This window comes from Necator americanus, chromosome II, assembly GCF_031761385.1.
Source record: "Necator americanus strain Aroian chromosome II, whole genome shotgun sequence".
NCBI classification, from domain to species: domain Eukaryota; kingdom Metazoa; phylum Nematoda; class Chromadorea; order Rhabditida; family Ancylostomatidae; genus Necator; species Necator americanus.
The window spans coordinates 3,623,588-3,758,979 of NC_087372.1; the positions used below are offsets into that span (position 1 = coordinate 3,623,588).

Sequence of the window (135,392 nt, forward strand, 5' to 3'; positions counted from 1 at the left end):
AAGCTTAGACATTTCAAACTTGCTGTATTTGTATTTCCTTCTAGAAACTTCGAAAACTGCCACAAATCTAGAAGATTAGGTGCACTTAAAGTAAAATTCTGAGACCACGAGAAAAAAATGGCTCCAACGTTGCCATAACTTTGTTAGCGGCTGTCACAGCTGCAAATCAGAGAAATGTTGTATCCGGAAAGCAAATTTAGTGGGAACAGCTTCTCGGCATCCTGCAGCATAAAACATCCGAACGTGGATTCCTCCATTCTTTCATTTTATCAGGTTTCTCATGGAATTCACAGGGATCCCTGAACCAATCACACCAAAACTTAAAGAAATTTCTTTTTCAATTTTAATTTCAATTAAATTTTGAGAAAGAAACAATTTAATTGTTCAGTAGGAGAAGTAATTAAGTCCTTAAGTCTTTAATTAATTCAATTTTCTTATAGACTACAATCTTACGAACTTTACAACAACAGACAATTTTCGCTTTAATTTAGAGTTTATATTCCAGCTGAAAAAAGTATCTAAAATGTACAGTAATCAAAAAGAGCATTGTTTACTCAAGTTGACCTGGATGTGTGCACAATCAGCCCATCGAAAAAAACCTTGTAGTTCAAAAATAAAATAATTTTTCTTTCAAAAATATTATTTTAGAGCGTATTTAATTACGGGCAACTACTGAAGTTTCCGTTCTAGTCGAAGCAGTACTCCGAAAAGCTTATCGGCGGCACCATCACACTACCGATTGATCGTCCCATCATCGATTGGTGGGTGCAGAGACGCAGAGTACTTACTAGGTCCCACCTCCATTGAGGACACAACGCGTTGTACGCGTACGAGCCAGGGTACGTTACGACAAGCGTTTTGGTTGGGCAAAACACGTGTAATTCCTGATTCAGGGCTACTGTATCTTCCTTATGAGAACAAAAACCCGTTTTGTTATATATTTTATCTTATATTTCATTTATTTTCCATTTTATTTTATTTTATTTCACTTTATTATTGAATTCTAGAAAAATAATGAGAAAACAATTCCAAATAATTAATCCATACCTTCGAAAATACCTGCTGCATACACTTATAAGTCAAAAAATCGCTATTTTCCACGAACTCCGAGGAATGAGCAGATGAATCGCAAATGGGGAAACGAATTTTCGGTTTTTTTTTCTCGGATCGAATTTCTTTCCGGAACACTGCGTTTATTTTATTGCAGTAAATGACATTAGGTGACACCACATGCCTTTGCTGTTCGCCTTGTTCTAAACTTCTAGAATGGCGCTTCTGTGGACGAGTTTTCGTGAAGTGGACGAGATACTGGACATCGAGAAATATCGGTCGATTATTCCCGTCATTTTTCCGCAATTGATCCGAAGTTGTCGCAAAAAAGGGATAAACAATGGCTAAAGTGGTGATATTGAACAGCGAAAACGAAATGCGGAGGACGCAGTGCGGCAAGTAATGGGACAAAGCAATGGGACTCTGCTAGAGACTATATACCGTGCATGTCCCATCAGGGCCGGGTATAGCGCGATCGGTAAGAGGTTCGTGAAAAAGGTTAGTGACTGCAGAATCGATCGGTAGTTCAGATCGCAGTAGATCGCACTAGTGCCAATCTACCCTATCGATCCTTCCAGAATCGATAAATTGGTGCCAGAATTGTCTGCGAGGATAAACGCACTGACGTGATGCATCGGTTAGCTACGGGATTTTTAGATAAATTAGCATGGTGTATGTATGATAACTGTATGAAAATATGAATAATATAAAAAATAAATGACGTATGAAAATAAGTAGTATGATAAATCCGTACACAAAAAATAACAAATAAAAATAGAATTAGTAAATAGTAAACAAAAAGTTCAAATATCATTGAATAGTCCAGTTACACGTTCGTAAACCTCAAACGATTCTGAACTGAAGCGAACGCGGTGGCGGATCCCAAGCGGATTAATTAACCTCGGACACTTTATCCTTCATCCTTTATGTTCTAGTGTTACAGCTTTGCGACGGAATTTATATAATTAATTTTTAATTCTTCTGTAGAAACGTTCTAATGGACAATATTCTATAAGTAGGTACGGTAAAACTGTATGAAAATATGATTAGCAGTAGCTTACATGGTGATTAACCCAATTGGAATATACTAACGAAATTTAAAAGACGGGTGTAATGTAGTGGTTGGAGGTTCCGCTTCCTGCACGATCGATAGGAGGTTCGAATCTGTCCCAGTGCTCACCAAGCCTTTCATCCCTCCGGGGTCGATAAATTGGTATCAGACTTGATCCCAAGCGGATTGATTAACGCCAGCCACTTTATTCTTTATCCGAATAAAATTTATCCGGGAAAAAAAAGAGGGAACGAAGGAAAATCGTAGAGATCTGGGATAATTCAACTTTTTATTACATATTATATATAATTTTTTTTTAAATTTATATTCTACAGCTGTTCCGCATATGCGTAGCTGTTTTCGCGGTAGCGGTACTTCCTCTCCGCTTTTTTATTTCTTTCGACCTCGTGAGATTGCAAAAATTCTGTCCACATCCCTGTGTATGCAGCGGATTTGAGGTCAAGAGACGGTGCTAGGCTGTACGTACGGGAAATTGTCGTTCGTCATCTTTTTCTTCTTTTTTTCTACTAAAAGGTAAACCCCATCACTTAATCGGATCCGAAATACGTCATTGCGGTCTTCGATAAGTGAGGATACTGTAAAACACGTTTCACGGTGTTTGTTTTGGTGCTATGGTGCTACTTATCAGGTGTGATTGCCTGTTTACAGCTTATTAGCCGCTATTATGGCCACACCTGGACCTGGGCGACGACCTGTAGCAACAGATTGTGATAGGAAATCGATTGATCGGAAGCGGAACCAATAACAAGGTTTAACTGCGCAGATGGTTTTAAATAGAACACTTCGATGCGGGGACAACTTGAAGAAATGCGCATTTCCAGAGAAGACTAAAAATTCTTGCTATTTTCGGTGGTAGATATGTTTTATTTTATTTTATTTCTCTACTTATTATTTTATTACTTATTTATTCATTATTATTTATTACTTTTATTACTGAAGCCGTTTTTTTGGAGCCAGAATCCTTGCAAATAATTTAATTATGATGTAGTATAATAATATGTAGGTTAGGTTTCTTTTATTAAGTTTACTTCCTTTATTGCTCTATTATTTATTATTTATTTTCTTTTTTTATTAAGAAATTAAGCAGATCCATGCCAAATAAGGCGCTTGAATCGCTCATGCGTAAAGGTGCCGCCATAGTTTTTTTTGTGGCGTTGGGAGTCCGCTGCGACTAAATCGCCTGCCCGGGCCGCCTAGCGCTATCGATCGACGGGGCTGCATGCCGTGGTGGCCGGCAATCAGTGTCGAACGCATTGCAGCAGCGGAATTACGATGAGTCTTCACCATTAAACAACCTCATAATCACCTAACCACACTGATTAGTGCAGCCAAAAAACAAAAAAAAAACTAAGAAGTAAAGAGATGCAGCGAAGCATCAAAACAATAAATCTAGTAATAATTCCCACGTTCAAGGAGAGTTTTTTGCCAAATTGACGATGCTGTTGGAATAAAAAAGGATGAAGGATGAAATAGAGGAAAAGGTTTTGGCGGGGGTGGGTTGTCGTCGTTCAGGAGCGAGTTATGTCACCTGTCCCACCTCATTGCCGTAGTAATCCAGAAAAAGCGTCCGAAACAACCCAGTGTGATTTCGTATCTTCTACAGACGTAGTAGAACGATGGGACTCTGTAGTATGTCTGGAATTGAGGAGGGACTACACTTCCGCTTCCCATCCACTCCTGGAAAGATCCGAACATTGTCAATTTCTTGACAATTCCTAATAATTTCTTGATGCCTTTGATTGGTGCCAGAATTTTGGGATTTCATCGCTCGCTCGCTCAGATTGCTTTAGAGAAAGATAGAGAGGGGAAAGAGCTCGTTTTACGAGGGAGGAAGTCTTTCTATTCTTCCAGCCGCGTTGCGGTCGCTAACATAAACATAAGTACCAGCTACCGTAGCTATTTCTCTGATTTTGCTCCAGTTCCATGTGTTTTTTCTTTTTGTGCAGAAATTACTGCACAAAACACATGAAACTGGGCGTAATCGAGCAGAATAGCAGAAAAAGGATCTTTTCCACTTTTTCAATGATCCTTCTAAGCGTATTTGCATGTAAATCGAATAGAATAGAAATTTAAATAAAGCTCCTCGAGAAAATTGCCTTAACGAAAAACTCTTTCATCGATTGAAGTACCATTGAGGCCTTATATATATGCACGAAGAAAAATGAAGGCATTAGTGAAGAATGCAAAATTGCTCTCTCAATCGTAAACAGAAAAGGTTTAGAAGCACTTGAAATTAGAAAAGAGCAGAAATGAAGAAGAGGGAGAGGAGAGAAATAATTTTGTTTTCCGCGGGGAAAAGTCTCATCAGTCATCGAGATCCAAGTTTTCAGCTTTTTTTTCTCCTTGAAAATTACATAGCACAGCTTGAGAAGAGAACAGAATTTACTCCATAACATTTCTGTTTCTGGAATCATCTCGAAGACACGTTTTCATATTTTGAGTAAATGTTCCATATTTTTCAGGGTGAAGACTACTCTGAAAAAAAAATCAACGAAAATCAACGAGTGAAAAAATACGAAACTGTTGGCGACTCAGTAATTTTTGTAAAATTTAATCCTAGTGATGCAGATGCAGTGATTCAACAACAATTATAATGTTATTTTCATTACTATTTATTATGTCATTATTTATTTGTTTATTTTGTTGTCACTTGTTATGTTGTAAAATGCGAGCATTATAGATGGAAATAAACCCGAATCATTCCAGTTCGGCAGAAAATCTCTAAAACTAGCTTGAAACAATCCAGATAAAGATTAGTTGAACTGTAAATGGAGCTAATTCACAGCAAATTCTATTTTGATAAAAATTTCCAATAGATAAAATTTATTTGTTTATCATTCATTATATTATTATCTTTATTATTTTTATTTAATTTTTTTTTCATAAAATTCCAATATGTAAATTTCTTTGAATATGTAACGAAGGCAATTTAAATGTTAATCTATAGTTCAAGGGGAAAATTTGAAGGAAAGTGGTGTTTTTCGGCCGCATGAATGTAAATGACTGACGCTTTTGAAACCTATGAGTGGTTGCCATTTATTTTTAAGCGTACAATATGTAGACGATTCCTTACTTTGGAATTAAAAGAATGGGTAATTTAATCAAAAATGAAGAATTTTCCAGAAATTTCCGGAGAAACAAACGGGGAAGTAATGACGGAAAAAGAAAGAATATTTTAAAAAACTGACCTAGATTCCCGGAATTTCGCCCACGTTTTTGCGGCTAATAGAAGACTGAGATTGGCTTCAATAACAGGAAAAAGTGAAGAATGCAAAATTGCTCTCTCAATCGTAAACAGAAAAGGTTTAGAAGCACTTGAAATTAGAAAAGAGCAGAAATGAAGAAGAGGGAGAGGAGAGAAATGAAGAGGGAAGGGGTAAGGGTTCTTTTTAATGTATCTGTCTATAAAATACAGCAACGATGGAAGCAAACAACTGAAGAGGATCTTGGAAACATTTAATGGAGTGGAAGGAAAGTGAAGAAGTGAAAGAAAAGAAAAGAAAAAGAGACGAAACCAAAAAAAGTAGAAAAGTAATATTTATAGGGTCGACTCACAGTCGAGTTTATTAAGACTAAATTTAGTGACTAAAGTAAAGAAAGTGGTTAACATTCAAACATTTTCCGAATATTTTTATAAGCATATGAGACCTGACAAGTGAAATCCACATGAATTGCGAAAAACCTTCAAACTAAAGCCAGTATCCCGCAAATCCGACGTAGTCGGTGAATTTGCGGGAAGCGCTAGAGATGAGGTTGTAGATTGCGGGATCCAGGGTGGTTCCGCTCATCTCTTCCTAGCTGTCGTAATAAAAACGGCGTAATAATAAATATGTCGTAATAAAAAAAATAAAAATGGGAATCGCTTCAGTTCCTACGAAGTGCGTTGGAACGCTCCTCTATGTACACGTTCTGGTTCCCTTAGCAGCATATTCAATGGTTTTACTTGAACGAGCTAGTGAGAAGACATCAGTGGTCCCCGACCGCTCGCAGTCGGATGCGGGGCATGCACAAGGGTGGCACCTTGGGTCCCAAATCGTCTTCACGATTTTTTCTACGAGAATTAGGGAAAGATGAGCGGAACCATGTCGGGGCCAGCAATCGACAGCCCTATCTCCAGCTCTTCCTGCGGAGTCCTTGACCACGACAGATTCGTGCTATGCTGCCTCTAGGAAGACAACTCAGAAGGACGGCAGGAATGACTCAAAAGTGGAATTGAGGATCAAGACTAATGGAACCATGCTAAGACAACCAAAAAGTAGAAAAAAATTATTTCAAGAAAGAAGGTTTTTTTTATTTATTATTTATTTTTTTTATTATTTTATTATATTATTATTATTTTATTATTTTTGATTATTTTATTATATTATTATTATTTTATTATTTATTATTATATTATTTTTATTTTTTTTTTTTTTTTTTTTTTTTTTTTTTTTTTTTTTTTTATTATTATTATTATTATTATTATTATTATTATTATTATTATTATTATTATTATTATTATTATTATTATTACTATTATTATTGTTATTATTATTATTATTATTATTATTATTATTATTATTATTATTATTATTATTATTATTATTATTATTATTTTTATTTTTATTATTCAGAGTACGAATTCAGTTAGAAAGTAGTCTGACATACAATGGTGACCAAACTGCTATATAACGACTAATGGGGAGAGAAATATATCAGTAAACGTATTTATTCGCGATTCGAAAAGAAAATTCAGTTGAAAAAGTGAGAAGATAATGAGGGTCCCGTTTGGGAAATTAGTAAAATTCCGTCATTAGCAATAAGTAGCGAGCATTAAACCATAACCTACAATCTTTTTAAGTTAACCTTTTCGTTAAATTTTAAATTTTAATGTTAAAGGTATTTTACATTAACCTTTTTGCGGTGAAGTTCTAGAAATCATAGGTATACTTCACAGTACTAAAATACACTTCTCCTAAAGTAAAGCGAAAAAAAAAAATTGAAGCGCCTCGCGACTAAAAGCCCAAGGTTAAGACTTAAAGGACGTTTCTTCCCCGAGGGAAAAAAAAACTAAAAAATTAAATTTACATTAGATTAAAAAAATTACATATGAAACAGTTTTCATACATTGCTTTCACACAATTTTTGAAATACATGGAAGTATTAAAATTGTGATGAAAAGGAGAAATCTAAAAATTTCACAGCCGAATTGCTTTTGGTTTTTCCATGTTATCCATAATTTTCACTCCTTGGTTGAGCAGTTTTTAGTGCGGAGATATAGGAAAGGGCCGATGTCGTTGGGATGTGCTTAGCTCGGCCGAGTTCGGCTCACGTACAGAGCTTTCATGTGTTACTTTATTGTTGGTCGATGTTTCCCGATCAATAGTGCCGGGAGCCGTGCAAACTGCCCGTCGTCCTCGAGGGCTGTGGGCCGCCGCCTGCACTCGACGGACGACCTTCGTCGAGCGACGGCGGCGACGGCGGCGGCGGCGCCGATTTGGTCGGTTCAGCAGCGCTTAACCCCGCTACCTCTGCGGAATTACACCCGGTTCACCTCATTTTTATTTTAATCACCTCATTTCACTCTATTATGGGAATAATTGTGCCGTTAGTTCATATTCGGTGCAATTTCGGCCATTTTCGTTGATGAACGGGGAATTTTTACGTACTTCGTACGTACGTACTCCCAACCTTTTTTATTATCGTGCCAAGAGCCAAGCGGAGTTATTTAGTTATTTATTCATTTACTCAAGATTGATTTACCCACAGGTGTCCCGCAAACAAAAACAAGAAAGGACAGAATTCCACCTACATAAATCTCTTTTTTTTCTCACTAGAATTTCCACGTGAAATTTGAATTCAAATTAAATTTAGTTTCGTGTGCTGCTACAAGTTTTTTTTTCATGTTTCTGCTACAAAAAACTGAGAAATTCTCATTCAAGATGCTTTTAAAATAGAGGATTTCGGTCTGAAACGATTTTTAAGTCAACCAATAGAAAAATTAACTTAATTAACTTTCATTTATAAAGTAACTGAGAAAAAAGGACTTTTTGCCTGTCCCTAGAAATTTCCAATAATTGTAGAGGTACATTTTGAAGAAGAAAATTTAACGCTTTTCTAAAATAAACTCGTTTCAGCAAAAAGAAAAGAGGATTTTTCCCTCAAAACCCCGAAGGAATATGCTCCTTTTTCAAAGTGTAGAAGTCTTTGTGGTCGAATAAAGTGAACTCGCCATCTATACGGTAACTGTAGAGGAAAAATAGACGTCTTCTAAACTCCGTTGTTTCGTGAATGATATTTATTTCTGTTTCATTTTTTTTCCGTAATAAACGAAGAATATGCACCTTAGAAAATATTACCTTAAAAATTATTAATATGCACCTTAAAATACCTTTAAAGAGGAAAAAAAAGAGACAAAAAATTTTGCCAAATGTTTCAAAAATTTCACCATGCATTCACTAAATAATAGTATTCTTCAAAAAAATTATTGCTACTGAATCATTTTATTATAAGTTACTTTAGGTGATTAATTAAGATAATCGTTTAGATTATTATAAAGATAGTAGATAATACAGTATTATTAAATATAGTAAATAATATGATATTATCAAATATTTTAGGTAATTACTTCGTGTTATTATTTATTATTATTTATTAATATAATAAACTATTTAAAATAGGGACAATGAAAATCTTTCTGTTTATTTTATAGCCGCAAGGGAAAAAATTGCAAAAGTTTATAAATTCTGGTTTATACGGAATTTGTATACACAACAGCAATATTATTATACATTTCGCACGAGCAGTTACCGTAATCCTGCAACTATTCCCGAGAATCCGGTATTATTACGTTGCAATTTCTTTGCAACGCCAGCAATTTCTCATTTCACATTTCCCTCCCGGAGGAATGGAGAGGGAAATGTTGAATGGAGGAGGTGGAGGGAGGGGGAACGGGCACAGAAAGCTACCACATCTATTATTATTCTGTTTTATTTTTATTTATTTTATTATTATTTTGTTTCTTATATTTTATTATTTGATTTTATTATTTTATTATTATTTTGTTTTGAAACTTTAAAAAAAATTTATTTTGAAATTCGCATTTTTCCTCCTTCTTCTGAGGATACAATGAGGACATGCATAGCACTCTAATTAACCTGACAATAATTAATTAATTAATAATAATTGCTAATAATAATAATAATAATAATAATAATAATAATAATAGTAATAATAATAATAATGATAAATAATTAGTAATAATAATTTCCCGGAAAACCATATCTGCGCCCATGTAACGCATTTCTTATGCATCGTTTCAATTGATCGATAGCTGTTATGACGTTAATCATTGATCTCTTATAATCGATCAATGGTCCGACGATCAAAGATCACTCATCGATAGGAGAGCGAACAGGTTTGTACAGCGATGATTCATCCGTAGGTTCATTGTGGTAAATAATTGCACCGTAATCAGTACAGTACTCATCAGTACAGTTTTTTTTTGAAGGAGGGATGTTTTTTGAAAGTTTTTTGTTAATCACCGTAAATTTGATTCCTATCACGTGACCCGATGTGTCGCTGATGGAATTTGATCTATTGGAAATCATTAATCAATCGTTCTCTCCTACCGGTCTCTTCTATCTTCGCACCAGTCCCATTCATTCATTCACTTAATTTCCTTTCTAAATTTCATCGTTTTCCGTTCTCTAATCAATATTGTTATTTACTGTTATTGTTGTTTTTATTGTCTTATATTTCCTGGTTATTTCATCGTTTGCTATTTCCATCAACGCTTGCCCGCGCGCGGCCGCCGCGACGCGTCCAAAGCAACTCGTCCACTTTCCCTGCTTAGCACACACTATCTCTTCGCTCCGGCCGACTTTTCGAACGCTCATAGCGGACGTCCGGGTAAACATAAGTATGTAAACATGTAAACATAAGCATGTATACATAAGTAATAGGCTCTGTATAGGCTTTTGTAGCAGAATTTCCTAGGGAATTCTTGCTCGCTTACTCTTTCCTTCTTTTTTTTTTGCTGTTGAGGATGGGAGGGATTGGTAAACCAGTTCTACATCGAGAGACTGACTCATCTTTTTTTTTGTTGTTGTTGTTAGGATTTAACAAACCATTCGTTACTCATTTGTTTGTTTTCACGAATCACTGTCGATATTTGTACTTTTTGATTTTTCCTTTTCGAATCTTCCACAAATTTTCTTCTCTCATGATTAACGAGTGCACTTTTACTGTAGCCAAAACACTGGGGAGCTGACCTCATGGATATTTATCTTCAACTTTCAAAATATCTATTTTCCTTCTCGTTCCTGAATGGATGAAATACATACACCGCGTCTCGCTGCCCTTTTCTTACGTTCCGTAAAATATTTATCCGATGTTCGCCCGCAGCTACCGTAATAGCTACGGAATTTCTCTTTGAAATTCGGATTTATGTCCTTATCGTAACTGCAATATTAATTATCCAATAGTAATTAATTATAGCAATTATTCAGGGTGATTTATCTGCAAAGGAAAGATTTGTAACAAAAGCGCATAGCTTGCAAGTTTTTTTTTTGTCTTTTTTTTTCTGAGAAAAACCAATTAACACCTTTGAAAAAATATGATTGATAAAATAATAAATAATAAAACCCAAATCCGAAAAAAATCCGACAAATTTGTTTTGTGATCCTACAATTCCAGGGATTTATCCTAGGAAAATATGTGAATTTTTCTTGATTCTCACTCAAAGGAAAAATGGCGTGCACCAAGGCTGCTCGAGCGATTAATTTTATTATCTTCTTGCGCTTCGAAAAAACATCAACCATAGTTTCGATGGGACCGCAGCATTGATCTCTGCGCTGTCCCTCAGCGACGTGAGATCACACTTCGTTCGAAAACAACTCTGCTCCTCTCTTATCAAGGCTCGTTCAAGCGGAACAAACATCGTCGTGATCTTTTTTTTCTAAAAAAAAAGTTATCGCTTCAGAATGTTTTTTTTAATCTAAAAATGTGGATATAACATACAACTTGTTCCGTTTTTTTTCCATTTCTCATTTCCTTCAGGTTTTCTCTCTTCTTTTTTTGAGGGCAAAAAGAGAAAAAAAAACTCTATGGCCTGTCGTATTGATTTTTATGTAGTTATACACGAGGTTGTTATCGATTAATTTTATTCGTTAACATTTTATATAAATACCTTGTATAAGACTGATGGTACTCTGCAAATTTGCTGTTTTTTTTCTAGAAAAAAAAACTTTACGTTAGTTTTTTTTTGACTTATGTCTTCTCTTCAACGAAAAGTGCTTCACCTCAAAAGCACCTAAAATTTTATTCTGGTGATTATGTACTTTCGCTCGTTGCTCCACTCAATTTTCTCACTTCAAGTGAAAATTTGGGTGATTTTGTGCATGCAAATTGTGGAACATTATTGAGGAGCGGAAATAGCGGAAAATAGAAAAATTTTATTCGTACGTATACCGTAGTCCATTTCTATGCAAAAAAAAAACCATGAGCTTTCAACTCAACGTGAAAATGCTTAAAAGACGCCCTTTTTCTTCCTCTCCTTTCTTTTGTTCGTTTAGATAGCAATTTCAGAACCCACCTTCATAAATACACACCTAGTAGACTTTTTTTAACGGTTGTGTGGAAAATTTTTAGGAAAAAAGTAAATTTAGAATTAAATAATTTTTCTTACAAAATTTTCAAAAATCATATTTATGTATGTGTATTTATGTGTTGTATGAATGTATATTCATTTATTTATATATTTATATATTTATTTATATTTGTACTAATATACAATTTCATTTAATCAAATCAACGTGCACGTTACGGTATTCTATTTATAGCGTTCAAAGGCAACAACAAACAGCTGGAAAAAGTCTTTAGTGTTATTTTCCACACTCTCAAGGACTTAGGACTTAAGATTGCGAAGAGTGTCGGATTAGATTCTTCTTAGAGTTCGCAATTTACAAAATTAAAATAAAATTAAATAAAAAATAATTCACAAAAACAATTTACTTCTCCAGTTTTTTTTTGCTGTTTCAGGCTCGAGTATGAGCATTAAAGGCTAAAAATTAGAGCGCAGATGTTGAGATCGTTGGCTATCGATCAATAAATCCGAATCAATGAGGACGATCAACTGATTATTGCACAAAAAAACTTCTTTTTTTGTGTTCTTTGCTTTTTATACTTATGCATTTTTAAAGACAACAACGAAAGAAAAAAAAAACGAGATAGAAATTAAAATATAAGGAAATTTTCAAAGAACAAGTGAAATTTATCAAAGGGTGCACAGAAAAATAGAAATTAGCTGGAAGAAAAAGTATTTTATGGAAATATCACGAATTTACATTTATAAATTAACAAAAAACCGTAAAAAGACCATGAAGCTTATTGAGAAGAGAGGTTAAATGATTGATTAAGAGAAAATATGGGAGAAATTTCATTGTTTCAATGTAAAAAGTGAAAAAAAAGAGAAAATACTGCCTGGAATGCTCAGCTTTCAATACTTCATTGATCCAAGGCGAGCACAATTTACAGCCGGCCTCATTTCTCAGGCAGAAGGTCGTATTTAATGGGTGGGAAAGAAGAAAATGGTTAAATATAAACTATTTTTGTTTTTTTAAATTTAGTTTAATTTGTTTATTATTTTTCGGAAGCGTATTCTCTGAGGATCCAGCGGTTTCGATTCGATCGCTTTTACAGTTTACATCAATTTATTATAAGAATAATTTTATGTACGGTACGTAAGTAGCCGTTTTTTTGAATCCAGGAGCTACAGTAGTCCACTTTTCGAAATCCTACTAGTACTTGTAAGCGGCACAATGTGAATTTCTTCTCCACAACTCTAAAAAAACTCTCTGGATTACGGTAACTGCTGCGAGCACATACACTCATTTGCATGACCAAAAGTACGTGAGCACTTGTGTGCAAAAGGCGAATGAAACTGCTGCTGGGGCCCGTCCGCTCTCGTTCTGCTATACGATTGGGTCTCGAACGCGAACGCTCGTCTCAATACGGCGAAAATTGCATTTTATTCGATATATTCCTTCCCGTACTCTATCCTATTTTCTATTGAACAAAATCGCTCCCATCTCTCTTTCGGCCTAGTGATTGGGTCCCAAAACGAGCTTTCATTATGGCGGAAGCTATAGAGCATGGAAAGGGGCTCCCAGAGATGCTCTCGCAAATGTGGTTAATGTAGCCGGTAGTGGACGGAACCACTATGGGTCCTGAATAGTGGGACCTTCTTTTCCGTCTCCCCTCTTGTTTCTGGGATTCTGTCCTGTTCCATATCGATTATAATGGATCTATCTCTCTTTCAGTCCTGCGATTGGGTCCCAAATGGGATTCTCACTACGAAGAGAACTATACCCATTCAACAATTTTTTTCTTTTACTCTACCTTATTTCCTATTGACGTATTTGTTGTCAGTAATTAGTTTGCGTGTCAACGGGTCCCACAGGCTCAGGTTTTCCCCGAATTTCGAGTATTTCAGAAGTGGGACCTCTTGAATATTTCACTTTTGTAGCACGTAGCAATCCAACGAGTCACGAGTCAGTGGTTATTCCTGGAATTTTCCATCCTTTTCTGTGGTTTTTGATGTTTCTTCCGCGATACGTTGGTACTCAGCTCTGATGCTCCCGGTCCGCGAACTGATCCGATAATTTCGCTGATTTCATGATCCGTAGATACTACACGGGTACTTCAGAAAATGTTCTTTGATCTTTGAAAGTGTTTAATTTCGCGTTGTTCAATGGAAACGTCTCTCGTCAGCGGCTGTGCATTATGTTTGTTCAGCGGGTTCGCCGGCCAGCCTGCGAAAGCAACAACGGTTCCCGAATTTCATTTGCAGCTGCATTTTCCGTCTCTACTCGATGCACACAAGCTGATCTATCTACCGTAACGCTACGCCGTTTCCACCTTTTCCCGGGGAGAATTTTTACATCTACTCATCACCCAGCCCTGATTTCCGTATTTTGTCCACTTTTACCTATCTTTATTTGATTCTCTAAAAAGTTTCTTTCCGGAATTTGTTTTCTTTTTTCAGAATTCTCGAATCTCGATTCCTTAAAAAATGTCAGAATTTTTCAGAATTCTCGAATCTCGATTCTTTATAAAATTTGCCGGAATTCTAGTAAGCTCTTTTTGATCTTGGTTTTGTTTCAAGGCACAGCTGTGGTAAAGATCCTGGAAGAAGAGATGGTGGTTGAGTTTTCAAATAGATAAATAAATAAGCAAATAAATAAAAATATAAATAAAAATTTGGAATTGAAATTGAAATTTGACATTTGGAAAGCGGAACGAGAATGTACTGTAATGTGTTCTTCTTGACTATTTCTTTTTGAAGAGCTTTTTTTTTCGCGATTCCGAGGTTTTCCGAACCTGAACAGACTCGATGGATTCCTCCTCAAAACTCTTCCAGTTTCCAGTTTTCCAATGTTTCCGATCGTTTTCTTCCGTTTGACAACGACTCCTTTTAATGAGATGACAAGGAATTATCGTATTTTATTTTGCTCTTCTACTGGAATAGGTATTACGGTAGGATTTCGATGAGAATAATAGCTATCCCCGTCGTCGACAACGTTTCTCATTCCGAATGGTTTTCCACTTATGCGAATGTATTCGGTTGCATTTCATCAAAAAAGAGAAGAAGGAGGAAAGAAATGATCGGCGCCATCTTCGTTTCAGACCTCAGCTGCAAATTTTCTTCGAGAATTTCTGATTTTTGAGCAAATTTTCCTGAAGAACCACAATCGTAGAGTTCACATCAACAGCAACAACAAATTATCAATGAATATGCGCTAATCCTATTTTACGGATAAAACTTGATTTTCGTTCAGGCTTTGGTAGTAGATCCTGAAAATAAGGGAGAAATTTGATGGAATCCCTAGTAGGATTATTTAAAACCTGCCACATTCTGATCCCGCCGCGAAATAAAACCACACCCATCCCCTCCAAAAAACCAAAGTTCGTTGGAACACCACTATCGGAACGATGTACGATGGGGTCCACGGGTACGAGGAGGGGCGCGTAAACTGGGCAGAGATAAGAAGTTCCCCAGCACCCCCTACAAACCATAACGTCCAAAAATTTACTGACATGAAAAGAAAAACTCGGGGGAAAACACAAATATATAATATAAATATCTAAAGACAGGATTTGTCCCAAAAATTACGCAGAGAGTTCCGAAAATCAATTCATTCATTCGTTCATATGTTCAGAATTTGCACCTAAATATAATATAATACAACAATAACAAATATAACAATATAATATGAATATGAATATTATGATATAATGATATAGTGACAAAATATATACAAACAAAAAAGTACAAACAAAAAATATAATATAAGAATAATAAATAAATAATATAACAATAATATGTATAATACAAACAAAAAAAAAACAAAACAAACAACAAAGTAATATAGAATATAGTAATATATTATGTATTATAACAATATAATGTATATAAAATATAATAATAAATAAGCAATAGTAAATAATAATAAATTATAATACTAATAAGTATGAAAATAATATAAGTTAATTAAATATATAATACAATAATGTAATAGTAAATATGAAAATAATATTTATATATATTATATATATAGATATAAATATGTATATATATATATAGAACAAATATATGTATAATATAATAATAGAATATATAGAATAAAATATATATAATATAGAAATATATATATATATATAATGTTATGATGTAATAATAAGTATGAAAGTAATATAATATAAATAAAAGAATGAATTATAATACAAATGTATAAAATATACATAAAGATCGGATTTATTTTTTTAATTTTATGATTTTGTCCCCAAGAACCATAAGAAGAGGTCCGAAAATTAGGAAAATTTTTCGTGACGAAATCTTTACCCATTGATCCTTCACAAGAATGACTAAGAAAACGGGATTTTTGAGGGAATGGGAGGGAGTGCGGCCGGCCAACGAACCACCAACACCTACCACTCACTCAGTCACTTGTCATTCGCGACGTGGGACCGTGACTCGATGAGTCATCCCCGTCGTTAGATTTGGTTGATTTTGCCATTTTCGATGACGTTGAACATAAATTGTTGCGAAATTCCCTTTGATTTCAGGGGTATTTATGGGAGAAAACGTTTAGAAATGTTTATCGATTTTCTCCAATACGTACTATCACGTCTATCGCTTCTTGGAGCTCACTTTTCCAAGATTTTCTTCTTCCACGGCACGCTGTTCTATTTCTTGGAAAAGATTTAGAAAAGTTTTTTTCTTTCTTGTTTTCCTCAGTGCAGTTTATTTCTCGGGCTGCGACACGAAACTTAGAACTTCCATCAACGCTATTTTTTCTTTGAGTGAAAATCAAGAAAAATTCACATATTTTCCTAGAATAAATCCCTGGAATTGTAGGATCTCGAAGAAAATTTGTCGGATTTTTTTTTCGGATTCGGATATTTCCGTGCAATAATCAATAATCAGAAATCAATAGATCATTTCTTGCAGATTCCAGATATTTTCCTTTTCTCCGGAATGTGAATAAGAAACAAATTAAATGAGCGGCAAGCTGGTACTGGAACGAAGAACGAGGAAAGCTTTGCCGTTTCCTTTCCGTTGCGTTTTGACAAATATTTCTATATTAATATTATTTATTATTTCCAATCAATCATTATATTTTATTTATTTTATTATTATTTATCATTATTATATATTATATATTATTATATTTCTTCATTATATTATACATATATATTCCTAGTGGTAGGTAGAGAAACATCAACATTTTCGTTGCACGTTTTTTCCTTTCTCTCCCTCATAAACCCGCGTTTATGTTTCGTAGCATTCCTACGCGGATCCATAAACTATGGGACGATCCTCACACGTAATCAACGACCGTTATGCTTTTTTTTCTCTCGTTCCGTACACTTTCCTATTAATAGAATCCATGGAAGCACACAAATGTCGATGTCTAACGCGCGATTTTCCGGTTGTAATGGAAGTAGTAGAAATTCCGGATTCCTCCCCGCTCCACGTCACTTTTCACCCCCAATTTTCCTTTTTTCTCCGTAACGATTCCCAGAAAAAGAAGTTTATTGCGTTTAGAATCTCAACTTGGAGGAGATTTGGGCAGGAATTTCGTATCCAGACGTAATCAGGGTTTAATTCCTAGCAGTGTAGACACATCAGCTAAACAGCTATGTATGTACAGTATACAGTACATGTACAGTACATAGTTCCAGTTTTTTTTTCTGAAAAAAATAATTTTAGAATTAGACCTAAAATTCCTAATCAGATGTGTTCCTAACTTAACGAATACGGTGTTATTCCTATTTTATCTATATTAGTACATTAGTTATATCGTAATATATAGATGTTTTGCAGCTATTCCAAATCCATCTGTGTCCATAACACTTTAACGATCAATTCTGTCAACAAATATTCTATTATTTGGGGAAATTTCGTGCTGCGTGCCGATCGGCTTCCATCACTGGCGTCTGGCGTAGGCTTTCCAGTGTTTGCAATGCGACATCGCTAAGTTTCCAGCAAAAATTTTCTCTTCAACGATCGAACGACGTGTGTTTATGTTTTCTTGCTATAAAATATAAATAAAACATAAATAAACATAAATACACTTTCAAATGACGAGGTTTCAAGAAGAGAGGACCTGGAGATTGATCGAACGACGGTTGTTAGCGTTTTTTTTTTGTGTGGAAGAATGTCTGAGTCTCCTTTTTTCAAGCGAACGCAACGAATCGACCGGACCGGGATTGACAACTGATCTCTGATCGATTCGTACGTACGGGTATGTCCTTGCCGTTACCTATAAAGGGCACCCACCGCTGCATGACTCGATCGACCTTGAGCCGCCGACCGATTCATTGCGGCTGTTGCGTTACGTCTGCGTTGTATTTGTAGGTCTCGTCTACCGTTATACTATAGTATAAATGTAATAATAATAATAACAAGTAATAATACCAAATAATAATAGTATAATAAAAGGATTCATATGTTTTGGCAGCAGATTTTTCCTGCGAAAAAATTCCGATACGGAATGATCTGTGATCCCAAAAAAGAGAGGATCAATAGATTATTTCTTGTAGACTCTAGATTTTTTTCTGTTTTTCGGAATGTGAACAGATTCGCAAACCTTTTCTGGGTTTTCTTTCTCAAACACTTTCTTCTCGCCTGAGGCTCCTGATTTCTATTTTTCGAAATTTTCCCTGTCCACTAATAACTAGTGAGTATTTTTATAATATTTTCTAGAAATAATATATTATTCATATGAATGTTTTCCCGGAAGATTACGTTAAAATTAATCAAGTTACTTAGATTTTTTCTAGTTTCATTAAATATTTTTTTTAATAGAGGAATTTAAACCGGAAATCTCTGCTATTCTGTTTCATTCTGTTTGTTTTTTCCCAACCTTCGAGTCAATCCGCTCTCCAACAACTCTTTTTGAACGAGAATTTCACAAAGTGTGTTTGCATCGAAAGTGTTGCGCAAACATTTCCCTGCGAGGGAAGACCAGGGATTTTATTTATTCAAATGTCGCTGTGGGACCGCTATACCCTATGTATACCCTATACTGTTCAGATTTCTTGCTATCTCATATATTTTATGTGGTGGATTTCGTATTTCCCCGGAATAGGGTTAAAATTGTCAGAACCTCTCCGCCGTAGGTCGACCATTGATAAAAAGGTAAAGCCGCTATGAGTTTTAACCTTGAAAATATTCACCCTCGGCCGACGTTTATCGGGAAAAATTCGCGGAAAACATGAAAATTATCAGAATTTAGCTGTAGGGGAGGTTAAAGTTCTGATAATAATTCTTTTGCCCATGTTCGACTGTCTTTGAATCTTGCAATGTTGAAACGAAGTTTTTTATAGTTCAAATTGTAAATTGTAGAAGATCAATACCTTGGCTTCCGCTCAAGAAAATCAATTAAAAATAATTCTTTTGGCTAAATAAATAAAATTTCTTCTTTAAATAAAATTTAAAAAAATTAAATAAAGAATAAAATAAAAATAAATCATTGAATAAAATAAATTTAAACCTTCCTGAGGGTGACAATTGGACCGATTGAATTTGACCACACTATTATCATCACATAGATCTTTATCCATCGTCAAGCGCCAAGGGTCATTTGTTTATTATTTATTTATCCAGGTTATTTGGATTTATTTTATTTAAACACTAACTTAGTTGCTTCGATCCACAATCTTCACTGATAATGCGCGCACCAACATCAATTCCAATCCAAAAATATGGATTGGAAGCCACATACTGAGACGGAAAGGTGGTCGACCACCGTTATCGCGAAATCTTTTTCAAGTGACTGAATTGAGACCGTGACCTCTTCTTCTCTTTCCACGAAAATTCTTCAGCACTTTGTGATTTTCATCAGTATTTCTTCGAATTTGTCGATTCCGAATTCGATTTCGGGAAAAAAACACTGCAGTACGTAGGATACGGTATCGTGGAATTGTGGTAATTCTCATGAGGACTTCAAAACCTTCAGAGATACGTCACTTGCATATATTCCATATATATCCGTAGAGTTCTACTTGGGAACAAAGGAGGCCCAGAAAAAAAATCGGCAGAATTTGTTTAGTTTGCTGGGAATTGCTAAATTCTCGATTTTCAGCGGATATGCGAGGGAACTTTCTTGAAATTTCCGCAATGGGGTGATAATTCTGCAAAACGTTGTAATTGAAATTCAAATCGAAGTAATTGAAATAATTGAAATAGAAATTGGAAAGTGGAATTTATAATTGCTAAGCAAAAACTGGATATGGGGATCTATTCTCTTGCAACGAATAATTAACTGTTGCTTAACCAACGGAATCAATTTGCTTTGTTGCTTTATTTATCTATTTATTTATTTATTTATTTATTTGTCTACTTATGAATGCTTAACTGTACAAATTTAAAAATAAAAACCAGATAACAGGAGCTGTACGCCTCTGGGAACCGCGGTATTTACGATCCTATAGAGCGCGTGTGTGGTATTTGATGGATTTCCAATCCAGGAAGGCGTATGCTTAGGAAAGGAACAGCAAATCCTATTAGGTCACAATATCCGGCGAAGAAGGCAGGTGTAGCGCAGTCGGTAAGAGGTTCCGCTATGTATGCACGATCGATCGATGGTTCGAAACCGCCCCGGTGCCAGCCATGCTTTTCATCCCTCCTGGATCGATAAATTCAGGTAAAGACACTGGCTACTGCTCGCAAGTCATTGTATAGGCTAGACAGGCGTTCGTAAACCACGTAGAATTCTATTTCTTGAATTTCTCTCGTTCATTTATTCATCTTCTTTATTTTCTTCTGTTTCTGTTCTTACCAATTCGATTCAATATCGTTCTTGAGCCGAGCAGCAAATTAATATTCGCAATTGAAAATATTTTATACAAATGCTACGTCCTAGTGGCTATAGACGAGCGGGTTTAACGGAATCTGTAAGAGGTTCCCCTGTGAACGATCAGTCGATGGTTCGAAACCGCTCCGGAGCCAACCAGGACCTCCATCCCCTTGGGGTCGATAAATTCGTTCTAAACTATGTAGTCTGGAAGAATAGAAACACTAACTTCATACATAGGCTGGGCCCGCAAGTCATTGTACCGGGCAGAGACGGGTTTGTAAACCTCAAACGATTCTGAATTGAAGTAAACGTGGTGTGGCGCATCCCAAGCGGATTGATTATCCCCAGACACTTATCCTTAAACCCCTATTTAACATAGAACCCCCTATATATGCATTGCCGTATGGGAACTTCAGCTAATTAAAGTAAATAGTAAAAAAAAACTTGGGCATAGTTGAGAAAGCAGTGCTTTTGTAGACGCAGACGTGCGAAGGAAAACTCATAACCATCCAGCAAGCTGCGTGCCCATTTCAGAATGTATCCAAGCAACACAGCTGAATGTACTTTACGGAAAATTTCCATTTCCACACTTCCAGTTGCCCGGCTACCGCCGATCCACTATGGATTCGAAAAAAAAAATAAATAAGAAAGAAAAAAAGAAACGTTGCCATAGAGAAAAGAAAACGTGGATTTCTTTTCTCTATGGCGACGTAGCCATAACGCGAACGATTTCGAAAGAGCGTCGAGCACATTGGTTACGGTTGAGTCGCTCTAGCTCCTGTACTTTTAATAAATTTTTTGTTTTACTCTAATAAATCTAGGATTCGTTTATGGATTTTTAGTAGGACAGCGAATTCCTACATGTTTCTAGATAGATGTGAAATATGCCTAATAGAAATGAAATAATAAAAAGAAATTCTAATATGAAATAGAAATAAAAAAATATGGAAATAATAGAAATATGAAATATAATATATCCAGGAATTGAAAATGATTTGTTCAATCGATCTACAACTTTTAGTGAAAAGGGGAGATTTATTGGCATTCTTTTAGGAAATTTTTGTTTTGCAGAAAACCCAAAAGAAAAACTTATAGAACATTTGAGACAGAAACTTGGACAGGGGCTAGTTTTTTTCCTGAAAATTTAGCATTCTTTCTAAGGTCTCTAAGAAGGAAAATGACAGTATTATATTGACAATGTAAGTCACTATCTATATGTATTCCACCTTTGAAGGAAATTTTTCAATTTCTTTTCGGATGATCAAAATCGAGAAAAAAATAGAATTCTTAAGATTCTGAATTGATGAGGACCAGTGATTGTTGTCATACAATTTTCCTTTCTCTAAAAATACTTTTTTTTGAATTTTTTCAAACTATTTGTTCGAAAAAAACAATCCAAATTATTTGTTCTGTGTAAGTAATGCGTAGCAGTAATGGTTCAAACGGTAATATTAGCTACAAACTACGATTTTTTCTGGAATTTTCCACAAACGTTTTCGATTTTTTTTTTTTTTGCAGAACAACAAAAAGAAAATTCATGAATAATATTGTGACAATAAATTAATGTAAAATGAAAATAAATTTATGTAAAGTTCACATTTTGATGCACATACAATTGCAATTGGCCATTTTTTGCACTATCGCTGAAGAGAAAGTCATGGAGAAAAAAATCATTTGTTTATTTATTTGTTTTCGTTCACTCGGAAAGCGCAGCATCGATCGGATCTCCCTGAAACAACGTCGCTGGTGCGCCGTAACCACCATCCTTCGTGCACATTGCTGTACACAATGGCCATGCCGACCATTTTTTTTTCCCGGCCGCTCGGCCGCGCCGTCTCCCGTTTCAACTCGCGGCGGCGGCGGGACATCCTTGAGGTTTTTACGGTGAGCAATCCCATCGATCTCCGACCACCGCCCACGGTCATCCCTCATCGGTGACAAATTTTTGGTTCTTTTTTGTTGCTCATGCTCGATTTTTCGCCGGATTGTTTGGGAATTTCCCGGAAACCCTCTGCAAGGGGTCCGCTTCTTTTCTTCATGGGATTCATCTAAATTCAAGGTTCTTGAAGTCTAGCAGGGTTGGACGTCAGAACAAAATTTTGGATCTATAAATAATATTTTCTAAGCTTCAGTTGTTCGGAGACCAGCAATTTCAGAAAACTCTACAGAATGGATCCTTCAATAAATAAGTAATAAAATAAATAAATAATGAATAAATAAATAATAGAATAAATAACAAATAAATAGATGAACAAATAAATAAATATGTATACTTCTGCTACATTTTCTCAGAACAAAAAAGCCATATCACAATTTATAAGCAGAAAAATTTCGCAAAAAAATTACGATGCTAAAATCACCCGTTATGAGATAGGGTTTGGAATGTAGTTCATAAGTATTACAGCAAAAACCCCGAAGCAAAAGCAAAAAATACCTTAAAAAATGCAAGCATCAGAGAACTCTGTAGCACCGGTTGTATCAGTTCACCCAACGATACAATTCTTTACGCACATAGGACTGAGGTATGGAACAGTATAATGTGGATTAGTGCTGAAATTACCTGACAAAGCAATTCGTACACCTGCAGGAATTGCTCTGTCGTGTAATCTCCAGAAGATGTGAAATCCACTTCGCACGGTTTAATTTCGTCAATCACGTGGATGTAAAAAGTTGCCTCGTTGGGTAAATAGATCCCTTCGGTGCTCATGAGGCCTGAGATTTTCGGGTAGATAGCAGATATTTCGCTAGTTTTTGTTGTTATTGTGGAAAATTACGACCTGAACCCTATTTACTAACGACAGAAACCCAACATTTGGAAATTTCTCTGAACATTTCTTTCGAATTGGCCACGTAGCATATGTGAAGGGCTTCCAATTCACATAGAACTGCACTCTTAGCGCTCCACATTCGGCTTCATATTTTTCTTGGTTAATGACTCACACTCGGAAATTTTCAAAACATCATCGCGCAAAAATGGCATTCAAACATTTTTTCCAGTACAGTACATCCTCTAAGAAATAAAATACCATCAGTAACAGTCATTAAATAAACAGACGTTAAATAGCAGAAGCTAGGAAATAGAAGTAATAACGATAATTTTCTTAATCCTTCTTATAAGTAATAGATAATTTCAAAAATCTTCTTATAAGTAATAGATAATTGTCTTAGTCCTTTTTATAAGACCTTCTTATAAGTCTTAGTGCCTTATTTTTTTTTTGGTTATTGACTAGTTATGCCCACCGTACCGTACACCGTAAGGTACTAAGGACAACAGGGTGCGTTGCGGCTTAAAATTCGCACTGACTCTCCGGTATGCACTCAAAAACCGCAACGATTCAAGAGGTCCACGTTCATTCACATTGAATTCCATTCCAGAGCAATCTCACGGATTGATGTACTCAGTTTTTTTTTAGACGTTCTGAGAATTAAGAATCTAAGAATCATAAGTTCTAAGAAAATCGTACAAGTAACTTCACGTAACATCTCATATGCGATTAATTCCAAAAGAATCCCCCCAAACATCTGCGCCCTCCAGCTTTTAACGACCGTTGCGGCAGATACGCGCGTTGCGAGTGCCGTACAATAGAACATATGTATGTATGTAGCTGTATTCTTCTTACGTTCCCTTGATTTCTATCTCTTTTCCTACGCGCGTATTTTCTCATCTGACATCTCATTTCTCTTTTCTTTTTTCCTCACGGAAATCCACATTTATCGAATTTATCGCGTCTTTCCGTAAATTTTCGTTCATGAATCTGCCGATTTTATCGTCATTTCAAACTTTTTTCATTTAGACTAAGCCACTGCCAATATGTCGGACCCGAAATCATACGTGAGTTCTTTTTTCGTTTTCCTAACTAGAAAAAAAAATCTACGGTAAGTGAAAATAACGTCTAACATCCAGTTGGTCGGATGAGTTTGTGATAAAAGCAAGCAATAGCCAGGCGCCCGATTGTTTTAGGATTTCTAGTTGTTTTTTTTTCGTTGAAAACTATGAAAAATGGCATTTGTTTTGTAATAAATAAATAATTCCGGGTGTTTCTAAGTAACAAAGAATAGTAGTAATAGGTTCTCATCAAATATAAACTAAAAAGAAAGATAAAATAAAAAAAGTTAAGAATATAAACTATGCATAGGACGGATCCCCTTATCTTCCTTAAAAAAAAATCCAAAGCCCCTACCAGCATATCTAAAAGTTTTTTTTTTTCTAAAAGTTTTCCGGTTTTTTTATTTAATAGTCGCAGAGACATAAGCAAGCACTAACTTTGACATAAGCGTTAGGAAGAGTTTTAAGGTAAGAACACTATTTAGTATTAGGGTAGTTATTTAATAATTGTATTTAATAATAATTTAATTGTCTTTTAATAAAATCACTTTAATTAATGATAATTAACCAATTAGTTCAATTTTATATGACTACGCTACTAATTATTACGTAATTTTATTACTATTATTACTTAATTTTGATCATATTACTAGTACGCAGTATGACCGCAAAATTAAACAGCGTACCGTAGTAACAGTAAGAAAAAAAAAGAAGAAAAGTAAAAATAACAGCAAAATAAAATCGTAACAGTAAGATACTCGACACGTATATACTACATTTATAGTCGTCGGGTCACAACAACACGAAGCATGGTGCAATTGCGTAAGCGGTTGCGCTGGAAGCGGTGCGGTTGAGCGTAGCGGTTAGGATCAAGTGCGGGCCTTTACTGCCACCTCTCGACATTGCTGCAGTTCGCGGATGGTACCACCTCGATCCCAACCGCTACGCTCCATCGCGCCGCTTCGAACGCAACCGCTTACGTAAGTGCTCCGATCGTGCTGCATGTCGTTTTGGCCCGACTATAGATATGTGCAAACATATAATTGTTTTCTTTAATAGAGCCGGACACGAGGTTGTTATAATCCCTTATTCGTGGCTAACGTTTCGGCAATATCGCCTTCTTCAGAGCCTGAAAGGGATGAAATCGAACGTGATTAATCCGATCAAACGCCTTAACCGCCCAACAAAGAAAGTCCTATGTTAAAGGCATCAGCCCACGAATCTGAGGTGGTGCAGATTTCAGGTGGAGTATTCGTATACAGGATGGGAGACTACGGAGAGGGAGGTGATTCTGTCCATTTCTTCCTAATCGCCGTAAAAAACGGCCCGGAAGATACGGCTTCATTCGTTTTGGCGCACCATTTTGTACAGGGGGTTCGATTGGAGCGCGCCAGTCTTGTGCGGCGCCGCATCTTCCGGGCTGTTTTTTACGGCAATTAGCAAGAAATGGACGGAATCACCTCCCTCTCCGTAGTCTCCCATCCTGTATAAGAATACTCCACCTGAAATCTGCACCACCTTAGATTCGTGGGGTGATGCCTTTAACCGTTGGGCTTCATAGCTACCAGTAGAAGATAACGTATGGTGCAAATATATAGTTTGGTAAAAATTTTATGCAAACAAATAATGAAATTCACCAGTATTTAACTACTGAAAGTTAGGTGACCTTAGTAGTTATCCACAGGCATTTCTCGTTTTAAAGGCATCACTCCACGAAACTGAGGTGGTACGGATTTCGGGTGGAATATTTGTATACGGGATCGTAGATTATGGAGAGGGGGTGATTCCGTCCATTTCTTCCTAATTGCCGTAAAAAACGGCTAGGAAGATGCGGCGCGTGCACAAGGCTGGCGCGCTCCAATCGAACTCCTTTGTAGAAAATAGCGCGCCGGAACGCTCGAAGCCGTATCTTCCGGGCCGTTTTTTACGGCAGTTAGGAAGAAATGGACGGAATCTCCCCCTTCTCCATAATCTACTATTCCGTATGCGAATACCGCACCTGAAATCCGTACCACCTCAGATTCGTGGGGTGATACTTTTAATTAGTCTCCTAGAGATAACCTCATATTACGGATTATACGGTAATTCATTCGAGGATGGTCATAACGAAGAACTGTGTTATTTTGTTGGTATTATTATATTTTTTGATATTTAGTTAATTATTTAATTAATTTATTGGTAATATTATAATTTTTATTCTTTTCCCATTGGTAAATCCTATGTGAACTGGCATCAAATCACAATACAAATAAGAGACAAGAAGAATTTCTTTTTTTAGTTAAATGCCACGGCGTTTGCGTTGAATTTTTTTGACTTATTATTATTACTTATTGACACATTATTTCCTTATTGTTATTGTTTTTTATAACACGTTATTATTTCAATGAATGTTTTGTTAGGACTAGCCTTCCTCACCTACTGAGGAGCCTCAAGGGAGGGTGATTGGTCGTCTAGGTAGGGGAACGATATTAAACATTACCTCTATTTTATAATTTTAGCCTTTTTGCTGCTGTCCCTCAACAGAAAAGCAGGATGTTAGTGTTTGACCAGGACCAAAATTTTCATGTGAAACGATTTCGAGACGAAACTCCTTGTGATGTGATGTTGAAAATCGTTCCGAATACAGCGTTTTTCTGTGCCGTTTGAGAATGCGGGAAAAGAGACGATTGCGAAATGCTGGCACTAAATAACATATTCGCAGCAGCAGCCGTCCGTCCACTTTTTTCTCGGATTTGTCGATTTCATTTCAGCGTCAGAGCCTTGAGATCCTCCGTAGCCATTCTTCTTTACTGTTATTTGTGCAATTTATCGGCTTAGACTAGACTAGACTAGATCGGTAGTCAGATTTCTACCGTGCTATTGAACTCCGCTCAATGTACAGTACTGTATACCTTAAAATCTCTTCTTCAATGCATGGGTGGCGCAAAATTTGGTGTGAATACTGTAAAAATAATTGGTGTGAATACTGTAGAATCTAATATCTCAATAAGTCTAAAGTTCCTTCACGAGAACCTTCATCTAAACCCACTTGATCCCCGTGATTCCGGATGCACAAAGGACTACTTTTGTCTTTCTTCTTTGTCGCTTACCGTATTGCCGGTACCTACGGTTCCGCCTTGTTTTTTTTTTCTTTTGAGTTCTACCTCGGATTTTATGCGCTCTAACTTCTTAGTTCAGAGGCAGCATACCACGAATCTGGGGTGGTACCGATTTCAGGTGGAGTATCCCCGTGTACAGGGTCGTAGATTATGGAGGCCGGGGTGGTTCCGCTCATCTCTCCCCGAATCACTGCAAGCAGCCGGCCCCTGAATGCTGTTTTGTATGATGCCTTCTATTGCAGCGCGCCACCCTTGCACGTGTAGCGTCGCTAACTGCCTATCGGGGCAGTCCGAGTCGATTTTCGACGAATCGCAGGGCGGAGGCGGCGCAAGGGGTGGAGCGTTGCAATAGATGGCGTCGTACAAAACAGTATTCTGGAGGCGGCTGATTGCAGTGATGCAGGGAGAGATGAGCGGAACCATCCCCGTCTCTATAATCTACGACTCCGCATACGGGTACTCCACCTGAAATCCGCACCACCTCAGATTCGTGGTATGCTACCTTTAAATTTCATTTCAATTCTGCTTACAGGGCTCGGTAATAAGAATTTTTTTTCCCGACTATAGCAAAGGGATGCATTAAGGAAAAAAGGAAAAGAGGGCCAATTTGTTCTTCTCGCATGCAGTCATTAATATTCCTGTGCGAGATTTTTTCCCATGGCGAACTTCGTGGTCATTTTCCACTTTTTTTGTGTTTGTGCCGTTCTCATTACGTGCATCACATCGTTCCGTATGAGCTGAATAATGGGCAGCGTATCACGGAACTGACGGTGTTGAGAATTCCCATGAATAGAAAAGGGTAGGGGATGCAGTTCACGAGCAGGAGCGTCATCAGGCACAAGTCCCTCTAGTAATTCGAAAAAAGGCGTGTGAAACCGCGTTAATTGCACCCGTGCACCTGACGATGCAACTTATTACGGGTAGTACATATGTAAAACGATGACAATCTGCAGTACGTCTACGATTGTGCAGATGGTTCAGCTATTTATTTGAGTTATGTTAGTTGAATTGCGGACAAAGAGGAGCAACAGTGAGGGACTTACGCGCGTTACAACGCGTAATAAGTTGCATCGTTGGGAAGACAGAACCACACAAGGTTGTTTCACACGCCTTTTTCTGCGTTACTAGGAGGAATTGAGCGTGAGCTACAGTTCACTTTCCTTTATCTATCCGGGAAGAGATCTCAACAGTTCCGTTGTAGGCAGCCTTTCAATTGGAAGATATCTATCAAATCACATTTCTGCAGAAATTCCTAAAAATTATCTGGTTCTAGGAAGTCTTTGCGCTTCAGTAAAGTCCTGAACCATTTCATCAAACACTATTTTCTCGCAAATTCCACCGAAAGAAATCTACAGCCGGGTTGAAACGACATGAAGTACGGTGTAGTCGCGTAAATGGTCCCACCTCGATCCGAAACGCTATGCTCGAAGCGGCACGGTGGAGCGTAGCGGTTCGGATCGAGGTGGGACCAACGAGAACTGCTGCACGAATGGTGCTAACAAGGGTCTTTGGGTCCCCGTTTCTATCCGCCTACGCTCCACCCCACCGGTTCAAGAGCAACCGTTTACCCAACTGCACTGTACTTCACATCGACTTCGAGCACCGCGGCTTACACAACTGCATCGAGCTTCTTGTTGTTTTTACCCATCTACAAGACCTTTTCTCTTCTGGCTGTTCACTGTGCTTTAGTACATTTTGTGGAGAAAAAAATTGCATTTGAACTGTTTAATTCTCTTAGGATTTCTTTATTATGCGAGAATTCACTGACATTTACGAATAATCGTTGCCAGCATAGGTGCGATCGGGAGAAGCCGCGCCCTCCTCAGGTGAAGGGGGTTCAGCTCATGGGGTGCAGCTTAAGTGAAGGGGGTCCTTTCGCCCACCCCCTAAAAGTGAATGGGGTCCCTTCCCGAACCGTTCAAAAGTGAGGGGGGCGAGAGCACCGGCTCCGACTATCGCATCTATGATTCCCAAATACGGAAGGTGGGTGTACAGTAGTCGTGTAGTGTGTACTATTCGTAGCGCCGAATTCTCATTATACGACCGACACGACCAAGCAACGCACTCGCTTCGCTCTTTTGTAAACGAACGAACGGCGTGACACCAGCAAACGTCCATATTCAATAACTTGATACAATTGCACTACGCACCGTATAGTACAAATAAACAGTAAACGATATTCTCCTCCACTTCTCTTGACCATAGATCAGCAGATGGTTGGGGCCTTTTTTTATTTGAATCGTTTCTTAAGGACAAATTTTCCGCCGTTTTCTGACAATTTTTCATGGATTTCTCTCATTGCTATACATTTGCGACAGATCTATGGTAAAATTAGGTTTAGGGAGGGGGGAGGCGCACTCAGTAGCGCTTTTTGGAAATTAATAACTTGATCAGTTAGGACCCTAAGACCTAAGCATTTAGTCTTAGAGGATCTATGCCATGTAAGCTAAAGTTACTAAGGGAAAAAAAGAATTTAGAAATAAGAAAAATAAGAGCGAGAAAGAAGAGCGAAACAGAATGGCTCCTCCCCGTCCCAACCACATTTTCTCCCAATTCTCTCACTAACAATACAGTATCTAAGGATTTTCGATTATCGAAGGATTTTCGTAGATTTTTTGATCAGTGGAACCGTCAACTCTGTCTTTTGCTGTGTTTTTCACTGCTGAATGATTTTTGGCGAATCCATGAAAGTAGGATAATGAGAAGGTTTTTTTCTCATGGGTTCATAAAGTGGAACGTAACGTAAAATGATAGTAGTATCGGAAATTATTGTGGATTTCCTCGAATTTTCTCGAATTCTAGACACACTTCTCAGTTTCAAAAAGCTGAAATTTTGGATTGCTTCATAGAAACAACGTGTAGAAATAATACTGGAAATTAGTGTGCGTTTGGTTTCACAGGCGTATTTTCTCATATGCTCGAAAATTCTAGAAGGCTGAAATTGTGGATCGTCTGTGTGGGCACCATTTGGAGGAATCTCGCGCTCTACCTCAACTAGCAAATTTTTTGAGTTCTCTGGTCAACGTAACCATAAATTCCATCTATAGCTGTTCTTTTTTTCGCTGAACCATCATGAAATATACTACTTTATTAGGAGATCCCCCCCCCCTCCCCCCGGCTCCATGGTTTCAACATCGTTCCCCTTTCTGGATGAGGAAACGAAATGAAACTGAAAGGACTGAGCGTTTATTTGCGTGTCCCCTGTCCTCTTCGACTCTCGCACATCTCGGATTTCGTAATATTGCGCGCGCGCGGCGCCGTGCGAGTTTTTGTTGCGCACGCGCCGCAGCGCGTAATGAAACGCATAAATCACATGCGGGTGGACAGGATACATTTGTTATATATGCGTCCAGCGCATTAACTGCTTGTTTATATCGAAAACTCTCGTAACGTCCATCTCATACAGAAATTTCCACATCAACAACGATGACTGCACTTCTGGAAGTGACTCGATACTATTTAATTGGGTCTTTGCATTTGCTGTTTTCCCATATTTGAAAAACATCAAGAGAGTTTGTTTATTTTCTCATTACAGATACAAAGATAAACAACGTAATTACCAGTATTATCAGCAACACATCTAGAACTACCGTAAGCACGTAACTCTACCGTACATTTAATCATCCTCCCTAGCTCCTTTTTTCTTTATTTCCCTTTTTCCTTCCTTTAATTTAGTGAAGGAAATGTAGTTGTGGGTGTGGGGGCACTCAGTGGCGCTCTTATTTTTAGACGCTCTTTCTTACTTTTTTCTCTGAGTAACGTTAGCTTACAGGTCATAGATTCTCTAAGACTAATGCTTAGGCCTTAGGGCCCCGATTGATTTAATTATTTACTTCTAGAAATAAAAGCGTCACTGAGTGCCCCCCTCCCCAAACTACATTTTACCCCATCTAGTCACTTAAAGGCATCACCCCACGAATCTGAGGTGGTACGGATTACAGGTGGAGTATTCTTTTACGGGATAGTAGATTATGGAGAGGGGGGTGATTCCGTCCATTTCTTCCTAGTTGCCGTAAAAAACCACCCGGAAGATGCGGGGCGTGCACAAGGCTGGCGCGCTCTAATCGAACTCCTTGTAGAAAATAGCGCGCCGGAACGCTCGAAGCCGTTTCTTCCGCGCCTTTTTTTACGGCAGTTAGGGAGAAATTATTCGTATACGGGATCGTAGATTATGGGATGGACGGGATCACCCTCCTTCCCATAATCTACGATCCCGTATACGAATACTCCACCTAAAATCCGTACCGCCTCAGATTCGTGGGGTGATGCCTTTAATGGGACAAGTCTCAACGCCGTTCTTCCAGAACGAGAGAAATTGCGACGAACGGGACGTCTTGTGAATCCCAGAACCAAAAAAATAAAAAAAATAAAAACTGGGAATAAAGATATGTCAATACCGAATATTAAACTAGTAACTAGTAAATAAATGCTCAATTTGTTTTTTGAAGGCATTTCCTGAAGAACTACCGCATCAGACGGAATAAAAGTAAAACAATAGGCAAACAAATAAATAACAAAAAACATAACAAAACAACAAAAAACAAGCAAGTCCAAGCACACGATTATGGAGTATTCGTACGTTTCGCTACGTAAGCTACAAATACTTCGCTATGTTGGCGAACCCACCAATGAATTGGGTCACTTACTTGTTTCTTGATGGAATTACATAAATATGGTTAAATTAGGGATCATGGGGAGATTTTAAGAAAGTATGAAAAGACGAGAATTGTGAGTATATCGTTCTAACCGGCTAGTTTCTTTCCTCTTTTATTTTGGAAATTTTCATTTATTAATCGACAAAGGAAATATTTTTCTCAAGTTACAGCCAGTTTTGTGGAAATTTGTTTGGAGAGGCTTTTTCTTTTTTGAAAAGAAAATTTGTTTAAAGTTACACTTTTGTGAAGGATAAAATACTTGGGTTGAAGTTCATACGCGGTCACGGAATAGGGAAAACTTAGGACGCTTATGCGCTTAGGATTTAAGGATAAAAAAGTTTTATTATGACAACAGAAATAGATGCTAACAATAGAAATTGCTCCGTTTTATCAATAAGTATGGTCAATAAAATAATGAATGGGTTTCGTTCATCAATCAAGTGGATTGTTGACTCTTTTCGACACAAAAACCCAGCTGAATGTGAATTTGAAGGAACGACGATCGTTGAAAGGTACTGTAATGGGACTTGGGACTCCCTAATAATTCTCTTTGGAAAAGCAATAAAATATAGAGCCGTTTCTATGGCCAGTATGTATATTTCTGCAGTCACGGTAACAAAAAAAAACTTCTTTGTTATCCCTAAACCCCTAAGGACAAAGTTTTCCCTATTATTAAAATCTGAGTGTTGTATCCTTCACCAAATTCAACTTCTAAAAAAAATTCCAATAAAATAAAAAAACAAATTTAAATAAAACATTTGATCACTCCCTAGGCTGTATGGATGCGCAGGTGGATTCCTTCAGAACTTTTTCCAATATGTACATTTTTCCAAGAGAAAAAAAACAATAAAATACATCAATCGATAAAGACAGAATATATACTGCCACGTTCTCTCTTCTCCGGTCTCTGGACATAAATAACACATTTACATAGCGCAGCGCAGCATCGCTGGGAAGATTCCTACAATTATCGACGAAAAATAGCCGGAACGTCCCTAACCTGGTACGTAGTTAACGCGTTTCCGCGTTACGAGCGCCTTATCATCTGAATCTAATGGCTCCTGCTTTTCTGGATGTCCATCAATCAATTTCTAGTGGGAGAAAATAGTCGTTCAAATGAGAAAGGTGTGATTGGAGGGAGAAATTTCTGGACGTAAGCGCTTTCTGCTCACGTCCTGTCTTTTCTAGAAAGAATTCTTACGAATATCTCATTTCTAGAATAGGATCTAATCTTGCTTAGGATTTAATTCCGATGTTAAAGCATCGCATTCTATTTATACGGTAATATAACCGTTCCAATTGCAGCAATTGCGGATAAATTAAGGAAAACGTTTTCTTTTTTCTTTAATTTTTTTTTTGTCCTGGATCTATTGTCCATACGCTATTGAAAACCAGCAGAGATAAAAAGTTGTTGCTTAGTAACTAATTAAAATAATGCGGTTGCTATGAGAATAGAGTTCTTCGAGGTCCTTACCTTTTGTACCCAGTGTTAGGAACAGCACGGAGAGCGTAAATTGCTTCCATCCTTGGGTCAGCCTCAGCCAAATTTCAAAACCCCCATTTTTTTTTAAATCAACGCTTTTTCCCCTACTACACGATTTTTTTTCCTCGTTCGATGACCTTTCTGCACAGCTGTTTGCTGTTCAAACTTATGTTTTCCGGGCGGAGCGGAAAAAAAAACCGAGAGCTAAGATAATCCTAAATGTTCACTGTATTTTGCACAGCAAATGCGAAGATTTAAGTGTTTGTGTAAATCATTTTTCCCCTGGCTCCTGGTTCATGTTATTTCACTGATTTCCAATGTATTCATCCACTGGAACGTTCCGATAATCTCAACTCAATCCGTTCATTGTATCCGCCGATTTTTTTCCCCCCGGCGAACTCTTCAATGTGCGCTGCAGCGGAGAAATTGCTGCTGCTCCTGCAATGGGGGCGGAACGGACTTTTCAACGCCTGACACCTCGCTAACCTAACTTCGCGGCTGTATGTGCTTCGATGAAGTACCGTATTCGGAATAATTCTCCTTTGATGTTAAGATGTTGATTCATAATGATGAAAGAGATGATTCATCGCTTAGAACATTGAAAAATCTCTTAATCATCACTTCTTCCAGATGAATCTGTGTTTCCTGTTAGGTTTTTTGATTCTTGCGATGGTGTGTTTGACGCCGCTAATTCTATGGTAATGTGCTAAGTCCCAGGATGGTCCCAAAATAAATGTATCGCTTATTTTTTCTTAGGTTAGGAATCGATACCTCCACTATACGGACTTTCAGTCACGAGTCTGGTTCTCCTTTTCAAATCTGAACTCTCATTCCTTGCGCACATCAGCTCTTCTCCTTCCCGCTGAGTCATCAGTCGATTTTTATGTGATTTTTGTTCACGATATTGAATTTCTTCACGTTTCTTCGTATAAAACTATCGTCGGGTTTTGCCAATCGAAGTTAGTGATCGTGTGCGCTGCCTCCTCCACAGCGGCAACACATCGCGCGACGTCGACGCACGCACTTTCGCGGACGCCACCGCCACCACCACCACCGCCGCCGCCGCCACTGAGTCACCCTATCGCAGTCTCGCAAGCCTCTTCTGTGCCGATATGACGTCCTTTCTCAAATGGTACGAGCACAACAAGGTAAGCATATAGTAGTTATATGTGTGCTATGTGTAGGAAGAACCTTTCTACCTATACGATCTCCTTATTGCTGCTTTCCTCCCGTCGTCCGTAAACCTCCGCTGACGTCTGGAGGCGATTTCATAGGTATTTCTTTGAATAATGATAGGAATAAATTTTTTTCGGAGCGGCTTTCGGAGGCCTCGGACGTAGGACTTATCCCCATATATCAGTTTTTTATCGTATAACAAATCCAATTCGTTTTAAACGACCAAAAATTTTCATTTGATTGCAAAGGATGCTTTGAAGGATCTTTCCCGTAAAGTATCAATAGTATTATCAATTCCATGGATTATCCATGGAAATATGCTCTCAAGGGCCGACGCGCGTAGTCATTTCCCAGTCTTCTCCACTTTTTAATATAGGGTAAACAATAATAGCTAGGATCTCGGATCGAATTTCTTCCAATTTTTCCAGAGCGGTTCAAACGTAGACATAGCCGTGCACATCGGTTTGATCGATAGTGGTGTTCGTTTTTTTTTACGTGACTTTTCTCAGCCGCCAACATTTTGATGAGACGAAAATATTGGCTGCAAATCATCGATAATAACTGTTAATTTTTCTATTTTCAAGTTACCTCAGTTATTGCAGCCAAAAATACTGCAAGAACAGGATTTTATATCCATTTTCCTTCTTCTACTGCACTCCTTCGTGGGGATTTTTATTCCTAGCACACCTGTAAAATTTCTCCTAAGGTTTACTTCCCGGATCATTATCAAGGGCCATGTTTTATTTATTGATTTTCCAACATAAGAATTTAGAAAAATTTGTCCCGAAAAATATGTAAAATTTGTATGATGACGATATAATGAGTTTGGGATGCGGGGATCCGTACGCAAAAGAAAATCTCTTCCCCTCTGAATTTCTTTTATTTTCGGATTTGCGCCAAAAAAAACCCATGGTTAGATTTTTCTCTACCGCTTTGAAATTTAATCCTATTCGCTCATCCTATTCGAAACTATCTGCTGCAATGGAACGTAGTACCGCGAAACGGTATCCGCAAACTATTTACACTAGCTACACTACAGTATCCTCGATCACCGTAGAGTGCACGTATTTTGTTTTTCGCATTTGCTCGCGTCCAAACCGCTTAGCACATCTCTTGTATCAGGAAAAGACACGCGAATCCTCGACGCGTAAGCGCTGTGCACTTTTCTAAGTACGCAATTACACACACACACACACACGGAATCTATTTATATCTGATTCTTTAAGTCGCTGCTACCATAAGCTACAATCTCAGCATTTTTCGATTAATTTTCGATTTCATATTAGTTCCGAGGACTTTTTTCCTTGGTTTTCGGATTCGAGGATACTATTTCACTGAGAGTGCTGGAGGGAAAAGAAATTTCTTTCCCACCAAGCAAGGCCGTGCAGAGATGCTCGCTGTCCCTATTCGGCCAGCCAGCCAGCCATCTGTCATCAATGTTTACTTTTTAAACATTGACGATGTCCATTGACACCGTTGCTGTTGAAAAGGTTTAGTCATTGCACGAAATGATATGACTAAGCGCGAGAAAAAACGATATTTTCACAGTTTGATCAGAACATTTCGTTTTGACGATTTCTATCTGACAAAGCAAGGAAAAAAAAAGAGAAGAATTTCTGTGCTGGATTGAGAGCTTCTTTCTCGCTATTGCCAATTTTTTTTTGAAAAAAAGAGGTAATTTTTGATTTCGATCGATGCAATAAAACCAGTTGTTGTGTGGATTATAATACAGCATATAATATTATTTTAATAATCTAACTTTTCTAAAATTAGCTATCATTTTGATTAATTTTTTTCTATAGTTTTTTTAAATTTCTAAATTCTTATAGTAAATACATAATATAATATAGAAGGATAGAAAAGAACAGAAGGGGAAGAGCGGTGTGGGATGCTGATGGATACCATACTGCACCGGGATCGGTAAGATTGAGGGTTTGAGGAGTGGACTTGTTGACCCACGGCTCTTGGATACGGTAGTTAGATTGTTAGAGCGATCCTTAAAATCCTTAAAGACTCCTTAAAATCGTAATTCACACTAAAAAGAAACTCTGGTCATAGTGGCTGAACACATTTAAATGGTGCACGAATGATTCAGAACGCATTAAATATTAATGTACCATTATTGGTTCGTAAATGAAAACAGCGATATCAATGTCCCAGTGATAGAAGAGAATTTTGTTGAATTCTAGTCAGAATTTGAAAAAAAGATAAAAAAAAATCCTGGAGTTGATATCGATTCGTATACGATGCTGAAGATCCCAGATTTTGTGAGGTCATTGTTTTTTTTTTCTTAGATGAACCTATCTCTTTTAGAGTTCAACCTCAACTTCATTTTTTATGAGGTTGAACCGCAATAGAATCTCAAAGCAATCATACAGTATCATAAAATTTAGGGCCATCGTTATGAGACAAGCCAATGTGAACTTTATGAATTTCTGAAATTTGTCGGTAAAGTACTAATTTTTCGTCTTTTCTCATAGCGAAGCAACGTTCTCGTTGACTCGATAGCAGGAAGGGAAAAGCGCAGTTTTCGACAATGGGTTTATCGAAGAAACTACTGATAACAGTCGTTATCTACCGTAGCGTACGTGAAGCATCGGGAACGAAAGCGGTTTTTTTTTTCCAAAGGCATCACCCCACGAATCTGAGGTGGCGCGGATTTCAGCTGGAGTATTCGTATACGTGGATCGCAGATTAAGGAGAAAAGGTGATCCCGTCAATTTCTTCCCAATTGCCGTAAAAAACAGCCCGGAAGATGCGGCGCGTGCACAAGGCTGGCGCGCTCCAATCGAACTCGTTGTAGTAAATAGCGAGCCGGAACGCCCGAAGCCGTATCTTCCGGACTGTTTTTTTACGGCGATTCGAAAGACTCCACCTGAAATCCGTGCCACCTCAGATTCATGGGATGATGCCTTTAATATAAATCAATGAGAGAAGGAATTACTGATTTCCTTCATTTTCATTCAATTGACGTCTGTTGTCGACCAGAGAAATCAGAGAAAATGAATTTCCCGTGAAGATGTGCCTTTTTGCATGTATCTATATAACTGGAAAGCGAGGATGAGTGAAAAATTCCTATCTCGCGTGCGAATCTCGTAAAATTTTATTATTCTCTCAAAAAATGGAATACATTTAGGATTTGTGTCCTTAAATATGATGATCTTTCGCGTTAATAGCCACATTCTCCTGTGAAATGAAGCTATTTCTTGCTAAATTCAAATCTAAATTCAAATAAACTCTTTCAATGAGAAATTTATGTGAGGGGCTAAGAAACGTAAAATATTTTTCTATGCGATTTAGGACCTCAGATCCGCGTTTCTCAAATAACTGGTCAATGATTCTTGAGTCCTGTTTCTCCTTTTTTTCGTTCCAAACTTAAGCTTTTAGGCGAAAGTTCACCTTTTATCAAGATACTTTCAAGGTGTAGATTGCTTTAACTTCTCAGAATAGTTTTTCTACAAATTTTATGGCATTAGAATAAGAAAAAAATACATGAGAATGGGAATTCAGATTCAGTAAACGAATCCAGTTACGAAGCGAAGTACAGTCATTAAACAAAAGTAATACATACATGTTCTCAGACAAACATTACTGTAGGTTCCACAGATTCCAACGTAAATTTTATGGATTCGTTCGTTTTACCGTTTTCTTTTCAAAAAGACGTTTCTGCACTTAGTGAGTTTTGCAAGCACTTGTGGTGTTTTTCCCGAAACACGTACGTGGACGGAAATTGCTTGCAAAATTGTAGTCAATTTTGTCGCAAATCATGCAATCACATAGACACGGGTTTGTCAAAGTTTCCACGGAATTTTCGCAGGATTTTAAAGGCGTCCATTATTTTTTCTGGCCTTATTAAATATCGCTACTTTTTAAAAAAATTTTCGAAGAAGATTTATTTATCTGGATACTGCTTGGTGCAATCTAATCCCCTCAGGGGATTTGAGAATGCTGGAGAATATCTTTGAGATCGCTGGTTGCCTTGCGGACCCGCGAGCAAAATTTTGCTGATTCTTTCTGTTCCTTCCGGTCGTTGTTGTTTGCTTGTTGTTGTTGTTGTGTTGTTGTTGACGAATAGAAGTAGCGCAGGCGAGCAGCTCCAAAATTGAAAATCTATATCGCCTCGTGTTGGCTCGGCCCGTATTCGAGCTTTACTATATATGTTAGTGCTGCTAGACATAATCCATTGGCATATTCAGGGAAGCGATCCGAAAAAGGTGGGTCCTGTCGCTTATTTTGTGGTGGTGGTGGTGAGGTTAGGTGAAGGAAAACCTAGCTAGCCACTAACCTTAAACCTCTTCTCTTTAAAATAAGAGTACTTACTGTGCATTCGAGGCCCATTCTTATTACCAATTTCTTATTGGAAATCAATCTCTGTACGTGTATTTATCGCTGAGAACATCCAAATCCATTTTTTTCTTCGAAAAAAGTCCCCTACAGTAGAGTAGGGTACGAATTGCGGGTGAAACTCGTCCGTTGACGGTCCCATTACGAAGCAACTATTTCTCGCATTAATATTCTAAATGCATCAATTCATTCGCGTAGTTTCAGCGTTCGTGTTTCGTAGTCTTTCGGCCTCGATGGCTTTTTTTTTAAAGCTGGATAGGCTTTATTCACAGTACATCTGATCGTTCTCTGCACTCATCATCTGATGGACGGATATATTATTTCAGTCGACGACGAGTAACATCTCTGTCCACACTTTTTTTCGATGAATATTTACACAACGAAAATATGCTGCGAAGGTTCTCGAAATATGAGAGGAAACAGCGGCGAATACAGTAATAACAATAGAAGTAATGGCTGTTATTTTAATATAAAAATAACCGCTGATAATAATAACAATAATAATAAATACATAGGTAGTCATAAAAAATTTATAATGGCGTTCTGTAGTATGTGTTAGGGACCCAGTGGTATAACTCCCGTTTCGAACTTTTCCCTGACCGATGATGGAAATTCATGCACTGCATCCACAAATTTCCAGAACTGTTCTTTTTTTTCTCGCACGTTGAACCTGCAGAACGATTTTACGTTTTCAACGTGCGGCGAGTAGAAAAAAAAGTGCACTTTTGAGAACGTTCCATAAATCGCGGTCAAGGACGAGGACACACACATAATGGGGGATTTTCACGGCAGTGGATAGTAGGGATAGAGGTGTATGTAACACGTGTGAGTATTGACCCGATGGAAATAGGGAAAGGCAGCAGAGTATGTAGGAGTTGAGGAGAAGGTCCCGCACCGAAAATTAGTCGTTCAATTAGGTCATTTCCTAGAAATCGAGCACTATTTGGTCTAGAGTTCCCCTTTGAAACGTTTATAATTTGCTACGATCGTTCACTTTACAACACACAGAGTCATTCACGTTTCCATTTACCTCCGGAAAGTCGTGTGCACTGCGTTCTTTCGCTTTTCTTTTTTCTTTTTTTCTTTTTTCTCTTGAAAGGACCCATATATTTTATGTGATTGGAGCCCATTGACAATGGCACGATGACAAAGGGGCGCTCACCATCAACGTGATTGACGTCGTTTTAAGTGCTCATTTTTGTTTGTGGAGTAGACTTCTGGACGCACGAATACCTAAGGGGGCAATATTTATTTCATATTTATATTTTATAACTTACTTTATGTTTTTATATTTCATGCGCGATTTGAAAAACAAATAATGTTGCAGTGTCAGTTGCAGAATAATCAGAAAAGTAATTGCAGAAAACGCAAATACTAAAAGAACACTAAAAATAGCAAAGCAATAAAAATAATAACAAAATAAAAAATGGACGCTAAAAAATAAACTTTATACTGAAGGAATATAGAAGTATATAATATAATTCATAATATTGTTTTTATTTTTTTTAAATTTTTTATATAATATAATTTCTATAAATATGCTATAATATACTACAACAAAAAATATACTATAATAAAAATATATACTCGTTACATCTAAACAATTTTGGGCAAATTTTTTCCAGAATCATCGAGTGACTCATTTTTTCCAGGGAGAGGAACCACATCTCTAATAAAAAGTCCAAAAGACCGCTTTAAAAAAATTACTATAAATAAGTATAACTAAATTAAAATAAATTAAACATAAATGTAAATGTAGACTATACACAACTATATTCAATAATTTTTTTATTTCTAATAAATTTCTCTCTTCCAGCCTGTGCCCTACCGTAGTGTGCTCCAGGAGAAAATCGAGCCCGGACAGACTTTGATCGTCAAGGGTTCGACCATTGATGAATCACAAAGGTAGGGGGAGGGAAATTCCTGGCGGATTTTTCTGTTTTCTGTTTAATCTGTTTGTTTGATTTGTGATTTGAATGTTTTGCGTACGCGTTTTTAGGTGTTATTATTTTTTCCTTAATATTTTAGGTTCACCATCAATTTGCACTCGAAGTCGGCAGATTTCTCCGGCAACGATGTTCCATTGCATATTTCCGTTCGTTTTGATGAGGGAAAAGTAAGTAGTTAATGTTATGTTCAAGGTTTTATGACCATTTTCTCATTTCATCTTAAAATCTCAAGACTTCTCTGCAGTGCTGCGTAAGCTGCTGGTTGCTACCCATATTTTCTTCAGATGCTTCTTCGTTGCTTGATGATTTTCTCCATTGCGCTTTGTTTTCTCCTCACATGTCAATCAAGCGCGCTTTTTAAAGTGCAAGCCTTTCTTTTCACGTGTTGGTGCAAATTTTGTTTTCCTACTGTGATTCCCTGGAAAGAATTCGAGAATAGGGACTTTGGGGGACAGTTTTAATTAATCACAAATTCCTCCAATAACGGTCGCGCTTCATTAATTTCCGCATTCTATCATCGTGAACTAATTACTCGCTTACATCGCTAATTAATTACATCATTAATCACGGAATCAATCGAGGTAATCAATACTTAATTAGCTCATAGCCGATAAGTAATATGCTCCTGATATAAGCAAGTTAAAGGGATATTTCGGACTAGAATGAAAGAATATTCCGGAATATTCTGGACTACAGTTATTATTATAGTAATTATGAGGAACGTCACATTTTCTTGCTATAATATTTTCGAGGGCCCCAGTGCTTCAGGATTTAATCTCGTTTGGAAGTTCTCCTCCTCTTTCACCCAACACATCCCAGCCCAGCCTAAGGATGAAAAAACTAAAAACAGGATGAAAGGTAGCCCAGCGTAGGTGACCTAATGCTGTCTGCATTTAATTTTACTTGCATTCTCAGCTGTGCTGCTTCCATCCGCGTGGTAAAGCGTGGCGCCGATTAGTAGTCGCGTGTGTATTCCTCTCATCAACGCTATGTTTTGCATCCATCCTCCCCTGTTCTGCACTATAGCAACGGGGAACGAGCAGTTTTCGATCGAAATCACAAGGGCATCGCAGACGAAAAAAAACAGCAGGGGGAAATTGCGTCGTCGTTTCTTTGGAAGCGCAGCCGCGTACATCTAACTGACTGGTACGTATGAGATAAATTTATGGAAGCATCAGTTGGGATAAAAACTCTTCTGAATCACTTTGAATCGCTAGGAAGTAATAAAGCACTTTGAAGCTTTATTACTCCCTAGTGACCGTAGAGTATTAAAGGATAAAGTGTCTGGCGTTAATCAATCTGTTTGGGATCCGCCACCGCGTTCAGTTCAATTAAGAATCGTTTGAGGCTTACGGACGCATTTCTAGCCTACACAATGATTTGCGGCGGTTAACCGATGTGTCAAGTCGGAATTTTTATCCTTTATCCTCTCAGGCAAGTCCCCGGTACCAATTTATCAATCTCGGAAGGATAAAAGGGTTGTTTAGCCCCAGGGCGGTTTCGAACCATCGATCGATCGTACAGTCGCAGCGGAAACTCTTACCGACACTTGCTAAATCCCGCCCTAGTTTATTGTAAGGGATAAGGTTGCAAATGTTATTCTGACACTCATATTATCTACACATTTCCTGCGGGCAACGTTTCAAAAAAAATCGATACAGTGAGCAGGGAATTGGACTATCCTGCGATTTTTTCAATCGATACGATTCCGTGCCTGATTATAGGTACAGTACAGATGTGTCCTGTATTAGATGGGGTGCTGAAGGAAACATAGGCATAACATGAAAAAATGCTGCTAATTTCCATCATGATGGTGTATTTTTGTATAAATTCTGAATAGTAGGAAGATATTCTCTTGGATGTAGTAATTTAGCCGTCAGCCAGATTACATTTAAATAATTTTACACCTACAAATGCTAGAAATGTCCCCGCCAACAAAATTACGCGTTGAATCTTGGTCAGTCCCTGGTTTTTATAAACTTCAAAAACATCCTCCATAGAATAGGAATTCGCATCAGTCATGGATGCACTTTTTTGTTCCGCGTTCGCACTTTTACGTAGTCCACAAAGGATTAATGATGGCCGAGACCATTTGGGGAGAGATCGATGCAAAGAACGAGCATAAAGCGTGATATTTCTTGCCATTCTGCAGCGAAGGAACCGGATAATCGATGCCGATGCCAGGGAACCAACTGCTTCAGTTGAAGGAATCACTCCACGAATCTGACGTGATATGGATTTCCGATGGTCAAAGACTATACAGGATCGTAGATTGGAGAAACGGGTGTGATCCCGCTCATTTCTTCCTAATCGCCGTAACCCCCGCTTCTCGGCATTTTCCAGGCCGTTTTTTTTTCTACGGCAATTGCGGGAAGAAATGGACGGAATCACCCTCTTCTCCATTATCCACGACTTCGTATAGGCATAACCCATCTGAAACCCGTACCACCCAAGATTCGTGGGGTGATCCCTTTAAGGAAAAAGTCTGTAAAGAAAGATTTCGAATTCCGTGTCTCGGCTGACAATATCCACAAGTGCAAACGATGTTTTGGAACACACAACGGCTGTTGGAACGAATGCTTCCCGAATATTCCCCGAACAATCGTTCTAATGCAAACACCGGATAGCAGCCAAATAAAGAACGAACAAAAAGTAAAAACGAGCGAACAGACAAATTTTGCATCGAATTTTCCTTGCAGTAAAGCTATTTGACTGGATCCTCCAGAAGTATAAAATGCGAGAAAATCAAGCTAAAAGATAGATAATGTTCTTTCAAATAAATAAAAAAATTCAACATATGAAAGTTATGCCTGAATTAACGACCGGGACTCATTTGCCTAAATCACTTCTGCGCCTGTTCTTCTTCTTCTTATCCGGGGACTCGCCTCCTCTCCTATCACAATAGAAGACGCGTCGCGGTTGTGTGGATGGACATGAGTACTCCTGCCCATACAAATAAAGACAATTGGAATTTCCAGAACTTTTTCATCAACAACGAAAGCTGATCACAGAAAATAATAATTTAGTTCCAAAAGTATTGTGTAAGTAGTAGTAGACTACTAGTACTAAAAATACTCGCGAAAACCGTACCGTAACTCGTTTAGATTGTCATGAACACATTCTCGAACGGGGAATGGGGAAAGGAAGAGCGTAAATCGTGCCCAATCAAGAAGGGAGATTCGTTCGATATCCGAATTCGAGCTCACGATGATCGATTCCAGGTTCGTTTTTTTGCTCTGATCTTATGGATGCACGACATGGATCGATTTTTTGAACGTTGGCCTGCCTATAAATCCCAAATATAATGTCGCGAAATGATTATTCGAGTTTAATCACCTTTTTTTCGCGCGAACGAGGAGAAAATGAAAGAGAAACTGTATGGAAAAATAAACGAGAAATCCATCAACGAGAGACTATCGACCAAACAAGTACAAATAATGGGAATTGCTTTGGAATTCGAAATTGAAATTTGATCTGGCCGCATTTTCACTTGGTTTTTTTTTTGTATTTAATGACCACGAAATTTCTTTACTGTCATGTTAGAAACGCTTCTTGTTGTTGTTTTGACAGGGATCTCTAGAAATCCAAAGAAAATGTTATTGTAAATGGGTAAATGAACGATGTTATTGGTGTATTATTTACAAAACAGATTCAAGAATTGGTGCAAGGAGGCAAAGCGAATGAAAAACTTTTTAACATGCACAGAAAAATCTAAACAGACGTTATTCTCTAGCAAATGTAGCTCGGAGAAATTTTGGCGGGAAATTTTACAGCGGGATTTTGGCGAATTGATCCAGAAATTCCCCTTGATCTGTTCGAATTCGGTTCGATTGATCTTATTTGATCTAATCAGCTTGCATCGATTATTTAGGCTCGGTACTGGCCGGTTCCCGATTCCTCCGATTGTTGCTCGGTTATACTGTATTGTAGTAATGTGCTCTATTTTATCCGTATACAGTTGACAGTTCCATTCCAGGTCATCATCGATCAAAAAGAATTCAAGGACTACGAGCACCGTCTGCCGCTCACTTCGATCACTCATCTTTCAATTGATGGCGATCTGTACCTGAACCATGTGCACTGGGGTGGAAAGTACTACGTAAGTGACCACCGTAAATCTCTTTGCTTCACTTCTGAGATCAGATCCTAGAATTTATCATCGATTTTTTCCCCGCTACGATAGGGATGTCACATGATCGTCTGCGGTCGTTGCACCAATAATCCAATAATCAAATGATTCTTTTTTCACTTTTTTTTTCTATTGTTTCTTGTTTACCAAATGACGCGTCATGTGGACCGACTTTTGCTCGTTCGCTCAGGAATGCGAGCATCGATTTGTCAAACATGTCCGGCGGCTCGCTTTTTTTTCCTTCTAAAGATTTTGTGATTACGGTAACATTATTTTTGATTGCTCCAGTAATTTCACTTTACAAGTGGAATCTACATTACCATGATCAGAAAATATATATGTATATAATTAAATATATATATATAACATAATACACAAACAATACAATATAGTAATATATAACATATATTGCCAGAGGCGCATCCTCAAAAGAAACTCTAGCGTGCCCTCTAAATTTGCTGAGATTGCTGAGATATTAGGAAGGTTAAGGAAGCATTGGGGAAAAAATTCAGTGTTTTTTTTTCTATGAGAATCCCGATGTCATCCGATGCCTGGAATCTGTTGTTTCTCCGATCAATAACTGCGCCATTTGGTCGTTCACGGCATTTGATGAGGTCGTATAGCGAACGGAACAAGTCCTTTTCTCTGCTAATCTTCTCAGAAAAATACGAAAATTTCAGAAAAAACATACTCAATCATTGTTCATGGGGGATTATGCTAACCATAGATCGGTTCCATTTTGAATTTTTCGCTTTGTTTAGCGTTTTTTTTTAATATAATAATAGTACGACTCTGGTGCATCCAAAAAAACTACGTATTGATCTCGGACCCACCTCTCTATGAAAAGCATAAAAGAAAGGGGAATGGAATAAAATAAAAAGAAAGTTAGGAATAAAAACATTCATTGAACAGCGAGACGAACGAACGAAGCGTCTCCGTTCTGACTTGTAGAGCACAATTTGAGATCATATTTCGGAAAAAGTTATTAGAGTTGAAATAAGTCAAGAAAATCCTTTTTGTAGGGATTTCTATCGCAAAAAATGACGCGCTATTTTTCAAGCGCTCCTATAGAGATTTAAAATTTTCTCTTTCTTCTTTTTATCACCTACATAGTCCGAAATATTTTTAGTTATCACTCACCTGAAGTTTTTCTTATTTTGAGATTGGCCACTAGTGTTCAAGTGTTGCCACAAAGAAAGCTCTTCTCACATTCATATTAAAGAAAAAAAGACTTTGAAATAAAACTAAATAATCAAATTTAAGTATCTGAGAAATAATAGATCAGAAAGTTGTGCAAAGTTCATGTCCCTGGATATTCTTATTCTTTATAATTAACTACTAATCTTTTCAATTCACCTCTTTTTGAAAACGTAAATTGAAATATTACTTAAAAATATACTTTAGGGATAGAGTAAGCAAAGAAGAAATTTTCAGAATCCAGAAAATTACAGATAAACTAGGGACATTTACAAACTTAGGTTATTTTTTTTTTGAAAACGTGAACACGTGATTTTTCGCTGGTAGTGAACTAGGGTTTTTTTCTCTTCTCACCATTCGCGTGCCTTCTTTGCTGATACATCGACCATAAATCGAAACGCGTTCCTCTGGGTTCGACAGCGACCAACGATGGCGCCAGTGTTAGTGCCTTTAGGGTGACAACTAATGTTTACTTAGTGGTGACAAATATTAAACACTAGTCCCCAGAGTCGTCGTACAACAAGGTCATACAGAAGAGTACAGAAGAATGATTCAGTGCCGATGACACAGCAGGGGATTGATGGACTGAGTGGAAGTTTTGAAGCGGCCGATACGGTCTTCGGATACATTTCAGATGTATCATAGGGGGGTTACTTTCAGTTTTTCAGCGAAATTTTCTCCTCCTTTTTTTGCTTGACCTTGGATATTTACATTAATCTGTACATATTATTATATTTATATTTATGATTATTAAACAATTGATTTTCATATTTATTACATTTGATCACATTTGTTAAATTACATTTGATATTTATTACATTTATTATATCACATTTATATTTATTTATATTTGCATTGATTTTTGAGAACGAAAGTATGGTTTGGATCAGAATATCGTCAGACTGAACGAGATGTCTTCAAAATAAGCCGAAAAAGTGCACAACACTCTGTCAGAGATCACATCGGCATCACATCTGATTTCTTTGTCATATCTGGAAGAGCCTCTTATTTTATTGCAGATGAATATAGTGTGATTTTCAGCCCGTCCCCTATGAAAGCGGTATCGCTGCCGGGTTCCAAGTCGATAAAACCCTCCTCATCTTCGGTACCGTCGAGAAGAAGGCGAAACGTTTCAATGTCAACCTACTTAGACGAAATGGAGACATTGCGCTGCATTTTAATCCACGATTTGATGAGAAGGTAAATTTTTCTTCCAAGTTATTCCTATGAGTGTCTTGGGTATGATTGTAGCACTTTCTCACTCCCAATTCCAACCTTTTCGGTGAATTTTTTTTCCTTTTATTTTCTCATTCTTTACTAGGCTACGGTCCTACGCTTGTGAGTTCTGTAAAAGTGCTCCTCTAAGAACAACAGCAAAAATGTTTGATTTTTCTTTCAGGCCGTAATTCGAAACGCATTGGCGGCGAACGAGTGGGGAAATGAGGAAAGAGAGGGGAAGATGCCTTTCGAGAAAGGTGTTGGATTTGACCTCGCCATCAAGAACGAATCCTACGCATTCCAGGTGAGTGTGATGACATTATCAAGTCGTTTCTCTAGCAGGTTTCAGGTCAAACAATGCTCTTTCTGGATTTAGTCACTAAGCACACACAGAGGGTTCTAGACTCTAAGGGCTGTCAAATGTTAATAACTTTCAGCATTTCTGTCTTTTATATACCAAAGAAGTTTTTTTTCTCCTCGTTTCGAAAGAAAAAGAGAGCCGCTCATCTTCTTAAAGGGAAGATATCCGACGTGAACCGCATGTAGAGTCCTCTTCAAGTTTCTGTTCACCTGGATTTCATTATGGAACCTTTCTGCGTGCCCGTGGTCTAGCTGGTCCTCAAAAATCATCGATTAATCACCTTATCGATCGAGAGCAAGGGGAATTGACTACCCTTTTAAGTATAAGTGACAAATATATTTATATTTTTTCTAGAAATATTCACAGCGGGTTGCAAATAAATTAACTATTTGAGAACTGTCGCATAGTTTACTGTAATAGTACCTCACCTCATTCTACAACTACGTGCGAATTCTTAACGGATAGAGGTAGTGCGTGGTCAAAATGAGACGAAATTCGATGCACTTGGGTCAGCGGCTGGGTACGCTCTAAGCGTTGCAGTTATCGAGATGGGACCTTCGCTGTCAGCACCCATCGTCGCAAGTTCGCAATGGTCCCACCTCGATTCCAACCGCCATCTTCACGGCGTTGTTTGGAGCGCAGCCGCTTACGCAATTGCACCATGCTTCATTGGTCGTTTTGACCCGACCATAAACAAATCTGGAATTTTTGCTTCCCAACGTATCAAACGGTTTTGTTTATGTCGTTAGCTCGTTTTGAAGAATAATATACATTTTTTTTTGCAGATCTTTGTGAACGGCGAGCGCTTCACATCATTCGCTCATCGTTCGGATCCCAACGACATCACCGGCCTTCAGATCCAAGGTGACATTGAGCTGACCGGCATCCAGATCCAGTAAAGAGCACTGCCGAGAAATGCTTGATGTCTATGTGCGCTTTGATCTATCCATGTTCGACTGAATGATATTCCCTTTTTTCCATTTACACACTGTTATACATTACTAATCAAGCAGCTGTATGTGGTTTTGTTCTCGTTTTCTTTTGTATTGTGAAACTCCATTTTTTTTTTTAATTTCGCTAGCTTTGTGCATGTGTTATGAAAAATTTTGAAAGCGCTTATGTAAGCCTTAAACAAATACTACTAATCGATACAGCTATGAACGAAAGCGACACGATAGAAGTGATAAAGGCAGTATTTAGGTCTGAAAAAAAACCTCCAATTCTAAAGGATAGAAGACTAAGGTACATCAATCGATTGATCAGTCCCTATGGCCGAGCGCCTATGCGATCGATTTCAATTCCGAATAGCTTCAGGATAATGTTAAGGCCTATAAGAAGAACTTGACGGGTCTAGTCCATGTGTTAAAGTGCGTTTGCCCTTGTGGACACCAATTCATCCACCACGGAAGAACGAATGACTTGGCCAGCACTACAAAGTTTTCGAACCATCGATCGATTGTGCAGTGACAGCGAAATTCTTCACCACCAACTGCGCTACATCCGCACTCAGAATCGAACAACGCGGAAGAAATCTCCAATTTTAAAGGATAAAAGACTGAGGTATATCAATCGATTCTTTATGGAGATGCGCCTATGCGTTCGACATCAATCCAGAATCGTTTGAGATTTATGTGAAGACAATTTTAGTGTTTCAGCAATAATTAACTCCTGTAATTCGTGGATAATTTGAAAGTTCGCTAAGTAAACGAAAAGCAGAAACTTCACGTGTAGGTCAAGATCATCGACTATTAGTAGGTGCTAATCAATGACGAAAAAAACCTGTCATCCACGTATGTTGCATAGAAAATATCCTTGTTCTACGTTGTTGATGCCGAATTGCTTTTTCTTCCCAAAATTCAAGGACAAAAAAGTACGTAAAACTAGTTCCATTAAAGGGTAGCCAGAAAACGAATTCGTATTTGGAAGAATAAGAAGTGTTTTATACAGAAAACACGTTTTAGCGATAATATATGAACCGATATTTGTAAAAATACGAGTCCCACTGCGGAAAGTCTAGCGAAGAGAAAAAAGCAAAAAAAAAATCCTTTCTCATGTAAGGAACACAACAATGTCCAACCGATTCCATTATTTCCATCTCGAAAATCCAATAATTGATCACGCAGGTTTTGACCTCCTCAGCCAGAGGTCACCGTTTATGAGCGCAAATGAAGGACTCGCTTTTTAAATCATACCTCATGAGCAATAACAAAATAGGAATTCACCTACAGTTTTATATAATAAGGTTTATTTTTAATTTAATTGGTTATACGAGTGAAATCGCGTAGGAATCGGGACTTTGTTGGAATCGTTAAATCTTCTTCGAATCGCTTCGAATTAATTCCTCTTCAAATCTTTGAATCGAAGTGAATACTGCCTTCGATTACGGTAGAAAAGAAGAAGATCTAGTTTTGCGGACATTTATCAAGTAGGAAACTCAACATTACTACTCTTTCATTGAAATAAATATTGGGATTCCACAGAAATTCCCAATAAGACCAGAAAAAGTGCCGTTCCAGCAGTCTATGGGAAACTGCTCAGCCAAACTTCTCAAAAAAAGGAAGAGATCACAATGAGGGTTTGACATTTATCATTATTTTCATAATCATCATCATTATCTTCTGATCTTTATAAATTATTTAAATTTTGTAAATTTTTGCAATCCTCTGATTGATTAAAAGTGGATTTTTATTTGAACTGTGATTCCTACTAAATCTAAAAAAAACTCTCTGAAGATTTTATTTTTATTATTCTTATTACTTTATTACTATTTATTATTTTGTTTTATTTTAATTATTTATTGCTAGTATTATTATTTTAGTTTATACTTAAAAGAATAATCTTGCAATAAAGTATTAATCGGTCAATTATCAGAGGAATAGAAAGGAAGAAAAAACTACATAAATTACCAAATAAAGGATGAAACGATCATCAAATGTTAATCAAAGCATAGGAGAAACATATTATATATTTATATTATTTATTAATATATTTATTATGTTTGTGCTAGGGTAGACAAACAAGAACTTTGACATAACAGAAGAAATCTACAGCATTTGCAAATTTAACAATCAGAAAAACAAAGCTAATATTAAATTTATTCGCAAAATTTCTGATTTCTTTTATTTATTTCCAATTTTCAATCGCGGTAAGCGCAGACGCAGGCGTCACACAATGTCTTATCACAAAAGTGTGCGCTGACAAGCGTTGCCTCATGATCTCGCGGAGAAGTTTCATGCTCTTTTTTTTCTGGAAAAAAATCTCTTCCAAAAAATTCTTCTCTTTTTGTCTCGGTAATATTTAGCGGAAAACACCTAATTCTATCATTGCACAAAAAGGCGACTATTAATCGAAGCAAAAATAAATGTAGGGGAAATTCTACCACTAATAAGAATCTGTTTCTTTTCTACAATAAAATCGCTAATTTTTCGAAAAAAAAAACAAAAAAGAAAAACTGCGAAATGACGTCATTTTCGCCTTTTTTTTTTGCAAAGCTCGCCTCAATTTGATCTCCGCCATAAAATCTGAGCATAAATAGATTCGTGTTGGCGACCTCTATCGATTGGATATAATTAGAACTGTTAAAACCCACAATAATCCTAAAATATGTTTTTGAAGAAAATCACCGGTGACTACATATTAGGAAGGCTAAGTCTCAGATAATTTCACCACAAGGATATATGATTTTTTCACTTAAATATATTGTTTGAAAAGTAAAATTATACAGTTACATAGCGAATTAGCGATCACATAAGATCCAGGGATTTTACTGCAATTGGGCAGTGATCCGAGATCACATGACGATGGATAAGGAGAAACGGTAAAGTGTCTGGTGTTAATCAATCCGCTTGTAATGCGCCACCGTATCCCGCATTCAATTCATGACCGTGAAGGTCAAAAAAAATCTGTGAACACATTTTTGAATATCTGGCACATTTATTGTGAATATATAATGTGAATGTAAATTTGTTGCAGGAAACTTCTTCCTTTTCCAGAAGTCGTGAAATATTTTTACGTTTGTCGTGAGGGAAAACTCAAACTTTGTAATTTACAGCAACAGAATCTGATTCGACGTACTTGTTCTGGAAAAGGTAAACCTCCAAAATCAATTAGTTTCTTATTACATAAATAGGCTTAGGATTAAGTTACAATAAATGATTCTTTTTCTGTTCCTGCCTTACCTAAATGCTGTGTTCTAACGACAGAAAAAAATGCCCTTTACATAATTTTATTATTTTAATCAAAACATAGACCTTTAATATGGAAAGTATAGCATGAAATGGTAGAAATAATCGAGAAAAACTCGCTACACTTCGAGCAATGTACTTTTAAGGATTCGCCCCTTGTCCGCATGTCAACTGTGACCTCTCGGCGCAGAGGTTGTCACTGAACTCCGCGCGCACAATCATTGAATTATTGGAAATAAATGTTCGAGACAGTGGTTGTTGCGTTTTTTTGCCTCTTCATTGACAAACTATGGAATTTTTCATTACTCTCTTGACTCAACTTAGTATCCAACCTCTTGTAGTGATACTCAGTGTATTTTCGCAAGTTCCACTTTAACTCTAATTTCTAAATCATCGTATTCATTTCAAGTGTGCTTCTTATATCAAATCAACTCATTCGCTCCACATTTATTTCGTGATGGAACTAGTTTTGTGTAAATTTATCGATTTAAATTCTCGAAAGTACCACAAATAAACTATTACTGCGGATTTTCAAGCGTTGCAACCCTTTTCTCTCCGTCTGATCCCTTTTGATCTTCTCAATTGATACTCGGCGATCTCACGAAGTTTTTGGCCTACGTTCTCATGGAAAAAACACTGGAGCTTGTTCTCTTCTTTATCATTTAATTTTCCATTAAAATCCAGAAGTTGTTGGAAAATTAAATGGTCAGATTGTTGCTATTTGGCTGATTTCCGCTAATTTATCGACATTGTTAAGAAGCGGCAGCCTCCTTTTATAACCATAGACAATAAAAGGGTAAAATCTCTGGCATATCAATCCACTCCAGGATGTCTTCGTAATCGTTGAGCTTTTTTTTAAACGCGTGTTGGCCCATTCAATGACTGTAGACAATAAATCCACCAAAATTATTTTTTAAATTAATAACCTCCATTAAAAAATTTCTTGCATTCCTGATAACGAGTTTAAATGTGTCCTATGTATCCTTTAAACGAATTCGTTAAGGCGAGCGCATTATTCCGTCGTTTTAATCAATAGTGTCCTTATCGTTGTTTGATCCAGAAATATCGAAAGAGTCCATGAATTTTTCGGCCATTCTGCTTTACTTTTTCCCACATGTAGTACTTCTACAGTAAATCGCAGTTCTAAAATCACCTTTGATATTTTCCGTTTAATAACTGAGTTGAGCTCTCTTTCACTGAACGTGGATTGTCCTTTTTTTTGCAGAATGGCGGAATGGTGTGCTGATCACTTGCGTGATGTTGAGGTAAGTCATTTTTCATAACAATTTTTACATTCGAAATACTATCAAAGATCGAAAATGACTTATTTATTGAGCGGTTAACCACTCAATATCCGTATGTTGCACCATAAAGCAGTGATCTCAGGATTTTTTTCCACCGAGAAGTGAGGAAAGAAAAGTTGGCGGGATCGTCTGGGGGAAAATTTATTATCAACAGTAAAGATGGGGAGGTCCCAACCGTAATAAAGAGGACCAGAAAATCTTCCAAGAAGTATTGATAAAGGAGAACAGTGTGTAGTTTATAGAATTGTGCCTACGTATATTTTTTTCAAAAATATTCTTATTATTCTTATTTTTATCATCATTCACAGCTTTTTTTTATGCTCAATTTAGGGTTGGCGTAGTGCTGGTCTTCCCATATCAACTGCTTCAAACGAATGCGCCAAACTATTTGATGCAGCTCTACGGCAATTCGTTTCATGGAGCGATTGTAAACAACTGGGTGGACTTGAGCAGACTCTTAAGGATATGAACACGGCTGATAAGACGGCAGGTTAAAATTTTCCTCATTCAGCAAAAATTAACTTTATCTGGGCGCACAGTATTCAGTAATAATTAAGGGGATATGTAATAAAAGGAAAGTGTAATAAAATATTTCTAAAAATTTTCAAGAAATTCATTCAAAATCCTGTAAATTACCTTCGTTTTCCACTTTATCACTTACCTATTTTTTAAACCAATTTTGCACACTGCTTCCTCATATTTTCTAGATCTAATCCACTTCTTCTTGCTCACCCACAGTGGGAAAAAATATCTTTGCCTGCACTAGGGCTGCCTAGAAAATGTCCCCTGAACTTCAACAAAACTAAAGCTATCCGAAAACTTTTCACTTTACATGTTCCAGTTTCACTTGCTACCTTTCAGTACTTCCTCGCATTTTGTCGCTTGGTTTGGAAGCGATTGGAACAGGTGTCAGTGTAAGGAGTAGTGAAAAATTCAGAAAGGAACTTGAACAATTACAAATGGATGCGAAAAATTATGGGAATGAAAGAGAGAAAATGCACGCCCAAGCTGTACAACAATTCGGAGAAGGGTAACTTACACCGGAAAAATCACCCATTAATCTAATTTTAGATCATAGCTTTACAGAAAACAAAGCGCTGCTGCGAATACATGGGAAGAAATCCTTAAGAGATATCCAACTGATCTTATGGCAATAAAATTCGCACACGACACATATTTTTATTTGGGTGATGCAAAAATGATACGGGATTCAGTGTATGCTGTCCTACCAAAGCATAAAGGAACAGAGCCGTGCTATAGGTATGCGATTAAACGGTTCCAATTGCTCTTATTGGTACGCGCATTTCCCCGACCAATCATGTGGCGCGTGCATTTGACCAATAATCAATAATCTACTTTTACTTTTAGTTATCTACATGGTATGCTTGCTTTTGGTCTAGAAGAATGTGAACAATATGCTGAAGCTGAGAAAGAAGCATTGAACGTGAGTTAGGTAGGAAAAGAAGTAAATAAATTTAAAAAAAAACTAGATATTAGATGAAATTTATGACAAATATTTAAATATAATAGATTTTAATACTTGAGATCAATGGTCCCTTTAATTTTTGATACCGTTTAGGCCTTAGAACAGAATCGATACGATTGTTGGGCAACCCATGCACGTGCTCACGTGCTGGAAATGGAAGGACGATTCGATGAAGGTATTGCATTTCTGGAAAGCACTGTCGAAGATTGGAAGGTCATTTTACCATCTATTTCATTGCCATTCTGATATGGAAACGTTAAACTTTTTTTTTTTTGCAAAATTCCTTCTTGACTGAATAACACAGTATAAACATACATGAGTTACGTCGGAGGAGCTGTTGACTTGTGAATGGTGGTTACGGGATTCTGTCGAAAAAAAAAACTAGTTTTCGTTCCTAAAATTGGAGAAAAAAAACATAAGTAGAAATTAAAATGTGTTTCCTTGTCGAAATTACTCTAAGAAATTGTCTTAATAATAATAATTGTTCATTGAGATAGCTTTTTGTTCATTTACAAAAAGCAGATGGCTAGTGTTAACAAAAAACCAACAACCAATAGCGGATAGGCGAAGACACGCCCCTTCAGTATTTTGATTGGTTCTGACAGGAAAGGACGAGATCAAAAAGTGTACGATGACGATTTCTCTGCGTTCACTATAAATTTGTTTCAACTACGTTGTTTTTAGCCGGGATGGATGCTAGCTGCTCATAATTACTGGCATAATGCTTTGTATTATATCGAGAGACACAAAAACTACGAAGTACCGCTTACAATATTCGACAAGTTAGTGAATAATGGTATATTTATGAGAAAAAATTAAAAATGTTACCTAATTGTATTACCGTACTAGGGAGATTTGTCCGCGAGCCGTTAAAAGTGGTGCGATGCTTGATATTGTTGACGCTGTCTCAATGTTATGGAGATTGGAACTGGAAGGTGTTGATGTTGGGAACAGGTCATTCGTCAACTATTGATTTTTTTTTGTTGACGCACGCTGATAAATAAAAATTGATTGATATTTCAGATGGCGTGATCTTCCCATTCTAAGCGAACATGTTAATGACCATGCGCTATTTTTTAACGACATTCATATGAGTAAGAACGTTTTGAGTGTATTTATTTAATCCAGAAATCAATAAACAGAATTTTTTTCTCAGGCGTAGCGCTTCAAAAAGGAGGATACAAGGATGATGAAATAAAAATGTGGCAAAGTTTGCAGGAATTTTCCAAGTAAGCTTCATTTCTATAGAAATTAGCTATCAATAACTTTTATTTTAACTTTTCTATACTTTTATACTCAGAACTGTGGGTGACGAATACGACCAAGCGAGAATTTGTCGCGAAGTGGGCGTGCTCATCCATGAAGGGATGTCACAGTATATTCTGAAGGATTACGACCAATGTGTCTCGCGCATCTTTCCGATTCGAGACAAGATTTATACTATAGGTGGAAGTAATGCACAAGTACGTTTCGGGAAGAATATCATCCAAAATATTGTGCAGTCTCGACAACTCCTAGGTATATTGATCCAAGTGGTGATGAAAATAGAGTAGGTAATTAAACCAATTGTGCCTCTGCTTCCAAACTCAAAGATGATCGAAATCACTAGCGGTTAGAAAAACTTGGTTAGGGAAACCTGTGTGGATATCTAAACTGTAGCTAGGGACGTTTTATTGCTTCATTCCACAATTTATCCACGATTTATTGACGAATCTCTTCTTTTCAGCGTGACTTGTTCACACAAACCCTCATTCATGCTTGTATCAAGTCATCAAATGCTGAGATCTTCTCTAAAGCAACGTGAGTCAAATTGATACCTCTTTATTGAGATTCTCTATGATATCAACGAATTGTTCTTCCAGGACTCTTTTGGAAGAAAGGAATGCTATCAAAAAGAATTCACCAATCAGTGAACGTTTGGCCGTTAAATTTAGACTCCAGCATCCTATATAGGATAGGAGTGCGAATTGTAGTTGAACAAAGAGATATCGATTGAAAACTGTGATCTACATGTGTTCCTTTAGAATAGATTCTAGAAATTGCTTCGAGAGTTCGTAAATAAAACTATGACAAGTCAAACACGTGAATCTCAAAACAAATCGATTTTTCATGGTTAACATTCAGAACATGTTAATTTTACATGCACGTACAAGTTCGTACGCAAACGCGAACATTCAGAACATGTAATATATCTGTTGTACGTGATCAACCAGGTTAGTAACATGTGTAATCCTGTAAAACATGGAAACACACAGACTCACCCCTCCTCTATCGTATGAGTTCATTCTTTCGCTTTTTTTTTTCTCATTGCGACACTTCCTTTGCTCTTCCTTGTATTTTCCTTCTTTTTTATTTGCCTTCTTCTGATCTAACCGCACTAAAATAATAACTAAGCCTGCATCTGATGTAGGGACCCAAACAATACTTTCCTACGAAATCTATTTCTACTTGAAGGTTCCTAAAAATTTGCAGGTTTTTTTTTTCAAGATGGGCGTGGCCTGACCTCTCCTGTGATTAGTTGCAGCTTATTCCTATGTTTGATTTTGAACACTCTTCAGTGATAGAAACCGCGCAGCAAGTGTTCCACTTTTTTTTCGTCTTACCATCAAAATGGACATGTGCCAAATCAGATTCATTACTGCCTAGAATTATTGATTTCAATGCACAAAGGAAGTACCCAATTAATGGACGTACAGCGTTGAAAATGAAGAGAACTACTAGAGAAAACTCTCTGTACTGGTTACTTTCTCAATTTCTCCTGCAACGTGAACCATAATAATTCAGAACATTCCTGTCTTTAACATTTATTTATTATCATTTGTTTCATTTTATATTTATTATTATTATATTCATTTTCTCATTTTATTATACTCTAGCGCTAGTCGTTGAAATTTAGGTGATAGCAAGTGTGTCAGGAAACTACTGTGCTTTAAAATGCTACGAACAAGAAAGGAGCATGGCGTTTACAGAGGTAAGTGTAATGGACGAAGAGGATTGAAATCTATAAAATTCAATAATCTATTTTTTCTTTTCAGTTGGAACTAGTAACGAAAACGCTTCAAAAAATAACGGGAACAGCGAAATACAATGCGGCTGGTCCGGATCACTTGTGGAAAACGTGAATCGTTTACTGAAGAAAAAATCGAAAATCTCTGAAACCATCTTCACACACTTCAATATTGTTGAGACAAAAGGTTTCAGCGTGTTTCGTCTAGAACATTCAATATTTGTAAATAACGATAGTAAAGAAGTGTGAAGCAAACCTAATGCTTTCAGATTTTATAAACGACGTACTGGGGTTCACTTCAAATAAATCGGATGAACTTGTATGCCCGAATCGAGACGAAGCAGATGAGTTAAACCAGATTTATGGTAGTTGACGGTAGTACTGTTACTCAAGTCGACAAATATTTTGGATTCATAGTTTCAAAAAGGGAAGATAACACTTATTAGGGTCATCGCTTTCTACTAGGTTGTGGAATAATGGAACGAAGAAAACCACGAAAAAACTAGCAGTCGCCAACATTCATATCCGCCCAAGCGATCGTGTCGTGCCCAATTCATCACATGTACTTCTTCTCCCCTACAGATTTGCTTTGATTACCTCCTTTCAATCGAAGAAAAAGTGCTGCTGTTCGAACATCAGTCAGATGTGCTTCACTCTTCAAAATGGAAACTGCAGTAGGACAGGGAGCTCTTCTTCCTGTTCAACATTGCCGTTGATGATATCACGAAGAGCAGTTGAGCAATGTCCAGTTGATATAGCTCCTGTAACCATTTGAAGGTCCTTTCATCGATCTCAAGTACGCCGATGCAGTAATATTCGCTTTGAGCACAGCGAAGCTGCAACGTGTTGACGACCTTGTGTCGAAGTCAGCTGCAGCCTACGGTTCACGATCCTGTCCTGATAAATATAAGCAGATGTGGGTCTCCGCGGCTCCCTCAACGGGAATCAGGGTGAACGAACAACCTGTTGAACTTGAAAACGAGTTATGTTATTTGGACTGCATACTGAAAAACGACGACAGTTGCAAGAGAGGTATTCAGCAAAGATGCGCTAAGGCCATTCCGACATTCAACTCCTTAAAGAATGGTCCGTGATCGACCACTACAGCCACCAAGGAAGTCAAATTTATTTATTTATTTATTCACATACACCAATGGTGCACCAGAAAAGAAGATAAAGAAAACAAAAAAAAAAAAAAGGAATTCTGAGTCAGACATTCTTAGGAGTAAAAAAAAATAAAAAATTTTATAAAAACGGGAACTCCAATTTATTGCCAAAGAAGACTGGTGCTGTCTCTTCCTGCGGTAGATAACAAGTGCTAATGTCAACATGTCGTTCTCCTACTCCAGAAGGTGAAGAATCCTCTTGTGACATCTACTATCTCCTCCAGAGCGCTTATCATTGGTCAAATTGCAAGTATACCTAACCGTTATTTGCCTCCTTGTGAAGTATGGATCGGAGACGTGGACAGCGCCATGTACAGTGATGGAGAAGCTCGACTGCATGGAATATGAACTGCTTAGACGGATGCTTTGCTACTCTTGGTAAATGGTCTGTCGTGAAGAAGAACTTTATTCAGGAGCATGGTGTACCGGCGGATGATGCGAGTGAAACACAAACATCTTGCTCCTACCTCTGGAGCAACGTCAGAATCACACCATACCGTCTTCGTTCCCTTCATCACATTATAAGAAGGCCATTAGATCGCCTTCTCTAGGCTTTCTTGAAGTTGTTCCCAGACCCAGACAAGAAAAGGATAACCTGGATGTAAAAGGAAGTTGTAGACAGAAGTGGTCAAAGTAGATCTGAAGAAACCTGGCATGGCAACTGCAACGCGCATTTGATAAGCGTAGAGCGCTAACTGAAGGTACGTCGAGTAAGTCCCGCCCTTCTTTCAATTTTGGCAACGTAGAGTTGAATCGTGCCCTACTTTGTCTGAGCAGAACCAAGATTGTTATTCACCCTTATTCTGGCTAACGTTGTGGCGTCATTGCCTTCTTCAAAGCCTCCAAAATCAAAGACACATGTAGTTTATTCCCTCAAACGCCTCTTCACACCGCAAGATATGACTTAGCAAAGAGATTGCTCAAAGACAACGTCAGAGAAGCAGACCACAACAGCGTTCATCTTGATACCCGTTTACTCACGATGTTAGCGGAACACCGGTTGCTTGAGTTGTGCCGGTAATAGTAACTAACAACGATGCCCCTTGCATCTGACCCCGTAGGTCAAAACCCGCGTAGGTCTTGACACGGCGCCACCTCTTTAGTCACAACGATGAATTCTTCCTTACTATTCATGGTTTGACTTTTCGCTGTAATGTAGATTGCTTGCAATGTTTTCCGCGCCAGGAATTTGTACATCGGATTCGCGTACCAAAATCGTTTTTGATTTAAAATTGATTTTAATTTTACGAGCCCATCTAGGTGGCCTTTGACCCAAGTACATAGGGCTCTTCCTGTTTCCATGTACTAAGCCTTACAGAGTTGAGGGGTGATCAGATAAATAACTCCCGATACCACGCAGTTCCTTTGCCTTCCATTCAGACATATGAGACAGTTTGCTGTCTCGCAAAGTCTCTCACAGGCACGATTGCGGACTAGCGGATGATTCAGGTTCGCAAGTGGTATGTCCACTACTCTGACTGAGTCTTGCAAAATTGTAAAATCGTCGGATTCGCGTACCAAAATCAAAAACGATTTTGGTACGCGAATCCGACGATGTACAAATTCCTGGCGCGGAAAACATTGCAAGCATTCTACATTACAGCGAAAAGTCAAACCATGAATAGTAAGGAAGAATTCATCGTTGTGACTAAAGAGGTGGCGCCGTGTCAAGACCTACGCGGGTTTTGACCTACGGGGTCAGATGCAAGGGGCATCGTTGTTAGTTACTATTACCGGCACAACTCAAGCAACCGGTGTTCCGCCAACATCGTGAGTAAACGGGTATCAAGATGAACGCTGTTGTGGTCTGCTTCTCTGACGTTGTCTTTGAGCAATCTCTTTGCTAAGTCATATCTTGCGGTGTGAAGAGGCGTTTGAGGGAATAAATTACATGTGTCTTTGATTTTGGAGGCTTTGAAGAAGGCAATGACGCCACAACGTTAGCCAGAATAAGGGTGAATAACAATCTTGGTTCTGCTCAGACAAAGTAGGGCACGATTCAACTCTACGTTGCCAACATTGAAAGAAGGGCGGGACTTACTCGACGTACCTTTAGTTAGCGCTCTACGCTTATCAAATGCGCGTTGCAGTTGCTGCAAACATAAGCACGGCGCTCAAATGTGCACATATATTAGGCCAAAACAGAGCAGATGCTAAGAAAATTTTCGTTCTAAGTTTTCAGAAGTACAAAGACCACAAGCAAAGACTGATTTGGTTCCGTTAAAAATGTACACATAAAATCGGATATCATCTCTCATAAACCAGTTGCTTTATTTCGGAACTAACTTTTACTAGTGCAAAAACTTGTTGTAAAAAAAACATCCGAAGAATATTGCCGGAGTTTGGGTTGTTCTTGAAAGCAAAGTAGACGTATGCGAACTCTGAGCTTTCATATTCTATAGTGGACGTCCGTTTTGAATTGTTGACCTAATCTGTGAATTTTTTCAGAGAAGTAATGACATTTTTGCGCCTATTTTTTGAAATCAATCTGCAGACATTTAGTTCTTTTTTTTTACTTTTTGTAGTCCTACAGTGTAGGTAACTGCTACTCAGGTTGCTACTCAGGTTATTTCGGTTGCTTACAAGCAAAATTCGCAGATAAGGTGGAAATTATCATACATAAGACAGGGATTCTTAGGTGCATCCTCAAGCGAGCAAGACTTGCTGAAGGAATTCATGGAACTGCACAAAAATGCTGTAGGTTATTCACTATAATGTTCCAGAAACTCCTCATTGGTCAAGTTATCAATTTAGCCAGCTTCATTTAAATGGTACCTTCGATTCCATCATGTGACTGGTGATCATATAGACGAGTCGGAAGCAGCGAATTTTGAGGCATTATTCGGTTAGTTGAACTCACCTTCAAAACCATGAAATATTAGGCAAAGTAAAAAAGTAAGCGTTTTCCCTAGATGTCTTTAGTAGGCCTTATATGACCATGTAAACATCGCACCAGGTCATTCCATACCGCGACTTCAAGATGACTACGAGTACAAAAACCCGAAAAAGATCGTGGTCCAATCCATCCCACCCAAACGGTCGCCAAACCCGGATCAAGGGTAAATAAGGTTCTGCAGTGTCATCAGTGGGATTAGAAGGGAATCATTCACTGTGAGCTCCTCCAGTCCTGCCAAACACGCAATTCGGACCTCTACTGTCAACAGCTAACCAGACTGAAGCACACGCTCGGCCAGAAGCGACCAGAATTGGCCAATAGGAAAGGTGTTTTGTTTCATTTAGATTACGCAGCCAGGGCGCACGCATCTTTAGAGATGCGTCAGAAGCATAGGGTCTTCTTAGGTAATAGCTTATATAGGTGTTTCTACTGCCCATTTAAGTCCTCGAAGACCGACGCATAACCATGAGACCAAGCGAGTGTCGCGTTTTCAAGCATTTGTAAAATTTTCTTGATGATACAAAAGTGGCCTCACAAGAAGCTTCTAAAAATGAGGTAGTCAAGTTTTTTTTAAAGCCATTAAAGGCAAGGACTTCTTTGATAGCGGAATCATGAAATTGCCAATAAAATAGACAAAGGCATTGAAGAAAATGGCGCATATTTGATCTAAATCGGTCCTAACTATGTTAATTTCATCGTCGAAATAAAGGGAACAAAACGCTCAGAACGTTTTATTTCATCTAATACATAGTGATGTTTCTTCCCTTCAGAAGCTTTCAAACGTGCCCAGAATGATGATGTTTTCATGCGAATGAAACAACAGAACGCATTTCCTCTTGACTTCCCTGAATCTTTAACATGCGGTTAGTTAACATTTTTACAAATCTATCGATACTTATATAATTGTGTGCTACAAGAATAACTAAACATCTATTCTCAATGAGATGACTCAGTTAAATGAGATTAATTGTAAACATCATAGGAATTATCGTTATGGTGACGGTACCATAATCATTACCAGGACTGAAGTTTCGAGGAAACGATCGATATTAAATGGGGAAATAGCGACACAGGGAGTCATTGCTGTTCAACGAATATCACCTGTATCACCTGTGCTCCCGTTGTTCCTCGAATTGACCAGGAGGGCGCCAGTAATTCCTCCACTTGTATTTATGTTTTCTTGTTATGCCAACAAGGTTTAGGTGAAACTTTTTTATTGGCCTGACGTTTCGACAAACTCGTCTTTTTCAAAGGCCAGTTTCACCGACTAGTGGGCTTGGTAAACCACCGCATTCTTAAAGACTGTCACCGCGACGACGTTTCGCCTTGGTGACAGTCTTTTGAAAGTTGGAATGGGACGATATGGGAGTGAAGGTTGATGGTCGGCAGCTACACCATTTGCGCTTTGCTGATGACATCGTACTGATAACACCTAGCATCAGCCAAGCGGAACGAATGCTGACCGAATTCCACGAAACATGTGGATGCATCGGTCTTCAGCTGAATCTACAAAAGACGGTGTTCATGCGGAACGGATGGGTCTCGGATGTCCAATTCACGCTCAACGGAACGAACATATCCGAAAGCACCAGCTACGTTTATCTGGGTCGGGAATTCGAACATGATGAACGACCTGACCCCCGAGCTGGGCAGGAGGAGACGAGAGGCTTGGGGAGCGTATAAGTGCATCGAGTATGTAGTGAAGAAGATCAGGTACACCCGACTGCTCACCTCTTCAACACCACCGTACTTCCTGCTTTGACCTATGCTTCGGAAACCTGGGCATTTCGCAAGAAGGAAGAAAACGCGGTGAGCGTCATTGAACGCGCAATTGAGAGAGTGATGCTAGGGGTATCCCGTTTCACGCAAGTGAGGGACGGGATTCGAAGTTCTCTCCTACGTCAGCGATCGAAGATTAGAGACGCCGCCGCGTTTGCCAAGGAAAGTAAAATAAAGTGGCACGGACACATCATGCGCTTCTGCAACAACCATTGGACCAGAGCAGTGAGCGACTAGGTTCCACGCGATATTAAGCGCACTAGAAAGACCGCCGACCCCATGAACCAATTTCATCACGAAGTCCTTTAAAGAAAATTATTATGCTCTTCGTGTCCACGCGAGAATAGGAACCATTGGGCGACTCTTGCACGGAATAGAGACGAATGGAAGGATCGCCCGCTCGACCACCTCGAATAACAACGGTAGTCAACCTGATCAAGGTTAATGATTTGCGGAGGGGGAGGCGATGTGTTAAATAAGTGGTTTTATCTTACCAGACAAGTCTGATGCCAATTTATCGGCCCCGGAGGGATAAAAGGCTTGGGTGGGACTAATTGCTGGCAGTTAATTCATAATCGTGCACTCACAAGCAAACCTTAGTGCCGACTGCGCCACACTCGCCCGATATGATATATACCTTACCTGAATTCTAGATTCACGATTTAGAAGAACAACAACACATTGCTCTGCAAATATCGAAACAAATGGAACTTAAATGGGAAAAGAATTGCAATGATCAGAAACAACAACAACGTAGGTATTTCTCTTTCAATATTTAATGCAAGTTAATTATTCCTTCATAGTCTTATTTTAGCGAAAGAGCTAAAGATAAAAGCAGTGAGTCCATCTAAAGAAAATGGCCACTGATGAGAACTCACTCAGTTCTCAAAAGAACACCTCCAATACTATTCACTCAAGTGCTGAAGAATTTGAAGGCTCAAATAAGGAACAAAACTGCACTAGCGAGAAGAAAACTCCCATTAGGATTGAGCCAGTAGCTGAACCTACTACTAAGAAAGCAAACCCACCAGGATGTTCCCAAACGGGAACAAAGAAGCCAAAGATTCCTAAAGCACTTGAAGACCACAACTATGCAGCTTCACCACCCGATGAAGAAGTAAACGTTCCTGAGGAGACTGAGAAAACAAAGAAGAGCAAAAGTAGGATACTTACTAAGTTAATATGTAGTTAACAAGAGAAAAACTTTAACTATTACAGATTTTGTGAGAACGTACGCTACACGCCCTGTGCGTACCTATTTAAAAGTGAGAGGAGAGCAGGCTCGCTATTACTCCGGTGAACTGGGTGAGGCGTTTTTCATTCGTTTAATCATTTTGTAGCCATACAGGAGAAGTAAAAACCTGATCCCGCAATAAAATAATACAAAATGTCTTAAAAGCTCCTAATTTGTTGGATTTTATGCAAAGGCATAACTATTGCCGCTGGGCATTAGAAGGAAACGAGCGAAATGCAAGAAAAAGGAGAAACAATCGAATACTCGCGAGAAAAAACAGATAAGGTCAGCGAAAAATCACGAAGTTGATGTGGAAACTTGTTGGAAAAGAGTTCGGGTAGCAGATTACCGGTATGAGTGTGGCCTCGCTCAATTCCCCCTAGTCTTCCTGAAGAACGACATGAGAGCGGAGTTTGTTCCTACAGGGTACGTTAGAACGTCCCGGTAATAGTTTCACTCGAATATTCTGCGGAGATGAATTCATTGGTCTTCGATTTCTCGCTCGTGTACGCTGCGGGTGCGGAAGGGTGAAGTGTTTCCACCTACTTCGTAGGAAAAAGCACCGTTCCCCACCCCTCTTTTTAGTATGCTTAGGGAGGGCTGACTGAAGCCACGGACGTCGTATATTGATTGTTTTTTGTGCACTCCCTAAAATGTGATCGGATTTGTTAGATTCCATGTCGAATGTGACTGTAATCGTAACATCTTGAAGGGTGAGCTAAGCGAGAAAAAGAATAATGGAAATGGATATACAGCTTGTATGTTGTTGTTCAGTTCAAGTTGTGACTACTAATTTCAGTAAACGAGTAGATCACAGAGTCTGTGAATAAAACTTCCTGGATTCTAGGGTTTTCAGACAGATTAGACTGAGAGAAAAAGACAAAGTTACTGGCGTATAAACCCATCTTGGATGTACAGACGTGTTTCACTGCTATTCGTAATTGTTGAGGTTTTAGAACTTGTTGGCCTATACAATGAGATGAGCGGGCCAGCCGATTATGAAGTCAAAGCTTTTATCCTCCCTGACAAGTCTGGTACCAATTTATTGAGCCCAGAAGGAAGAAAGGCTTAGTCGACACTAGGGCGGTTTCGAATAATCGACCGTGTGGCTATAACGGGCCTCTTTCCCCCGCTATAATGAAACTCTAACTGGCATTTTTTTTTTTTGAAAATTAACGTACAAACATAACATAACATCCCAGAACTTTAATAACATGAAGGTTGTGAACATTTTGGTCTATAATGACTCTTGTTAGAGTCACGGTTTTTTTTAAAGGTGACTTTGTTAATTTAAACCCAATTGAAAACAAATCAAATGCCCTATCTAATACGTTAGTGCACGTCTATTATTAGCAGATCGGTATGGCGTTCATGCACTGCATATTATTGTTGTTATTGCATATATAATCGTTAGATCTAATAGCAATGCTTTGTTTTGCTTTTAAAAACTAAAAATTATGCATAGACATGGTGTGTCCAATCACGCGCGTGCATCGAAATTGACATTAAAACTTGATTTGCTCCATTTTCAAAACATCATATAGTGGCTATCAAGGTGAGCGCTGGTCTGCTTTTCTGACGTTGCTTTTAAATAATCTGTTTGCTAAATCATATCTTGTGGGATGACGAGGCGTTTAAGAGAGTAGATTACACGTGTCTTTGATTTTTCCAGGCTCTGAAGAAGGCGACGACGCCGAAACGTTAGCCAGAATAAAGATCAATAACAATCTTGGTTCTGCTTAAAAAGTAATAAACAATCATCATATCCATTAAACCCATTTTCCTTCTCACTATCTAGAGTAAGAGTGCATTATGAAAAATTTTAAGAGACCTTTCAAAAGGAGTTTCGGCATAATCGCACCATCCCATTTCGACTCTGCATCCGCTTTGAAACGTTAGATTCACTCCCATTTGTATCACTTAAAATAGTTAATATTTGCTGATCAACTCCAGAAAAAAAAAACTGTTTAAAATCGTGTTGAAGTTGGAGGTGGATTTTCCGTTTGTAGTCCCAACTGGTCCTGTACTTACGTCGGTGTTAACCCTATCATGCTATATAATAACGCGCTTAGTCCGTGTGTGTGTATGTGTGTGTGTGTCAAGAAATTCCAAAAAGAGAGGGAGACGGATACCATAGCGTCGGTTTGGTGCGCTGGAGCCTCAACGTGGTAAAATTGGGTGAGACGGGTCCTACGGCGACGAATTCGTGCCCCGGAGCCAGATAGCTGTAAAATGGGGCAGCACGGGTCGGTCCCACGGGGTCGGAATGGTGTGCCGGTGATATAGACTGGAGAGAGACGGGTTCCACTGCGTCGAATTGGTGCGCGGGAGCCCCAAGGCGGTAGAATGGGTTTTTGTGGTTCCTTCGCATATCTATTTCCCAGCATGTCTCCCTAACGCTGTTGTCATCCTTTTTCAAAAGGAGGTAACACACGTTCAAACGACTGCTTAAATGCAATACATAGTAGCCAACAGTTTACGCGATCTGACGTAGAACGTTATTTTTATCACTTTATAGAACTGAGAGTTTAAGGAAAAACCATGAAATCATTCATCTATACTAAAGTTTTCAGTTAAAAAATGGATAAAGCTTTGATAAAAAGCAATTCTTATTTCCCAAAAAATGTCGCTACTGCTATTTCTTATTGGTCGGTGAAAACGAGCGGAGCGAACACCAAAATAAGCCTGAAGTCCGGCTTTAGCCGGACGTTCAGGCTGGTTTTCATATAACGTAGGTCTTAACTCACTTATAACAGCACCCATATCGCTCGAATACAGCACATCAACATCAACAATAAAGCGAAACAGTACTTTTGAAAAAAAAAACAAGAAATGACTATTCCCATACTTAATTTCTTGATAAATTTCCGGATGATGCGCAGTAACCGCAAAACACCGTAGTTCGACCCCGACGTAACCTGTGGGCACTCTAATATGTTTGACGAAATTGCGAACATTTTATTTTACATTTGCTGCCATAACTACTCGTACTTGCATCACTCTTCACCACTCTTTTTCTCTCAATTGACAGAACTTTTCCAGTAGATTTAAAATGTTCCAGAATGAATTCCTACTTTTCGTTTGTCTTCCTCGCTACAATTGTTGCACTGGTTACGGCCTACTGTTTTGATCTACAGCGTACGTTCAAACTTGGTCTAATGATGCCTTCCATTTGGTAAAAGTATTTCCCTCGAGATGGAATTTAAAAAAAAAACACAGATACGGATACGTAGCAATAAGTGTCTTAAATAAAGGCTGTTGAAATGAACGCTGTAAACCTTTGTACAGATTTTAAAGATTCTATGAATATCTCAGAAAAAAGTATGATTCGCAGTCACAACAATTCCACTGCGGTCCTTCTACTCTAATAGCGTTGCTGCGCCACATTTTCGAGGTTGGCAACAAGTCTCACAATTCCGTCACTCTTGAAAGCAATGCGCTGTGAGGGAAATGGGGGAGAAAGGCAAAAAAAAAAAAGTGAAATAGTTCATTTGTAGTATATATATATATATATATATATATATATATATATATATATATATATACGTATATATTGATATATTGCAATAATAAATAACCTAGTCATTGATTCTAAACCGCCCTGGTGCTCGCCTCCGCAAGTCATTGTAAGGCTACTGATTCGTTCATAAACCACAAGCGGTTCTGGATTGAAGTCGAACGCGCAGCTACATCCTCCATAAGGATTGATCGCTCTACACCTTATACTTTATCTTTCAAGAGTAGTTAATATTTTAACATAGACTCTGTGAGAAATTTCGAAGAATTGAGATTCATTGCATTACAACGACGTTATTCAAGCACTCGGAAAGTTCATTATATTCGCCAGATGTGATGAGAGAAAAGAAAAAGACAGCTAATATTTCAAAGGTGCCAGTGGACATGATATCTATCCAATAAAGGCAGCGTATCATGAAATTTTTGATGTGTGGATCTCTCACGGACAATATAAAGTTTCGGCCAATTTTCCCCAATCGTGCACAAAAGCGGAGTGGGGGACGGTCTTAGTTCCTATGAAGTACATCAAAACGCTCTCCCCGCCATCTTATACACGCACCGCATCCACGAGCGTGCGGTCGAAATTCAATGAGGTCTCCTCGATCACCTATCCAAGTAAAACCAATGAGGAAATGTTGAGATGATCTGACCGACAGAGGGGTTTTCTGACGTGCCTCGTAGGAACTGAGGCAATTTTTCAGAACGATGGGAGAAACTGAGCGTGGCTAAACTCAAAATAATAAGCTACTCCGAACTCTATATTGTCCACGAGAGATCCAGACATAGAATATTTCATGAAACGCTGTCTTAAATGGTCACATTAATCCTACTGATTGTTCTTACTGTTAGGGAAATAAGATCTTACGATGATAAACATATAGAAACCATGAAAGAGATGATTTAAAACAAACTAAAAATAGGAAAAGCCAAAAAAGCAGACGTTCTAATATTGGAGTCGATAGGTCAATTACAAATTAGTTACAATTTCAGTTTTCCGTACCTTTCATGTGGTTTCTTTTGTTTCACTAATCAATCACTACCTCTTTTACCTCACTATTTTTCCTACCAGGCATAACATTCATATCTATTTGATCCTCAGCAACATGAGAGAAGATACAAAGAGATTGAAACAAATCCGTCTTCCATGAAATTGACTAGGATTGCTGAAATAACTGCGAAAATAATTGTTTTACTTTGGTCTGTTGTAGAAATGTTCTTAGTACCTGAAAGGTTATCCCACATCAAAATTATGTTATCGATCGAAATTATTGAAATAAAAAATATGTCAATGCAGTTAATTTCATTACAGATCTGGAGCTAAGAAAACAATTGATGAAAAGACGTCTGTTCGGTGGCTTTGCTGCTTATCACCTAATGTTACATGGACCACCAACTCCTATGGAAAGGCCCACCTGACAAGTTTCTCTTGTTTTGTGTAGTTGTTTGCAAACAATGCATACTTTAATTAGTACGTATTCTCGAAAAAATCTCTGTCGTGAACATTTCTATCTTAATGTTGTTGTAACTGTGATTAAATCAATTGCAGATAGCCTTATTTTTTATGAATCCAGAGAGAGAGAGAGAAAAGTAGAAACAATAGAAGTAATAAATGCATCATATCTGTAACAGGAAAAAAAGGACAGCCACTTAAAGGATTTAGATAATATGCTGTGGTAACAGAGAAAGTAGAAAACTATTTTGTTTCCCATTTGACAGATAAATTCAAAAATAGGATGCAAAATCACTCGGGGATTGAATTTGCAAAAATATGTGCAAAAAAAAAAAGATTCTAGATTGAACTCGAACGCGTAGACGCATCTCCCATGGGAATTTATCAACGCCGCGACTTTATCCTTTATCCCCTATGTATGCTATGGTATTGCTTCGTTTCTGAATCAATAGACGTAATGGCTAGAAAAAAATTGGCAAATATACTTCCACTTAGACTATTTACATTGCATATATTATTATAATATTACTAGTTCAAAAATATACTTATGTTTACCAGAGCAGCGCGAAGAACGAGACGAGGCAGTCGCAATGCAAGAACCGTCGCAAGAGTGGTGCTTGACCTAAATCCAAATCCCAAACTTCGGCAAGGATTTGCTTCAATCGAAAATTTCCCATCAAAATCATCCGGAAAAACACGAATGTGTTAATCAACTGGCCGCTCAATTAATTAGATTAGTAACCCTTTAAGAAAATCAATCCATTATTTACAAAGTTCAAATCGAGAACTATGTAAATAAATAAGATAAATGGTGTTCTTCTTCTCGCCTGATAAGCATGACTAGATAACATTTTCAAAACTTCACTAAAATTCTGTTCTACTACGGCTGATGTCTATTCGCATCGAAGGCACCGCTTTCGAGGATATTCAGAAGGTAAGAGATCGTCTTCGTTATCATTGTGTTAGCACACGTTCCCTATAATATAACGCATAACGCAATTTTCTAGAATAAGCTGTGCAGACTGTTTTGATAACAAAGCAGATTTTCTGCTGATCAGCACATATGAAAAGTCTTCGAGACAGCAAAGATGATGACGAGTAATCGAGCTGGCCTAATCGATAATTCTCAGACTTCTTATCGCTGAAATACTCGGAATATTTATTCATTCGTTTATTCGAAACCATTCAGGGTGTCCCATAGAACAGAAACAACAAAGAACACAGGTCACTGGAATTACGCTTAAGTTTTATACAACAACATTAGTCCTCCATAGCACATTGTGTGCTGAATTGACAATATTCGAAATTGTCCATGTTCGACCGTATTTGAATCTCGGCATGTTGAAACGTAGTTTTTAATTGATTTCCTTGAGCTGTAGCCAAGATTGGTATTGATCGCCTTTATTAAACAACGGCTAACGTTTCGGCGTTATCGCCTTCGTCAGAGCGTGGAAAATTCAAAGCCATTAGTGATTTATCCCCTCAAGCGCCTCATCACCCCACAGAAAACATCCAAACAGTAGGCAAACTCAAACAGCAACACATTGGCTAGTACTTACCTCATTAACTAGACTTGTTAACGCAGCGGACCACCACGTACCACAACTACGAGTTAACTAGATAATTTCAGCCTATATTCTTCTTTTTCAAATTACTCTTATGAAAATCTACTAATTACTTTGTTCCCATGTATCCCTCCTTGTCTTTTCTGTATGTTAGTCCTTTGCAATTTTTTAGGCGTCGCTTTTTTGTGAGTATTTCAAAAAATGCCCGGCATTACGACACCACATTCACCACTCGATGCAAACACTCGAGCAGCACGCGTCAACTCGAGGTTCTCTGAAAGACTGGGAACTGAAATAAGTTGCCCACTGCCCTCCTGATCTCATACCCAGTTTCGAAGTTTTTTTTTTCATCCAAGATGTTCTAGAGGTGGCTAAAGACCGTAATCGGAGAGAGTAAAGTCCGGTTAATGAGCAGCCTGAAGGATTACCCGCGATCCATAACTCCAGCTCAGATGGGTCAAGTTTGACACATGAAGTTGCGCGTTGTCGTGTCTGAAAGCGATTTCGATCTGGAGTTCAAGAACGTAGATCGAGACGTTAGTCAATTGACCTTTGTTTGGGAGCTCCCTAGCACTAAGCCCCATTTCTGAACTATCAACAGAGGAACAACACCTTTTCAAAGTGGATGTTGGGCTTCGGGATCGGCTCGAGCTCTACATCCCAATCAATCTAGTGCCTCTACCTCGCAGGTTTCTTGCCCTGGCCACCGCGACAGTTCTGGTATCCGTCGACAAGCTCCTGGATCTAGGGAATCTTCGCCACGCACAATAATGGGATGCTGAGAGCCAGGAGTGGTTGCTGCTTCGCTGCTGGTGACATGTGGGTCCCCTTCACAACGCCCATTTACCTCGCCCACGTGCACCTCCACAGGCATAACCGGCCGCTGGGAATCATCCACGAAACAATTGTCATCCTTGAACCTAGCGAACCACGCCGCACACGTCTTTCCTTCGCATATTTAAACTACGTTGGCATGGTCATGGGTTGCTTTTCGGCAAGAATTAAGCCAAAAAAGGAGTGCGCAGCGCAATTTGCCTTGGTCGGGGCGGTATTTATGTGCCGTACTAGGATACAAGGGGCAAACTGATTTATCGGAGTGAGTGTTTTGAAAGTTCAAAGGACCTCCATATCCATAACACAAACAAACATCACCTTGTCGAAGCAGTGTAAATGTGGTCCATTCTGTTGAATTCTTTTCGGAACCATTTTCGCATGTTTGCTCGCATGACTGTTCTTCATCTAACACATTTCAATCCTGTTAAGGATCATTCTTATATAAGGGATAAAGGATAAAGTGTTTGGCGTTAATCAATCCACTTGAAATGTGCCAACGCATTTTACTGGAATTCACAATCGTTAAGGTCTTGGAACGCGCGTTGGCCTATACAATGAGGTGAGCGGACCAGCCGATATTGAAGTCAGTGTTTTTATCCTCCTTGACAAGTCTGGTACCCATTTATCGAGCCCGGAGGGAAGAACGGCTTGGTCGACACTAAGGCGGTTTCGAACCACCTTCTAACCGACTGCGCCACACCCACCCCATTTTTTGGAAAATTAACAGAACAATACAAACATAACACACACCCCGAAATTTTAATAACATGAAGATTATGAACATTTTGGTCTAGAGTGGCTGTTGTTGAAGTCATGTTTTTTTTTTTTGAAAGATGATTTTATCAATTTAAACCCAACTGAAAACAAATCAAATACGTCCTATCTAATACGTTAGTGCACGTCTATTATTAACAGGTCGGTCTGGCGTTCATGCACTGCATATTATTGTTGTTATTGCATATATAATCGTTAGATCTAATGGCAATGTTTTGTTTTGCTTTTAAAAACTAAAATTATGCATAAACATGGTGTGTCTAATCACGCGCGTGCATCGCAATCGACATTAAAACTCAATTTGCTCCATTTTCAAAACATAGCATATCCATTAAAGCCATTTTCCTTCTCACTATCTAAAGTAAGAGTGCATTATGAAAAATTTTAAGAGACCGTACAAAAGGAGGTTCGCCATAATCGCACCATCCCATTTCGACTCTGCATCCGCTTTGAAACGTTAGATTCACTCTCATTTGTCTCACTTAAAATAGTTAATATTTGCTGATCAACTCCAGAAAAAACCGTTTGAAATCGTGTTGAAGTTGGAGGTGGATTTCCCGTTTGTAGTCCCAACTGATCCTGTACTTACGTCGGTGTTGATCCTATTTTCATATAACGTAGGTCTTAACTCACTTATAACAGCACCCATATCGCTCAAATACAGCATATCAACATCAACAACAAAGCGAAACAGTACTTTTGGAAAAAAAACTAGAAATGACTATTCCCATACTTAATTTCTTGATAAATTTTTGCAAAATGCGAAGTATCCACAAAAAACCGTGCAATACTATGCATGAAGATTGAAAAACCGACGGTGAGTGACGGTGCGACACCGTCGGCCACCGTCGCCTGCTCGTAACTTGTCATAAAATAGAAATTTAAGAACAATTTATATATCATTAAATTCCTCTCTCTGAGATCTATCTAAAACTGCTATATCGTTGAGAAAGAAGCAAAATGGTGCCAAATATGCTTCAAAAAGCAATAATTGGAACCTAACATAGCCTAAGGTTATAGTTGAGAAAGTGTTCAGAGACTTAAATTTTCGTATTTGGTCAGAACATCAAGAAATTGTTAGAGCAAAACACACGAAATTGTTGGTTTGTTATTTTTTAAACGCATTTATGCAATTTTGTTCGTTGTGTAAAATTGCGGTTTGTTCTTAATTTGAACGTTTATAGCAAGGAGAAAAGTTATCAAAGTAGCCAAAAAGTTGCTACTAAGAGCTCAAGTTTGTCTGAATTCTCTGAAATTTTCATTGTATTTGCACAATGCAACTTCGTTCGAACACGAGAACATTGCAAAGTGTGAAAATTTCACTTTCCGCTCTTTTCCTTTTACATCTTCTCTACTTTACATCTCCCAGAACAGAGCTCTTATTGAAAGAACCCAAACAAAACACTTAAAACACACTATGTGCTTTAGTGTATAAAACTTGTTTTTCTCCGAACAGATTTTCTCGCTTTCCTATAACACTGTCGTTTCATAGCGTTCAATAGTAAGGAAGAATATGAAACTTTCGCCCAGATTTTATGCAACTATTTCAATATTATAGGGGTGGGTGTGGCGCAGTCGGTTAGAGGTCCGTAGCCATTGTAGCCACACGGTCGAGGGTTTGAAACCGCCCTAGTGCAAACCAAGCCTTTCATCCTTCCGGGGGTCGATAAATTGGTACCAGACTTGTCTGGGAGGATAAAAACACTGACTTGATCATCGGCTGACCCCCCGAAGGTCATTGTTTAGGCCAACACGCGTTCCAAAACCTCAACGATTAACGAATTCCAGTAAAACGCGTTGGCGAGTCCCAAGTGGATTGATACGCCAGTGACTTTATCCTTTTTTATTTCAATATTATGCTCCTTAATTCACAAAAAAAAAAATTGAGTTCGCCACAGCATTTCGAGTTGAATGATAAATGTTTTCAAAGTTATTCGTTAGTATTGTTGTTCATGCAAATGTTCATGCATAGTATTGTAGTTCGACGCCGACGTAACCTGTGGGCACTCTATATGTTTAACGAAATTCCGAACATTTTATTTTACATCTCCTGCTATAACTAATCGTACTTGTATCGCTCCTCAGCACTCTTTTTTCCTCAATTGACAGAAGATTTAAAATGTTCCAGAATGGGGTCCTACCTTTCGCTTGTCTTCCTCGCTACAGTTGTTGCGCTGGTTTCGGCCTACTATGGTCCTGGTGCGGTCCCATACTGGACAAGGGATGATTATCCGAAGGGAAAGTAAAAAAAAACAGACAAATATCTAACATGTAATATGTAATTTGTCTCAAATAAACGCTGTTGAAATGAACGTTGTAAACATTTGAAGAGTACTTGAAGATTGTGTAAGAAAATCGCGAAAAATTCGCTCGAGTCTAAAATTTTCACGTCAATTTTTTTTCTTTTGCAATCACATCGAATGTTCTTGCGGTTCCACCGCAGACAAATAGCATGTTTACTATTGCATTCATTATTTACATTTAATCTATGTGAACATTTTACGGCATTCTTTGAATTTGTTCATAATTCCTTCATTTCATATTATTTTCAGACAATTGATCGCGTCGCTAATCATACGGATGAACTTATCACTGACATAAGGGTCACACTTAACGGAACCACTATTGTGGTAGGTCAAGGAATTGTTTTGTTACAAACGAGTGTGCGCTTCACGAATTAAAGACAATGTATCAGGAAAGTGGCATGTTTGGAAAACCTGTGGGGAAAAAAATAGAGTTGGATGTGAGGTTGCAAATATAAGCGTGTCACTCACTCAATTCTCCTGAATCGTCCCGTGGGAACGGCGTTTTTTTCCCCACGAGATACGTTAGGACGCACACCTACGTACGCGTTTCGATGCCCTCAACAACCAATTCATTGGTTTTGTTTGGATAGGTTGGTGAAGAGACCTCATTGATCTTCAACCGCTCGCTCGTGTACGCGGCGCGTGCACAGGGGTGGTGCGTTCTCACGTACCTCAGAGAAGCAGATGCCATCTCTCACGCCATATTTTAGGACGACTAGGATAAATTAAGTGGGCCGAGCTCATGCTCATAATCTGCCCCTCGAGACAAAAACGAAATAAATATTTTCCCACAAACACCACAACATCGTCATTTTCGTTATGCCTTTAAACTCTGACTGCTGATTCTGATTCCCTATTAATTTTAGGTCACTCAACTTGGTGATGCGGTCACAGTTCTTCTCGATCAGATGTATACGCTAATATTCTGGACGCTATGGATTCTTATACCTGTTATTTGTATTTGTATAATTATGTGTTCTTTAGCGTGTCTAATACGGAGTTTTCGTAAACCAGTACGCTATATTCCACATTATCGCGAAATCCCCTTATCGAGAGAGCCTTATGATACTTGTAAACGATTTGAAAGTGTGGACCATGATATTTGAAAGCTGTGCGGATTTTTTTTTTCTCAATAAAAACTAAACGGAAATGTTTTCTCTAATCGAGAGGTTTATGGGCGGGCGTTGGGTCCCAAATGAGGATTTTATACGGATGGATTTTTAAGATTCATCCATTTTTCCTTTTTTTTTCTCGTGGACACAGCTTAGTGAGACCAATCCATGGATTAATTCCAGAATAAATACGATCAAAACCTCTCTGCAAACATTAACTGCTAGAGCGAACAGTTTAAAACCACATCGCGATCGCTTTGCACGAAACGCTTAATATTTTATTTTTCTGCAGTAAGTTTTCTGCTACTTTCCTTCAATACATGAATCTATCCATACTCCTGTCGATTCCAAAAAAAATCTTGTTCAGTCAGAGTATTTTAGTCCTTTCCTGGCACTAAGATGTGCTAGAAAACTTCAGTCACCTCACACTTACACCTCCTCACCTCCTCACACTCCCCCCTTTATTTCCTCTTCTTGAGTAGCTAAAAAAAGTCTACAAAAAATTGATAACCAAGTCGGATTTCAAGGAGAATGGGAAAAGAAAGATACCAAAGAGGACATTTACACTAAAACCACCTTACAATTAAATGGATTGAAAGTTCATTTCCATAAAACTCGTCCAACAGAAAAAAAAAACACATCAATAAAGCTTAGGATATGAGCTGCCCTTAGAAAACATTCTAAAATTGTACAGTATACAATCTACAGTAAACTCCGAATTAAATACAGCACCGATAGCGCTATGTAATTACATTAAAATACCGTTCTGCAGTTGATGTTTTAAAAAATCCTGTCTTGTTCTTGGTTGTTCCTGTCTTATCAACACACTTCTAGATATTTACGCTATTTCATTGGAAACAATGATAGACACATCTTGGATCCAGAGTTTTCCAGACACTACCAAAAAAGTGTAGTTATGTGAAGAAATTAATCTTATTTTTATTTGAAGAGCAAAAACTACAATAAGTGATCATGCTTCACCGTCTCAATTTTTATTTATTGAAACAAAATAGGTAAATAATGTGAATAAGGTATGAAACTTTACCAACAGGGATAACAGTTTTCTAGAAAAAAAAATACCTTAAGATTCAATTCTCTTTTAGGCAGATCTATTAAAGTTGTGGTTGGAGAAGATAACGGCTTGGACTTGTTTAAAGAGCTTTTATTGAATTCTTAGGATTTAAGCAATCATATTTTAAGGATTGGATGAAATAATTACATGTTTTCTGGATTACATATTTTATATTGCAAATTACAAGTTACATTTAAAAAACTTTTTTTATAATTTCTGAATATTTTTTCATTCCACTTTCGAAATGTATGTTCTTAGAAACTGCATATATACAAAACGTTCTTGTACTAGCAAGTTGGACATTCTCTCTCCTCTTATCTCACCAGGATATTCCTTGCTAATCTTTGGGGACCTTTTTCGATCGATTTTCTAATGATTCTCTATCTTCAAAACTGCATCAACATCAAAATTTTACACATTGAAGGCATCCGCCCACGAATCTGAGGTGGTATGGATATCAGGTGGAGAGTTCCTATACGAGGTCGTAGATTATAGAGAGGAGAGTTATTTCGTCCATTTCTTCCTAATTCCCGTAAAAAAACAGTCCGGAAGATGCGGCGCGTGCATAAGGCTGGCGCGCTCCAATCGAACTCGTTGTACAAAGTAGCGCGCCGGAACGATCGAAGCCACACACGAGTTCGATTGGAGCGTGCCAGCCTGGTGCACGCGGCACATCTTCCGGGACGTTTTTTACGGTAGTCAGGAAAAAATGGACGGAATCACCCCCGTCTCTCCATAATCTACGATCCTGTATACGAATAATCCACCTGAAATCCGTACCACCTCGGATTCGTAGGGTGATGCCTTCGAAGGCATAACATCGCCAGCGACCTTGTGAGATGGCAACAATTTATTAATTTAAGAAAAAACCGAAAATAAAATCATATTTTTAAAATTACTATGCTAATGAACTACACATAAACTATTAATAATTACAATAATCACTGTTAATTACTGTATAAATTAACTGAACTATTTCCCATTTGTTCATTTCCCTTCTCTTCCTTTTTTTGTTTTCAAAGAAAACATCCAGTGAGCTGTTTAGGTTAAATGGTGCGACCCATTTCATAGTTTACGACCACTGCGATAACTGTGATAGCGCCAATCACCAAAAAAAAAGCGTTGTAATGGCTGACTTAATGATTTGGTTCGAGTTTTCTTCGCTTCTGTCTTCCTCCTTTTGAGTCAATATATTATTATGTTATTAACGGTCGCAATTGTTTGACTCCATGTGGTTTTTTTTCATTTTCCTTCCATAATATCGTATTACCTACTCTACTTATTAAAGGTTAAAAGGGTAAAGTGTCTGGCGTTAATCAATCCGCTTAGGATACGTCTACGCGTTTACGTCAATCCAGAATCGTTGGAATTTCACAAACGTGGGTCTAACCTACAGTAGCTTACGTGGGCTAGCCCATGTATCAAGTCAATGTTTTCATCCTCCGAGGGGAGTCTGGTACCATTTCTTCAACCCCGGAGGGAAATGAAAGGTTTGGTTGAACACCTGAACGGTTTCAAACCATCGATCGATCGTGCATTCACAGCGCAGCCTCTCACCGACTGCGCTACATCCGCCCACTCTACTTATTATCCACTTTTTTCACTTACTACTAGTATTAATGTAAAATCGCAAATATTGTTTGCAATTATTACTATTTATTTTATTATCCACAGCAGATTACTGCTGAAAAATTCTAATCAGAAAATTCTATTTGTTTCCATAGTGGATTTTTTCTATCTCATGTAATGCTAACAAAAAAAAAATTCTAATTCAAAAATTCTATTTGTCTCCATAGTGACTCTGTTTTTTTTTCATGTATTTCTAGAACTCTACTTGTTTCCATAGTGATATTTTCTTTTTGGTCCGCGTGTCGTTATGGAAGGTATTTAGCACTCCTATGCTTCTACTTTACGGCGCCCCAGGAGACTATTAAGTTCCAGACTTTCTTAGTGGATACTAGGCTGACCCAAAAGTATCGTTCGTGGGAGAGCCGTTCATGGATTGCACTACGAATACTGTAGTGTAACCTAAGTACTCAAGAGGTACTTCTTTAAAAATTCATATCTTCGCGCAATCCTGCTCATTAATCCTAACGTGCTTTCAGAGAGGTTTTAATCTCATTTTCTCAATCATTTTTTTTTTCGAAGAAAGGAGAGGTGAATGGAGGGAATTGTAGCGACTTAGCACAGTTCTTTAGTCCTAACTTCTATCTGGTGAAGTTACGAGGTTTTTCCCCCTATCCAATTTTTAGGACGTTGTTTCTCGTCTTGAAACACTGCTGTCAAAAATTACTATGGGTAGTTCATAGTTAAAATTAAAATTTACAATAATAATACACAATATTATTATCATAAAAGGTTATTATTCAGGCGAAGATATAGTGTAAATATATTATATCACTGTTCAGTATAACTTACAGCAGTACGAATACAAATATAAATTGTTCTGGCACTATAATTTATAATCTCTTTAAAAATTTAGGTTAGTTAGAAGTTTACTCGAAAATCGATAGTACTCCTAAATCTACCGTATAATTAGCGTTCATATAACTGGAATTATGTTTGTTCTTTCATTTAATGCGCGAAAGAAATCATCTATTACACCGGTCTTTCTCATACTGTGAACAGTGGACTACGTGCTCTTTAAACTAAGCGCTGTTATGTTTTTCCTCGATCATTATCACTCCTCTTATCACAGAAAAAAAACCGGTTCATAAAAGTGAAAAGAGCTAGTTAGCAGCAACGAGAATCTTCTTTAAATAGGTCTAGTTGTTGACGTGCGAGAACTTTTGTTTCATTAATTCCACATTTAACTCTTCGAGAATATGGCGATCCTGAATGGAATTTTGGATACCACACTATCTGAGGTATCAAATAGCTGACCTCAACTGACCTCCCGTAACGCATTATTCCTTTAGCGCCTGATAAAAAGTGCGGAACTATCGCAGATAATACAGTTAGGTCAACTGGAGAAAAAAAAACGAGGATCCCCACACGCACCCACCGATCACTTCACCGAAACGTCTCTTATTGTGGTTACTGTACTTTTCTAAGATCTTTCTTGACCAATTCTTTTTTCCAATAAATGAGGAAGTAGAAATATGGATTTACCACCTCATCCCCTATAATCTCATCGAATTTTTATAGTAAGAAAATAATAAATCCAAATAATATCATAAGAACCTTGAACTTGATTTTTTTCTTGATCTTAATTAATAATAATATTTATTGCTGTCACTTGTTCATTGATAATATTTTCCAAACTCTCGACTGAATTTTTAATTCTGTTCTCAGTGATTCTCCCTCATTTATTACCATTATTTAATTTTTATTATACTAGTATTATATATCAAAGATGCAAATTTTACATTACATATTATATATTATTTTATTTATTCAAATATATTATATTTAGTAATACTTTTATACATTGCATTATTTGCCGTAGTTTCAATGCCCTAATATATAATTAAATAAAATAATAAATAATAAATAAGTGATGATAATAAATAATATATAAATAATAATAATATATAATAACATATAAATAATTAAAACAAATATAATATATAATAATAATATATAAATTATAAAAATAGTCAAGAACTCGTTCTTTTCACCACTATGTAAATCAAGAGGAAATCCGAGAATATAGTAAGAAATAGGGAATAATCTAATGTTCCACACACATTACCAGCGTTTAAAAAAACCGCCGAAAACAACTGGTAGACGTTAAAACCGTTAAAATAACAAATAACTCACGTACATTATTTCACAAATTTGAAATTCGGCGGTTTTCATCTAAAAATCATTCAACATTAACGCTAGCAACTTTACCGTAGAAATCCAGAAATCAGAAATATAAGGATAAACATGTTATTCACATTCGTATCCCATTTGTACTAATGTTTCTCATCCTCGATTTTTTTTTGTTATTTCACTAACACGTCGGAGTTTTCGCATTTGAATCCTCTTCTCATCTTTGGAAGAAAAGCAATCTTTTTTTTTCTATCATATCATCGATTACAATGTCACGACAGTCCTAAGTAAGTATCATCGTTTTTGTACCAAAAAGAAAACTCGCTGATATCGCTGGTTTACTCATAGGAACGCATGGAAATTATTAAATTCATTATACTATGCTCAGCTGCAGAAATAAATAAAGGATAAAGTATAAAGTTTCTGCCGTTAATCAATCCGCTTGGGATGCTACACCATCTCCTACGCAAAAATAAATAAATAAATAAATACCACATCATAATATATCTTAGCAGGTAGTGAGGGCATGGATGAAGGAGGAGCCGGGGACGGAACAAAGAATTGAGAACCAACCGCTTTTCTTGCAAGCAGTAAAAAAAAAATAAAATAAATGTAAAAAATGTAAATATGCTGCAACAAGACGCAAATCATGAATTGTGCGGTTTTTGAGACAAAACTCTCAGTATGGGAAGTAATTGTTAAGTGTTATTATTATTATTACGATTATTATTAAAAATTCACAAGAACCTTTTTTTAAAACTACCTTTTTTGAATTTCACTAGCTACTTAAGCTTCCTCTGATCATTTGAAGGCACCATTACACGGTTTTTGTATTAAATACCGTACAGTGCACATTTTTTTAAAAAAAATTACAATATCCTCAAAGCCAACCTCCGCAAAAAATACATATTGCCTCACGAGAAAAGATTCTATACTACAATCAGTTTTTCACATCATACGCTCCATAACATTTACTTCCAAGACCGATATAAAGTCGTGAAAATTGAAATTGAAGTGAAAAACGTGAAAATGCTGGTTAAGCGTCAACATCCGGAAAACACACATGATTGGGCAATTTTGCCGGTTGCACAGAGATGGAAATTTGTTTTTTTTTCTATCTAAATTCTGAACCAATTCACTAGCGAACATGTATAAATTGATGCTCTCTGAGACATTTCCTATATCTCCTCCCTAAATGTTCCACGGGTGTCTTCTTCTAATTACTTCCAATTTCTAATTTTTCAATTTTTTTCCCGAAAGTATTGTAGACAGTATTTTCTGTACATACTTCCTTATCGTACAGATCAAAATCACCAGGACGTCACAGTGAGGAGTTTAGGATTTTGTGGACATAAAAATTTATAGAATAAAATGTTCGGGATTAGTCAATCCCCTGCAAAAAAAAAGAGCAAAAACGCGTTCAACATCCGGATCAAACGAATATTCAGAATTTTAAGTTTCAAAATTTTGCCTTGAATGATAATCGTTACTTATAAATTTTGCTGTTTATTTTATTTATTATAATTTCATTTAATATTTGGCCACTTTTGTTCAAGTTCTCTGCAGAAAACTAAACATCCAGCTATAAGTAGATAAATGATAAATATTAGGTGAAATTAGAAATAAGATAAACAATAGATTAAATAAATCATAAATATTAGTCACATCAAAAATTTGGCCATAAAATTCCGAATATACGTTTGATTTCGAAGTTGAACGCGTTTTTGCAGGGATTAAAGGGATTCACTAACTCACGTACATTTTCTTATCCTTTAAATATAAATGTCCATAAAATTCTACACTTGCTTTGTGACCTTCGAGGTGACCTCTCGATCTTCACAATAAGGAAAAATGTCCAGAAAAATACAGCTTAGAATAGTTTTAAGACCGGAAATTCGAAGACCATAGAGGAAGGGACGCTCGTGGGAAGTTTAGGGAGGAGATGACATATAGAAGAAATAATCCATAAAGTCAATAGAATCCAATGCTTTCTCTTGGATGTAAATTTTATAGAAATTTGGAAATCAATGTGTACCTTTCCACGCTATGCATGAAAGTTCTATGCTCCCACATATTTTAATTATGCATACAGTTACCTAACCGTGCAAATTGTGCATGCAATGTAAATCCATACTCGAACAGATCATGTTCTCGTATTTTTCTCGTCTCTCGTCCAATAACAGACAGATTTACGTAAATTTCCATGTTAAACTCTACGTAATACCATGTAGAAAAGAAAATCCCCCGTTTAAAATCTAGCGATTAACGAGGAGATCATCTTGTATTTTCATCTGTAATGAACTTTCTCTCTCTCTATTTTTACTATTATTTTTTTTTGCCGATAATATCTATGTACTAGTTCGCTCATATACATATAGAATCCATAATTTTGTTTTTGCTTTCGTCCAAAGAACTTAATATGAATGCAGTAAACTGGCGTTACTATGACATTCACTATGCAGCACGATCTACTAAAGTATTCCAGCAAAATCTCCTACATATACGTTCGATTATAGCCGTAGTCAGCACCAGTAACGGAGCACCAGGAATTTTTACGAAGTGATCTCCTCATTCCTCATATTTCATCAGAAATTCTTAACAGGTGGTCGCCCCTCCCCTTCTTATACTTTTTTTCCATATTTTGAAAAAAGTAGAAAGTTTTAGAAGTTAAATACATAATTAAATTCAAGAAAAAAAACAAATTAATTAATTAATATTTTCAAGAAAACGCAACACGCACACACAAAAATTCCTTAACCACCTATTTCAAATAAGTAACGAATATTTTTCGATGCTTACTGTTTACTTTTCTACTTGACGGCAACATATGTCGGTGACGGTGACAATTGCAGTGTAAAAACAGCAGTTTATCGCACGTGCGATAACTCTGGCTTGCTTAAGATGATTTTTTTTCCTGGATTGTCTTGTCGCCTCTTTTGAGTTGTTACGTCTTCAAAACAATAACAAAATTTACTTTTGTTTGTTCGGAAAAATTATTCCCATTATTTATTACTATTTCAATTATTTACATCAAATAAGGGAACATATCAAGTGCGTTAGAAAAAAAAGCTTCCCTGTCATTCCAGTAAATTTTAAACCTATTGGTTCACAATGAGAAAAGTTCTTCTTTAAGTCGTCTTGAGTTCACAATATGAATTTTTGAATTCACTTTTAAACCTTTACGTTAATTTTGTATAATATAAAATTTCGAGCTCATTTTTAAACCTTTAGGTTAAAAAAAAAAAGCTTTTCTGTCATTCCAGTAAATTTTAAACCTATTGGTTCACAATGAGAAAAGTTCTTCTTTAAGTCGTCTTGAGTTCACAATATAAATTTTTGAACTCTCTTTTAAAACTTTACGTTAATTTTGTATAATATAAAATTTTGAGCTCATTTTTAAACTTTAACGATAATTTTGCAGCAAAATAAGATTGAATGAACTATCATCTAAATTTTTAAAGAGCTGGAATAATCTGTAGTCATTCGCCCGACACAGACAAGTGAACCCGTTGATAACGAAGCTTCCATGACGGAAACGAACGATTGGCATTTACCGGTCACACAATAGAGATAGGAACCGATAGATCCATACGCCATCGTTAGCGTTGAAGAAATCCAGTTCTCCAGCTAGAAATCCTACGAACACATGTTCTATATAACTATGTTGATCAATAAGTCTAATCGTCGTTGATTCTTACGCGATATTGCGATTGTTTTGTTTTTGTTTGTGCTTTTCCTCGATCCTCCTCCCACCACCTCAATCACATCGTTTTAGACAGGACGTCCTATGCGAAAGGGGCCTCGTACCACGGCAGTTGTGATTGATCATCGAAAAAGTGTCTTTAATTTATTGTATAAAAGAAATTATCTCTAGAAACAGCTTATAATGCTCGCACCAAAAGGTAAGAGAGAGAGAGAGAGAGTAAAGCACGAGAAGAAAAAGATTATTCAGAAAAATCACTGATTTTCAGGACGTATGCACTACTGCCTCATAGTTTTCGGCTTGCTAGGCGCTGTAGTGAACTTTCCAGTGAGTTTCGACCTCAAAAAAAAAACTGTAGAATTCGGTCGTTATCGGATATTTTCAATATATCTTGCTTACTTATTAATTTATCTATTTTTTTTAAAATTTTTCTCATGATTTTTCAGGAAGGATATTCGAACTCATATCCAAACACCTCATACAAATCATTCCAACAGTTGATCAATGACTCCTATATCAACAGAGGTGTGGAGGTAAGAGATTGATCACTGATCCTTATTCCTAGAAAATTTTTGGGATCGAAAATCATTCCAGGGTGGAATATCCGAAAATCTGTATATTTGGATATGGTCGGCTGTTCTTAACGTATGGTTTCTCGGATATCTATTAGGAACTTTCGTCACACCCTATTTTACGGAACAATATGGAAGGAAAAGTCCTGGATTTTTTTCCTGAACGATTAACATCTACCCTACTAACAACACAATTATACTTCATACATTCTTTTAGGGACCCTTCTCGGTTCAAGTGTCATTGCTCTCATTGGTTCGGTGCTTTCGTTTCTAAGCGTAACACTTTCCGTGCCAGAGCTATTTTTTGTATCCAGAGTTGTGTCCTCGATGAGTTCTGGCATCTCGTTCGGGACTTTGATACTTTTCCTGCAGGTATAATTCAAATCCCTCAACCATAGCCAACCTATTTCTTAAAGACATCACGCCACGAATCTGACGTGGTACGGATTTCAGGTAGAGTATTCGTATACGGGATAGTAGATTATGGGGAGGGGTGTGATTCCGTCCATTTCTTCCTAATTGCCGTAAAAAAAACGGTCCGGAAGATGCGGCGCCACACGGGGTTGGCGCGCTCCAATCGAACTCCTTGTAGAAAATAGTGCGCCGGAACGCTCGAAGCCGTATCTTCCGCGCCATTTTTTACGGCAATTAGCAAGAAATGGACGGAATCACCGACCCCTCCTTAATCTACGATCCCATGTATGGATTTTTGGTGGAGTATACGAATACTCCACCGGAAATCCGTACCACTCCAGATTCGTGGAATGATGCCTTTAAAGGGAGCATACCGTGAATCTGATGTGGTATGGATTTCTAATGGAAGGCTTCTATACGAAATCGTACATTGCGAAAAACTACGTGGTTCTGCTCCTCTTTGCGTGATCGTCGTAGGACACAGCATCGGAATCGATTTAGCTCCTACGAAATGCGTAAAAATGTACCTCTATGTACACGTTCTGTTCCCTCAGCAGTGTACTCATTAGTTTAGCTTGAACAGGCTGGCAAGGACCCCTAATCGATCTTCGAACGCTCGCTCGTTGATGCGACGCGTGTGCAAAAGTGGCGCGTTGAAATGTAAGCCGTCGTAAAAAAATGGCAACTTCCGGGCCGTTTCTTAAAGCAAATACGAAGAGATGAGCGGAACCACCTGGTTTTCCGCAATCTACGATCCTGTATAGAGGTTTTCCCAGGGAAATCCATACCACCTCAGATTCGTGGTATGCTGCCTTTAATGTGTATGTACCAAACATACGTATTGACAGGAAGCAACTCCCACTGAATATCGTGGAATGACGTCATTTCTCTCTGAGAACACATTCATTGCCACGACTGTCATGGGCATAGGATTTGGAATGGATGCTGTATTCGGGAAAAATTTGCCTGTACTAACAGGTATTTCTTAAAATCAGATCCTTTCTTGGGATTTTTCAGTATCCTCGTTTTTTTTTTCGAGAAAAGAAACGTTCCCTTCCAGGCATTTCAATTATTCCCGCTGTAATCTCGATCCTACTTGCGATACCGCTTAAGGAAACACCAAAGTTTCTCCTACTAAATCGCAACGATCGAATAGGCGCAATGAAATCACTCAAATACTACAGAGGTAGGTCCTAGATAGAATGAATGAGGGATTACTGTAAACCTTATGCGTAGAGCTCATGTTTTCTCTAACTTTAGGAGATTTGGTCGACGCTGATGTGGTTCTGGATGAAATGATGCTAGAGATAGATGATGATAAGTATTCGGACACATCGATACTTCGCTCCGTAGTTACTGTACTTCGCGAGCCCCATTTGAGAACCCCTTTTTTCATTGGATGTCTTTCTCTACAGGTTAGTTGAATCATATTCCATAGGCCAGAATGGAATGTTCTAGGTAAAATCCCCAGTCCAAGGTTATCCCTATTTAACATTAGAGTTGCTAGGATGATTAATAATTTCCAGGTGATTGTCGCCATTTGGTCGATAATCTATTTGTCCACTGACATTTTGGAAGTGCATTTTTCCGAAGAGGTGGCACAATTAGCCTCATTCATTTTTATTTTTGCCAATTTTATCGCAGGAATGGCTGGCATGTTTATTATCGAGAGGTTTGTTTGAGCGCTAATATTTTTTAGGAGAAGATTCTTTTTGTATCTTGTATTTTCCACATTTATAGTAGAGTCAAACGTGATGAAGCACGGTGCAGTTGCATAAGCGGTCGCGCTTGAAGCGGTGCGGTGGAGCGTAGCGGTTAGGATCGAGTGAGGACCCATTCTACCACCGTCCATTGCTGCATTTCGCGATGGTCCCACCTCGATTCCAACCGCTCTCTTCACCACGCCGCTTCGAAAGCAATCGCTTACGCAGCTGCTCCGTGCTCCATGTCGTTTTGACTTGACTATAGCTCTTATTTCTGTTCCTCCTAATGAAAACCACGACTACCACATCAAAAAAAAGTTCAGAAGAGGAAAAAAAAGGAATTTTCTTACTTCAGATTTGGTCGTCGTACGCTTGTGCTCTGGCTCGGCCTCTTCAATACGATCTCGTTGGCGCTTTTTGTGGCATTCGATCAACTAGCTACCGTATACGAACCTCTAAAATGGGGTAGTATTCTAGCGTTAATACTTTTCGGTATCACATATGGGTGCGTTTCATATCATTTTCATCCGATTTTCAACAAATGCAAATAATTTCAGCATTGGACTCGGTCCAATTGCATTTTTCATCACATCCGAGCTAGTTGCACAACAACATCGATCGGTTGTACAGTCTATGGTATTTGCGGTGAACACCGTGTCCAATTTTGCTTTTTCATTCGCCACACTACCAGCGTACACAGTTATTCAGGTTTGTTAGGCAGTTGTACAGTACTTAATGAGTTAATCGTTCCTCAGCCCGCTGCATCATAGCCATCGCTGAACCAACGCCCTTTACTTAAAAGCAGCATACCACGAAATTGACTTTGGGATGTCTAATCGGGAAAATATACTAGGAGTTCACTGGTATAATCGTTATCATCTTGGTTCTCTCTAATCGCCCTGAAAAGTGAAATGGGGAACGCTCTTCTAGTTCGAAGTTTCTGCAAGGCACCTTATAAAGTACCACTCTCGCACACGCGCCTCGTCGGTGAGTTAGCGGACTAAAATCAATGAGGTTTCCCCAGCACTCTTTTCAGGCAAAACATTTGATTAGGCTACCGAGGAAACCGGAGGAAAATCTAGAAGAATGAGCTGTCGCAAGGTGCCTTGTAGGAAAATTCAAACTCGAAAGGGATTTCCCATCCATTTTTCAAGACAGTTGGGTGGAACCGAGGAAGATCAGGGTCGTACTCGCAATTTACACCATGAACCCTATCTTTTCGTTGAGAGACCCCAAAATCTTCAATTTGTAGTATGCTGGCTTTAGACGTAGTGATAACTAAGAAGTGAAAGAAACTAATATGGACAGCATACAGTATGCATTTCCTTTAGAAATAAAATATCTCGCTCTTTCCAGTCCTGGTCCTTCATTCCACTATTTATCATACCGTCCTCGCTGTCACTAGTCTATCTATACCTTAACATGCCGGAAACAATCGGCCGAGAAGTACACGAGATTGTAGAGGAGCTTACTGCTAGAACTAATACAAAGAAGGTAAGAAGTGACAAGTGAGAGTTGAATTTTAGAGCTTTAAATAAAGGGAGATTATTTTTTAAAGTGAAATTTAATTGCAGATATCCACAACGAAAGACAAGTCGCCAATATATTTCTGCGATATTGACGTCAGAAAAACGCTGGACAATAGTGCATAAAGCTAGTATTTTTAATACGGAGCCAAGACGCATATTGTATATTTTGTGCACTTATTTAACAATACCATGAATTGTACGAAATAAAATAGAATGAGATCATCCATCATTAGAAACATCCTAAATACCTTGAATCCTATGGGTGACACAGCCACACTCATGTGATTACTGTTATATACCTCACAAGAAGTAAAATATGTATGAAAACGGATAGACATTCTAAGATATGTGTTAAAATGCTACTGAGACATAATAAAATCGCGCTTGCAATAAAGTCGTTCCTGGATTACGGCAATAGATGGAAATTCTACAAGATCTAAACTTTGAGCTAAGTTAAGTTCAAAGTGTTAAACGCATTAATCCAAAAGCGGCTCGATTACAAGTCGTAAAGTATGGTCAGGTTAAGACGACATGAAGCTCGGTGCAGTTGCATGAGCGGCTGTGCTCGCTTACTTGGTGGAGCTAGTTGTTGGGGTCGACATCGGACTCTGCAGCGATGAATGGTGCTAGCAAGGATCACCCCTGGATCCTTACCGCTATGCTCCACCGCTTCGAGCGCAGCCAATAACGCAACTACACCCAGCTTCATGTCGTTTTGACCCGACTATAGCCCCTGTGAGATTCGTTAGTTTGTCATTATCATATGGAACTAAGACCTGCACAGAGTGCTTCCATATCGAAATTGAAAAAGGATTCGAATATTTGCGAAAAATTGTAATTCGGCAGTATACTATACGCTCTACAGGATGTACAGTTCGGTGAAAACGACATGAAAACGGTACAGTTGCCCAAGCGTTGGAATAGACGTGGGACCATCGAGAACTGCAGCAATGAAGGGTGTTGGAATGGGCAACTGTACCGTTTTCATGTCGTTTTCACCGAACTGTACATCCTGTAGAGCGTATAGTATACTGCCGAATGGGTCCTCACTCGATCCTAACCACTGCGCTCCACCGCACCGCTTCGAGCGCAACCGCTTACGCAACTGCTCCATGCTCCATGCACGATCGTGTTTCCGTCGTAGCCAAATCACAATTAAAGGTGTAAAAGGCTTCTTTTAAACCACTCAACGTATTAAATCGAAAGTTGCCAAATGAAACACCGGAAACTGTAGAAAAGAAGGCACTTTTTTCCACTATTTCTCACAGTAATTACACTAATTCGAGGATGGTTACCACAAAAAGGACAAGCGCACCTTAAATGACAAAGTGCAGATATCAATGACCACAAATCACTGTTAATGTCTTATCAAAGTTGTGTTACACCTTCTTTAATGTCTTTTCAGAAGAATTCGAAAACATTCTAAGCACTATTCATAACATATAAGAGAAGAATCATTTCAAACCCATATGCAACAAAATGTGAGGGAACTGAAGACGAACAACTGAAAAGAGGATAATCCATTCAGTATTTTTCTGTAACTGCAGCTTTAATCCCGGAAAGGAAAATGGGACTATCTAATAGAGCTTTCTTCTAGTCTAGAACAAGAAAAAACCAATAAAATTATCCCTTTGTTACGCTATGAAGGATTTTTACTAAATATTGAGTAGTGAATGCGTTTTCCCACTATCGACTAACAAAAACCTCATTAAGAACAAAATAGAGATAAGCTTCTTACCATGTTTTTTGTCCCACAACCTGATGCGTCACGACTACCGTGATGCGGGTACGCCTAACGATACGACCAATTGAAAAGGAAGATCTGAGTACAGAAAAGAGGATCGATCAACCTGAACCCTCACACGGAACTCAACAAGTGATACCTTGGCATCGACTGTACACACTCATTATTGACCTTTTACTTGGTTAAGATAACAAACGGGAAATGGTTTGATACCACATAGTTGGATTTGAAAAAAAAAAAACTCCATGCCAACATTTAATGTAAACTAATCACAAGGAAATGTATAATACAGAACACAGGTCTCCAAAGGCACAACAGAAAAAAAAATAAAGTAAATCACTGACAGGAACGCAATGACGAAGCAAAGCAAATGAAATTACCTCGTATCAGCGAAAAAAGAAAGAAAAGTAACAACTACAGTATAATTGAGAAAAGTATCCAGAATCATTACTTACAATTGTTAAAGTGGAGATTTTACAAGTATAGGGACAGATTTTGAAACTGCCTACACGTACGAGATCTTCCTGATTTTATCGCCAAACTCCTAAACAGAATATTTGCTATCACATTGCAGAACATGCGTCATACTTGAAGCACAAAGTGGCGTAATACGACTGACTTCAATTCGCATGCACAGGTAGTGACTTTTAGGGATACGTACCTCTCTTTATAGTATGATAAGTTACATCAAAGTACAACTTGATGATTAGAGGAGTGAGAAATAAGTTATTCCTCATTCTAAATTAATGTGAAATGGAATATGTGAGATTTTAGTGTATGGGAATGAACTCGTACTACAACAAGAACGAAGAAATGTCTCTCTCGGTGTAGCCTTGGAACTCCATAGAAACGGCAGGCGGTAGGGAATATGGAGCAGTCAGCTGTTCTCGAGTGGCGGCATCTGCCGCTAATAAATTCGAATTTAGTGATGTTGCCGTTGAATTCTAATAAAACATTTGATAAGAGATAACGATAAGAAGAAGTTAACTTGGAATGACAGTTAGTCCACTTCAAGAAGTGACGTATAGTCGGGTCAAAACGACATGAAACACGGATAGTTGCACAAGCAGCTGCGCTCGAAGCGGTAGAAATCGAGATGGGACCATGGCGAAATGCAGAGATGGGTGGCGGTAGCGAGTACCATTACACGATCTCAACCGCTACGCTTCACCGAGCCGCTTCCAACGCTGCCGCTTGTGCAACTGTACGTGCATCATGTCGTTTTTACTCAACTATAGAATCGTAAAAGTTTCACACAATGCGTACCTGTAACAGCGATGTAAAAGGCGTTGGACTGATTCCCATAGCAGTGGCAAGAGTAGCAAGTTGATTTGAAGGATCTAGAGAAAATAAAACATTTGCTTTGTATTGTATTATATGATACTACGATGCACTTACCAATTGGATTTGATGCACGCATTATGGTTTCCAGTTGCGCACAACCTACTTCCAGTGCTGCTAAAATTTGAAAACAAAATTAAACAAACAAATTTTTCAGAAAAAAAACGAAACAGTTACGTCTGTGACAAAAAAGATCTAATAACTATCCCAACCTTTATGCATGGCATAAACTATCATATCCTTTTTGTCCAATGCTGCGATTGCCTTCTCGGCCGTCTCAATCATTAGTGGAATGAACTGAAATGAGTCGGAAATGAATTCTTGTTAAATAATGTAAGGAAAGGCTCAAAACAAATCTGTCCTAGTTCACTAAGATTATACTTCACAGTTTGAAAGTGAATTGCATCAAAAATTGTTTTCAAAAGAAAAAAAAAAGGCTTTTTCGGTGGATTTCAAGCGCTAAACGAAAAACAATTGCACAAGCAGCAGGTAAGTCATACAAAATGAAAGAGAAGATGATGTTCGAAGAAAATTTTTTGCTAGGGCTCAAATTTGAATGCCACCTACTCACTATTCACTTTTCATTTCGTAGAAAAATCTGTGTTCCATCTCTCATGCAACTTTCTGATCTCAAGCGAAAGTGCATATAAAGTCAGCGCCGTTTTTCAACCAGATGACTATGATTTGCATTCGATCTAGGCAAGGCAGAGGGAAAGTAAGGTGGATGTGAAATAGAGAAACACTACGGATAACGGCGAACGCCTCACAACCACTCGGTTGAAGACATTTGTCGCCAACAGTAGTTACTCCTACTATGAACATCAAGTAATGAAACTAACATGATAATGAGGTGTTCCTTCGCTTGCTAAAAGATTTAGCAGCGTCAGGCGAACATCACCAAGTTGAACCCTCTCCTTAAGAAGAGCCATGACTGTCTGAAATAGAGATAAATACGCTTCAGTAGGGTATCAAAAATTCATGGATGTACGGTCCAACAAATACCGTCTCGGAAGTTTTTAGCGTACAAGAAATACTATTCACTCAACTGTACTTTTTTCCAAGTCCTAAAGCATATGGCAGCAAAAATCTGCCAACTGCAACTTCAGATGTATCCTCACATCTTCACCCCTATCGAGAATGTCCTTCTTCCCCTCTCCCACTCTTTTCCCTTCTTTTTTGAATTCAGGCAAAATTTACTTCTTACCACTCCCACCCCCTTGTTCCCAAAAAAGATGCAATGCCATGGATACAGTGATTTGTAGTGATAAGTCTATTCATAGAAAAGTAATCACCTGATCGTTAAGTTGTGGAACAGGCGGTGGATTAAGCAGAACTTGGGAAACTGGTACACTTGCTCCAGGAGTTGAAAAAGTGTTCGTAGGAGGTACCAAGCCACTAAGAGGTGTAGCAGTTGTGTAATACGATGTCGTAGGAGTTGATAGCACTGGTGTAGTCGGCAATGTCGGTATCGATACGGTAGTGGTGACGATCTGGAGGGAAGATTGCTATAATAAGCATCAGAAGAACGATGTGTATAAAGATAAGAAGGATGAAATTTAAGAAACACCAAAAAAAATCACAATGCTTACGTTCGCTACAATGGGGTTGTTATCCTGATATATAGGATTAACTTTTGGTTTTTCATTCACCACTGTGTTTACGTTATCACTTGATTCATTGCTACTTGGACGACCACTATCTGGTGACGATAGCTCATTTGTCCGCCCTTTAGAAGCGAGCGATTTCGGTTTCTGTTCCACAGATGGCGTAGCTTTACCAGTTGGTGTGACTCTTGTTTTAGGTGGAGGAGGAGAAGGTGATGATAACTCCCAACCCGGTGTGAAGGCTGCAATTCAATGTTCAATAGCAATCTTTAATGAAACCAGCTGGATTCAAAACTACATTCCAGACAGGCTGCATTCAGACTAAACTATTAATAAAACAGTAAAATTAGCTCACTTCTCGCTGGTCGTCGATTTCTTTGCCCGCGTTTTACTCGCGAAACAAGATCATCGTCCGGATCGCCAACAACAGCAATATCACTGGTGATGACAGGTGTGCTTCTCTTTTTTTCCACATACTCCTCATCATCGCGATTCCTAACTATTCTTGGACGTCCTCTTTTTCTACCGCTAGGTGGCTGTGGAGTTTGAGCAGGAGTGCTACCCAGTTTGGGGAGATCGGGCTGGCTTTTTGAGCCAGGAGATGCCAGAGGCAAGTTGTCTTCTTTTGACATAGCTTTGATTCGTGCGGTAGTAGCCTTTTTCAATGTAACAACCAAATCATTGAGTTTTTCTAAAAGAAATTAGGGTCAAATGACAAAGGTGAGAAGTGTTCTATAGAGTTTTCTTTGTAATTTCCACACTTCAAGCAAAGCCACTGCTAAAATGCTAATGAAATTCACAAAAACAGGAACAGTTTTGGAAATGAACAAGCAAACAATGCAGAGAAAAGACATACTCATTTTTGCTGACACCTGCTCATGAGAATCCTTGTTTCCACTCTTGATACATTGACGAACATCCATTACCAATGTTAAAGCTTCCCCAACATTTTCACCTGCAGTTGCTGCAGTATCCAATACTACTCTGAATAACAATACACATTTTAATAAATAGATAAATAAATCGGATTCTAATTCGAGTGATTTGAATGTCTCACAGAATTTCATTGATTCGCTCCATAAGTGAGATTCTCCAAGGAGGTGACTGTTCACCTTCTGAACACTAACAATAAGTCATTGCCACGATCATCTTTAGTGTTCAGGACAAAAAAAAAGAGAGAATCAGAAAAGAAAACTATTTGAAATGAAAAAACATGTGCAATAATCTGAACAAGAATGTCATCTCTTCAACAATATATGAAAATTTATCTAACATCTAGCAGTAAAGAAAAAAGTTTGAAATGGTGCAAGGGCACTCAGTGGAGCCCCCATTTCCCGACGCCCCAACTTACTTTTTTCTCTTAGTAACATTACCTTACATGTCATACATCATCTAAGACTAATGCTTAGGCCTTAAAGCCGCGATTGATTTGATTGTTTACTTCGATAAATAAGGCCGCCACTGAGGGCCCCTCCCCAACTACATTTTACCCATGGTGCAAACACCGGAAAACTTCAGGTAAAAAAGGTACTAGCGAATACTAACATGGCAAAATCGCTCACTTACAGAACCTGAAAAGTGTGTGGGTAAAGCACATCGCTGAGACGAACGCAAAGAATACAAATGCAACACAATGTATCCTAGAACGAAAAGAAGGGAAAAGTAGTCGGGTCACAAAGACATGAAGCTCCGTGCAGTTGCGTAGGAGGCTCATGAAACTCTGTGCAATTACACAAACACCTGCGCTCGAAGCGGCACGTTCCCCTTTAGATCCTAACTGCTACGCTGCTATCCCGTTTTGACTCAAAGAGATTACTCAAAAAAGATTTGTTCTGATTTGTACAGGAAATTGAAATAAAATCAGTTTTTTTTTTCTCAATGACCGAGCAGAAATTGTTGAATAAGACACATCGCGTTGTAACCAGATGGCTTCGCGCCAGAAAAATGTGTGCATCGCATAAAAATACAGAAATTATGCACATTTCAGTGATCAGCTAACGAACTCAAGATGTGTAAGCGAGAAAGAAGTTTCAGAAACAATTCTTGTGTTAAAATGAATTTAAAAAATTGAAAATTTGAATTACGAGGACTCACGTTCTTGGAACCTCGGCTTCGTGGAATCTTTTGCCATTTCAGCCATTTTAAGTGATTTCACTCGTTTTCGATTGAATTCTCTATCATTAGAAAGCTCATTCAAGCTTTTGATCGTCTCTATGTTTACTTCTTTTAGCTCGTCTGAAATGAAAACATTCTGCGGAATTCTATACTTCAATCTTTGAAAGTTCAGTTGCAAATGTCTTTCCGTAGTCGTGTCTCGAACAGATGACGTGATTCATTGTGCTTGAAGGCATCCACTTGTTCTGATATTGCACATTATTTCAATGCACAACTCAAGAAAAAGTGGGTAGACCACGTAAAGACGATCAAACTAATGAAGGCACCGATTACTTCAACACAAATCTCATGCAAATAAATCCTCTACACACTCCACAATTGCTTTCTTATTTAATTTTTATTTGGTCATTGAGTGCAGTGGTGGGATTCCACAACTTCGCTTGTTTAAGCGATGGTTCGAAACCAACCCAGAGCCTTCCATCATTCAGGGGCCGATAAAGTTCTAGTCTTTTTTTAGTCCTTGTAGGTTCTTATCCTCCCGGTTCAAGTCAATTGGTTCAAACTTGTTTCGGAGGATAAAAACACTGACTTCCACACATCAGATGGCCTCGCAACTCATTGTATAGGACACATTTACGCTCGCAAAAACTCAAGCGACAGTGAATTGAAGTGAACGCGTTTGCACTCTCGAAGGTGATTGATCAGTGTGAAGCATACAGCAGCATACAGCATTGAAGCAATTAAAAACACTGTAGAACATCTACTACACTGGACCAAAATTATTTGACAATACATAAGTGAGAAATGATAATAAGGACTAACTTAATCTGGCTTTGTACAGGTGAAGTGGCATGGGCGGCTTGCTACGATCTCCTTCCCAGCACATACTCAACATCAAGTCGTACATCTGAATGAAAAAGGTGCACGAAACAAAAAAAAACTCATTAATTATACTTGGTATAGCCTAAGGGAATGAAAAAAGCGTAAAGAACTTCTAGAAATTAAATTACTTATTCTTCTCTCCTATATAAATGAATAAATAAAGAATAGGCTGCAATAATGAACAAGACTGTGTTAATTGAGAGAGCATTCGCACGACATTTGGAGACTGTGTGTTAAAAATAGAGATTGCAGTGGTCGTAAGCGGTCCCGTACTTCATTTGAGGAGAAGAAAACGCAATTCTACTTTTCTGTAGACATTCTCAACAATCTGTCACAGGACGGAGAACTTGTACTCCACTAATTTCAGTTAGATCCTTGGGATGTTAAATTTTTCACAAAAACATCCAAATCAAAGTCTCCGGAAGACTATGAGGTGAGCTAAACTTACATTAATAAGTCTAACGACGTTACTCATACAGTCTAAGAATCTGACGTCCTCTGAAGCTTCATCAATGACATTGGTAGTTAATCTAAAAACGTATCTCTTCACTTGGAAATAAAACGCAATACAAACACAACCATAATAATTTTGTTTTAGTTGAAATGAGGTCATCTAACAACAAACAATCAATGAAATTAGTTTTGTGAAAAAGAACTAACTTATCCCTATTTGCAACCCACAGGCCATAAACTCGTTGGAGACGTTCCTTCTCATTTTTCCAGAACAAATCACAAAAATAGCTGAAAAAACAATTTAAAAACAAAGAACATAGTAAAACAAAATAGTAAAGAATGTCATGCAGAGACGGGTACAGAGAAGACTTTTATAATTTATCAAAGTAAGAAGAAACTCCTGATAAGAAGAAAGAAACAATTGAAAGAAGAAAAATAAAACAATATAGAGTAGGGGCGCTGAAGTTCCCGTTGAACCAAAATAGATGTGTAACTAAAAGTATTTCAAATTCGACAAACTGGAAATTTCTAGCAATTCGAATCTACATGGAAACCTTAAATAAAAGTAATGGAAGGTAAATTGATAGGAATTTCCATACTTAGCCGGCAAAGTGTAGGTATCCGAGGGGACATATTCGGCAGAGCTGCGAGGGAAAATTTTCTGCGCTGATTCATCGTCGAATTCTTTGTACTTCCTGACAGTTATCTGTAAATAACGGTCGTTAGCACCTTTGAAGAGTTCCTTAAAAATCAGAAATAAACGCTCAAACTAGCAATAGTGTAATCGTTGCTGTTGCCAGCTGTATTTACTAACCAAACATCCAGCATTTTCCAGTGAAAAATCAAAATCCAGATCTTCAGGCTTCGGATCTTCAAAGTCCATTTCACCTGCAAATGATAAGATGTACAATCCAGATAAAATTAGGATTTAAATTTACAAACAGGAAACGAAAAAAATTGTATGATAGCGATACAGAAATGATGGAATTGAGAACTAGGCCGCGGTGCGGCGCCAAAAACCCCGCAGGCGCCGGCGACCACGGCAACGAGGGGTTCAGGGCTCGATCAGGTCATCAGAGGCTATGACCGTAGGGCATATGTGCCATGATTCAGTCACAGAACATCTCTTGTGCAAACACACGCACACACATCAGGGGAAAAAAAAGAAATCAATAACGTCAACGAAAATGCTTCGAACTCCGTCCAGGAAAATGTGACGAACAGAAGAAAAAAATTCACATTGATCACTAGAAAGCGCAAGAGAAAGTAATCGAAAAGCGAAGGAAAAGAAACACTAATTTTCTCTAGCTATTTTCTTACTTTCTACTTCTCTAGCACTTATTTCTCGTTCCTTAAAGAATAATTCGCATATGGTTCTTATTACAATCGCTTGTCACTGTTACACAATTCTTAAGAATAACATAAACAATCATTAAACTGACCTCGCATAGTTAAAAACATTAAACTTAGCGAAAAAAAGGTTTTCTCGTGTTTTATTCATTGAAAGTTGAGAAAATGAAAGGAAATATGAAGATTTTTGGCACTGGGCTTAGCTGTAAAGCATAAAGGTTGCAGGTAGTCGGATCTAAAGAAGAAGTTCCTTTCTCAGTTTCCTTTTTTTGGATAAAGTTAAACATATTAGGTCTAAACATATTAGGTTCTGAAAGTCTTACAGCAAATTTCACACTTTTTTCAAATTTATCAAATCAAATTATAACTTTATTGTTCATAGATATCAATGAAGAAAATAATAACCATTATGTGTCCAAAAACACTTTATCGAGTAGTGAATGGCATGAAAAATAGTACGTGACTCGAATTTCTAGTTTTCTTTTCTTCTACAATGGTGATCCTGTGTGGAACGGAACGATATTGCTACCAAGTAACCAGAAATATGACTAATATTTCCGTGTTAATCGGGGCGTTGGAGTGTTCGCACTATTCGAACATTCGAGAATAGTATTAGATATCTAGGGGATTTATGTGTGCTTTAAATCATTTATACGACGAGAATAATGTTATTTTATTTGTCGCGTTTACACCACAACAATGATTTCGGTTTCAGTTGTCTTGGAAGCCGAAAAATTGTGTTTTCGTAGATCCCAAGTGCAAATTGCAAGCAAAACTTCATTCGTGATCAAAGGATCAAACGAACGAAACGACAATGGTTTACGGGTCAACGGAAAAAAGAAGAAAAAAAGTACAGTACTACTGCACAGTAATAGTGGTAGTGTCGAGACCAACCGTCTTCACCAAGTATTCACTGCACTCGGCCTCCTGTCGATATCGATGACATCAAGGGTCAAAAGATGGCTGTCAGTCATGACATTTTAGTAAAATGAATGCAGTAGACGAGAAACAGCAGCTTTTAGTAGAATTAGTAGTTTAATTAACAAATTTAATCAATTAATTAGTTGCTATGTACGAAGAACAAATGGACTTCAACAGCTAAGGCTAATTTACGACTTAATCCATGAATTCCACTAATTTGAGCCTTTACATCGTTCAAGTCGTTCACAGCAGAAATATTATTTTTCAGGGCGCTCCGTGGGCGTATAGACACATAATTTAAATATCAATCCTCGACCGTTATTGATTAATGCCAGCCGAACGAGAAATCTGATTGATTGGCTTTGTGCTGTGTTATTCAGTCAGTCAGTCTGTTGCTTCACTTTGATAGTCTTTTTTTTCGTGAAATTCGAAGGTTGCACGAAATTTAAAAACGAATCCGATTGTTTTCAGAAAGGAAAAATACAGTAGGAAAGGGAAGAACAGAACTATACAAGAAATGTCGAACGGATGAAAGAAATACTTCACAGTTATTAATCGACTAAACGACTAACACGGTTTTAAATAATTCTTCACTATTTCTTTAAATTTTTTTGTTAAAATCAAGGTTTTTGTTCATAGACACACGATAAAATCAATAGTTTTCGGATAAGAGCGCTGTTAAAGTGCTTGGACGAAGAAGTCTGTCCCTGTTTTCTTGAGATTATTGCTATAAGCATCTGAACGATTACTATAAACACAACATAAAATAAGGCTTAAACGAATAAGTAATTATTGACACAGGAGATTACGGTTGACAACTGTAAGACAACTATAATTCTGATTTTTCACTGAACTGTGAATCTGGTTTAATACCAGCATGAAACGTAAAGAAATGCTCGCTAGCACTCAGATCCTATAACGAATTGGCAAAATACACTCATCCCTAGATAAACATTCAAAGAAGCGAAAATATTTGAAAAAAAGACCTTTAAATGCACGAATTTGCATAGGTCTCGTGGTTTTTTTTGCTTCTAAGTGAAATTAACTGAAAGTGAAAAACATGCCCTGTTGATTCAAGCGAACGAAAAGACCACACTGGAGTAATAATTGATTCGATAACAAGTCACCTGCCCTCGTGCATTTGCGGACTTGAATGACAGAAATGAAAAATGTAGTTACTTTGTTGATAGAGAGGTGCTTTCACATGATTTATTGTAGTTTCCTCTACTCTCGTCATCTTTATGACTATGGTTAGAATCAATACACAGATTATTACTGCGATTACTTCAGAAAAATCTTTATTCATCACCTTGAACAACTATAATTCCTATGTAATATTTTGTTATATTTCGCTTTCAACAAACACTAAACACCCAGCACACCCAGAAAAACAAAAGAAACTTCATCACATCAAGATTCAAACCTAATTCGTGCAGTTCTGACAGAATTGAGCAAAATCTGCACAGTGAAAATCCATAAAGTCGACTAAAATGAGGAACAGCATTTGCGCTGCTATAGGAAGTTCAGCAAAGGGAAATATTACACAAAAAATGCCCTAAGGGTACCACCAGATTTCATCAGTTGAATCCGGGTGCATAATGGCTTAAATCTTCCTATTGAAAAATCGAGTACGGCACGTAGATCGCTATATTGTGTCGTCACTTCCCGCTTAGCTGTTACTTCCTATTCGGTGATACTTGGCAAGTTTTTCAACTAGACAACGACAGGAAAAAAACAATACGAAATAGCGTAATGAAATTCCCTAACAAGTCATAACAATGGATGTAGACAAATAAAATACCAGTAACAACCAGAAAATACACAGAAAAACTAATCTTCCAATGTTATTTCCTCCTACCTTTCTTATTTTTCGGAGGAGGTGGTGGAGGACCCTTTATGGTAGCATGTCCTGTTAGCTTCAAATGCTCGAAAAGTTTCGTGCGACTTTCAAAGACTTCTTTACACTTATGACATGTGTCAATTTTCGGACCAGTGTTCACAGGTTGAGAAGGATGCTCTGGAGTATCATTAACATTTCCATCGCTTTCTTTTTTGTCCGCTGAAAAATAACCACATCAATAATGACAAGACCGGAATGCGAATCTTGAACTGACCTCTCCGTCTCTTTTTCTCAGTCTGCTTCGCAGCAGCTAAAAAGATATTTTCCTCTTCGGGAGACCCATCATCTGCTGCTTCCACAGAGATTTCTGCTAACTTCTCGCTAAGACCACTAACAACTTCCTCAGTAGCGTTTCTATGACAACAATTAATAAACTGATGCATCAACTTATATCGATCGATATGAACCGCACATTTCGGCGTCCTTTCCAGGATTTTCATTTATATCGCCTCCTTCTCCATCACTATCGTCATCCCACGCTTTCTTCTTTTTAGCTCTCCGCTTGGCTTTCTTGCCTTTCCTATCCTCTTGTTTTTCAGGTGACGGCTCCGGTGAGTTTTGTTGCTCCACTGAAAAGAAATGACTACCAAAACATTCGTACTCTATATGGATCACAAAAAAAAAAAGCAGAAGCAAAAACAACATCTACTAGTTTGCAATAAAAAGGCAAGTTTTGATCATTCAAACCCAGATAATAGTGAGTAAGAAAACACAGTTTCGGAAGAATGTGACCTACCCTTTACTAATCCCTTTACTAATTTTAATGAATTATAAGAAACTTCAAGACAAAAATGAAAGTAGCAAGAGCGAAAAAGAAACGTTCTCACAAACTTACCGAACAAGGCATGGTCTTCTTCTTTCATGTGCTTTTTCAACTCTGCAAGTTGTTTTCGGTGTTGTTTCGAATTTTCATGATTACTCTTAGCATTTCTGCAAAAATATTAATCGAGAAAGTTATTCCTATGAAAAATTAACAACTGAACTTACAGAGTCTTGAACGACTTGTCACAGACGATGCAGTAAAGCAGTGCATCGCCGCTCTCATCTTCTACTTCACTCGATGTATCTTCCTCAGCCATTTGCTGAGAAAGCTGAGCCAGATATTCCCGATGTGCAGCCATGGCGTCTTCGTTCTCACTATATGCAGAAATGAGCCTGAAATATTCGATTGAAGCCAACTCGGACATAGAGTTGAATAATATCCTGACAACATACTGCTGATTCTTTAAAATTTGCTGTTTTCGATTCTCCTCTTGTTTCTTCTTAGCTTCCTCTTGACGTTTTTCCAGCAATTCACGGTAGGCTTTCACACGAGGATCTCGTCTTCTAACGAAAGCAGCTAATTCCTAGAATTTCTAATTTTAAAAAAAATCAGGAAAGTCGGGAATAATTTCGTTTTGTGATCACTCTTCTTGGTTATACTCTTGATAACTTACCCTGATTTGATCGTTACGCTCAGCTTTTCCAGCATCTCGGTACTTTTTATTTTCAGCCTCTATTTGACGTAATTCATATCTGTTGTTTGCTTGTCGAATATCATATTTATCCAACCATGCAAAGGACCTTGCCGTACAAAACGAACTCCAGAAACCGTAAAAGGGACCCACAATCTAAAATAGAGGTTCCTAAAACCACAATAGTTCTGTACAACCACCACAGATGCGAAGAGATACATTTAAAAGTAGGATCCGAGTTTACCGTTTCATAATCACTGGATGCATCTCCAAATGAAGGATAACGCACGGACGGATCATCAACATAGTCATAATCCTCGTTAGCAAGACTATCGAAAACATTCCTATACACATTATAAAAGCTCTGAAAAAGAAGAAAGAAACTGCAAGAAGAAGAAGAACAAAAAACTATGTACAAAACTAACCTTATCACCTTCGAAACCTTTATAACAACTAGTAGTAAAGAATTGGAATAGATCGAGTGAATCATTCTTATAATCTGCATCAAATCCTGCAAAAAGCACTGTTAAATGGTCAAGTGGAAAAAAACCAAATCCTCAAAATAAATCAAGGAGCAGAAATAGAACAATGAGGAGACGAATAGTATTTGCGTGGAATTTGTTTGATATGAGGTTTAAAAAAATCACCAGAAATGCGTATGAAGAATGCCGAAACATCATTGACGCTACGAAAAGTTCACGTACCAAGATATGGGTAGAGATAAATTGAAATAATTAGAAAATGATAAGAATTTACATAAGTAAGCCAAGTTCATTCATTTATTCACTCCATCCAATATTTCAAACTTATTACTTTTTTATCCCCATTTAAACCACAATGTGAGAAATTACGAAAATTTCGTTTGAAAATGAAAACAGAGGTCAAGAAAGTGGAAAAACGAAGAAAATGGACTGTCGACTCGAATAGAATAATAAGCAATACCTCCTTTTAAAATGCTCTCCCTGTGTCGATCGTAAAATGCCTTTTCATGAGGATCGCTGAGCACTTCATAAGCAGACTGCAATAACGCAAAATACTTCGTACATTCTTCGATACGATCGGGATTCTTGTCTGGATGCCATTTCAACGCTAACTTCCTGTAAATTTCATATTACGCTCCATACAAATAGGCACGAAATCCTAGAAAAAGAGGCAGATTGACTAGGGAAGATAAGGTGTTTGAATTAAAAGATAGAACAGTCGGGTAAAAGTAAAACGAATGACTTTCCTTCCAACCTTTTGTATCATTTGTGACGAAGGAAACAAGAAGTGTCGATGTTTCCGGAATGCAAAACAATAGCTCATTCTCGCTGCTCAAGTTTTCCGAGCAAAGCGTTTCGATTTGGTCATATATACTGATTTCAAAGCAGGAATTAGTAAATAAATGGTTCCTTATAAATTCCTAATTTTAGACTGCTTAAATGCAGTGAATTTCAATTTAAGGTCAGAGTTTGAAAGAAAAAAATGAAGAAAAGGAAGAAAATTGCGGATTACACCTGTATGCTTTCTTTATAGTTTCATCATCGGCATCTCTAGGAACCTCCAAAACCTCGTAATGACATCTCATAGTATCTGAAAGCACTTTTTGAGTATGCGGTAACAAATTTACGTTAAGAAGAGGAGTTACAGGGCTTATGGATCCACAATTTCTCCGTAAAAACAAATCAGAGAACCTTCTAAAGAGTAAAAAACAACTAATATATATATAACAGATGTCTGAAATGTGGCTTGTTACTTTCACCGGAGAAAAACAGCACTAATCACAAAAGGCGAATAGTTGTTGCACAATCCACAGAAATCGTGAAGACGTAGAATATAAAGTGTAGATGGGACGCAAACAAAGGGCTCCACCGCATACCGTAAGCCATAAACATGATAAGGTATGTTTTTTTTTTCATATTTTTGATTCAACGAATTTAGGAAAAAAAACTAACAGATTATGGTGTTGTTAGTCGCTAAAAAGTGGTGAAAATATGATGAATGGAGAAGTGTTACTTTTACGCTGTGCTTCTTCACAGTTTGCATGGTTCAGGCAGGGATGATATGATAAATTTCACTTTTCCGCAATACTCTGATATTTGCTTTGTGTTCATTAATTAAGCGCTGCCAAATTTGCATTAGTATTCTATTTATCTGGTTCCTATTAGGTATCTCAGCTCGGTTCCTATCGATCCATGCAATTATTTCCTTCCTTAGCCTTGTTGTGTCCATTTATTTCCATACAGCTACTTCTTTGTTTCTGGAAAAGTAGTCCTGAGTTTCTGACCTGGAACCCAGATCATAGCGGTAACTTTAATTTTTTTTTGTACAGTCTTTCACAAAAGCTCTATATATTCAGTTGTATGTTCTTTTTTAAGTGGGATGAAGAAAAGAAAGTGAAACAACAACTGTTTTTTGTTTCATTGTGATGTTCGGTATGATAAAATGTAATAGTTACAGCTATTTTGGATGTTGGAAAACAGTGAAAAGTCATGGTTTTTGTCTTGAAGGTGCACTTCGTTTCTCACCGCCGTATTTTTTTCTTTACGACGAACAAAGCCGACTTCTGATGAATTTCTTTACTCTTTCTTCGAGAGTTTCTTGAAATTCTTACATTTTCCTACCAGAGGAACTAATACACTCATAGATTAAATATATGGAGAAAATAAAAGAAACGAAGTACCGTCAATAACCCACTCTTTCTAACTATGCCTTTGGAAGGAGAAAAAATTTCCTCAGGTACCGTATTACGACCACTACAGTGGAAAAGTCGCAAAGTCGAGGGAATCCACTTAGCAAAATCACAATAAGGGCTCTATTTAGAGAGAAATTTTTGGCATAAATATGAAGAAGGTTGCACTCAACCTCGTAAAGACAATTAACCTGATTTTATTTATGGAATAAGGGATTTTGAAGGAGCTGAGACTGAGTCAGCGGCCCTGGCTATCCATGTCGCAACTTGTAAGCCAGCGTAACCAATCGAGAGAAATTTTATTCCTACTTGCGACTTTATTTCTTCGTGTTGTTATTGTGCTCGAAAGTGTTGGATAGAAATGGGATGCTGCCCTTCAAAGTCAAATAAAAACGTTGACGGAACAGAAGAATTAGTTAAGGATCGACCATCCAGGCAAGTATACCATGTTTCTGTGGTTGCAGCTGGCTCGTTCTTTTTTTTTTGTTCTAATCTGCTTTTTCGTATGATGTACTAGTTTTCTTTACGTTATAACATTCAAAAATCGAGCTGAGGTCTCTCCTTTTCAAAATAATACTCCTTTCCCGGGTAGCATTGGGACACTCAACGCCGCTCCAATCGATTTGTACTTCAGCGCGTAAAACGTTATTAGAGCGCAAAGACCGTTCTCGACTGTCAGACGTCTTTCCCATTCATTCATTTGAGGGGCATTTTACAAGACGATACTCCATAAATCGACAAGTCATCACTGAAAGTGAATAGCTGGGTTGGCCCGGGCCCTAAAACCTAAGCATTAGTCTTCGAGAATCCTTGACTTGTAGGCTAAAGCCAGTGAGAGATATAAGGAAGATGGAGCTAAAACTACTAATGCCTTGACTTCACTAAACTCTCGGAACAAGTTTACTGGATGTGAATAGCTAAGTCATATAATGTAGTACTTTGAACAGAACCGAAAATAGCTTGAGGTATGACTTCTCCACAATCCGCATTTGACAGTTAAAGGCGTCACCTCACGTATATGGGGTGGTACGGGTTTCAGATGGGTTACGCATTTACGGGGTCGTAGATTGTGGGGAAGAGGGTGATCCGTCCTTTTCTCCCTAATTGCTGTAAAAAAGGGCCCGGAAGGTGCGTCGCATGCACAAGGCTGGCGCGCTCCAATAGAACTCGTTGTAGAAAATAGCGCCCCGGAATGCTCGATGATGCGGGCCGTTTTTTTAAATGGCGATTAGGAAGAGATAAGCGGGATCCCACCCGTTTCTGCAATCTACGATCCCGTGTAGTCTTTAGCCATCGGAAATCCATACCACCTTCGTGGAGTGATGCCTTCAAGAATGGATTTTGCTCTCGTGGCGTTTTTTTTTCGTCCGCCAAAGTGCAAGTCGATTAGAGCAGTGTTAGTTGCCTCCTCTCTCCCTCACTAAATTTTAACCCTCTTCTTCTTGACTCATTTTTCTCTTCCCTCATCTTTGTGAACTACCAATGATGTTTGCTGATGACCAACGGGCAGTGGTGTCTTCATTTTTTGATCTTTCGACCATTTTTTTGGTATCGATTGCTAAGGTACCCGCAGATGTGGAGGAGTTTTCTATCCTCAAAATGAATACCTTCTAGGAATGCAGATTTCATCGCCACAGTCGGTCCAGCAACGACAGGAAGTAAGGTGACAGCCTAATAGTGCTCCTATGACAGATAGCGCGCAGTTTGCAGCGTTCCAATCTTGCGAAGGTTGTTTACTGTTATCATACGTCTATTGCGTGCAGAAATGAATGATCTTCAGTCTGGTGCCGTTTTCTTTGAAATGATAAGAAATCCTGTATCAATGATAACTATAAGGGATCATAGCGAAGTTTTTTTTTTCTCCTTTTTTGAAGAATATTGTTTTTGTTGATATCTTCTGAGTTTTTGTTGAAATCCTAAAATCTTCCGAGTTCTCGAAGAGCAAAATATGCATTGTTGTCATTTTTTTCATTTCTACTTATTTGTTGCAGTTCCGTAATGTTGTCGCAGAATTTTGATACTTTCTTTAAAATGCTAACCGTTCACAAGTTATAGAGAAACGACAGCACTTGGTCATGATCGTAAACATTGCAATCAGTGATTTTTTACTAAAATATCTCATATTTAATTTAAAAGGAGATGCTTACTGGTTTCTATTTCATGATTTTATGTTCCTTTTTCCATTTTCGCCGCCGTTAAACAAACGAACTTTTTCTTTATTCTGCGAGAACAGACAACTATTCAAACTGTTCCAATTGAGATGCTGATCCGTTTCAAGATTTTTTTTTGTTCTCTGTACCAAACATTTGTAGTCTAGTAGAAAGATACGCCAGAAAAATCAACATCATCATCAAAAAGAAAGCATAGCAAAATTAATTAAGTGGAATTTCTATGAAAAGTGTAGTCTATTTGCCGCTAAACCCACCGGAGAACGGAGAGAACGACCTTGTCATTGATTTTTTTTTTCTGGCGACCATTACATAGTAGTTCAGTCAGTGTGAGTGGTATCATTGCTCTTCCGATGTTAACCGTGTCCGTCTCGCTTTCTTCTTTCCTAGTTTTTCCTTTTGCTATGCTTTCTTTTTGATGATGATGTTGATTTTTCTTTCTTCATTTCTTTTTTTTTTGAACATTTTTTTTTGTAGGGAGAGGGAGGGGAGAGGAGGTCCTAGGTCCCTCTCCTTTTCTTTATGGCTGCGAAAATAATCTCCACGCTAATTACAGCATTAGCTAGCAGTAATTAAGAAATAGGTTCTTACTGCAATATACATAGGTAGATTTTCTAATTTTCTAACAAATTTTATTAACGGATTCACTATACTCTCCATGAAGCTAAGTAGCTGGAATAGTACATTTAAAAAGAAACTAGTGATTAACTAGTAATTTTCTTGATATTTATTCCTTTAAAAGCATGTTCTCTGTTATTTTTCTTTCTCATATCGCCGTAACTTTCATAAGTTTTGCGCTAAAACTCATCATGTTGTCGGTGGATTGTATACATATTTATAGGCTTTATGTTTACGTGCGAGTAGAACAGTAAATAAACAAGTAAATACATGTATATACAATTAAAATAATAGGTACTTCTCACCGATTATTCGTCAGTTGCAGAGAAAAAGTTGAAATGTTGAATTTTTCACGATTTTCAACGCTTCTAATCACCTAAGTATGTGAACGAAGCTAAGCGAAAGTGTTTGAAGAATCTGAAAAAGTTCCAGGTTCATAGTTGAGAAATTACCGTAGTCTGAAGGTTGCAAACTATCCAAACAAATATTTCACCCCTACAATTTCTAAATTCCTATGTATCTGCGCAATATATTTCTTTTCTTATTTTTTCATCACTATTGTTTCGCGTTTGCAACATAGTTGAAATAAAAACAAGTAAAATGAATAGATTAAATAAAAGTAATAGAAATACGACACTTTGCTTCTTTTTTATCTTTAACGAATTTTTTTCTTTTGCTGCCGCTTATCTCGCGCTTTTCCTTCCTTTCTTGCTTCTTCCTCATTTCTTCTCTTCTTCAGAGTACGTTTAATTGCATTCGAATGGGACCTTTTTTCCGTGTATGTGCAGTATTTCGATTATGTTAAATTAAAATTGAGCGACCACAGAACACCTGTGACCGAACGCTTTGTTCTATCGATTTTTGACCAAATACCTTCGGGAATATCACTTTGGCGTTTGTTTCCTCGCTTTGGTAACTTGAATGCTCTTTGCTTTTACTCTCCATTATCTTAGCATTAATCTCAATAAAAAGTTTTTTTTTCTGCATAAAACCATCTCAACTCCTAACGCGATACTTGAGATTTCTATCGTCTTGTCTCTCTTCCGATTCTGGATCTGTGGTCGGTAATTTCGAATTTATCACCGGCTATCAATGCCCAATGCTTGCCTACACACCTTTTCGACCTCTAAACCTGACCTTTCTCAGAAATTTGCGCAGCTTTCCTCTGGGTGAGCGCTGGGTACGGTCACCAAAATATTTCTGACCTTTCAGGTCAATATATCAATATCACTTGAGTTGAGGTATGCAGATATGGAGCGATTCATCTTTACGCAACTTCCTTGTGTTTGTACTCCGCTTCAAGCTAATTTTCGTTGAAATGTACCTGTAGCTCCTGCCTAGTCACCCTCTAGTCATCGAGCCTTACAGTACTCTGAGTTTATTATGAAAAAAAATCTAAGCGAATGCCCAATGTACGAATTTGTACGGTAATTTAATCTTATCTCTTCTTTCACTGTTACTGACCCTATCAAGGATGTTGATCAGGGACCATTCAAGCTTCTCCCTCGAATCCGTCAGATGTCACTCCGGTTGCTCGTAGAAGAAAAAAAAAGAAACGTCGCGAATATTTTACTTACGGAAATAACATAATATTTTTTGAAACGTTTATTGTTTGAGTTGAATAAGGTGTCCTCAACCATCAGTAGATATGCTATAATTTCAGGGCTGCTACTAATATGGTTGCCGGGAAAGTGATTGTTTACGGTGGTCGTGGTGCCCTTGGCAGTGCCGTCGTTGAACATTTCAAAAAGAATGACTTTGTAAGTTCGTTTTTGGCAGTTTTAGTTTCTTAGAAGCCGAATAGTGTCCGATTTTTTATCTGCGTAATAGTGGTATCGTTATAGAAACTGATCTAGTCGCTTTAATTTTGTTTAGTGGACTCTGAGCATTGATATGAGCGCCAATGAGGCTGCGGATGCGAATGTGGTGGTTGACCCTAAGGAAGACTGGGTAGGGCAAGAGGCCAGCATTCTAAATGGGTGCGCTTTAATTTTTTTCACTTTCCCAGCTGTTTATTTCTTAATTGCTGAAATTCTACCTTATTTTCAGAATTGCTACAGCCGTGGACTCATCAGTAGACGGGATTTTTTGTGTGGCTGGTGGTTGGGCTGGCGGCAATGCTGATTCAGACGACTTCATCAAGAATGCAGATCTCATGTGGAAGCAATCTGTATGGAGTAGCGCCATTGCGGCGAAGATCGCAGCAAAACACTTGAAACCCGGTGGTGTGCTGCAGTTCACAGGAGCGCTAGCGGTTCGAAATTGAGAATTCAGAGTCCCAATGTAGAAGGAATCGGGCAAATTTCCAGGCTACCCATGGCACTGCTGGGATGATAGGCTACGGTATGGCGAAGGCAGCCGTGCATCAACTTACCGCTTCATTAGCTGAAAAAGGATCAGGATTGCCGGATGATTCGTGTGTCCTAGCAATTCTTCCAATCACTTTGGACACACCTATGAATAGGAAATGGATGCCAAAAGCAGATCATTCGACGTAAGATTAAAGGCATCACCCCACGAATCTGAGGTGGTGCAGATTTCAGGTGGAGTATTCGTATAAGGGATGGGAGACTACGGAAAGGGAGGTGATTCCGTCCATTTCTTGCTAATTGCCGTAAAAAACGGCCCGGAAGATGCAGCGCCGCACAAGGCTGGCGCGCTCCAATCGAACCTCTTGTACAAAATGGTGCGCCAAAACGAATGAAGCCGTATCTTCCGGGCCGTTTTTTACGGCAATTAGGAAGGAATGGACGGAATCACCTCCCTCTCCGCAATCTACGATCCCGTATACGAATACTCTACCTGAAATCTGCACCACCTCAGATTCGTGGGGTGATGCCTTTAACACATTTGAGTAGGTGTACTGTAGTCGGTTAGAGACACTAAAACGTCCTTCTGTGTCAGATGGACTCCAATGCCGTGGATAGCCGAGAAACTTCACGAATGGACGATAAACAAAGCGAAACGACCAGAAAGCGGTTCATTATTAAAACTTAAGACGACTGGAGGAGAAACGGTGATGAGCAAGGTCTAAACTAGTATTTGCATCCATATTTCATTCTCACTTGATGGATACCCTTTGTCATATTGCCGTAATTGATAGTTCTATTTGATTTTCATTTCCACCTATGAAATTTTCTTATATTTCCCCACATGAAAGAACTAGTATTCGTTTGCTATTTTATTGATCGAGCAAATTGTGGTAAATTCAGTTCAGTTTAAAGAAATTAGAATCATTACAACGTTTGAAAGATATTTGTAGTTTGAAATAAATTATCAGATAAGTTATTCACATCTTGCGTTGTTGCGTTTGTAGCTTTTTCTACTTTTAATAATTTCAAGATTTATTCATTTTCAACAGTTTTCTCATCAAAATTGTTCGGAAATTTCTTTGCACATGAAATGAATGTTAATTAATTGTTGATGATCCATACATATAAATAAAGATGAAAAACGACAATCTTCTCAACAAATTCATTAATGCTCCGCATATTTCTTTACTTAACAGAGACTTTTCAAATGGATGAAGTATATATGAAGAAAAAATCCGTTTATATGGCGACGGTATCGTGTTAGCGATTGATTCGCACCTATATATGCCTTGATGGCCGCAACGCATTTACGCCATACGTCCTCTTCCTCTTTATAGAGGATCTTGAAGGCGCTCTGCATCCGCTCGAAACATAGGAACAAAAAAAACATAGGCGCCATAAAGTATTTATTAATCGCTCTCGAGGGTCATTTCAGCTTCACAAAAGGGGATTTTTCAGCGACATCCTTTGCAACTTAACCTACTTTCGTTATAGCTATGGAAATGAAGTGAAAGATGATCGGAAATATCGTTGTTAAAAAAACGAACGATAGATATCTTTAAGGATGCCGCTCCATTAATAACGGAAATATTCCCGACACAAATCTAGTGGGCTACCATGAATTCTGTACTACCGTAACGTGCAAATCAACGACATTTGATTCCCACTGCTCTTCGGATTAGAGACTGCATTTATTTTTCTTGTTTATTGACCATATTTTAGTGAAATTTTAGTTGTTTGGCCTGACTTTTCGACAACCTCGTCTTTATCAAAAGCCTTAATTGATCCGAGATTTTTGATCTCATGCATATCCTATCAAACTCCTCCTCTCTCCTTTCCAAAACTCGATATTGTACGACGTCCATCAAGCAAGAACTTCAAACATGAACAACAAACTGAATAGTCTCACGGACTAGGGAGGCTGATGTTCCACCGCATTCTTACAGATTCTCAAGGCGAATGGGATTTACACGCTGTTCAATATCCTTGAAGGCATCACCCCACGGATCTGAGGTGGCGCAGATTTCAGGTGGAGTATTCTTATAATGGATAGTAGATTATGGAGAGGAGGGTGATTCCGTCCATTTCTTCCTAATTGCCGTAAAAAACGGCCCGAAAGATGCGGCGTCGCACAAGGCTGACGCGTTCCAGTCGAACTCCTTGTAGAAAATAGTGCGCCAGAACGCCCGAAGCCGTATCTTCCGGGCCGTTTTTTTTTTCCTCTCCATAATCTACTATCCCGTATACGAATACTCCACCTGAAATCCGTACCATCTCAGATTCGTGGGGTGATGCCTTCAAGTACCGGTGTCTGGATAGTGTTAAGGAACTGCTTGTAGGACGATCTAACAGCTCACAGAGTGTTACGAACGGCATAAAGTCATTGGTAATTGAAAAGCACTTATTTCTGTTATTCATGGATGGATTAATGATGGAAATCTAGCATGCTTCCAATGCCTTCCTAGCAGATATTTCTTTCTCGTAGGCTAATATCGTACACTTTATTTTGAACTCATTCCCATTATATCTTATTCTTATGCGGCCTAATGTTGTCATCGAACTTCCACGACTTTTACCAGTCAAACGTTCTTTGATACAAAAGCTCACCATCCTCATAGTGTCCACAATATAAATAGCATTGCACGCTAGGCATTCAATTAGATAGATGATTCGCGCAATCTTCAGTCTTACCGTATGGACAAGAACGCAACATTTTCACATACACAGCCTATTGTAGAATCTATTAGCAACCAGTTGTTGTTCGATACTCTCTTTCGGGATGTTCACCAATAGAGCATCATCTAGCAACTGTGCTCGTGAAAGAGCCCGGTTTAATGCAGCAGATAAGGAGTTGTAGATGAAGGGGATGCACAGGGGAATTCTATCGTCCCGTGGGATCCTTCTTGTTTTATTCGCCGTTCGAGATTGGATGTAAAATTTTAATGTTTGCTATGTTTCGTTTAATTGTTTGAACTATGCTCATGGCTACTTTGTGATTTTTTCCGTTTATAATTTCCTGTGCGTATCGCTATGGCTGTTTTGACCATACAGCGAACAATTGTCTTTTTCATGCTAATACGATGAACTAAAATTGCGTGTATCAGTATGTTTTGCGAGCTTTCTTTGGGAAACCAGACCAGATTAAAAGTGGGAAAAAGAAGTGTCAGAGGTTACTCAATCTGTTTCACCGCGGGATACTCCACCGAGGTCACTTCAGTTCAGAGTCGTTTGAAGTTTACAAACGCGTAACTAGCCTGTGCAATGATTTGCGGAGGCTGGCCGATGTATCAGGTCGAATGTCTATCCTCCTAGATAAGTCTAATACCAATTTATCGACTCTGGAGGGATGAAAGGCTTGGTTGGCACTAGGCAGAATCGAACCACAGATCGACCGCACAGCCACAGCGAAACCTCTTGCCGACTGCGCTACACCGACCCTACTGGATAGATTGGTTCTAATATTAGTCTCAACAACATAGTTATAAAAGCTGTCCAGATTTACGTGGAAAACCAACATTGGAGCCAAACTGCTAGATATGATCCTTTAAATTTTTTTTCGTACCTGCTCTGTTCACACGATTAGCAGCACCAATTGAAACAGTATTCTTGTTTTTCTCGACGCTTCCTTAGCAAACCTTTTCCTAGTGCGACATCAAAACTGAGCTGCTGTGACGGATACAGACAATCCATTGAAAGACACATAGTATGTAAATATGAGCGCTGGTACTTATCTTTGCCTGAAAGGCCGCGATGAGCGCCGAGCAGCGGAGGGCACAGAGACTGTAGGCCGCGCAGTCGGTTAGAGGTCCCGCTGTCTGCACGATCGATCGGGGATTTGAATCGAAGACCCCCTAGGGGTCACCAAGCTTTTCGTCCCTCCGGGGTCGATAAATTGGTACCAGACTTGTCTGGGAGGATAAAAACACTGAGTTGACACATCGGCTGGCCCCGCAAGTCATTGTATGAGCCAGTTACACGTTCGTAAACCTCAAACGATTCTGAATTGAAATGAACGTGGTGGCGGATCCGGAAGCGGATTGATTAATGCCAGACACTTTATCCACTTTACACTCTATTCAGAATGAACATTTTTAGGTATTGAGAGGCAAAGACAAAGAGCACAAGCGAAGCCAAAATACCAAAGAAGACTTTATAATTATGGATCAGCGGCGTCTTCATGCAATTATTACAAGAGTAACTCTCATTGTAATCTTTACGGGGATGTCTTCGTTGTTCCTCAAGGTCACAGAGGACATAAAATACTTTGAGGGATTTAAAGAATTTTTGCCTTCATCTGATGAAAGCACAACGTCTTTTTCGTATTTGACAAGTCAAGCTACGGCAAGCTATACATACTGTAACGGTACTTCTATATCGTCCATAACTCATACTCCAGCTTGTATAAATCGCCTTCTCAGGAAGAGATTCAACGAAAAAAGGATATTCAGAGACAAGGTGAACAGTAGGATCCATCCTTTGCACACAAAGTTCCATCAACGCCGGCAAAACGCTCGCGCGCGGCTGAAAATCGTCGCTGAGGCAAAAAGCGAGTAATGCAACATTTCGTAATCGTTGAGTTCGGAACAGCAGAAAGGCCGCTCTGATCGTACCTTTTTGCCCCATTGTTCTTCGCTACCGTACCTAAGGGCAGCTGCATACCAGATCGCTTGCCGCGCCACATTACTAAAACGTAGTACAGTCGGCTGCGTATGCTCGAAGCGATGCAGTGAAGCGTAGGAGACAGGTTAGGATAGAGACACTTGCTAGCACCACTCAACGCTGCAGTTCGCCTAGCTCTCACCTCGATCTCAACTGCTAGCGAGCACAGCCGCTTACAAAACTGAACCGTGCTTCAGATCGTTTTTGCCCGACTCTATCCATGACTTGGATGCTTGCACGCACTCGTTTTACCGACGCAGGGGGAACTCGGCGAGCAGCCCAGGCCTTAGTGAATGCGACACAACTCGACATTTGGTGTCACTGTGTACCATTTGAGAGCACAATACTTGTGCACCAAACAACCCAGATGCGGCGATGTCGCTCACAAGAATGTTTGACGCACATCCGTTTTTTGCACAGTGGCGTCGGTGTCGCGCTGCGGACGCGTCGCGGCCACCCGGTGGAACACGGGTGTCGGTGTGTGTGCGTCTTATAGCAGAGTCTATTTTACAGAATTATTTCGCCGATTCAGAAACTTCAACCTGTGCGATATGCAATTATTCCAAGACAACCACAAATTTCCCATGAAAATCTAATAATTATCGTTTTGTCTCGTATAAATGACTATAAAAGTCGAATGTATTGGCGCCAGACTTATGGAAGCAGCGAAAATAGGAGCAAGGTACATATGTATATAGAATAATAGCTTTGCCGACATCCTCATGTAATTAGTAAATATAGCTCTTAAGTTCGGATTTTCCATCATTTTTCCTGTCGGCGTTGGGAAAACGGCGAGTACACAGGAACAGCTCAACAGTGAGGCTGAGGTGTACGGTGATATCTTACAAGCGGATTTCATTGATACATATAGAAATCTTTCCTTAAAGGTATTTTATTGCTTCGATATTTTTCGCATGGAAGATGAAAAGTCAAAAATCTTCAAAATTCATAACATTCATTAAAAATTAGTACGTTTCTTTCACCAGATGCTCTCCTCCCTTCGGTATGTGTCCGTTGTTTATAGAAAAGTGAATGCTGTTATGAAAATAGATAGTGATGTTGGTTGGAAAATATACAACGTTACCAATTATATAGCAAGTGTTGTAAATCCCACGAGAGCGGCAGTGTACTGTTACAGGTGCGAAATACACGTCAGCACTTATGTTTACTCTGTCGACCGCTACGTGTCCGCCGTAACTCACACACTTTCGCTACCGACACTCTTTTTGATGTTTGTTCTGCAGCAGTCGCAAAGCATAGCGCACGCAAACACAATAATCGGCGGTTTTAAGACTTTATAATCTTATGATTTTTAATTATAATCTACACTTACATAAAATTTCCACTATTTACTTAACTATCACTATAATCGCAGGGATACAAAAAAAAACATAGAAGTAAAGTAAAGGATAAAATCACTGGCGTATCAATCCACTTGGGATGCGCCAACGCGTTTTACTGGAATTCGTAGTCCTTAAGGTTTTGGAACGCGTGTTGGCCTATACAACGACTTGCGGGGGCCAGTGTTTCAATCCTTCCAGACAAGTCTGCTACCAATTTATCGAACCCAGAGGGATGAAAGGCTTGGTGAGCACTAGGGCGGTTTCGAACCCTCGACTGTGTGGCTACAACGGACCTCTAACCGACAGCGCCACACCCGTCCGCAAAAACATGACTAGCGCAAAATCAGTGCTAAACCTTGGATGAACTTTTTTAATGAAAAAAAAGAAAAGATTGTAGTATTGGCTAGATCAAGTATTAACAGTAGTAATAACAGGAGTATTAACACACTCTTGCGAGAAAAAAAGAGTTCATTTTCGAATAGTTGATCTTCAGCTGTGTATTGAAGACTTCTATATTTAGAATCGAAGGCGGACCTACTCCACGCAATCCCAACTATAAATGGTCAGTTTTAGACAGATTCACATTATTATTTATCGTTTAAAATTGTTGACCTCAAGAATTTGTTGCACTATGTGTTGCAATGTCACTGCAGCAAAGTTTGCGCTCAGTTAAAGACATCACTCCACGAATCCGAGGTGGTACGGATTTCAGGTGGAGTATTGTATACGGCATAGTAGACTATAGGGAGGAAAGTGATTCCGTCCATTTCTTCCTAATTGGCGTGAAAACGGCCCGGAAGATACGGCTTCGAGTGATCCGGCGCGCTACTTTCTACAACGAGTTCGATTGGAGCGCGAGCCTTGTGCACACGGCGCATCTCTCGGGCCGTTTCTATGGCAATTAGGAAGAAATGGACAAACTCACCCTCGTCTCCATAATCTGCTATCCCTTATAAGAATACTCCACCTGAAATCTGCACCACCTCAGATTCGTGGGATGATGCCTTCAAGTTTGCCAACCAAACCCTAGAAACGGTTCTTCTACTGTGGCGTTCTGTGTTTGGGAGAAGGATCTCACGTGAGGATTTCTAACCTGTCAACCCACAATAAAATGTGCTAAAAAAGGCCAGCTTTGCTGTATAGAACTAAGGAAAAAATCCATTGAACTCTTCTATCTTGCTTCTGTTTTATGGCACATCTATGGATGTTTTCAAATAAATAAATAAATGAATAAATAAATAAACAAATTTGGGCGCGATAGAATAGGAGAAAGGAATAGGGACAAGAATCTATGGAACAGAAAAAATGACGATGGATGATGGTATATTCTTCGGTACTTATGTCTGACCAAACAACTGCGACACACCCAAAGCAGTGTGCATTATTTTCTCCCTCCTCTCATCTCACTCTCTTCCCTGCGCCAATCTAAGGTGTATCATAGAAAAAATAGCAAAGATTGCGATTAGGCGTAGGAATATGTTATGAAAGATGGTACATTAAGTGGTACTTATGTTTGCCCAAGAAACTGCGACGCGTCTAGAGCCGCGTGCGCATTCCTCACTCGCTGCACTGCGCTACTCCAAAGCGCTTCGCTCACCGTTTGGGCAAACATAGTTACCAGCGCCTCTATGCAGTTCTAATTAGAACAACAAATTAAAGGTATATATCGGTGGACGACTATCCGTGGCGCCGCATACCTCCATATTGTCTCGGCTGGACTTATATTATGACATTATCTGCTGTACGATATGTACTGCAGCAAGCACACTTGAGCAGATTTTTCTGGGTGAGTTCGTCTATAGAAGGAATGTAAGAATATTTAAATATATTTTAGGCACTGGCTGCACGAAAATAATGCATTATGATTACAGGAATATAATCATAATAACAACAATAACATTAGCAATCGTAGTAATAATAGTGATAAACCATCAACAATTAATAACTAGTAATAACAATAATAATAAATAATAACAACTAATAAAAAAATTATGGACGCAACCTAATTTTCCTGGTCTAAATAGGGGCAATATGATATGATACATGATTATATGATTGAAACAGTTTCTTCGTAAATTTAATGGGTATTTTTACATTTTAATGGAGGAAACTGACCAGACTTCTCAGTAAAATCTGGATAGCACTCATTCGTATACACGAGAAACAATTTCAGCTGGAAGACGTATTCATCACTGGTGTTCTTAATCGTGAAGAAAAGGCGAATCTCATCAATATTGGCCATGAGAAATTTTTCAGAAAAGCCACAAATCTCTCTTATTTTGATGATGCTTGGTTTTTTCATCTACATCCAAACATTATATCAATACCTGAACTGTATAATTTGTTGAATAAAAGTTTTTAGGCTCGATGCTTTTGTTGAAATTCTGTGAACTAAATAGTCGTAGCTATAACGAATTAAGAAATAAAGCTCCTTAAGACAGTAAAATAATCAAGAAGATTATCGCTTTTTGCTACAGTATATCCGTCTCTTGCAAGAATATTTTTCGCAGATGGGCAGCTGCTGTGCTTACCTTTGATTGCGTGTTTACAGTGTCAGCAGCAAGCGAAACGTACTCGGAATTTCAAATTTTAAGATACTGATTCTAATATTCACGTAGTTTCTGCGCAACAACTTTTTTAAAAAATATTTTTTTGATCATCGTAATGAGTTCTGAACCTCAACGAAGCAGAAGCGGTTTTGAGAATTTTTGGCGAATTAAGTCATGTAATTTAAAGGCAGCATACCACGAGTCTGAGGTGGTGCGGATTTCAGGTGGAGTATCTGTGTACGGGGTCGTAGATTATGGAGACCGAGGTGGTTCTGCTCATCTCCCCTGAATCACTGCAAGCAGAACCAACGAATGCTGTTTTGTATGATGCCTTCTATTGCAATGCTCCACCCCTTGCGCCGCCTCCGCCCTGCGATTCGTCGAAAACCAATTCGGGCTGCCCCGATAGGCAATAAGGGACACTACGCGTGCAAGGGTGGCGCGCTGCAACGTTCGGCGTTTAGATTAGATGCGTTAGAACGTCCCTTTTTACGCGCTTCAGTCTCCTCAGCGGCTTATTCACTAGTTTCGTAATCGGGTCAAAACGACACGAAAGACGGACAGTTGTGCAAGCGGCTGCGAACCCCACGAATCTGAGGTGGTACTGATTTCAAGTGGAGTATTCGTGTACGGGATCGTAGATTATGGAGAGGGGTGTGATTCCGTCTATTTCTTCCCAATTGCCGTAAAAAACGGCCCGGAAGATGCGCGCGTGCACAAGACTGGCGCGCTCCAATCGAACTCCTTGTAGAAAATAGTGCGCCGAAAAGCTCGAAGTCGTATCTTCCGGGCTGTTTTCTACGGCAATTAGGAAGTAATGAACGGAATCACCCTTCTCTCCATAATCTACGATCCCGTATACGAGTACTCCACAGGAAATCCGTACCACCTCAGATTCGTGGGATGATGCCTTTAATCGACGAGGTAGCTCCTTGCACCAAAGGGTTCGTAAAGCTAAGCTTTCATTTAGTCATTTTGTTCCTCATAACGATCATGATTTTACGATTCCACCAATTTCTCATCAGATTTTGGGGACAAATTTCTTTAATTCCATTACCGTAGCCTTAATAATCACGCAAGTAATGTTATTCCCATTAGGTGGTCAAATATTCTGGAGATTTTATCAACAGAAAGCAGATTTAAAAAGCTTAGAAGCTCTTCTTGAGACATCAGAATCAGGCTCAGTTTTTACTGATTACTCAACAAAAGCCTCTTTTAAAAGAAGTTTTCTCGGAAGTAGCAAATGTTCATTTTAATAATGGGTAGGCTTTAAAATCTCCGCTGTTAGGAATATGTATACATAGCACTTGAAAACGTTCCAAGAAATCTCAGCCACTAATTGCGTCACTGAAAAAAAACTTTCACTTCAACGTTCACTGAAAAAATTTCATCCCGTCGTTGTTAGAAACAAATTTATTCACAATAACAACTGTACATATACTAAGCGAAGGCTAAATTATGGTTGGCGAAGCGAACCTACAACCTAGCTATTACAATAACGTAGCTATTATCGACGTTATATCTAAGTAAAAATTAATCTTGATCTTGGAAAAAGCTATTTGCTAACGTGACGATGTGCGGTTCAACACGAGCTTGCTTTCAAAAAAGCACATCAAAACAAGTGATTTAAAGTCATAACTCCACGAATCTGAGGTGGTACGGATTTCAGGTGGAGTATTCGTAAACGGGATAAGAGACTATGGAGAGGGGGATGATTCCGTCCATTTCTTCCTAATTTCCGTAAAAAACCGCCCGGAAGATACTGCTTCAGGCGTTTTGGCGCACTATTTTCTACAGGGAGTTCGACTAGAGCGCGCCAGCCTTGTGCGGCGCCGCATCTTCTGGGCCGTTTTTTTTTAATGGCAATTAGGAAGAAATGCACGGAATCACCCCTCCCCCCCTTCTCTCCATAGTCTCCCATCTCAATACTCCACCCGAAATCTGAACCACCTCAGATTCGTGGGGTGATGCCTTTAAGAGAAAAATTATTGATGGTGCATCATAACATCTAATTGTTTCACTCTACTTCTGGAAACATCGACACGTTGGGAAAGCACTTTAAGTATTGTAAAACATCTATGTCGAATTCGTTTCTGGAATATAAATATCACCATTGGATTGACCATGGTGTTCATTACTGAGAAGACCATAGGAATTTGATATGATATCGTTGTACCCCCAGTCAAGGGTGGTAAAATATAGAAGAGTGCACTGGTTCCTAACTGGAGTGCACAAATCAAGAAGAATTGCAAAACCTAAACAGAAAGTGTTATTTTTTTACATGTAATACATAATCACCAATTTCAGTATAAAAAGGATAAAGTCATTGGCGTATAAATCTCCTTGGGATGTGGATCCAACGCGTTTTACTGGAATTCGTAATCGTTGAGGTTTTGTTGGCCTATACAATGACATGCGGGAGCTACGTATGCTACGTATGTATTATGTAGGCCAACACGCGTTTCAAAACCTCAACGATTACGAATTGCAGTAAAACGCGTATTGCGCATTTGCGCATCCCAAGTGAATTGATACGACAGTGACTTTTATTTTAAAAGATAACCACTATCACATTTTTCCTCAGTAGTCTTCACTGCCTTCTAACTGCTTATTCTTTTCGGACATTTGTTTTTAGAAAAAGACCGGATTCCCATAAACACAAGAAAATGGAAAGTTCCAAGTCAGTATGGAGTAACTGGTGTCGAGGGAGTTTTTCTAAAACCCGTTGAAGCCGATTTCCGAAAAAAAAGATTTTTGGAACATTTTTAACTTTCAGGTTTTTCAAATCGACTTGAAGGAAGCGTATCGCAATTTTTGACGTGGTGCGGAACCCGCAGCGAAAGCACAGAAACAGTTGAACGCATCACCTCACGAATCTAAGGTGGTGCAGATTTCGGGTGGAGTATTCGTATACGGGATGGGAGACTATGGAGAGGAGGGTGATTCCGTCCATTTCTTCCTAATTGTCGTAAAAACGGCACGGAAGATGCGGCGCATGCACAAGGCTGGCGCGGTCCAATTGAACTCGTTGTAGAAAGTAGCGCGCCGGAACGCTCGAAGCCGTATCGTCCGGGCCGTTTTCTAAGACAATTAGGAAGAAATGAACGGAATCACCCTTCTCTCAATAATCTACCATCCCGTATACGAATACTCCACCGGAAATCCCTACCATCCGAGATTCGTGGAGTGATGCCTTTAATAAAAAACGACGTGGAAGACACTATATTTTTTTACGATGACAAAGCCAACATCACATACCGAAGTTTACTTCACAGAAAATTGCCGAACTTTTTTTGAAAAGCTCTATCTTACCGTGCTTATTCTTCTGACTTGGCCCCGTCTGACTATCATTAATTTCAGGGGCTGAAGCTGCAAACTACGGGAGAAAAAAAGCGATGATCAGAAAGAGCTGCAATGTGATATTTCGTGCTTCTTCGACTCTGAGTCGCCAAAATTTTAGACTTCCGGAATTGAAAGTCTAGTGAAGCGTTGGGCATACGTAATGGATCATAATGGTAATTATTGTATATTGTTGATTGATATCTGTAAACAAAAAAAAATTATAATTGCTTGGAAAAAATGTGGAATTTGTTGCAAGAATTTTGTACCAGCCTTATACATTCCTACAATCACGCGGTCCTAAAAGAGTTAAGGTCTAGAATCCAGATTGTAAGATTAGAAACATAGAATGGGATAATGTATGTATAGTCTATATAACGAACAGACAATGCAGACGATAAAGTACAAAGTGAAAAATCTTAGAACTCTTGGACTACCTTTTAGAAACTTTTTCTGCTTTTTCGCGACTTTTTCTGCGTTTGGCTCGTTGTTTTTTGTTAGATATTTTTCCTGTTATTTCTTCATGCTCCTCACATGAGCGTTTATCTTAAAAATATAATAACAAACGTATTAAAAACACATATTGAAAATATGTGAAAGAAAATAATGAATCATCCCACAAATGACACAGGAGTGAGAGCGAATTTTGAAAGTGCAGCATTAAAAATCTATCGGAATAAAGATGCAAATAGTTTAGAACTAAAAATTGGAAATTTGAAGTTAAAAAAACAACTAAAAATTGGAATTAAAAGGAAGTAGCCCAATATTTATAGTACCATATGACGCGATAGAAAACCAAAGATAAAGAAAGCACGACGATTTTTTCTCGTGATCCCAATTAATCAAAATTTAATATCACCTTAAAATCCTATAGATAAGTCCGCTTTTAATTTTGCGGACAGACGCATGCTTTTTGTCACCATCGCTTTTTTTTTGTTTGACTTTGGTTTTAAAGCGTTTTTTTTTACTTTAACGCCACAAAATATTACAACAAAAACAACTAAGTTAAACAATTTCGTAGTTATCATCAAGGATCCATGAGCTCTACCGTAATTGACAGCTTCCAATTTAAAAGCTGCAGTGTATGATTAACGTTAGTTAATGCCTGAACACAAAAATGATTAAAGCGATTCCAAAAAAAAAAAAACAGAAAAATTCTAAAAAAAAAGAACCGCGAGAAACGAAAACATCGCAGGCGCACGCAAACGCTATACTGATAGCGTTCATTTAGGGTAGTTTTAGTAAAATCTCCTAAAGAAAACCTTCCCTAAATCAAAATGTTGGTCAGGACAAACGAAATGTCCACGTTGTTGGTGGAAAAGTTGCGATCTTACCAGAGAAACGTCCTGTGCCTTATAATTCGTATGGCACACTGTAGGAATTTGCTTCATGGTGGACCGAAACTTCAATCGAGTGCTCACAATGCGGCAGTATATGATCAAATAAAGAAAGGAAGCTATTCCAGGAAATACGTATCCAGAAGTGTATAAAATAGGATCGTAATAAGAACATTCGCTGAAATGTAGATTATACATATAGCCACGGAAACGTACAATTTGCGTAATTATATAACTTGTCACACTAAAGTAACAAAAATTTAGGTGTTGTTTTTTCTCCCTAGTTATGTAGCTCAACAATGATCCCAACGCCGAAAATGTTGTTAAAATTACCATTTACTTGAGGTGTCGGTGAAATCTTGAAGAATTTAACTTTGCTTCAATAAAAAAAAAATTGGCAAAAAGAGTTACACATGAACATGAATATTTTATTCATCTACATCGCCATATCAGAGCAAAAACAGTATTTTTGCGCTCAATTACCGCTTCTATAATAGGAAAAGACTTCTTCGTTCAGTACGTTATAGCAGGACATCAGTTTCCCTTCTTTTTTTCACAGAAGAAGAAAAATTATAATTTGTTGTGATTGAGAAGGTAAAGAAACCACAATGTGCAACATTTAAAAGAAAGAAGAGAATTGTTAAGAACAATTTTTAAAAAATATCCGTATTATGGCTTGAATTCTAGCATTTACAAAAAGAGAAATATTAAACGTACAAACCTACCTGCACGCGTAAGTAAAAGTCAAAGCATATGGATCTGTTCTTTTGTAGCAACCGATAATATTCATATGAATTGTGGCTAAAGTTGTTATAATCCATGGTAGTATAGCAAAACATGGGCTGATCCAAACGGTATCGCTCAAGAATTTGTGCACCTAAATAGTGCAGTTGGAAATAAAAAGTCCAGACGTTCCGACCATGTATAACATTTGATCAAAAGACGCTCCATGGAAGAGAAAGCGCGATTTTGTGATTCCATCTCTTCTACGAGGCAACTTATAAGTCGAAGGAACATGGTGAACCAAGTCGTTTCCAACGACTGTAATCCAGCTACCATAACTCAAACAAAAGCTATTTCCCACGCTTTTCTGGACTACTACAAGTAATTGAGCGCGACCAGATTCAGTGCAACCCCATTCTTATTTATTCGTGTAGTGAGCTCTACATAGTCAATTTCGTGATACGCTCTGCCTCAAAGGCACCGTATCACGAAATTGACATGATGTGGAAACTTGATGGAAAACATAGAGTTAGGGGCGTGGATTAGAAATATGAACGTGGCCCAGCTGAGCTGTTTCCTAAACGCTTTGAAAAGCGGAGTGGGAAGGAACGTGGGCCGCTACAAAGTAAGTTGGAACGCGCCGCATCCACGTGCGAGCGGTCGCAAGCAAATTAGGTCTCCTTAGCAGTCTATTCAAGTAAAGCTATTGAATAGGCTGCTGAGGGAACAGGATCGACTGCAGAGATGGGGCATTCTAACGTCCCTCGTAGGGATAAACGTCCTTCTCACGCCGTCTTTTTTTTCGGACGATTAGGTGAAATTGAGCGCCGTCACGCTCATGCTCGTAATCTACCCCCCGAATTCAACGTTTTCCATCAGGTTTCCACATTACATCCATTTCGTGATACGCTGACTATAAATACTAACCATCGGTAGGAGAAAGAGCACGAATCGATCAGTAGCGATGACGGTTGTAGTGAACATCAAGGCAAGATATCCTACAGTGTCCAAAGTGGAGAGGATAATGTTGGTTGGGTCAATAAGGTGAACTTGGAAAAATATAGCAGGTAATAATGCGATAAATATTGGAACAACAGCAACCAATCCAGCCATTGCTGCGCTAATTAGATAGAAACGAATGAATCTGTCAACTCCACCAGTGAATAGTGTAACACTCAAAAGTACTGTATTTGCAATCATAGAAATGATACTAGTTGATGTTATAATTGTGCCGTAAAATATTCTTTCAGGAGATATTTTGTCTTCAATAAATCGTAGATTTTGCAAGCACTGAAGAACATCGGACATAGCCGAAAATCTAAAAAAGAATGTATCGACAAAATATAAACGACTAAGAAGAAAACTGCGATTATCTTAAACACCTCATTCAAAGTCTGTGCATGCACTACTTTTGTAACTTATTTAAAGTTTATATCTGTTTGGTTTTCAAAAAATCAATGCATTGGATGTATTTTAAGAGGAGTTTGAGGATGTTATGTAGAACGAGAAGGTCTTATTAGATTACGGTGATAAAGAGTTCATTCCAAGGCAAAGGAGGCGCAGAAAAGGAGTACAAGAACAGCAGATTCGTGTTAGCAGACCAGAATAAGAAAAAAGCAAGCGGATGTCAGCCATGTCCATAGGATTTCATTTAGAAAATAATGTCGATGAACATCGACTACATTCTTATATGCGCAGTTTCGCCGCAGAATGAATGACTGTGAAGCAAAACAAATGTAGAAATGTGCTAGAAAAACGGAAGGGAAAAAAAGTTGACGGAGTTCCTTAAACTGTTTGACATTTCATTCTCTTTTTTGTTCAAGCTGGGGCGATTGTAGCTGGATAGGAATGCCTACGGGTACAACAGTGAGTTTCCTAAAGACATCACCCCACGAATCTGAGGCTTTCAGGCGGAGTATTCGTATACGGGATAGTATATTATGGAGAAAGGGGTGATTCCGTCCATTTCTTCCTAATTGCCGTAAAAAAACGGCCCGGAAGATGCGGCGCTTGCACAGGGCTGGCGCGCTCTAATCGAACTCGTTGTAGAAAATAGCGCCCGGAACGCTCGAAGCCGTATCTTTCGGGTATCTTTTTTTATCTTCTTTTAGCCGTATCTTTTTTTACGGCAATTAGAAAAAAAAGGGGGGGGGGGGAATCACCCTGCTCTCCGTAGTTTACGACTCCGTATACAAATACTCAACCTGAAATCCGTATCGCATCAGATTCGTGGGGTGATGCCTTTAAAGGTGCATTTTTTAAAGATCGTATTCACTAAACGTTAAACAAATGCATCTATATTCCACAAAGAAATCATTGGATGCGAAAGAAACATGAAAGCGTACAGAGAAAAAAAAACTTGTGAAGATCTATAGAAGATCTAGTTCTGCTCGGCAGAATGTGTCACTGATGTCTGAGCCTGGGTAGTAATCCCTCCCACCACTTGATTGAGTTACAGTATGGAGGCACGGTAGTTAAATACACATTGTTTGGTAAAAAAAAAAGTAAAATTAAAATTAGCAGCTGTGTTTGGTTGACCATATCAACCAAACACAGCTGCTAATTTTAATCTCTGAGGGAGCAGAAAAAAATGAAGGTTAAATTAAACATATTAAGGAGTTACATAGCAAGAAAGAAATGAAATAGTAGTAGCTTGTTAAGCAACACTGAGATAACACGTGATTACAACAAAGCACTCAATATCACTTGTTTTTTTTGTAGTATCTCATTTTTTTTTCTCATATTAGTGCAAGAAAACGACTACATAGTCTTAGCAAAGTTCTTTTCCAACAGATAGTTTATTTTGCTCTTGAAGGCATCACTCAACGAATCTGAGGTGGTACGGATTTCAGGTGGAGTATTCGTATACGGGATGGGAGACTATGGAGAGGGGGTGATTCCGCCCATTTCTTCCTAATTTCCGTTAAAAAACGGCCTGGAAGATACGATTTCAGGCGTTCTGGCGCACTATTTTCTACAAGGAGCGCGCCAACCTTGTGCAGCGCCGCATCTTCCATGCCGTTTTTTACGGCAATTAGGAAAAAATGGACGGAATCATCCCCCTCTCCGTAGTCTCCCATCCCGTATACGAATACTCCACCTGAAATCTGCACCACCTCAGATTCGTAGGGTGATGCCTTTAATCTTAGGGGACCACCACAAGCATAGTTTGTGGGGATTGAATTTCTGTCTCGTTTTTTTTTTGTGAAATGGTCTGCTTTTGTTTTCATGAGGATTACAGCATCCAACAACGAGATCACTGCTGCTGCTATCAGTTCAATTTTTATGATTTCTTCTTAGTAAACTCCTGCTCACTCAAATGATTAGAATCCTGACACTAATAGGCTGAAGTTTGAACATGTGGATAAGGATAAAGGAAAAGGTGTATGGCGTTGATCAATCCCTATGGGGATGCACCTACGCGTTCGACTTCGACTCATACTTCGTTTCAGGTTTATGAACGTGCGTGCAGCCTTACGATGACTTGCGAGGGCTAGCCGATGGGTCAAGTCAGTGTTTTTATCCTCTCAGACAAGTACCTATTTATCGACCCCGGAGGGATGAACTAGAGCAGACTCGAACCTGCGACCGATTGCAGCCACAGCGGAACCTCTTGCCGACTGCGCTACATCGCCCCTAACCATATGGAGGTATAAAGAAATAAGAAAAAAAAATGAAATGAAGGTACAATATGCGAGAAGTATCAAATGCAACCAAAGTGAGGAGAAATGAGCCGCGAGAAGCTCGTGCTCGTAGAACCACAACTAAACTCTCGTTCACATTCAACTCGATTTAGTGTTACGGACAAAACAAGTACAATAACACTAACCCATTGCTACACTACCCAGTCGACACGGGCATGCGAAATAAATTACTGTGGAGCAACCTATTTGCAAGGTCTCCACAACTAATTCGTCGAATGTTTAGCCACATGACCACGGTTGTTTATTCGAATTGACTATCTTGAGTGATTCGTGCAAAATCACGAGCTTCGCACGACACGACGACCAACTGAGGATTTTTCAGTTCGCGTCGTAAGTTTGCCATAAATCTAATTTATTCGGCTGCGCAACTATCCGTCTGACCAGTAGAACTCTTTTTGTGAATGGTGTACCACAGGACCTGTACTCTTTCCTCACAACAACCATAACTCGGTGCAGCTTCGGGTCCCACTGTGCGATAACAAATTTGTCAAACTGCAGTCCATAGAAGGTTTGCCTTCGCATCGCCAACACAAAAAGATTGAAAAAGGCGTATTTTTGGGAGCAGTAGAAGCCAGGTTGATTTTGAAAGGAGATTGAATCGCGATAACGATGTGATCAAGAGTAATGTCGAACGGATCCTATTTGTAGAGTCCCACGAACTGAACACATTCTGAATTAAATATAACTGTACCAACCAGCGGCCTAACTAGTGAAAAGAAACTGTTTATTAGAGAAACAATAATATATCCAATATTGGGTTGAGGGATAATTTGTGGCCGTTTTTTTTCGCAAAGCTAGAAAAACACATAGAAACAAAAACTACTGGTAAATAAGGATAAAGGATAGAGTGTTTGGCGTTAATAAATCCTCTTGCCACGGATCTCCCTCACTAGAGGGATCACAACCGGTTAGTCGCGAGGCTACGTGGCGCGTCCCCGGGTGGCGGATAGGGGGCTAATCGCGGACCAAAAGCGACCTTGTGCTTGCCCAGAGACGCAGGTGGATTCAGGGAATGGACTCCCTGTTTCTGCTGAGCCAGGACTGACTCATGACATCCTTATATCCCGCACGTCGGTCCGGCCAAAAGCCTGCAATCAAATGACTGGGAGGTGCAAGAGAGGCGGTTTGGAGTCGCCTCCGACAAATAAGCTCCACATTTCCACTACGGGAGAACGGAAGTTCTCCCAAAAACTCATGGGACTAGAGGCTTGCAACCTGCCCATGAGTTTTAAAATTTTTTTGCATGTCACAATAATAGAAAAGTCTCCTGATTCCGGAGGAAAGCCTGGTACGGTAGCGCCAGGAAGGACGGGGTTGCAGGAGTCATATAGGCTACCGAAACGGAAAAGGACTAGGATGACGATCTGTACTTATAACGCACGTACGCTTGCATCGGAAGCGGCCATCGAAGATCTGATGATGCAAGCCAAGAAGATTAAATACGACGTCATCGGACTGATTGAGACAAGAGGACGTCACCCTCTCAACGCCGTATATGAAAGCTTTGACCATCTTCGTCGTCAAGCTACGAAGAAGAAGATATCGAAGCTTTTTTCTGAGGACCTAGAGAAGTTCTAGAACCATAACATCTATTATACAAGGTCATTGTTGGTGATTTTAACGCCAAGATTGGCCCCTAGAAGAACGCCTGAGGAACTTCACATCGGGACCCACAGCCTACAATGGATATGAACAGGGGAGAAGCTCTCCGAGTTCATCATGACGACTAAGACCATCCATCAGAACTCGCAATTCCAGAAGCCCTCTTCTCTACGCTGGACGTGGGAGTCACCCGGTGGAGGGTACCGTAATGAAATAGACCACATCATCGTCAATAAAAGGTTCTGCCTGACGAACGTCGTTGTTGTACCAAAGTTCTATACGAGATCGGACTATCACCTCCTTCAGCGAAGATTTTCCTTCACAAGGAGAGCAGAGAAAGCCGCCAAGTTCAGAGAGAGAAATCCCAGAACTATCATCAACTGGGATATTTTCGCTACGCTTGCCGGCTTTTGGGAAGATTCCGCAATGGACAACATCGACGAGGAATATGACCGGCTTGTTGAACACCTTCACGACTGCTCGAAGAAGGCTGAGAGTTTTAAAACCACCAAGAGACGCCTGTCTCTTGAAACTCTTAAGCTGATACGCCAGCGTAGAGCAGCACGAGCCGCAGAGAACCAAGAACTCACGCCCGAGCTCGCAAGGGTTTGCAGAGAGGCGATAAAGGAAGACCTTAAAGAGAGAAGAGCAGAAGTGCTGGCTGAAGCTGCAGAGACGGGGAAAAGCATCCGCAGCCCGTCGAGACTTCGCCAGTCGCTACACAATGATGACTGCTCTCCGGAACCCAAAGGGAACAGCCATTGCATCGAGAAGGGGGATGGAGAAAATCATCTACGACTTCTAGTCTGATCTCTTCGACAGCCATGTCCACTTGCCTCCTCACCATCTGAAGGAAGATGGACAAGTCATTCTAGATGTTCTCCCGTCCAAAATATGACATGCTGTCAAAATACCAAAATATGGTAAGAAATCGTACGGTAGCCGGTCCCGACAGAATAAGACCGGAACACCTGGCGAACCTTCCGCCAGTACTCATCAACACGCTGGCGAGGCTCTTTACACTTTACCTGTCGGAATGCAAGGTTCCTAAACAGTGGAAGACCAGGAAGACCGTGTTGTTGTATAAAAAGGGAGATCCACATGACATCGGCAACTATCGCCCAGACTGCTTACTGTCCGTCATCTACACGCTCTTTACAAGAGTGATCCTCAATAGGATTGAAAAAGTCTTGGATGAAGGACAGCCGTGTGAGCAAGTAGGGTTTCGAAAAGGATTCAGCACGATTGACCACATTCACACTGTTTCGAAACCATTATGGCCTTTAGCCTCGAATTCCGGACGATAAAAACTACCAAGTTCTATGGAATCTCAATTATTTCCACAAAATCTATTCTAATGGTTAGGATAAAAGATAATAAAAACATAAAAGACCTATATAGGATAACATATATGTATATGTTTATTCTTACATTCTTCCTGTTTATTCTTCTGTTTATACACATATGTTTTATATATATATATATATATATATATATATATATATATATATATATATATATATATATATATATATATATATATATATATATATATATATAGGGTAGAGTACTTTTCTGCTAGAGTAGTTATCACTTGGAAAGCTGACCACATTCACACTGTTTCGAAACTCATCGAGGTATCACGAGAGTACAAGATGCCACTCTGTTTCACCTTCATCGATTTGAAGAAGGCCTTTGACTCAGTTGAGGCGGAAGCGGTCGTGGAAGCCTTGGACAACCAAGGCGTCCCTACGCAGTACATAAAGGCACTTCGAGAGTTGTACAGTAACTTCACGACCGGAATTTCGCCATTCTACAAAAACATCATCATTGACGTGAAGAGAGGGATCCGACAGGATGATACAATCTCACCCAAAATATTCACAGCCATACTCGAGAACGCAATGCGAAAGTTGGAATGGGACGACATGAGAGTGAAGGTTGATGGTCGACAGCTACACCATTTGCGCTTTGCTGATGACATCGTACTGGTAACACCTAGCATTAGCCAAGCGGGACGAATGCTGAACGAATTCGACGAAACATGTGAATGCATCGGTCTTCAGCTGGATCTCCAAAAGACGATGTTCATGCGCAACGGAACGAACATATCCGAATGCACCAGCTACGTTTATCTGGATCGGGAATTGAACATGACCCCCGAGCTGTGCAGGAGGAGACGAGCGGCTAGGGGAGCGACAAAGAGCATCGAGGATGTAGTGAAGAAGATCAGGAACACCCGAAAACAGCTGGGCATTTCGCAAGCAGGAAGAAAACGCGGTGAGCGTCACTGAACGCGCAATTGAGAGAGTGATGCTAGGAGTATCCCGGTTCACGCAAGTGAGGAACGGAGTTCGAAGTTCTCACCTACGTCAGTGATCGAAGATTAGAGACGAAAAAGTATGATTCGCAGTCATAGTAATTCCACTGCGGTCCTTCTACTTTAGTAGCGTTGCAGCGCCACATTTTCGAGGTTGGCAACAAGTCTCACAACTCTGTCAGTATCGAAAGCAATGCGCTGTGAGGGAAATGGGGGACGAAAGCGAAAAAATAAGTGAAATAGTTAATCTATAGTGTATGTATATATGTATTTGTATATATTGCAAAAGTAAATAACCTAGTCATTGATTCTAAACCGCCCTGGTGCTCGTCTCCGCAAATCATTGTAAGGCTACTGATTCGTTCATAAACCACAAGCGGTTCTGGATTGAAGTCGAACGCGCAGCTACATCCTCCATAAGGATTGATCGCTCTGCACACCTTATACTTTATCTTTCAAGAGTAGTTAATATTTTAACATCGACTCTGTGAGAAATTTCGAAGAATTGAGATTCACTGCATTACAGTGATGTTATTCAAGCACTCGGAAAGTTCATTATATTTGCCAGATGTAATGAGAGAAAAGAAAAAGACAGCTTATATTTCAAAAGTGCCAGTGGACATGATATCTGTCCAATAAAGGCAGCGTATCACGAAATTTTTGATTGTGGATCTTTCACGGACAATATAAAGTTTCGGCCAATTTTCCCCAATCGTGCACAAAAGCGGAGTGTGGGACGGTTTTAGTTCCTACGAAGTAGATCAGAACGCTCTCCCCGCCCTCTTGTGCATGCGCCGCGTCCACGAGCGAGCGGTCGAAATTCAATGAAGTCTCCTCGACCACCTATCCATGTAAAACCAATGAGGAAATGTTGAGGGGATCTGACCGTCAGAGGGATTTTCTGACGTGCGTCGTAGGAACTGAGGCAGTTTTTCAGAACGATAGGAGGAATTGAGCGTGGCTAAGCTCAAACTCATAAGCTACTCCGAACTCTATATTGTCCACGAGAGATCCAGTCATAGAATATTTCATGAAACGCTGCCTTAAATGATCACACCAATTCTACTGCTTCTGAAGCACACGTTTTGAACTACGACATGATACGTGTTTTTCGCAGCAGCAATTTGATGTTGGAAATTCATTTTATTACAATTTCAGCATTATAAATCGCGCCTGCTTTTTTCAAAGTTCGATTGCAAAAGTATTAGCGAACTAACGTAAAAATTAGTTTAAGTTTAAGTTCACCTGTAATTAACAAAATGTGTACCGTTAGAAAGAAAAACAAGATGAAAAACAATGAATAACTAGAGTGAAAATACTCATTTCAATTAGCAGCAGCTGATTTGTTCCGAATCACACTAATACATCATCCGATTTATGGTTAGAGTTGTACGAGCAGGTGCGTACACGTAACTTACCTGGCACGGAAATTCTAGGGAAAACGTAGAGCTTGGATTGTAGATTACGGAAACAAGCGTGACCACGCTCAATTGACCTTCGTCCTAAATTGACCGACCTCAATTGACCGTCCTAAAAATGGTGTGGGAACAGCTTTGCTTCCAATGAGATAGGAAGCGAAGCGAAACGCAAACAACGAACGCGTACCGTATAGGCTTTGGCAACCTCAGCACCCTATTCATTGGTTTTAGTTGAAAGGGCTGGCGAGGAGGTACCATTGATGTTCGACCGCTCGCTCGTGGTCGCCACGTGTGCACAAGCGAGCGGTAGAGCGCTGTAACCGATTTAGTAGGGAAAAACGGCGACTTCTATGCCGTTTTTTCCCCACGACTAGGAGAAGATGAGCAGAGCCACGGTTGTTTCCGTAATCTACAGCCCGAACTCCATGTTTACACTGAGGTTTTCGTACCACTTCAATTTCGTGATACGCTGCCTTCAAGGCCGTTTTCGGGAACACGAACGTTTTGGAAAGTTGCCTTTGCAAGGATTCTATTACACATTTGTGAAATTTTTAAAAATAAAAAATACAAGGGGGAGAAACGAATGGAAATGATGCTCCAGCCCAGTCTGTGGGCTGTCTAGTTAAGAAACTAACGAATCCTACGACTACAGAAGAATACTTCTGACAAAAAAATACCACGAAAAATGCATTTATTTTGCAATTTCTCGTCGTTCTCATAATTTTTAGTCAGTTTTTTTTTCAATCACAGAATGGAAACAATGAGAAATTCTACATTCCTTCCTTTCCATTCCTTGGGCTTCAAAGTTTTTCGCTTCAGAAAAGGGTAGTATTTTCGCATAGTTTTTTTTCTTTCAAATTTTAACATAGCCGAAAGCCAGCAACACCAAAGTAGAGTGCAGTGCGAGGGAAATCTTAACAAACACACAGAACATCGCTGATTTCAAAAAGTTGCATGATAATAGCTTGATAAATTTTACAACCACGGAAGTCCCGCTATAACATTTGTCAATCAGAACAGCTGACATATTGTTGGTGGTTGAGTTGTGTACGTAGGAACTGGTTTAGTGGAAACGTTTCCAAATGAAAATGTTCCAGATTAAATGAATGACTAAATGACCAAATGAGAATGCAAAGTCAAGAGCACTTCTGAAATAAACTTCTACTTGATTTTGATGGCAATGCATTATGGCCTTTAGCCTCGAGCTCTGACGATAAAAATTACCAAGTTCTGTGGAATCTCAATTATTTGAGAAAAAAAAATCACAAAATCTATCCTAATGTTCAGGGTGAAAGATAATAAAAATATAAAAGATGAAAAATAAACATATAAACATCAATATATATATATACATATATATGTTTATTCTTACATTCTTCTTCTTCTTCTTCTTTATTCTTCCTTTATTCCCTTTATTTCTGTTCGAGTTGTTATCACTTGGAAAGCTGCTGTTGCCACTTGAAAATGCCAATCGCCGACAAATACGTTGTCCAAATAAAACAGAGGTAAACAACTCTGTATTTTCAGTTTAATATTATTTCTGTGACAGATGTCAAGTCTTGGAAAGGTTTTCACTTGATTGAATCAGCCGTCAATTT

At 38.5% G+C, this 135,392-nt stretch overlaps 14 protein-coding genes across 23 annotated transcripts; 12 read left to right on the top strand and 2 right to left on the bottom strand.

Annotated features, from left to right (window-relative positions):
- Positions 1 to 24,277: 24,277 nt before the first annotated feature.
- RB195_016776 (uncharacterized protein) lies at positions 24,278 to 48,801 on the top strand (the record flags this gene model as incomplete). Of its 2 annotated transcripts, none has more annotated exons than XM_064183473.1 (8): positions 24,278 to 24,298; positions 40,865 to 40,953; positions 41,077 to 41,164; positions 44,102 to 44,218; positions 44,974 to 45,096; positions 47,365 to 47,523; positions 47,723 to 47,845; positions 48,688 to 48,801. In XM_064183473.1, the coding sequence occupies 8 exons, from the start codon at positions 24,278 to 24,280 to the stop codon at positions 48,799 to 48,801; spliced, it is 834 nt and encodes a 277-aa protein (XP_064039353.1). The 2 variants fall into 2 exon arrangements, with proteins under 2 accessions (XP_064039353.1, XP_064039354.1); XM_064183472.1 differs by lacking the exon at positions 24,278 to 24,298 and adding an exon at positions 34,641 to 34,676.
- A 197-nt stretch (positions 48,802 to 48,998) lies between these two features.
- Positions 48,999 to 56,829, top strand: RB195_016777 (uncharacterized protein; the record flags this gene model as incomplete). Of its 2 annotated transcripts, XM_064183474.1 has the most annotated exons (14): positions 48,999 to 49,102; positions 53,312 to 53,351; positions 53,721 to 53,880; positions 54,252 to 54,420; positions 54,477 to 54,650; positions 54,759 to 54,834; positions 54,970 to 55,089; positions 55,561 to 55,658; positions 55,726 to 55,830; positions 55,900 to 55,970; positions 56,033 to 56,105; positions 56,177 to 56,339; positions 56,603 to 56,676; positions 56,739 to 56,829. In XM_064183474.1, 14 exons carry the CDS (start codon positions 48,999 to 49,001, stop codon positions 56,827 to 56,829), a joined length of 1,518 nt encoding a protein of 505 aa, XP_064039355.1. The 2 variants fall into 2 exon arrangements, with proteins under 2 accessions (XP_064039355.1, XP_064039356.1); XM_064183475.1 differs by lacking the exon at positions 48,999 to 49,102 and having other exon boundaries at positions 53,313 to 53,351.
- Positions 56,830 to 57,016: 187 nt separating this feature from the next.
- Positions 57,017 to 69,890, top strand: RB195_016778 (uncharacterized protein; the record flags this gene model as incomplete). Of its 3 annotated transcripts, XM_064183478.1 has the most annotated exons (11): positions 57,811 to 57,847; positions 57,912 to 58,070; positions 58,153 to 58,248; positions 61,688 to 61,746; positions 61,804 to 61,894; positions 62,716 to 62,808; positions 64,391 to 64,477; positions 64,539 to 64,561; positions 64,617 to 64,884; positions 64,943 to 65,029; positions 69,784 to 69,890. In XM_064183478.1, 11 exons carry the CDS (start codon positions 57,811 to 57,813, stop codon positions 69,888 to 69,890), a joined length of 1,107 nt encoding a protein of 368 aa, XP_064039358.1. The 3 variants fall into 3 exon arrangements, with proteins under 3 accessions (XP_064039357.1, XP_064039358.1, XP_064039360.1); XM_064183476.1 differs by lacking the exons at positions 64,391 to 64,477; positions 64,539 to 64,561; positions 64,617 to 64,884; positions 64,943 to 65,029; positions 69,784 to 69,890 and adding exons at positions 57,017 to 57,089; positions 58,661 to 58,915 and having other exon boundaries at positions 57,773 to 57,847; positions 62,716 to 62,813; XM_064183477.1 differs by lacking the exons at positions 57,811 to 57,847; positions 57,912 to 58,070; positions 58,153 to 58,248; ... (2 more) ...; positions 62,716 to 62,808; positions 69,784 to 69,890 and adding exons at positions 64,108 to 64,164; positions 65,915 to 66,030 and having other exon boundaries at positions 64,378 to 64,481; positions 64,660 to 64,884.
- Positions 63,308 to 63,628, top strand: RB195_016779 (uncharacterized protein; the record flags this gene model as incomplete). Its single annotated transcript, XM_064183479.1, has 1 exon — positions 63,308 to 63,628. One exon carries the CDS (start codon positions 63,308 to 63,310, stop codon positions 63,626 to 63,628), a length of 321 nt encoding a protein of 106 aa, XP_064039359.1.
- Positions 69,891 to 70,813: 923 nt separating the features above from the next.
- RB195_016780 (uncharacterized protein) lies at positions 70,814 to 77,692 on the top strand (the record flags this gene model as incomplete). Of its 2 annotated transcripts, XM_064183481.1 has the most annotated exons (7): positions 70,814 to 70,858; positions 73,613 to 73,714; positions 75,226 to 75,274; positions 75,335 to 75,339; positions 75,650 to 75,727; positions 76,270 to 76,360; positions 77,619 to 77,692. In XM_064183481.1, the coding sequence occupies 7 exons, from the start codon at positions 70,814 to 70,816 to the stop codon at positions 77,690 to 77,692; spliced, it is 444 nt and encodes a 147-aa protein (XP_064039361.1). The 2 variants fall into 2 exon arrangements, with proteins under 2 accessions (XP_064039361.1, XP_064039362.1); XM_064183480.1 differs by lacking the exons at positions 73,613 to 73,714; positions 75,226 to 75,274; positions 75,335 to 75,339; positions 77,619 to 77,692 and having other exon boundaries at positions 76,270 to 76,509.
- A 7,540-nt stretch (positions 77,693 to 85,232) lies between these two features.
- On the top strand, positions 85,233 to 89,390 carry RB195_016781 (uncharacterized protein; the record flags this gene model as incomplete). The annotated part of the gene is made up of 13 exons (XM_064183482.1): positions 85,233 to 85,248; positions 85,318 to 85,376; positions 85,496 to 85,582; positions 85,644 to 85,764; positions 85,839 to 85,993; positions 86,884 to 87,013; positions 87,096 to 87,221; positions 87,296 to 87,450; positions 87,562 to 87,707; positions 88,094 to 88,243; positions 88,296 to 88,446; positions 89,095 to 89,232; positions 89,313 to 89,390. The coding sequence occupies 13 exons, from the start codon at positions 85,233 to 85,235 to the stop codon at positions 89,388 to 89,390; spliced, it is 1,512 nt and encodes a 503-aa protein (XP_064039363.1).
- Positions 89,391 to 91,541: 2,151 nt separating this feature from the next.
- RB195_016782 (uncharacterized protein) lies at positions 91,542 to 104,598 on the bottom strand (the record flags this gene model as incomplete). 2 transcript variants are annotated; one of them, XM_064183484.1, is made up of 29 exons in its annotated part: positions 91,542 to 91,555; positions 91,673 to 91,749; positions 91,819 to 91,955; positions 92,278 to 92,351; positions 92,410 to 92,469; positions 92,565 to 92,649; positions 93,192 to 93,287; positions 93,645 to 93,842; positions 93,942 to 94,198; positions 94,312 to 94,647; positions 94,813 to 94,940; positions 95,014 to 95,071; positions 96,051 to 96,191; positions 96,894 to 96,978; positions 97,402 to 97,483; positions 97,614 to 97,694; positions 98,006 to 98,112; positions 98,221 to 98,294; positions 101,536 to 101,736; positions 101,792 to 101,931; positions 101,990 to 102,146; positions 102,413 to 102,507; positions 102,565 to 102,732; positions 102,793 to 102,923; positions 103,014 to 103,187; positions 103,276 to 103,395; positions 103,457 to 103,542; positions 103,974 to 104,128; positions 104,528 to 104,598. In XM_064183484.1, 29 exons carry the CDS (start codon positions 104,596 to 104,598, stop codon positions 91,542 to 91,544), a joined length of 3,588 nt encoding a protein of 1,195 aa, XP_064039364.1. The 2 variants fall into 2 exon arrangements, with proteins under 2 accessions (XP_064039364.1, XP_064039365.1); XM_064183483.1 differs by lacking the exons at positions 91,542 to 91,555; positions 91,673 to 91,749 and having other exon boundaries at positions 91,806 to 91,955.
- A 305-nt stretch (positions 104,599 to 104,903) lies between these two features.
- On the top strand, positions 104,904 to 111,522 carry RB195_016783 (uncharacterized protein; the record flags this gene model as incomplete). Of its 2 annotated transcripts, none has more annotated exons than XM_064183486.1 (6): positions 104,904 to 104,911; positions 110,152 to 110,248; positions 110,364 to 110,467; positions 110,538 to 110,742; positions 110,798 to 110,982; positions 111,393 to 111,522. In XM_064183486.1, the coding sequence occupies 6 exons, from the start codon at positions 104,904 to 104,906 to the stop codon at positions 111,520 to 111,522; spliced, it is 729 nt and encodes a 242-aa protein (XP_064039366.1). The 2 variants fall into 2 exon arrangements, with proteins under 2 accessions (XP_064039366.1, XP_064039367.1); XM_064183485.1 differs by lacking the exon at positions 104,904 to 104,911 and adding an exon at positions 106,064 to 106,137.
- A 119-nt stretch (positions 111,523 to 111,641) lies between these two features.
- Positions 111,642 to 112,703, top strand: RB195_016784 (uncharacterized protein; the record flags this gene model as incomplete). The annotated part of the gene is made up of 2 exons (XM_064183487.1): positions 111,642 to 111,690; positions 112,534 to 112,703. The coding sequence occupies 2 exons, from the start codon at positions 111,642 to 111,644 to the stop codon at positions 112,701 to 112,703; spliced, it is 219 nt and encodes a 72-aa protein (XP_064039368.1).
- An 8,633-nt stretch (positions 112,704 to 121,336) lies between these two features.
- RB195_016785 (uncharacterized protein) lies at positions 121,337 to 125,950 on the bottom strand (the record flags this gene model as incomplete). Of its 2 annotated transcripts, none has more annotated exons than XM_064183488.1 (4): positions 121,337 to 121,606; positions 124,025 to 124,205; positions 124,753 to 124,904; positions 125,678 to 125,950. In XM_064183488.1, 4 exons carry the CDS (start codon positions 125,948 to 125,950, stop codon positions 121,337 to 121,339), a joined length of 876 nt encoding a protein of 291 aa, XP_064039369.1. The 2 variants fall into 2 exon arrangements, with proteins under 2 accessions (XP_064039369.1, XP_064039370.1); XM_064183489.1 differs by having other exon boundaries at positions 125,678 to 125,863.
- Positions 125,951 to 129,552: 3,602 nt separating this feature from the next.
- Positions 129,553 to 130,032, top strand: RB195_016786 (uncharacterized protein; the record flags this gene model as incomplete). 2 transcript variants are annotated; one of them, XM_064183491.1, is made up of 1 exon in its annotated part: positions 129,553 to 130,032. In XM_064183491.1, one exon carries the CDS (start codon positions 129,553 to 129,555, stop codon positions 130,030 to 130,032), a length of 480 nt encoding a protein of 159 aa, XP_064039371.1. The 2 variants fall into 2 exon arrangements, with proteins under 2 accessions (XP_064039371.1, XP_064039372.1); XM_064183490.1 differs by having other exon boundaries at positions 129,811 to 130,032.
- A 141-nt stretch (positions 130,033 to 130,173) lies between these two features.
- RB195_016787 (uncharacterized protein) lies at positions 130,174 to 130,866 on the top strand (the record flags this gene model as incomplete). Its single annotated transcript, XM_064183492.1, has 1 exon — positions 130,174 to 130,866. The coding sequence occupies one exon, from the start codon at positions 130,174 to 130,176 to the stop codon at positions 130,864 to 130,866; it is 693 nt and encodes a 230-aa protein (XP_064039373.1).
- Positions 130,867 to 130,931: 65 nt separating this feature from the next.
- Positions 130,932 to 131,363, top strand: RB195_016788 (uncharacterized protein; the record flags this gene model as incomplete). The annotated part of the gene is made up of 1 exon (XM_064183493.1): positions 130,932 to 131,363. The coding sequence occupies one exon, from the start codon at positions 130,932 to 130,934 to the stop codon at positions 131,361 to 131,363; it is 432 nt and encodes a 143-aa protein (XP_064039374.1).
- Positions 131,364 to 131,711: 348 nt separating this feature from the next.
- On the top strand, positions 131,712 to 132,350 carry RB195_016789 (uncharacterized protein; the record flags this gene model as incomplete). The annotated part of the gene is made up of 1 exon (XM_064183494.1): positions 131,712 to 132,350. The coding sequence occupies one exon, from the start codon at positions 131,712 to 131,714 to the stop codon at positions 132,348 to 132,350; it is 639 nt and encodes a 212-aa protein (XP_064039375.1).
- Positions 132,351 to 135,392: the final 3,042 nt, after the last annotated feature.